Source organism: Patella vulgata, chromosome 7 (genome assembly GCF_932274485.2).
Source record: "Patella vulgata chromosome 7, xgPatVulg1.2, whole genome shotgun sequence".
Taxonomy (NCBI): domain Eukaryota; kingdom Metazoa; phylum Mollusca; class Gastropoda; family Patellidae; genus Patella; species Patella vulgata.
In genome coordinates this window covers 57,705,666-57,849,844 of record NC_065885.2, presented here as the reverse complement: position 1 = coordinate 57,849,844, position 144,179 = coordinate 57,705,666, and the positions used below count along the sequence as shown (strand labels likewise).

General features: G+C 35.4%; 5 protein-coding genes and 1 long non-coding RNA gene across 8 annotated transcripts in view; 4 read left to right on the top strand and 2 right to left on the bottom strand.

The window, feature by feature from the left end:
* LOC126827553 (OTU domain-containing protein 3) overlaps positions 1 to 14,906 on the top strand; it is a 29,643-nt gene extending 14,737 nt beyond the window's left edge. For both annotated transcript variants that reach the window (XM_050557022.2, XM_050557024.2), the window contains 7 exons: positions 5,149 to 5,297; positions 7,209 to 7,321; positions 8,739 to 8,861; positions 9,875 to 10,003; positions 10,835 to 10,928; positions 12,688 to 12,908; positions 14,189 to 14,906. In XM_050557022.2, the coding sequence (XP_050412979.2) occupies positions 5,149 to 5,297; positions 7,209 to 7,321; positions 8,739 to 8,861; positions 9,875 to 10,003; positions 10,835 to 10,928; positions 12,688 to 12,908; positions 14,189 to 14,365 (1,006 nt within the window). In that variant the 3' untranslated portion in view covers positions 14,366 to 14,906. The remainder of the gene's footprint in view (positions 1 to 5,148; positions 5,298 to 7,208; positions 7,322 to 8,738; positions 8,862 to 9,874; positions 10,004 to 10,834; positions 10,929 to 12,687; positions 12,909 to 14,188) is intronic.
* A 5,396-nt stretch (positions 14,907 to 20,302) lies between these two features.
* LOC126827584 (uncharacterized) lies at positions 20,303 to 32,026 on the bottom strand. The gene is made up of 5 exons (XM_050557069.2): positions 31,784 to 32,026; positions 29,757 to 29,902; positions 28,591 to 28,698; positions 22,312 to 22,415; positions 20,303 to 21,089 (listed from the first exon to the last, which is right to left on the bottom strand). The coding sequence occupies exons 1-5, from the start codon at positions 31,913 to 31,915 to the stop codon at positions 20,917 to 20,919; spliced, it is 663 nt and encodes a 220-aa protein (XP_050413026.1). The 5' UTR covers positions 31,916 to 32,026; the 3' UTR covers positions 20,303 to 20,916.
* A 9,007-nt stretch (positions 32,027 to 41,033) lies between these two features.
* On the top strand, positions 41,034 to 50,977 carry LOC126827595 (uncharacterized). The gene is made up of 4 exons (XR_007682744.2): positions 41,034 to 41,225; positions 47,637 to 47,738; positions 49,285 to 49,488; positions 50,302 to 50,977. It is a non-coding gene; the product is annotated as an uncharacterized LOC126827595 (long non-coding RNA).
* A 21,553-nt stretch (positions 50,978 to 72,530) lies between these two features.
* Positions 72,531 to 87,951, top strand: LOC126827577 (mitochondrial 2-oxoglutarate/malate carrier protein). Its single transcript, XM_050557063.2, has 10 exons — positions 72,531 to 72,635; positions 75,304 to 75,365; positions 75,677 to 75,767; positions 77,837 to 77,920; positions 78,486 to 78,605; positions 80,013 to 80,103; positions 80,627 to 80,717; positions 81,842 to 81,941; positions 82,414 to 82,465; positions 83,156 to 87,951. The coding sequence occupies exons 1-10, from the start codon at positions 72,556 to 72,558 to the stop codon at positions 83,330 to 83,332; spliced, it is 948 nt and encodes a 315-aa protein (XP_050413020.2). The 5' UTR covers positions 72,531 to 72,555; the 3' UTR covers positions 83,333 to 87,951.
* Positions 87,952 to 88,438: 487 nt separating this feature from the next.
* Positions 88,439 to 95,337, bottom strand: LOC126827585 (Parkinson disease protein 7 homolog). Its single transcript, XM_050557070.2, has 5 exons — positions 95,145 to 95,337; positions 93,266 to 93,427; positions 91,829 to 91,898; positions 90,762 to 90,845; positions 88,439 to 89,945 (listed from the first exon to the last, which is right to left on the bottom strand). Exons 1-5 carry the CDS (start codon positions 95,226 to 95,228, stop codon positions 89,785 to 89,787), a joined length of 561 nt encoding a protein of 186 aa, XP_050413027.1. The 5' UTR covers positions 95,229 to 95,337; the 3' UTR covers positions 88,439 to 89,784.
* A 215-nt stretch (positions 95,338 to 95,552) lies between these two features.
* On the top strand, positions 95,553 to 132,559 carry LOC126827502 (forkhead-associated domain-containing protein 1). Of its 2 annotated transcripts, none has more exons than XM_050556904.2 (25): positions 95,553 to 95,913; positions 96,963 to 97,169; positions 103,368 to 103,662; positions 104,071 to 104,144; positions 104,802 to 105,038; positions 105,659 to 105,829; positions 110,854 to 110,946; positions 112,310 to 112,414; positions 112,909 to 113,121; positions 114,222 to 114,461; positions 115,677 to 115,875; positions 116,421 to 116,609; positions 117,022 to 117,149; positions 117,601 to 117,928; positions 118,533 to 118,650; positions 119,064 to 119,330; positions 120,833 to 120,965; positions 122,019 to 122,157; positions 122,550 to 122,779; positions 123,583 to 123,803; positions 124,228 to 124,279; positions 125,222 to 125,335; positions 126,692 to 126,775; positions 128,778 to 128,921; positions 129,864 to 132,559. In XM_050556904.2, exons 1-25 carry the CDS (start codon positions 95,818 to 95,820, stop codon positions 129,885 to 129,887), a joined length of 4,101 nt encoding a protein of 1,366 aa, XP_050412861.2. In that variant the 5' UTR covers positions 95,553 to 95,817; the 3' UTR covers positions 129,888 to 132,559. The 2 variants fall into 2 exon arrangements, with proteins under 2 accessions (XP_050412861.2, XP_050412862.2); XM_050556905.2 differs by lacking the exon at positions 110,854 to 110,946 and adding an exon at positions 107,402 to 107,419.
* Positions 132,560 to 144,179: the final 11,620 nt, after the last annotated feature.

Below are 144,179 nucleotides of genomic sequence, written 5' to 3'. Positions count from 1 at the left end.
TTGAATCAGTTTTGCTTTGGTTCAAATTCTAAATGCGAACAGCCTTAATTGTTGAAAAAAGTATGGCTACAGTCCGTTTCAAATTCCCCCGCAATTTTTTGCTCAATTCTCATGCAATTTTCCGCTAAGATTTGCTTGGCAACACCGTCTTACGCCATGCTTTTCCACAAGGAAATGGACTCAAATTATTCACGCTAAGAAATAGCTAATGTTCCATCAAGTTTTTCTGTAGTAAATTTTTTTCTTGAAGCATTTCATTTATTTCTATTTTCTGATAGCCATGGAAGTCTTTTTATTTACGGCATTTGTAAAATCTACTTTCCTACCTAGCTGGGGCAACTTAAAACAACTCGAGCACTGTACTGTACATGTATATACATGTATTTGAACAAAAAGTATGGTTAATTATATATTATGTATATTGTCTGTAATGTGAACAGCCTTAATTGAACAAAAAGTAGGTTATTATTACTGTAACATGTCATTATGATCTTGTATGTTTTATTAAGATCTACTGATGCATAGAATGTTTTACATGTAGGAAAATATGATGTCTGCAGGGGCGGATTTAAGGGGGGCAGGGGGGATCTGGTGGCAATACACGATTTAATGTAGGGGGAGCTGGTCGCCTCACAGGATTTAATGGTGGGGGCAACTGGTCAAAACATACGATTTTATGTAGGTGTCAGCTGGTTGCAGTACACAATTTAATGTGGTGGTGCTCCGGTTGCAGGGGGGTTGGATGGCTGAATGGTTAGCATGTGCACGCTGTATCATAAAGCCTGTCATTGAGTCTACTGGCGTGGTTTCGAATCCCCATTGTACGTGACAAGGAGTAGGGTTGCCTGTCCAACCTCAGGGGTTTTCTCCGGGTCCTCTGGTTTCCTCCCACTGCTAAAGACCCCTACGCGCAAGCGAATTATTGAAATAAAATTAAACCATATGTTAGTCCCGAAATGACCTAGTTTGTGTCGAGTGGATGATAAACCCCATTTCTCTCTCTCTCTCTCTCTCTCTCTCTCTCTCTCGCTCTGGTTGCAACATAGGATATCATACGATTTAATGTGCGGATGACCTGGTCCCATCCCACAATTTAATGTGGGGTGACCTGTGGTAGTACAGTTTAATGCAGTGTTACCTGGTTAGGGCACGTGATTTAATGCTACCTAGTGCGACCTATTCCCATCCCGCAATTTAATGTGGGGTGACCTGTGGTAGTACAGTTTAATGCAGTGTTACCTGGTTAGGGCACTTGATTTAATGCGACATGGTCCCATCACACGATTTAATATTGGGATGACCTGGTCCCATCACACGATTTAATATTGGGACGACCTGGTCCCATCACACTATTTAATGTGGGGATGATCTGGTCCCATCACACGATTTAATATTGGGACGACCTGGTCCTATCACACGATTTAATGTGGGGGTGACCTAGTGGTAGAACGCAACTTAATGCGGGTGATGATCTGGTCCAATCACACTATTTAATGTGGGGATGACCTGGTCCCATCACACTATTTAATGTGGAGATGACTTGGTCCCATCACACGATTTAATATTGGGATGACCTGGTTCAATCACACTATTTAATATTGGGACAACCTGGTCCCATCACACTATTTAATGTGGGGATGATCTGGTCCCATAACACGATTTAATATTGGGACGACCTGGTCTTATCACACGATTTAATGTGGGGGTGACCTAGTGGTAGCACGCAACTTAATGCGGGTGATGATCTAGTCACACCGTTTAGCTGAAGAACTAAATTTACTAATCTTTCAAAGCATAGATTCTAAGTGTTATTTTTTTACAAACAAAACAAACTTTAAAACGTGCTACAACCACCAAAATCAAAGACCTCATTTATCCGTGCAAATTGATAAATACATGTAAAGGCAAAGCGTCTTTAATGCAACTGAAATTCACAAAGTGTGATGCATAAATTGAAGGCCTTTCAATAACCCCCACCCCTCCCCCCGCCTCCAAAGCATATACTTTTTTTGAACAGGCTAATATTAATGATGACTAGAAACAGATAACAAAATATAGGCCACTATTGCTTCATATTTTTCATATTTAATTCATGTACCGTCTTTTAAGTTTATGTCAATAATATTTCTGAATAAGTGACTCTTCGTTTATTTGATAGATACTGAATGAATGCGAAGCATTGAAGCGATCGGGATAAGAATATCATACATTTATGATGTTTAAACATTGTTCATCTTCTTTTATAACCCCTAGATAGCATCATAGTACCGGTATTAACAGGCCTTGTTTTTATATGCCCACATTGAAATGTGGTCGTATATTGTTGTCGCCCCCGTCCGTCCGTCGATCCGGCGGCCACAATTGCTTGTGGACACTCTATAGGCTAAAGTTAATATCTGATAGACTTTAAATTAATACACAGTGTTTATGATCATGAGACGAAGAAGGCTATTGATTTTCGATAATTACTGCCAGAGTTATGGCCCTTGATCACTTCAAAAAATCTTGTGGATGCTTTAGAGGTCAAAGTTAATATCAGATTGACTTTAAATTGAATACACAGTGTTTAAGGTCCTGAGACGAAGAATCCTATTAATTTCCAGCGATTTCCGATAATGTTTGCCAGAGTTATGGCCCTTGATCACGTTGAAAAATCTTGTGGTCGCTCTAGAGGCTAAAGTTAATATCAGATTGACTTCAGATTGATACAAAGAGTTTAAGGTCTTGAGACGAACAAGTATATTGATTTTCAATGAATCTTTATGACTTGGAACAGCTTAAGTTTTGTATACTAAACTTTAGCATGGGACAGAACAAATTCTAATGAGTTGTTACTCTTAATTAGATTTTAATGTATTATAAATGTTTCATAAAAAAGTAAAAATATGCGACAACTCTAGTTGACTGCCCGGACGATATAGCTGCTGTGGGCGTGTGTTTTGTTGCCTGGCAACCCATCTTTTTATTCAATTACAAAAAAATATACTGGTTGCAATTACAGTTTTAACAAATAGGAAAATACAAAAATACTTTTATAATGTAGGCAAGTTTGACTCCTTGAAAAACATTTCTAGCATGGGCTTTAGGCACACTGGCATGGCAAATATCTTAAAGGGAAAGTCCTGTAGTTTTCTTAATCTTGGTTTCGGTTTGATTGAGTTTAACGTCGGCTACATGTAGTTTGAGAAGAAGAATTGTTGGTCACTTTGTATAACTGAATAGAACTTTATAATTTATTCAGGGAGCCATGGTGACGCGGTGAGTAAGATGTTGGCTCGCTCACCTGGAGGTACTATGTTCGATCCCTCAGTTGACCTAGAAAGTTCATCAGGATTTTCAGGGTCTGGCATGGGAGAATGTATAGTCATTGGGATGGGACCAAAAACAGGTTCCATGTATACATTGGCATGCACGTAAATAAACCCTTTACGTAATACCGCTGTCTGGGCAAAATTTCTCTATATACCCATCTTCATTGGCCCAGCGGTGCAGAACAGAACCCCGATTTCATTTCATTTCAGAATTTAACCGTAAGCCAAAAAATCTATTAATTACCGGATAAATTTTACAATTCTCCTGATTTGATTTGTCCCATTCTGAGAAATCCTACACAAATAAGACTTTTTCTACGTTTCAGAATTTATCTGTAAGCCAAAAGATCTGTTAACTATGGGAGAAATTATACTCTTCACATGAAAAGATTTGTCTTCAGGGTAATATTTGCTTGTAAACCAACACATCTGTATTCTATAGAACAAATTATACCCATGACATTAAAGGATTACTGCTATAGATATAAAACCACAAATTAAATCCACCAGCGTGACCTAGCGTTACAATGATTCACCTTTAGTGTATTTAATTGCACTTAATTAGGATGGATTGCCCACTTAAAACATAATTTGTCAGGTGATTTTAAAAATCGTTCATAAACAAACACATATTATAAAGTAAAAACCCAAACTACATTACTCGATGTAAGCAAGGCCAAACAAATTTGATTTTTAGTTTTTCTGTTCTGATAAATAAATAGCTAATTGAATCATGTAAAAGATGTTTTGTTTCAATTTTGAAAAATTAAAACTAAAAGCTTGTGAACGGTGGACTCCAGTACTTTGGGTTTTTAAATTAATCTTTTTCCCGAAAAAATAAGTAGCAAAATATTAACAGGTGTTCCTGAAGAACAGGAAATCGAATTGGTGTGGCCTAATTAGGAAATAACATTATAAAAATATACTAAATTAATATATATATACAAGTAAAATAATGGTTGTAACATGTGTAAATTTTAGACGGAAAATAGTTTAAAATGTTTTGTGTCCCTCAGTCCAATGATTCAAATAAAAACTTCCTGTTAAAGTATCTAAGTCTCTAACTCAATATCATCTTTAACATTGAAAACACGAATTATTTGTCAATTTAAATCAACATTGATGTTGTGATTTTATCGTGAAAAGATGGGCTTAAAGACAAAATAATCATTTGACCATTGGTGCACGAATTGTGTACCATAATGCGTTTCATCGTCATTTGTAACAAAGGATTCGAAGACAAGACTAATGAAGATGGACATTCGCCATACAATGTGCTATGAGGAAAATTTTGCTCGGGCAGCGCCACTATGGCCTACTCTTATATCGAATTCCAACTGTCAAGGGATCTTTTACATGCACAGCAATGTATTCACTGGGCCTTGGTTTTTTTCCCATCCGAACAACTAGACAACTTTCCATACTGCACCACTGACCAGGGGAAATCATGATGGAAAATCCCGATGAATTCTCTCAGCCAATGCAGGGATTCAACACATGACCTCCAGACAAGAGAGCCAGTGTCTTACCCACTGTGGCTCCCAGAATTTGATAAAGAAGAGACTGAAACTCTGTGATCCCGTCTTAGAGTTTAAAACCCTATTTCATTTCATTCCAATGCGATTTTCTTTATTTTCTCTTACAGAAATTATTTTTTTGTGTGCACTGGGTGATCAGTTCGAAGGTCCATCTTTCCACTGATTGTAATGCCTGATGTTAAAATAACTAAATATGTTTTTTTCTCTTACAGAAATTGTTTATTTCATGCACCAGGTGATCAGTTAGCAGGTCCATCTTGCCTGATGCTAATATAAGTAAATATGTTTTTCTCTTACAGAAATTGTTTATTTCGAGCACTGGGTGATCAGTTAGAAGGGCATGGTAGGAATCATTATAAACATAGGATAGAGGTCACTAATTATATGTTAAAAGAACGAAAAGATTTCGAACCATTTGTAGAAGATGATGTACCATTTGAAACACACAGTAAGTACAGTGGTATTACTACAAGTTTCAGGGTCGTTGGCTGATTGGTCTAATATGTGGGCTTTAGATGATAAGGTCTGTAATTGAGTCATGTGGCAGGATTTTGATCCCAGGTCTTCCCGTTTCCTTCCACTGCTAAAGACCACTACGCGCAAGCATATTATTAAAAATAAAATTGTATGATAAAATGACATAGTTTTATTACATGGATATTAAACCCAATTTCTCCCTCACTCTCTCAGTACAAGTATATGAGGGTTCATGTTAGCCACTAGGACACTTAAATTTCAATAAGAATTTCCCCATTTATATAGATTCCTGGTGTTTCATCCATCAAAGGGTGAAACAAAACCATCTCTGCTATCAGAGCATGCATTTAGAAATATATTTTGAAACCTTGATGGTTTGTTAGCTATAGATAATCTGCTAGTATCTCACATATAGCAAACATTAAATGAAATGGGGTTTAATGTCCTACTGTTCTGCTCCGAACCGGGCTAATGAAGACGGGCATAAGCTATACAGTGTGCTATGAGGGAAATCTTGCCCGGGCAGTGGCACTACGGCCTACTCTTATAACGAATTCTAACTGCCGAGGGATCTTATATCGAATTCCAACTGCCAAGGGGTCTTTTACTTGCATGCCAATGTGTACATGGGCCTTCGGTTTTTCGTCCCATTCGAACCACTAGACAGCTGACAAAGGAGAACCATGCCTGAAAATCTGGATGAACTTTCTTGGGCAATGCAGGGATCGATTTACTTTTCTGTACCGACTGGGCTAACAAAGATGGCATTCGCCATACATGTATAGTGTTCTATGAGGGGAATTTTACCATGGCAGTAGCGCATCATATTGCTCTTATTTCGAATTTGAATTCTCTAGGGTTCTTTTACGTGCATGCTATTTACACAGGACCTCTGTTTTTATTCCTATCATTGAACCACTGTGGCTCTCAAAATTGCAATGAAATAACCCTTGTTGTGCAAACATTTTTATAAAGATTGAAAAAGTATCATCATTGATACTAATTTCAAACTAAGTTTTTAACAACATGTCTAAAGTCAAACAAAAAAAATAAAATGAAACTTGTAGTTGACCTATAGGAGGTTGGATGGCTGAATGGTTAGCACGTGTTATTGAGTCAACTGGCGTGATTTTGATTCCCCTGTTGTACGTGACAAGGAGTAGGGTCGCCTGTCCAATCTCACGGTTTATCTCCGTGTCCTCCAGGTTTCCTCCCACTGCTAAAGACCCCTACGCGCAAGCGAATTATTGAAATAAAAATTGAACCATGTGTTAGTTCCGAAATGACCTAGTTTGTCTCAAGCGGATGTTAAACCCCATTTCTCTCTCTCTTGGTTGACCTATATGTAAGTAAGCAGTTTTCTAGGTCAAGGACTGATAACATTTTTAAAAAGGAATTTAATTAAATTTTAAAAAAAAATGGCTTACATTTTTAAAACCCCAGCCAGCTAGCATATCTATATGACAAATAACTGGTGATCTTAGCATGACAAACATTTTCTGGGCAAAGGACTGATAACATTTTTGAAAAGGAATTTAATTGAATTTAAAAGAGAAAAATTGGGTTAGATTTTTAAAACCCCCAGCTAGCACATCTGTATGACAAATAACTGGTGATCTTAGCATGGCAAACATGTAATGTATTTATTTATTGATAATTACACTGTATATGAAATCTTAAATTGTGAAATACATGTATTCTAAAAATTCTGTCCTTTCATTTGCTAAAACTACATTTTTTTTTAATAGGATTTTAATCACAGCCAATGAAAATACTGAATTCTTAAAATATTGTTGTTTGTGAAATATTTATTTTAAATTTCCTTTGTTATAAATTGATGATCTACATGTATGTAGCCTAAATATATAAAATTTTATTACAGTTACGAACCTCAGAAGGTTAGGTACCTATGCTGGTAACGACGCCATCGTAGCGTTTGCTAGATTACAGTGTGTTAATGTAATGATTCATCAGTTGGGCAATAAACCTTTATTGGTAAGTTACCATACTTATCACTAATGACACAATGTTATTGGTAAGTTACCATAGTTACCACTAATGATACAATGCTATTGGTAAGTTACCATAGTTACCACTAATGATACCACATTATTGGTAAGTTACCATAGTTACCACTTATACAACATTATTGGTAAGTTACCATAGTTACCTCTAACGATAAGACCTTATTGGTAACTGATAATACCTTTACTGGTAGGTTATCAGTTACATGTACCAATAATGATAAAATATTAATACTTGTAAGTTACCATAGTTACCACTAATGATAAAACCGCTACTGGTAAGTCATTAGTTACTAGTAATGATAAAATATTAATACTGGTAATTTATAAGTTGGCTTTAATGATGAAACCTTTACTGGTAAGTTACCATATTTACTAATAATGAAAAAATATGTATTGGTAAGTTACCAGTTACCATTAAGGATGAATATTTTACTAGTAAGATATCAGTTACCAATAATGGTAAAATATTAATACTAGTAAGTTATCCGTTACCAATAATGATTAAATATTTAGTAAGGTCATTTAAACTAATGCTCTGGTTCTCTGACATTCCTTCCAAAAAAGTGGGAGTTTTTTTGGGGTGTTTTTATTTTGCCAAAGTAATGTGTACTAAAATTACTTATCACAAATAGATCATTTCAAGGTTTCACAATAATTTTTAATTTATATATCTAGACTTTACTGTTACTGTTATTGTATGCTAAACTGAATACAATTTTTTTTACAAGCAGTAACTACTAAATGTCGTCTTGCTCTGTTAACACACGTCTTTATGAACATGTGCAGAAATCCAATCTGATTGAAATCCGACCTGACTGAAATCCAATCTACAATGTATGCAGATGTGACTGGATTGCATGGGACTGAATGATGAAAATTATTTATATTTCGCCTTGTTTTAATTTGTTGTCTAAAATACGACTCTATAGATATCGAAGGTCATTTGAATGAATGACAAATCTATTTATTTTTGACTTAGTTTTATTTGTTGGTGTACAGCACTATAGACTATAGATATTCCCTATAATGCAGTGCATATGTGTCACAAAGTGGGTAGGATGTCATTGAGTCAACTGGTGTGGTTTTGATTCCCTGGTTGTCCATGACAAGGAGTAGAATCGCCTGTCCAACCTTGTGGGTTTTCTGCGGGTCTTCCGTTTTTTTTTCTCACTGCCAAGACCCCTAAATGAAAGCAAATTATTGAAATAAAATAAAGCCATATGCTAGTCCTGAAATGACCTAGTTTGTGCCAAGTGGAAGTTAAACCCCAGTTCTCTCTCTCTCTCTCTCTCTCTCTCTTTACAGTGAAGTCCCGTTGTACTTTCAAACTTTATCTTTGGCACTTCTCGTGATACAATAGCTGACTTTATATGTTTTATTTTTAGATCCAAGGCAGCAAGAATACAAAGTCCCGACAACTACATATAGCATATCATAATGGTGACCATTATTCTAGTGTTCGTAAAATGAACGATAACACGGAATCACCAGCTAATATTCAACTTCAGGTAAACATTTATTATTGTTCAGGCCTCACCAGTTTGATTTTATGTTCTTGAAGGCCTTGATAAAGAAATAACCACTTGAATCATATGAAAGATGTTTTGTTAAAAATTTAAAAACTTACAAATTTGGAACTAAAAGCTTTTGAACTGCATAACCATGTAACTTGGGTTTTTAAATAAGGAAGTTTTTTAGAGGTGTTCCCGTTGAACAGAAAATGAAATTGTTGTGGCCTCAATTGAAAAGCATTATTGCCCATGGTTGACAAATTGTTATGAAATATTTCCTGGTGATAATAAACACTGTTGATTATTGCCCATGGCTGATAAATTGTTATGAAATATTTCCTGCTCATAATAAAAACTGTTTATTATTTCACAGTAAGAGAAAAGAAATACAGTTTAACGTCCTTCTTTCCTGCACCAACTCGTGCAGTGCATGAAAAAAGGTCTACGTCATGCAGATTTCTGCCCATTCTTCAACAAATTCCAAATGTCTAGGATTCTTTTACATGAAGGGGGGTTGGATGGCTGAATGAATGGTTAGCACGTGCGCGCTGTATAATAAAGTCTGTCATTGAGTCAACTGGCGTGGTTTCGATTCCCCAGTTGTACGTGACAAGGAGTAAGGTCGCCTGTCCAGCCTCGTGTTTTTCTCGGTGTCCTCTGGTTTCCTCCCACTGCTAAAGACCCCTACGCGCAAGCGAATTATGGAAATAAAATTGAACCATATGTTAGTCCCAAAATGACCTAGTTTGTGTCGAGTGGACGTTAAACCCCATTTCTCTCTCTCTCTCTCTCTCTCTCTCTCTCTCTCTCTCTTTTACATGAATTTGGGACCGCCTCGGTTTTCTTCCCATGCGATACAACTAGACACTGGTCCTTGCCATGACCACATGATATATCTGAGTTGTAGTGTAAGTGTTTCCCCCTTCAGACAATATGTAGTAAGATATTTTTCTGCCATTGATGACAAGCCATTTGTATCTGTTCTCCATCTTAAACTTGTATATATTTAGGATACTGAAGAAAAAGAAAAACATGTATACTCTAATGGTTATTCTGATCACCATGGTAACAAAATGGCAGCAGCTATCAGAAGTATAGAAGATATTGAACGTGAAGTAATGGTAGCTTCAGGTTGTACGGTATGATAATTGTTATTTTTTTCAGCGTTTATTGACAATATTTTTATTATCTTGTAAAATGATATGTTTTAAATATTTGCTCGCTTTATTTACCTTTATATTGTGGTTGGTTTTGAAATGTGGTCACTGTTCAATGACTATTTTTATTATGTGTTTTCAATTTTTAGTTTCCAGCGATTTATTTACTGACTTGTTGAAATCCAAAACAAATTATTTTGGTTCTTATATTGTGTTTTATTTTGAAATGTGGCTACCGGTACTATTGCTTTGTGGTTGAAATTATATGTGTTCAGTGCTTCCCCTGTCGTACATGTACATAAATTTTAAATAATTTGTTTGGATTTCTGAATAGGGTCAGGAAAATTTGTTGTCTCTTTATAAAGACGATATAATTTTAGACATAATTATTCCATCTCTTTTTTGATTCAAATTTAAATTAAGGAATAAATTAAAGGGACAATAACACTTTTGCTGGCTTGACAGCTCCAAAAAATAAAAAATAGCCTTATTCTAAGTACTAGATGTGTTAGTGTCCTACCTGTTGTGTAAATTATCCATTAAATCCTATTTTACTTGTCCAAAGGGTTCAAAAATATTTTTAAATCCAAGTCACATTTGAAAAGCTTTATGTCAGGCTTTTCAAATCATTTACTTGAATTTTTCCAATTTTTTAAATTAGGTGTGTTAAGATGAAATTTGTATCATCAATTAATTGGAATATTGTAAAATAGTACAATTTGTTGACCAGAATAAAGATTGGGACATATTATTCAGTTACAACAAGAGTGGTAGTGAGCCTTTAATATGGTATAAATGTTATATAAATTACAGGATTTAAATCAAGTAAAAGAAATATTAGAAGATTGTGAATATGATTCCGATTTAGCTATAGCCAATCTCTTACAAATAATGGACATTGGTAATGGTAAGTATTTCAATATAAGCTAGTGCTAGAGATGATTTTATTCTCTGGTTAATCGCTCATACCAATCTAATTAAAATATAGATCTATATTTCGTTCCGTTTTTTATATTTTCGATGGCCTACACTACATGTAGATCTAACAAGTTATAGTGTGAGTTCATGTTCTACGACGTCAGGTACCAAGCAAGCGACATTTGACCCGATTACGTCAGTCATTCGATTAACCAATTATCGACCGCCATGTATTTTTTATCTACTTTTGCTTTGTTTTGATTTCTATTGCCGCAAATGTCTACCCACAGTTCTGCGCCAAAAAAGTCAAACGCTTGATTCGACAGACCATTTGATTTCAAGCAGAACACGCGTTAAATAACAATGCTTCCAGATCCAAGTGTAGTAAAGACAAGTAAAATCGAAATTTTGAACTATAAAAACGAAACGAAATTGGATCTGTGTTTTAATCAGATTGTCGCTCATACTGAATTGGATTGTGATGTGTAATAAAATGAAATGAAATGGGGTTTAACATCCTACTATTCTGCTCCGAACTGGGCTAATGAAGATGGGCATACGCCATACAGTGTGCTATGTGGGAAATTTTGCCCGGGCAGCGGCACTACTGTCCTACTCTTATATCGAATTCCAATTGCCACGGGATCATTAACATGCATGCCAGTGTATAGATGGGACCTCTGTTTTTCGTTCCATTGACAAGGGGGAACCACGCCGGTAAATCTGGATGAACTTTCTCGGTCAATGCAGGGAGTATCATTATACACTTTTACCATAACATATTTAGAGCTCTGGGCCCTTATTCACGAAAACTTAAACTAAGATACAATCGCAATTTTAAGAAATACTGCAATTCGATTGGCTGACCAATATGCAAATTGGATATATGCAAATTGATTTTACTGGTCAGCCAATTGAATTGCAGTATTTCGTAAAATTTCGATTGTATCTTAGTTTAAGTTTTCGTGAATAAGGGCCCAGGTTTATCTCAATTGATTTTTTACGCTGAAATGGATTGGGACAGGAATATTTTCGGTATTGTTTCAGGGGTTGATTATCACTTGATTCTCAAAATCCAACATCAACCCCATTTATTGACAATTGAATAAAATGGTCTTATCAGATATTTTTATAGTCAGTAACTAGAGTTATCTCCCCTTACATATATGTTGTTGAAGATTCATCACCGTTTTGTTCACATTATTTAAAGCGGGATGAAAGTCATAGAACTTCCATCTTTCCATTGTTCAATTCGATCATATTTGTCACGTATCGAATGACGGATTTCGTCCACACAAGCCTCAATACGATGCACCATAGTGTAATCAGTCCCGGATAATCATAAAATGTAATTAGCTTTTATTTCATAAGGTCTCGTATCCCTTCATCACTACAGATTTTATCACCACCACGACAATAACAATTTTACATTTTTTGTACTCCAAGGGTGACATCTTAATAGATAATTTCATAATGTTACCAACTGGCATGAAAAGTGAGACAGAAATTCTTTAGAAATAACACCAAGAATTGATTCCAACAATTACTGTTTATTGTATTTTTCGGTGTATTAGGCGCATGTGTAGATAATGCGCAGGGGGACTTTGGCAGAGGTGTTTCAGGAAAAAATAAAAGAGCATGGTTTAGGACACCCTTCTCCAGCACCTTGTGACGTTTCGAATAGAGTTCTCTTGTCTTTATGAAGCACTGACAATTCCCATTGAATGAGATGCTTTATTTTTAAATAGTTGAAGAAGATACCAGTTCTGTCGCATCACAACGAACGTCTACGGACAGTGGTATATGGTCAGAAAGTGGAACAGCGACCAGGATATTCGGTGACGATCATTCACGGTGTCAGACACAACCAGTACATTTCAGGGATAATAGTTATGGAGGTAGTTCCGGTTATGGTTCAATTAGTAGCAATAGATCATTAGGTGGAGCCATTCCTAAAAAAGATATCAAGGTAAAGTTAATATATCTAGTTACCTCCCTTACTTTACTTAGTATGAAATGGAATCAGGTTTTATGTCCTACTGTTCTGCACCACTTGGGTGAATGAGTAAAGCGCTGGCTCACTAACCAGGTGGAGCTATTCCTAAAATAGATATCAAGGTGATGTAATTAATCTAGTTATCTCCCTTACAGTACTGAGTGTAAAATGAAAAAGGGTACTTTCTGCACCAACCGGGCTAATGAGTAATGCACTCACTCCCTAACCAGGAGGTTCTAGGTTCGATCTTGGTGATTATCAAGACAGTGTGGTTCCTCTTTGTGTGTGAGAGAGAGAGAGAGAGGTTGATGTTGGACAGGCCCAGTTAAATCAAGGCCTGCGAGGGAGAGAGAGAGAGAGAGAGATATTAGGGGTAGGGGTCTTTAGCAGTGAGAGAAAACTGGAGGACCCGGAGAAAACCCACGAGTTTGGACAGGCGACCCTACTCCTTGTCACGTAGAAATGGGGAATCTAAACCACGCCAGTTGACTCAATGACAGACCTTATGATACAGCACGCATGCACTAACTATTCGGCCATCCAACCCCCCTGTTGGTGCAAGAACAGTATCTAGTCATTTGGATGGGATGAAAAACTGCTGATCCTCGTTAACATTTGTCGAACTATATCTAATTTTTCACGCCCTAGTCCACGTTTAAATTGTACTCATTTGGATTATTTAACTTCTAATTAACAAAACAAAATAAAAATATCATCAGTAGATAATCTCTCGGCTTGGTTTTAGAGGGATTAAATAGAGGCCCATCAAAAGATTATAGCAAAATTTTAGATGGTGCCATAACTCCTTTTGACCATATCCCATTTATATCATCTGTGGATGATGCTGAATGTTGACAGATTTCAATTCATCATGTGTTTGTAAATACTGAATGGAATATTAAACCATTTTTGGCATGATATTCCTTCAAGATTAAGATTCCCCGGTTGTACGTGACAAGGAGTAGGGTCGCCTGTCCAACCTCGTGGGTTTTCTCCGGGTCCTCCAGTTTCCTCCTCCCACTGCTAAAGACCCCTATGCCCAAGCGAATTATTGAAATGAAATTTTAAAAAGAAAACATATGTTAGTCCCAAAATGACCTAGTTTGTGTGAGTGGACATTAAACCCCATCTCTCTCTCTCTCTCTCTCTCTCTCTCTCCTTCAAGATTAAGCTTTCACAACATTGTAGGGATTCAAGTTCACTCAAATCACAATTAGAAACTTTATAATTACGTAGATGATTTTGCTTTTCAGCAACTGTCTTCAAAACAGAAAAAAGAATTAAAGAAAATGGAGAAAAAGCAGCGTGCTGAAGACCGACACAGAGCGAAAGTGTTGGGACAGCAGCAACCCAAGTACATTCCACAGCATAATGCTCCCGAAATCTACACAATTAACAGTAACGTAACATCATCAATTACGAGAATATAGATATTCATTTGTCATATTAACCGCAGAATCTTTAATTTTATAGATATTTTAAATATGGTGAGAATAGAATCCAATCCATGTCTTGTCCGAGAAAGGATATAGAGAATCAATTTTTCATATTAACCATGGAATCTGTTAATTTATAGACATTTTGAATATTCTGAGAATAAAATCCAATCCATATCCAGAATCTGTTATTTTATAGACATTTTGAATATTCTAAGAATAGAATCCAATCCATATCTTGTCCGAGAACGGATATAGAGAATCATTTGTCATGTTAACCATGGAATCTTTCATTTTATAGACATTTTAAATATTCTAAGAAATAGAATCCATGTCGTGTCCTTTAAGTCTTCTCCAGTTATTTACCAGTATTTAAATTTAGAATTTATTGTTTTCGTCTGAAATGCTTAAATATCGCTTTTCCAGGGGCATTTACATACATGTTTTCAATAAGTGAAATAAATAGGGCTTTTGATTTCACCTGTTCAGACTTTTATTGTGTCAAAAAAAAAAAAAAAATTGATACAATTATTCAGTCACGAAATTTGTTAGCCTCGTATATCGTTTAACCCAGAAATTTGCATAGAAAATAAATAAATTGTGCATACAAGCATAATAAAACAAACATTTTTCATGATAATAGGACTATATCAAGCTGATTTACATAAACAGACAAAAATAACCTGATTGGTATTTTGATTTTGATTGATAGGCTGAGATATTTATTATGTATTGTCAATTAAACTGCATACTGTACTTGATGATACTTCACTTTTATAACATATCATCTGTTAAATTGTGTAACTTGAGAAATTTGATAAGGCCAAACCAATTTTATTTTCATCTCTATGGAGTCAGTCTTGATAAATAAATGGCCACTTGAATCATATGAAAGATGTTTTATTTTAAATTTCAAAATATAAAAATCTGGAATTTAAAGCTTTTGAACAATGCAACTAAATATATTTTTGTTTTTAAATATAAGTATTGTTGCCGAAGAAATTAGAAGGAATGTTTTAACAAATATTCCCCATTGATGTGGCCTAACATTTACAAACTAAATGATTCTCTTCTTTTTTGTTTTGGCCCACAATCTCGTTTTGTAACCTCAGGCAAATTAACACTGTTTTTACAATCGTTTGAATTTTTGTGGAGTTAAAATTTAAAAGTTCAACCTCAAAGAAACAAATTTGTCTTGTTGTAAATATTACTATATGAATAATTATAGCAGTAATACTCTTTATATAAATAAATGACGTACAATACACATTAAACATGTAAATAAATTTATTCATTTATTATTTTATTGATTTAAACTGAGACTGTGAAACTGTGGGTTGAAGTTTCTGGTCGTTGTTTGCATATAAATTATCTACAGGTTAATCAGTGCTAAAATGGGTCTGTGAAACTGTGTTGATCGTCATTTGTTTCTAAATTATCCACGGGTTAATCAGGGCTGAAATGTACTCAAGTGTGGTTGTTTAATATTTAAAGGGACAATAACACTCTTGCTGGGTTGACAGCTCCAGAAAATAAAAAATAGCCTTATTCTAAGTACTAGATGTGTTAGTGTCCTACCTGTTGTGTAAATTATCCATTTAATCCTATTTTACTTGTCCAAAGGGTTCAAAAATATTTTTAAATCCAAGTAACATTTGAAAAGCTTTATGTCAGGCTTTTCAAATCATTTAGTTGAATTTTTTAAATTAGGTGTGTTAAGATGAAATTTGTATCATCAATTAATTGGAATATTGTAAAATAGTACAATTTGTTGACCAGAATAAAGATTGGGACATATTATTCAGTTACAACAAGAGTGGTATTGAGCCTTTAAAGATACATTATGTAAGATGTAGATAAAGAGATGACCATTCTTGCTTTAATAGCTCAAAAATAGCTAATGTAAAATGAAAATATTGAAAATTTTATTCCAATTACTCTATTGTGAGTAAAGATATTAGTCTTTAAAGGTTTGACAAGATGTGTGTAATAATTGCAACCACAGTACTAGTTGTTCGATGCTAAGTCTCGCTCCTCCATTTTGAAATTAAATTAAAATATGGCTAATTAATAATTTAGAAAACATTTCAGACCTAAAGAAAAACCTGCAACAGGCAGATTTAGCTCTTGCATAATGTATGTTTAATTTATAGATGTAGATAAAGAGATATATATAATAGTTCATAAATCGACAATGAAATATATTGAAATTTTCATTCAAATTACTTTATTCTGGGCAAATTTATGACTGTTTGAAGATATAGTGGATGTTAAACCCCATCTCTCTCTCTCTCTCTCTCCCTCTACTCTCATGACTGTTTGAAGATATAGTGGATGTTAAACCCTATCTCTCTCTCATGGTTAGCACGTGCGCTGCGCTGCATCAAAGGGTCTGTCATTGAGTCAACTGGTGGGGTTTCGATTCCCCGGTTGTACATGACAAGGAGTAGGGTTGCCTGTCCAACCTTGTGGGTTTTCTCTGTTGATATTTCACAACATAGTAATTGGCAAGGGATTAAAAATCCTTGGAACAATGACGATCAGATTATTATGAATTGTTTATTTCTATAAATGGAATATCATATAGATAATGTTTATCTACTTAAAATTAAAAATCAGAAAAAGAATATGTAAACCTATATCCCATTTTACAAATAAATTATATTTATGTTAACCCAGTGATGTTCAATACATTTTGTAGTGGAAATACTCGAACTAATAAATTATATTTATTTTAAAATATGATAATTAGATTAGAATATATATATATTACCGTAAACATAGAAGTACTTGTACTTTATCTACTTAAATATATATTTGTAGATAGTTTTTGAATGAAATTTTATTATTAAAATACGGTTAGGAAAAATTTGATCACCTCTAGAACTACTGGTAAATGACACTTATCAGATGTTTTTTTTTTTATCATGAGATACGCTTGCAGTCATATAAGCATACTCTTTAATTATAAACATATTTTGTCATTATTTTTGCTCAAAGTAGAATTTTTAATTAAACAATTTCTTATAAGCTGCTACCAAGTTCATTGTACAAATATTCTTTTTCATCTTTCACGGTATTGTTGTTGCCTTGCATGATGATCAGAAACTTGAAGGTAATCCATGTACTAGAAGTCTGTGATAGTGTTCAGACAATAGCGGTGTAGAGAACCATATGTACATATATCTTCTGTATATATTATATATAATTCAAATTTACCTACTAACCATACATATGTACATAATTATCTTATTGTCTTTCTGATTTAAGTCACTGAAACCAATAGGCTTGGTTTTTGTAGTTCTTTATTTATAATTTTATTTTTTTTTGTACTTTTTAAAAATGTTAAGATTTGCAATAGATGTACTTAAAATGTTCTTTAAACATTGCTTTAAAATGTTGGATATTCCAAAATTTTGTGGAAAATAATAGCATACAATTTGATTATGATTTCGTGGAAAAATATTCTGAAATGTTTATTATTTATCAGTCCCATTATTTTACTTTATGTAACCTATGTGTGTAAAATTGTTATTTTTTCCTAAAAATGACTGATATAAATGGCTGTAAAAAAACATAACCAAATGATAACAGAATTTAACCAAGAATTTGTATTCCTTATATTAATAACATGTATTTAATTTATAATATTTAATAGGTTATAAAGGCCAGTTATAGTCAGTCATACCAGAAAATAATGCATCATTCCAGTACCGAATTGACAGAATTGCAAACGAGTGACGCGCAATTCATTCCTATCACAGTTCTGTCAGTCCCGTCAACAGAGTTGGTCTGAGTAGAATCGTGACATAATTAAACACAACCAATATGTTTCGGCTGCATGATGGTTGAGATATTTTCTTATTCAGTCAACGCATACGTTGTAACCCAAAATACCCCATTTCACTTGATTGTGACTATTTTGGGGGATTGAGAGAATTCAATTCCAAAACGTTCAATCGAGTACCCCCTAGGTGTATTAAAATAAGAGAACTTAGTAGTGAATTCTCTCCCTTGATTTTTATTTAACCCCCTTGTTTTAGTGATCTTGAAAGTTTGTTGTTGATCCATCTTGTGTTGTCATTTTTCAATCCATGGATCAGAATATATTTTCACCACTATTCCTCAATGACATTTATCCGAACATCAGTTGACCGATATTTATTTTATCACGTAATTTTGTTCATAATACATAGGTTGTCATCTATCTATTAAACTATATTGGGACGATCTTCAATGTTAATCCCATCCAGGGTTATTTTAAGTAAAGATAATATTCTTTAATTTCATTTATTAAGTAATGAGCAAGGGTAAAAAGTTGTTAGAAAAGTATGTCAAGAATTCTTGCGATTTCTGAAGAAGTCGGAGTTTTTAATGGATTCTTTTCAAATTCATGTGGACTGTGGTGAGGAGTTATCTTTCCATTCAGTGTTGTCTGTGATATCACCATCAGGGGATGAGGACTTTAAGCCCGATGAGCGAACAAATGGACGTTCATTCAGTGTGTTTTTTGCCTGTAGGATTTGTTGACATTTATTTTAAAGGAGAACAGGCAACGTTGCTGCTGGTAGGCATATTTGGGAGACCTGACATGTTCCCATGTACGTTGCTGCGTAGTAAATGTGGCAAAGAAAAAGCAATATTGAAATTGAAACTGCTGAACCGTATTAGATAGGCTAATTGTTTTGTTAAACTCATTTTGAAATAAAAGCTTTATGATGAAGTATGTCTCAGTAAACGTATGTTGATCTCAATATTCCTGTTTTATTGTAATCAGATGCTGTTTTACCGTAATCAGATGCTGTTTTACTGTAATCAGACGCTGTTTTACCGTAATCAGATGCTATTTTATAGTAATTAGATGCTGTTTTACTGTAATCAGATGCTGTTTTACTGTAATCAAATGCTGTTTTACTGTAATCAGACACTGTTTTACCGTAATCAGATGCTGTTTTACTGTAATCAGTTTTATTAATGTATAAGGAATTTTAACGCACATTGCCACTTACTAAGGGTGAGATTTATTGGTCAATATACGAATCTGGATTCCCTTTTTTACATTCAGCCCCTTATATCATATTACGACGAATAGGGAATTTGATGCTAAATTTCAAAATATAAGTTTGTGAAAAACCTTATTATTAATTTGACCATATTAATGATTTGTGGTTTATTTTACAATTTTCTGTACTCAGAATGAAATTATTATAACCATGAGACAAATGAAGTTGTTGTAGGTTTATAGAGAAGTTATATGATAAAATGTTGATTTTGTTGTTTATGACAAGAGTTTAATATTTGTTTATTCATATTTAACACACTAAGATTGATATAATAAAAAATATTATATTTTGATTATTTGTTATTTTATTTGAGAGCCACAGTGGTTTGTTCCCTGATGTATAAAAACTTAACATGATGAAGGATGTTTAATACTACAGTGTGTGTAAGAAAGGTTTATGACAGTGTCAAACATATTGTACACCATATACAGAGGCTTCTAAGATATTGAGGCCCTAGGCTTCAGTCAGTCAAGCATATAGGTAAATCCAACACCATTGTTCCATCTACGAGAGAGAAAGAAATCGGGTTTAACGTCCACTCGACACAAACTAGGTCATTTCGGGACTAACATATGGTTTAATTTTATTTCAATAATTTGCTTGCGCATAGGGGTCTTTAGCAGTGGGAGGAAACCGGAGGACCCGGAGAAAACCCCTGAGGTTGGACAGGCAACCCTACTCCTTGTCACGTACAACCGGGGATTCGAAACCACGCCAGTTGACTCAATGACAGGCTTTATGATACAGCACGCATGTGCTAACCATTCGGCCATCCAACCCCCCTAGTTTAAAAGACATATCCAGGTATAATCCAACATGATCTGATTGAGACAATGCAGCCAAACAATACATAGACAAGTCATTCTACTACCACAGTATTCAACATTTTATTACAAAACATAGACAAGCCATTCTACTGCCACAGTATACAACATTTTATTACAAAACAAAACCAAAATATCCACTATAGATAATCTCCTGGCTTAAATTGGAGGAAAAAGAGGATGATCAAAACATTTTACCCAATGTTCAAAGGAGGTTCTCAATTTATCATATTTTTGTGAATACTGAGTGGAAATACAACATTTTCAGACTTATCTTCATTTTATTGTAGTTTGCCAGACCAGGGCCGTATGTAGGATTTTAAAAGTGGGGGTGCAGCAGAGTGGTGGGGCACCATAGCCTCCACGTATGTGATATAAGAAAGTTTCGATCAGGGCAAATGAACCCATTGGCATGTGGGCGCCCTTAAAACCGATCGACTGATCAGTGCCTTAAGAGCATCACTGTGTGATCATAATCAAGTGTATTATTTTATAACTGAAAGATTGTCAAATAATTTTTGTTTTTTTGGATGGGGTGGGGGGCACATTATTTTTCTGGGGTGCAATGTACCCCCTGCACCCCCGCTAAATACGGCCCTGTGCCAGACCTTAGGGATTAACTAACACTCCCTTCAATGACAATCAGTGCATCTTAAATCTAAAAGAGATTGGTCTGTAACATAATTCGTATAAATTCAGACTGATCAATCAAACCATCGCCATTTATGTCAGCTTCCACGATCATTTCTTCTAAATCTTTCTGAGTAAATTTCAGTCCTGTATCCTGGCAAGCTATTCTTAAATTATCAATTGAAATGGAACCAGTTTCATCTAAAATAAAACACAAAACATTGTTACAATATATTTGGACAGTGGCCATTCAGCCGATTCTTCTTTGATTCCATCTGCCAAGGATTGTACCCACCAATGTGTACACAAGACCTTGATTTTTTTGTACCATCTGAACAACTAGATGCTTTTTCATACTGTACCACTGATAAGGAACTTTTGTCGGCCAATACTGTGACAGGGACCTTGTAGTTAGTTATCCAGGGGCATTCCCACTTAGCTGACGTTTTAAACATACCCGAATCCACGATAGCTAAGTGAGTAAGACGTTGACTTGCTAACCTGGAGGTCTGTGTTCGATCCGTGTGTTCATCAGGATTTTTGGGCATGGTACTCCCTTGTCAGTGGTGCAGGACGGAGGGCCTAGCAAGGGACAGCGTATAGTCCTTCAGATTGTAAGAAAAACCGTGGTCCAGTGACAGTTGGAATTCGAAATAAGAATAGGCAGTTCTGCCGCTGTCCAGGCTGTATAGCATATGCCCGTCTTCATTAGCCCTGTCGGTGCAGAACAGTAGGACATTAAACCCTATTTCAATTCATTTCTAACCATATCAATAATGTGTAAGTAACCAATATCAAGCATTTTAAACCAACTGATATCAACTATTTTAAACTAACCGATATCAAACATTTGAAATATATCGATATCAACCATTTTAAACTAACCGATATCAAACATTAACCGATATCAAACATTTTAAACTAACTGATATAAAACATTTAAAACTTACTGATATCAAACATTGCAAATTTATTGATATCAAACATTTTAAACTTACCATATCAAACATTTAAAATTTACAAATATTTTAAACTAACCAATATCAAACATTTTAAACTAACCAATATCAAACATTTTAATTATAAACTAACCGATATCAAACACTTTAAACTTACTGATATCAAACATTTAAAATTCATTGAAATCAAACATTTAAAATTCATTGAAATCAAACATTTCAAATTTATTGATATCAAACATTTTAAAGTTACTGATATCAAACATTTTAAACTTATCGATATCAAACATTTAAAAACATTTTAAAGTTACTGATATCAAACATTTTAAATTTACTGATATCAAACATTTTAAAGTTACTGATATCAAACATTTTAAACTTATTGACTGATATCAAACATTTTAAACTTATCGACTGATATCAAACATTTTAAAACTTATCGATATCAAACATTTTAAACTTACCAATATCAAACATTTTAAAACCCTTTAAAATTTCATCATAAATATCTCTGGTATCGCCTTGTCGATCTATCACTGTTTCTAGAAATTCTGTGAAGGTTATTAAACTGAAAACATCAAATAATATTAATGATTGATTATGACTCTTCATATTATGGCTTATTTCTCGTGGGTCACAGTCTGTCTGGCACAAACCATACTGATTTCCAGTATGTTTTTTATAAGAGTTTGCTATGGCCTTCAAGATTTCAGTGTTCACCCATGCAACAACGGGTTTTCGTGTGCTTCAATCAAAGAATCAACTAAAAATGTCATTTATAAATTATAAAACATGCATTATGCAAGACCTAAATAAAACATTAATCAAAATTACAATTATAACATTAATCAAAATTAATCAAAATGAACGTTATAAATCAGCAATAATTAACCCTTGTCGGTGCACGTGGGGTCTCCATGGACCCAATGCACATGTTTTATAATGTTTTGTAATAACTATTGGGCACTGCTTTCTGAAATTTAGTGACTTTGTTTCCTATACATTTTTACATGTAGCGAAGAGTTCGGTATTCATCTGCTTCCCACATGCAGAGTTATGTTACATGCAAATCAGGCCCAACGCTTGAAGGGATTTTGCTAATGTTTTTGCTGCCTGATACCATATTGTGTATGCCAGAGTATTCTCTCTTTTAACATCTACATGTTACAAATATCAAAAATTAAATGATGAATTCCAAATATTCAATGGTTTTTGTATCAAGCGTGAATTGCCATTTAACCCCTTTATCACATAGTACACAAAGTAGCAATTTTGTGAGAATTATTAAATCTTTTCCAAATGTCACTAAAATGTTTTTGTATAATAATTTAGTTGTTTTTCAGTTGTCAAATATGAATACAAATAAAAACTAAACCGCTGCCTTTTAATTCAAATATATCTGTACGTAAAAACTTTGAATTATAACTGGGGTCCATATGGACCCCTTGATACCTGCTATGTGATTCTCACAACGTGAACCAACAAGGGTTAAAATACCTTCCCCCTCCACTCTATAAAACATGCATTATGCAAGATCAAAATAAAACATTAATCAAAATTACAATTAAAACATTAATAAAAATAAAACATTAATCAATATTAATCAAAATGAGCCTCGTAAATCAGCAATAATTAAAATACATAACACCCCCTACCTATTAATCATATTGGGCTAAATTACAGCTTCCATAATTTGTATATCTACAAAACTAAATTGTATAGTGATTATGGTAGAACAGTTCTGATCAGAGATTTCACTTCAAAATATTGTCAGTCCATCAATTTTTGACACACCGGTAATTTGTTTATTAAGGATCATCAAATCAGAAATTTAACTGTATTTATTTTTGTTTTAAAGTAAAAATCTTTAAAATTCTAAATTTATGGTACGTTCTCCAGGTGATAAATTTCATCGCTAGTCAGGTCTAATAAATATCACTGAAATAATAGGCCTGGTTATACAACACTCTTGTATCTAAATAATCTACACCAGGTCTTAGGTCTATTTCATAAGGCTAACTTCAAGTCTGGTCAAAGGTCACAAGATGTAAACAGGGCTAGCACAATAGCCCCTTTTGTAGCTCCGTTTAGCGCAACAGCAGCAAGTGCATCCAAAATCATCAGAAAACACTATACTGATCTCCAAGAAAATCACCCGAAAATATTCACACAGAAACTTATAATTGCATATTCTAAAAATAAAAATCTGAACAACAACCTAGTGCACAGTAAATTAGATTAAATAAGACCAGTCTCCACCCTAACCCAAAACAAACCATATATCAAATCCTATCCTTAACCGTTAGTAAATAAAATCAACTAGATATAAGAATCCCTAGCCTTAACCTGGTGATGTGGAACAAACACGATTTTTTTAGAAAATCCAATTCGTAGTAGGAAACACACTAATGTGGCTCTCTCCCGAGAGCCTCAAATTTATTTTCTTTTTTCTTCAGAAACAATAATACCAGAATACCAGAAGCACCATCCAAGTAAGATATCAGTGCCACCTACACCAAAAAACAGTGAAAACGCCTTTGTATATAAATCTAATGTATTGTATGTATTTTTAATAAAACTAGGAAATATCATGAACTAATTTTTCATCATCCTAGGTCAGTGCTTATGTGGAGACTTAACCTCTCCCCCAAATTCTTAAACCTAATCTACAATCTCGCCAATCACGTGCCCTAACCTTAGATACATCTCAGCGACCTTGAGGAAATCTTGAGTTGGCCTTAACAAATAGATCTAGCCCTACTCCAAGATATGATGAAGATACACAAAGCTTGCTTTTATTAATAATAAGATTTAAATGACAGTTTATGCAAGTCACCTTGTATCAAAAATAAACCATATCAAATTTGTTATTAAAATGTCTATTCTATCACTCACATAACATTCGTTTATGACAGCCTCATGACCTGTTGTATTAATAACAGCTTTGTTTTATACTTTCTGTTATGAATGCTACTGTCGTTATATGACATCATATGATGTTTTGGTTCTTTTAATTATGTCTATATTTCACTAGTTTATAGGTATTCTTACTTTACTGGTTTCATAAATATTTATATTTTTACTGGTTTGACTGATATTATATATATTTATTCATTTTCACTGATATATTGGATATTCATATTTTATATATATGTTTTTATAGATATTTATTTATTTTTTAATGACTTTTTAGGAAAAGTAGGACGTTAAACAGTTAAAAATACTCAAGGTAAAACCCATTTCATTTCGGACATTACCGTGAGATACATATCAAATAGACAGTCTGATGTACGTATCCAACAGAATTTTATCAGTATCTAGCAGGATACCTGAGGTCCAAATTCGCAAGGGTTCAAAATTCACTCTGGGCCCAAATTTGCAAGGGGCCCTAATTTGTCCAGGCCCAAATTTGTCCGGGGCCCAAATTTTCCCAGGGCCCAAATTTGCTGGTTAATTTGATATCACATGTAGGGGTTGAGACAGTGATGAAGCGTCATTCACCAAGGGCCCAAATTTGATGGCTTAAAACATTTACAGGGTTATGCTCTTTGATACCACATATGTGGGGGTGGAAGACGGCAACTAAGCGTGATGGGTGAATATACATACACATTTTTATTTTATTTATATAGATGACAAAGATAAAATGGGCAATACCGATTGGAATCAAACCATTTTAAGATTAATATTTCTTTAATCACAATATTCTAGTTTGCATGGGATTAAAAATACCTCAAATGACGTTGAGGGACTTAAAGTTATATATACAACTGGTGGTAGTTTTTTTTCTTTGATGTGTATAGCAGTTATATCCCATATCAACCTGTCATGACGTCACCATAGGTTGATATATTCGGTTCATATCAACCGCTAATGACGTTGATGAGCGAAATAATACAAAGAACACAAATAAAATTTTATTCTTTTGACAATTAAAAATTGTTATGTTACAGTTTGTAGCATTCAGCACCGAAATAGGCGGCATACTTATTAGCATATTTAGATCGGTTATCCATGTCTAATAGTAAGTGCAGGAGGACTGCACCACATATAATTTACACAAAACAAATCTACAGACAAGACAATACGCAGAAATCACGAATTAAATGAATTTTCTTTTCATCCACATTTCGATTATTTCTCCACACACTATAAGGCTTGAAAGTATTTATAGCCCAGGAGTTCCTTTGTAAAGTATTTATAGCCCAAGAGTTCCTTTGTAAAGTATTTATAGCCCAGGAGTTCCTTTGTAAAGTATTTATAGCCCAAGAGTTCCTTTGTAAAGTATTTATAGCCCAAAGAGTTTCTTTGTAAAGTATTTATAGCTCAAGAGTTCCTTTGTAAAGTATTTATAGCCCAAGAGTTCCTTTGTAAAGTATTTATAGCCCAAGAGTTCCTTTGTAAAGTATTTATAGCCCAAGAGTTCCTTTGTAAAGTATTTATAGCCCAACAGTTTCTTTGTAAAGTATTTATAGTCCAAGAGTTCCTTTGTAAAGTATTTTTGGGTACAGTCCACTTAACACAGTCGGTAAAATCCTTCTCTGACCATACCGTAAACCTTCAAGGTTCACTGTCATAATTGTGGGACAAAATTGCCTTTTGATCCAAATTTTCTTCAGCCTTATGTCGGAATTTGCATTCACATCTATTCCATTGTCAATCTGTTGTTTTCTGATTATTCGTCCGATAACGTATTACTATCCACTTTGTTTTTGCGTTCAATTCAAATGAACCTATATTTACTCTGAAATGGCGACAAGGTATAAACAAGAACACACCCGTGCATTCACATGATTAATTCGGTAATTTTCGTTATTTGGTGGAAACTATTGAGCAATTATCCAATCATTGTTGAGTTTTAATGGAAGAGTCCATTTAATTTAAGAGTGATTAAAACTATGACGTTTTATATGTCAGATATAAACCTTCTCTCCCTCGGATTGATATGATAGAGAACACTTGGGCTTTGCCCGCAAGTTTTTTGTCATATCAACTTTGGGTAGGTTAATATCATATACTTGTATCAAAATTAAAAAGTAATTATCATTTACTATGCTGCTTCTATTTATAATGGGTAGTATTAATTCAATATGCTGCTTATATATCTAAAATGAATAATATAATTGAATATGCTGACAACAAAATAACCAGTAAAATGGTTGATTTTGGGAAGAAATACATGTCAACGGTCATGTACACCAAATCAGACATGATAATACACGGAAATTGGCTATGTCTTTTTATGAGTGCTTAAACAACCAATGTAATTTTAAAATATCATGGAATGTTTCGATTTCGTTTTCTATTGTATGAACGAAGGGAGGTTATTGTTGAGGAATATTACTGAAGTGAACTAGAAGCTGATATAGGAATTAAATACGAAAATCTAAATATTTGTATAATAAAACCAAAATTCATGATCATATTTCACCAATTCTAATGGAACTTCATTGGCTACCAGTGAGGAAACATGTAGAATTTAAGATTTTACTGTTGATATACAAATGTCTTCATGCCACAGCTCCAAGCTATCTCTAGGACCTTATTCAAATAAAATCCCATCAAAAAACAACAGGTTGTCAAATATACAACAACTTGATATTCCAAGAACAAATCTTGTATCGTGTGATGATAGGGCTTTCTCTATAGCAGGACCAGTCCTGTGGAACAAGCTACCTCAACATGTGAAAGAAGAAGGAACTATTGTAGAATTCAAAAGAGACCAAAGACTCATCTCTTTACTTAAACATAAGAAATAGTTCTAGTTTAAACATACATTATGCAAGAGTTAAATCTGCCTATTGCAGGTCTTTCTTTAGGCCTTAAATGTTATATAAATTATTAATTAGACATTATGGGAGATTCGATAACGAGCTGGCAGTTCTCACTATAATAGTTAAAAACTAGTTAACGTAAAGGCAATTTGCTGAAAATTTCATTCAAATTGATCCACTATGAACCGAAAACTAAGCGAATGAAATTCCTGCCTAGCCTCGGTCTTCATTACTAAAGTCAGTACGATAAACAGCATAGTCTCGATTATCAATTTAATCGTTTAATCGAGAAGGAAAGTTATGCAGTAAATCAGCTCACAATCCACTTAAGATCGCAGGCTAGCGAGGCCATCTAGACTTGATTATGGTCTAGATAAGTTAATTAATGTCTAATAAATAATTTAGGCCTAACGAAAGACCTGCAATAGACAGATTTAGCTCTTGCATAATGTATGTTTAATTAGACATTAATTAACTTATCCAGATCATAATCAACTCTTGATGTCATGGCTAGCCTGCGATGTTTATTGGATTAGGTTTCGATTTGCTGTTCGACTTCCATTCATAATTTAATAATAAAATGGATAATCGAGACTATGTTTTTTATTGCACCGACTTTAGTAATGATGATCGAGGCTCAGCCGAATATTCAATCGCTAAAATCACAGTTCATAGTGGATCAATTTGACTGAAATTTTCAGCAAATTCCCTTTACATTATCTAATTTTTAACCATTATAGTGAGAACTGCCAGCTCTTTATCTAATCTCCCATAATGTATCTTTAAGTCCATTAAACGGAACAGAAGCTTATTGACCTTATTTCCTGAAGCAGACAACAACCTAATTCTGGACTCTGTGTTATTATCGCCAACTAAAAATGTCTGAAGTACAAAAGTTTGAAATAGCAACCCTGTCATGAACATATTGAACCACAACTAAATTTGATAATCAGGTGTAAATTAATTTACCTCATTCCTTTAGCACTTGAGTCAACAATAAGTTTTTGAGCTTCTATTTTGGATATTTTAAATCCTAGTGCCTTTAATGCTCGGCGGAGCTCCGCAGATCCAATAAATCTACAAAATAAAAAAAATGAAATGAAATGAAATGGGGTATGACATCCTACTATTCTGCTCCGACTGGGCTAAAAACGACGGGCTTATGCCATACAGTGTGCCATGAGGGAAATTTTGCTTGGACAACGACGCTACAGCCTACTTGTATATCGAACTCCTACAGCCAAGGGATCTTTTATGTGCACCTCAATTTGTGTTGTTAAAAACAAGGGCAGGAATGGAGTTGAGAGTCTAGACAACATTTTGAGACTAAAATATGTTTTTTTTTATGTTTTTGGGCCAGGATAGTGAATTTTGTCCAGACAGCAGCGTTTTCGCCTATTATTCAACAAAATTCCAATGTCAAGGAATATTTTAGGTGCATCCCATTCCCCCTACTGTTCAATTTAATTAAAATACAGATCCTTTTTCGTTTCGTTTTTTATAGTCCAAAATTTCGTTTTACTTGTCTTTACTACACTAGGATTTCGAAGAGTTGATATACAACCCGCGTTCTAGTTGATACGGGGGATGGGTCAATGATATGGTTTGTTGCAGCGAGTTCTTGTCGTGCGACGAACGGAAATGTGGGTAGACATTTGCAGTGAATACTGCAACACTGATTGGTTAATCAAATATCTGACATCATAGGGTCAAAAGTCGCTCATATGACCCCTAACGCGACCTCCCACTATAACTTGTCAGATCTTCATGTAGTGGAGGCCATCGAAATATAAAAAAAACGAAACTAAAAATAGATCTGTATTTTAATCGGATTGGCCAATGTGTACAACAGTATTAGACAATGAATGAACATATTGTACATTTAAATAGTAATTATCTATGTAAAGTATCGGAAATGATTTAAGGAGAGGGGTATCACTTCACACATCCCAGGATGTTCCTCAGGTCCTATTCACTGTTACCCGATGAGGCTAAAGCCTGTTTTTTCATTTTCCAGGCCCTGTAACTTGGTCTTGGCATGGCTTTCTGCAGAAAAATTTAATACTGAAATTTGGGTATTATTTTCAAGAACTTTACTCAGCATTTAAAGATTTCTGATTGGACTCATAACTCACCCATCATTGTTAATGTCAAAAAGATCAAAAACAATCCTCAAATCACGAATTTCTTGTGGTGTTAATTCTTTAAGAACTCTTGTTGATACTTTGTTACCATGAACTTCTTTTTCATCAACTGGATTCGATGTCAGTAGATCAATCAGCTGATATAAATAGAATAAAAACATCATAATTTCGATGACTGCAAGGGGATAACATGCACTCGACACAAACCAGGACATTTCGAGACCAGCATTATGGTACAGTACATTAACAGTATTTCAATAATTGACTTCGTGTAGGGGTCTTTAGCAGTGGTGGGAGCAAACTGTAGGATGCAGAGAAAATCACACAGCCGGGCGGGTGACACTAATCCTTCAATTGTCATGATGTACACATGCTGGGAATCGAAAACATGCCACTTGAATCAATGATAGACCTTATGACCTAAAGTGCCTACTTGTGTTCACCGCTACCATTGATACAGTTTAAGAGGCTTTGCACAAGTAAAAATAGCTTCCAACGCAGAATTCTCAACACATATCATCACAATTTGTATTGAAATAAGTAATTGTATCACAAATAGTGAAGACTGGACCACTAAAATAGGTAAAGAACAGTTTTTCTTTGTGGTAATGCATTCTACATTTTCGAAGCGATATTTCAAATGATGTACAGGACGTCATGACATCACCCAGGTGAAATCTCGCCAAATATCACGACGCATTAACCCCGCTTATCGCTTTCCTTATAAAGAAGTATTGCTACAAGTTATTCTAACGGGAAAATATTAGCATATAAATATGGACATGAATTCCATATATGGATCGTGACGTATGATCACGTGCGGCAGAATGCATATGCTATTTCTGGCTGGGCGGACATTTTAAGTTAGAAAGAAGAGAAATATCAATGATAAACCTTATGCCTAACCATTCTGCCATCCAACCCCCTAGTTACTATACTTGTAACGTTAAACTGTGTGTTTAACGTTACAATTTATACAGTCTAAGACTCCTTACGCAAGTTCAAATAGGTTCAAACGCACAATTGTCAACACATATCATTACAGTTTGTATTGGAATAAGTAATTCTATGACAAATAGTGAAGACTGGACCACTAAAATAGTTACTAAACAGTTTTTCTTTGTGGTTATGCGTTCTACATTTGCATAGCGATGTTTCTTGTAATGACGTATTACACAAGCCGCCATGACACTGGCCAGTTGAAATTTTGCATAGCAGTTGGGTTTCATTATATCATATAATGATGTGGTAAGGCTTCACCTTTATTTCAATGGGAATTGATTTATTATATGTTAAGCTATGTGCAGTACTGTTTTGGGTCAGTTTATGTGTAAATTAAGGGAGCTATAGGCCAGTAACCTTTATGTAGTCATTTGACTAAAAAAATTGCGCAAAGGAACTCTGTAGGATGAGCCACTACTGTGGCTGGAGTAAGGTGGAAGACATCAGTAGTGGAACCATTTCTACCAATCCCCTAGCTAAGAGAACGTAACTAAAAATGCTGAGATATACTGATGTGCTTGTTTTTAGCTCTGATTGGATGCCTTTAGTTCCAAGTGGCAAACTCAATTTCTATATTAATGTATGTGTTACAGACGTAAATTTAAAATATCGGAAAAAGCAATCTACTGTCGCTTTGATTAAAAAAGAGGGGATTTGTACCCATTTCAGGTAGGATTATATGCTTAATTGTAGTTGGGTGTGGCAGAAATATTATAAATAACAATAACCAATCGTTGTTTTGATTAAAAATATTGTCAATTTTGTTTACAATTGCCGGGTGCGAATCGCTCCCGCATGTGCTACATTGAAGGTAATAGCATCATCTCTTATCTCGAAACACGGAGGGTTGAGAGGTAAGGTTTGTTATCTACCAATGGAACCATTTCTAGAGTTAGATCACTTTCCTTCTTTAGCATTCTAGACAATTTGTAGCTTAGAACATAGAATAGTAAATATTGATACAATTTGAGAAATATATAGCCATAAACATCTATATTATAGGCAACTGAACTTACTTTTTCTCGGGGAAGAATAGGTTGAGAAATGGCTTCCGGCTGTAAAACATCAGTTGATTTCTGTGAAACAGCTGAACTTTTTGTCGCTTTCTTTCCTTTCTTTTTTCCTTTAGGTTTCTTTTTACCTGGCATTTTAAAACGATCGAAAAAACACTAAATCAAGCAAAATATACAAACTTCTCACCGCAAATTAACAAACCGGAAGACATAAGACGCCATGATGTAAACAACTTTTTGTTGCTGTGCGTGACGTCATATAGGAAACAGGTGCCCGTAGTCTCGAATGATTTGTCTCTTGCCAATAATTTTCTTTTAAAGTTTATTAATGTGCCTATATTTATATTTCATGTAGCACATAGCCGACCATGACGCAAAATAGGATTATACAACGTTTGGGAATTCGATATAAGAGTAGGCCGTAGTGCCGCTGTCCAGGACAAACTTCCCTCATAGCGATTGCCGTATGCCCGTCTTAATTAGCCTGTTTTCTTTAGCCCAGTCGGAGATAGGACGTTAAACCCACTTCATTTCATTAATTTGTCTTTTTAACTGATACTGTAACAGCGCCAGATTAACCACGGGGCGCGGTGCGGTTCAGGCCCCAGCCCCCCCCCCCCCCCCACATCAGCCCCCACCCCTACAAAAAAATCTCAGTTGCGCAACCAGCGATGTTGAGCATGGTCGGACCGAGGACCCCATATGCTAGTGGCATTGATGGGGCCCTAGCCCAGGCACTTCGTCGAATTTTCAAAATCCTGGACATTGGGACCCCTTACATCCATTGTGGGGCCGTGATGCGGTTGATATCCGAAAATTCAGTGTAATTCGGCGCTGCCGGGTCGTACTTTCGACTGGTATCCGTGTTTCTGTTATTTGTCTATTTAGCGGGAAATGTTTATCTAGAAAACGCGGCAATAGTTCGGTTACAAATTGTTGTGCTCCTTAGAAGGAGGAATCAAGGTAACTTCAAAAATGTCAATGGTGATCTCCGAACGTCAGTGGCGGAGCCAGCCACCGGTGGTTGGAGGGGCAAAGGTCCATGGTTAAGGGGGCAAATGCACAGCTTCAACTAGGGGTGGGGGTGGGGGCTCCCCAAGATGTTTTTGAAAAACAGGGTGCCGGAAATGCAGTCTGGCAGTATTTCAGGCACTGATCGATCGTTGAGATAAAGTGTCAAACGAACGGACTTGCGAACCTTGACGAAGCCCACTCACGTGCGCCAAAGTGTTTACTGGGGGTAGGGGACCCCCCCCCCCCCCAAGAAAATTTTGAAAAATAGACTGCCGGAAATGCTGTCTCACTGTACTCGGTCAGACATCGACCGTCGATATAAATAGGGCTGACCAGATACCGTCCGTCGCCTGATCACTAGTTTAAACGAAGTCCCGCCATGAGCGACAAAGTAGCGATTCCATACGAAGGGTATTGGAGACCTTCCCAAGAAAATTTTGAAAAAACAGACTGCCGGAAGTGCTGTTAAACAGTTTTCAGGCACCGATTGTCGCGATAAATGGAGCTGATCAGATACCGTCTGTCGCCTGATCACTAGTTTATCCGATCCCATAGAGGAAAGTGTCAAACGAACGGACTTTCGAACCTCAACGTAGCCTCCGGAAATCTGAAAAATAGACTGCCGGAAATGCAGTCTGGCAGTATTTCAGGCGCTGATAGACCAGATAAATAGAGCTTACCATATACCACCTGTCGCCAAATCACTAGTTTATCCGCCCAGAGAGGAAAGTTTCAAACGAACGGAGTGAGTGAATCAAAGTGAATAAATATTTTCGCCACGATATTTTGAGATATAGACTGCCGGAAATGCAGCCTGGAAGTATTTCAGACACGGTCGTCGAGATAAATAGAGCTGACCAGATAGTGTTCCACATCACCAGCTTATCCGAACAGAGGGCGATGTCAAACGAACTGAGTGAGTGTATATTGTTCGCCGCATCGAACATATTCCCAAAAACTTTGAGGATCGTAAAAAACACTTCTCAAGTGGTTCGCGTGTTATTGTTTATAGGTTTACAGCAGGGTGGGTTCGGTAAGATAAGAAATCACTCAGACTCTACAACAACATGCAAGTCTATGACTCAGTGGTGATCTTGGATTTAATCGCCGGAGAAGGTATTGATTTACCGAAACGCATCACCAATACTGTTTTTTTATTTTCTAATATTAGTTGGGGGGGGGGGGGGCGCCGCCACTGCCGTACGTACTTTTTTCTTTTTTCTGCCGTCCAATCGAGGAACGTAATACTGCTTAAGTTCTGATCACATGTTTTAGGTTGGGGGCCCCCGCACACTCAAGGCCCTAGGGCTCCCACCATGGTTAATCCGGCGCTGTACAGTTACATAGGTCACTTGGCAATTTAATTGTGACCTGCACTTAGTCGACAGTTGAACACACACACACAATGTAAATTGTTTCAATGGAACTTAGTAATTGAATTGCAATATACAGGACTGATCACAATTCTATGGAATACAGTTACTGCTTATTGATAATGACTAGAGAAGCCTAGTCGAAACGTCGTCGCTTGATAATGACTAGAGAAGCCTAAATAGCAGTAATTGTATTCCATAGAACTGTGACCTGTATGCACCCTCAGGGAAATGCAATAAATGTATGATATCACGATATTTTATGCTAGGCACTGTACACTTACATAAACTATTACAATTCAGCAAATGAAGAAATGTCATTTAAACAGGATCTAAAAGTAAGTTATGGGGACGCAATGACAAGCGTTACGTCATAGGTGGCTCACTGAGTAAGTCGTTGACTTACTTTCCAGGAGGTTCGGGGTTGGATCCCAATGTTAGCCGAAAATATTCCCCGTGACTTTCCTTCGTAGTTTCCCCCTGTTAGTGGTACAGGATGGAGGGACTGGCAAGGAAAGGTGTGCAGTCGTTCGGATAGGACGAAAAAACAAAAGTTCTGTGTGCATTTTGGAATTAATTGTCCATATGTCCGTCTTAATGTGTCCCGTAGGTGCAAATCCTTTATAATAGTAGTCCCCACTCGTTCTGCTCGATGCCCCCACCCCCTTCTATATAGTTCATATATAAGGAAGGGTATTGCTGCCAATAATAAATTCTCTGCTAAAATGTCTTTTCTATTGATTACGTATAAAAAGTACAATGTACAAAGTCTTAATACCGGTAACGATAAAGTCAAATTACCTCGTAAGACCAAAGTTAAATGTGAAACGTCAAATGACAAATGTTTTATTGAAAACTACTGATTTTTTCACGTGTCAACATTTTACATTTCACACATTACATTTTTGCTCTCTGTCGCATCTCATTTGTCCCTCACGCATTCTACATATAGCATCTTGCACACAGCACTATCTTTGATATGGAAATATAGGATATCACGTGACTTATTAACATATATGAACACGGAGCCGAGATCAACCTGACACACTATAAGCCAGTACACAAAAAATTCTAAAAATAGACTATACTTTCAGTTTATCTTATTTGTCGGATTAGCCTCACTCGGCAAACCTCGGCAGATTCTGGTACCCTACATTAGCCTTACCAACCACGAGATTTCGTTGCAGTCACGGTCGTCCAGCGAATTTCTTATACTTTGTCAGCTTGATTTCCTCTTATCGTGTGGTGAATACCCTTATTGCATGCTGGCTTATAGTGTGCCAGGTTGACCTCAGCGTCGTGTCCATATATGTTAATAAGTCACGTGATACCTATATTTGCATAACATCAACGATAGTGCTGTGCGTAAGATGCTATGTATAAAGCACGAAGGGGAATTAATGAGATGCGACAGAGCATAAATGTTAAACGTAATGAGATAAATGCAATCTGATTAAAACACAGATCCTGTTTCGTTTCGTTTTTTTATAGTTAAAATTTCGTTTTACTTGTCTTTACTACAATAGGATCTGGAAGAGTTGTTATATTACCGTTTTGGTTGAAGTGGTGGACAAGCCAATGAAATAGTTTGTTACAGCGACTTTTTGGCGTGCCATGCACAGAGCTTTGGGTAAACCACTAGAAACGCCAACGCTTATTGATTAATCAATGTCTGACGTCATAGGGTCAAAATCCGCTCTTACGACCCCTAACACGACCTTCGAGTACAACTTTTCAAATCTTCATGTAGAGTAGGCCATCCAAAGAACACATGAACGAAACGAAATATAGATCTGTATTTTAATCAGATTGAGAGAAATGTAAAATGTTGGCACGTCGAAAAACATCATTTTACAATAAAACATTTGCCATTTGACACATTACTTTTGACGTGTTGTATTTAACTTTTGCCTTATCATTACTGATATTAGGACTTTGTACATTGTACTTTTTACATATAATCAAAAAAAATCAAAAACAAAAAAAAAAAAAGTTGCAAAATATGGCACAGGTGACCGAAAGGGAATGCTTTGGGCGATGTTGACTAAAATATAAACGCTCTGACCGGTGATTATTAGGACGGTGAAATTGTAATCTAATTCAACTAGGGGTGGGAGGGGGTAGTTACTTTAGTAACGGATCTTATCGGATAGAGAGCAGAGCAGGGGCGGGGTAACAGTTCTTGGTTGACATCCCTTCAAATTCCCATCGTGAATTTAAAACTGTATGTGACTAAGGTCTACGAAAAGTTTTTTATTTCTCTTTCCGTTTTGTTTCAATCAACAGTTTATACATTTAAAGAAGCTAAGTCTCTAACTTAATATCATCCAAAGTTTTCGACATTGAAAACACGAATTAATTGTCAATTTAAATCAACATTGATGTTTTTATCTTACTGGGAAAGATGGGCTTCTGATATCTAATATTTAAGACAAAATAAACATTAAAACGTGTACCGTGCATGCGTTTCAGCCCCATTTGTAACAATAGATTCGAAGAACGAATCTAGACATATTCCACTAGTCATGTCAAACTGTGACGCCACATTCTTAACTGCGCAATAAACACTATCGGTGTAGACTGGAATAATCAGACGCAAGAGACTGCCATTCGATTGAAACTTCTGGCGTATTTCGCCGAAGATAACTGATTTGAAAGTAAAAACGGAAACGATTGGATGTAAATCAGTTTATAAACATTCATATTACATTATTATATGCGTTGCAACCCATTTGTGTCAATTTCTAGGTCCAAAATATTAGCGATATAGCTCCTTTAACTACCGTGTTTAAATTTGAAATGACGAAACATGAAACATAATCTAGACGCATGTCGTGTTAATGACAGTTGTAGCTCAATACGTTCCAGAAAAAGAGGAAAATATTAATATATCGTGAATTTTACATAAACCGCCAAGTGTCTACTAGTCAATATGACAGTTCGTCGTTATTTATTGCACATATACTTGTTAATTTCACGTTTAGTTGGCATTTATGATTTTATTTTTGACTTTAACCTACAAAATTGTAACTCTACAAATGAAATTGCAGGTGTCTATACACACAGAGAGAGAGAGAGAGAGAGAGAGAGAGAGGGGGGGGGGGGGTCAGTGACAGACCCTATGATCTAAAGCGAGCGCCTTAGACCCTCCCGAGTTGTTGGGTTTTTTTAAATTTTGTTATAAATTAAATAATAATAAAAAAAAATAATAAAAAATACACTGCAACTTGATCGTAACGTAGAAGAGATATCGGCGACTTTTCTAAATGTGGATGTGCATGGGTAGGATTAGAATCGGATTCTGTCAGTCCACTTTTTTTGAACAAATTGTTGGAATTAAAAACTATAAGCCACCTGCCTGGACCTGCGCGCCGTCTCCCGGTTGAGAATCTCATCACGGCCAGGGTATCCGGGGCCCACTTCCGTTTAATCCGCACGATACTGGATCTTCCCGATCTGAGAAATATTTTTGATTCTTTCCGTGTTTATACTCACAATTCTAACCCGAACCCTTCAGAATAGTTATAGCCACAATCCACCGTTGTAACAGCTTCAATCTGTACGTTTGACATGTAATTTCTAAACCTAACTCGAACCCTAACCCTAACCCTGGAGAAAGATATTTCTCAGATCGTACAAAGGATCTAGTATTGTGCGTTTAATCCAGTTCAACATGATTTTCCCATGGGTATTGAAAAAAAACCGAATAGTTTATATGATGAAAACATTTTCTTCTTGATATTCTGGCGTCTGGTGGTCACTGTTTTGGTTTTTCTATTTGTTTGCTTGAAAACGTGTACATCGGGTTATTATTACATCAGTAAAACTAAAACGGAGTACATACTAGTCTCGGTCACCCAGCACCTCCTAGTCGTCATTCGTAAAATATATTTTTGTGGATGATAGAGGCTAAGTACATACATATGCCATAATGTTGTTCTGTCAAATCTCCAGTTACACCAATGCTCGGATTTTCCGTATACATAGGCGTAGGGGGCCAATGAGTCACAGCTGCGGAGAGGGGGGGGGTAAGGCTATTTACCCGAAAAATTTCTTTTTCACCCGAATTTTCAGAGTGAAGCAATCATTAACGAAAACGAGTTCTCTACAAAGCGGGACCTTAGTATTCAAAACGTAAACCGCGAGTGATTTCCTTTTACAGTTGTATTTCTATGATAAATGGTCTTATTCTCTAATGTTTGTGCCCGAAAAACGGAAATACATTGCCCGAAAAATGGACGGTTCACCGAATCTGGCTCCTCCGCCTATGTCCTTATACCATCGGAATTATTGGACAGACACTTTCTTTGGCACTTAAACATACATTATGTAAGAGCTAAATTTTGCCTATTGCGGGTCTTTCTTTAGGCCTGAAATGTTTTCTAAATTATTAATTAGACATTAATTAACTTATCCAGGTCATAATCAACTCTCGATGGCATCGGATTTCTCCGATATTAAACAGATTAGAACAATTCAGCCATATTTTGATTTAAGCTAAAAATGGAGAAGCGAGACTTAGCTTCGAACAACCAGCATGGTGGTTGAAATTATTGCACACGTCTTGTCAAGCCTTCAAAGGCTAATATCTTTGCTCGCAATAGAGTAATTTGAATGAAATTTTCAAATTATTCATTTTACATTATCTATTCTTGAACCATTATAGCAAGAATGGCTAGCTCTTTATCTAAATCATACATAACGTGTCTTTAACTGACGGTGCCCCCGGAAAGTGTTGGTTCTTCGCAGCAAATACACACAGAATGGGGGCAATCTAAAAATGTTACACTTCTTACCGTGGATAAGAATCTATCTTTTCTTTCCCGGTGATTATTCGTCGTAATAATATCAACTTGATATTAAATCCGACAAAAATAATACCGACATAAATTATTGTCGGCATGATTCGTGGAACTTGAATTTAATCCAACACAAGGTACATCTTTCTAAATTATTCAATGGACACAAAAACAAACTCAAACAAATAGAAACAGAATGTTTGTTGGTTTGTCATAATTTTAAAGTTGCGTTATTTATAAATACAGAATGACAGTGGTTTTTTTATGGTTTCTCTTTATCAAACTGTCATGCGTTTGCTTGTATTTTGCATTAGCAGGATCCCAAATTCGCACTCGGGCCCAATTCGCCCCCATGACCATAATTCTCAACGGGGCCCAATTCCAAAGGGGCCTAAATTAGCTCGGGGTCCAAATTCCCCAAGGGACCAAATTGGCTCGGGGCCCAAATTGACCCGGGGTCCAAATTCGCTCGGGGCCCAAATTCAGGTGGAACCCAATTCGCCCGAGGCCTATATTGGCCCGGGTTCCAAATTCTGCCGGGGCACAATTTCACCCGGGGCCCAAATTCTATGGCCTTAAACATTCACGGGGTCAAGCTAGTTAATTTGATACCGCATCTTTGATTTTATTTATATAGAATTAAAAAAAAGATTCTTATGTACAAAATATAACATTTTTTTTTGTCTCCTACATTCATTGAAATAACATACGTACGAAGCATTGCCGCCGTTTTTGGTCTCACCGCACTCTACACAAGCACCAAAATGAGCAGAAATATTGTCTCAGCGCCTATAGAATTCCCGGTTAGTCCCCTAGACCTCACGCCAAACTTGGCATCGTCTCCTCCAGGGCTCTACCCTGCTCAAATTCCTGAACGTTTTGTTTGTCTGCAAAAATTTTCCGGCGTGGTTTCCCTTTGTCAGTGGTGTAGGACGGAGGGCCTGACAAAGACAGCTGTCTAGTCCTTCGGATGGGACGAAAACCGAGGTCTGGTGTACACATTGGCGTGCACGCAAAAGATCCCTTGGCAGTTGGAATTCGATATAAGAGTAGGAGACTGCTTGCCTAACCCCGTGGGTTTTCTCCGGACCCTTAAACTACTACACACTCCCAAAATATGATCTTATTTTGTGTTGTGTGGACGTGACAAGGAGTTGTCAAATGAAATATTCACCCCGGTTTGTGGTACTGTTCGAAGGACTATCTAGATGCTATTCCCAGGCCAGTGTACCGGTGTTTTTCTTACTGAGTCAATTTAAAGGGACAATAACACTCTTGCTGGCTTGAAAGCTCGAGAAAATAAATAATATCTCTATCCAAGTACTAGATGTTTAAGTGTCCTACCTATTGTGTAAATTATCCATTACATCCTATTTTACTTGTCCAGAGGGTTCGAAAATATTTTTAAATCGAAGTTTCATTTGAAAAGGTTTACGTTAGACGTTTCAAACCATTATGTTGAATTTTTCAAAAATTTTAAATAAGGTGTGTTAAGATGAAATTTGTATCATCAATTAATTGAAATATTCTAAAATAGTACAATTTGTTGACCAGAATAAAGATTGGGACATATTATTCAGTTATAACAAGAGTGGTATTGAGCCTTTAAGCAGTGTTAAAGTGATGCTTTGAGTTTGAAATTGTGATTTTTCCGGCGTGGTTTCCTCTTGTCAGTGGTGCAAGACGGGGGGTCTGACACCGACAGTTGTCTAGTCGTTCGGATGGGACGCAACACATTGGCGTGCACGTAAAAGATCCCTTGGCAGTTGGAATTCGATAGAACAGTAGGCCGTAGCGCCGCTGCCCCGGCAAACTTTCCCTCATAGAACACTGTATTGCGTATGCCTGTCTTCATTAGCCCAGTGGAAGCAGAACTGTAGCACGTTAAACCCCATTTCATTGCATTTCATTTCAATTTGAAATTCGTGACTGTGTCACTTTTATTTTGTCGCTAGAGGCTACAGAAATAAAAGATTAGATCGCGCCTCGGTGGTTTGACAGTTCATAATGATTTATATCCTTCAGACAAAAAAAAATATATCATACAATCTAATATAAGGAGTGTCAGTCGCTATTAGAATACGACTCTTCCCAAGAATTCGCTCGGCATCTCAGAAGAAGTGTTCTAAGGGCCTGCTGGACATTGGTTAGAAGTCAAAATGCGTTTTATTATTGCTACTGCAGTCTTGGCACTATGTGTTCTTGCTTTAACTACGGATGCCAAACCTGCGAAAAAAACTGTATCCAAGGGCAAGACAGGTAAGTACAGTTAGACGTAAGATACTTACCTGCCAGTTGGAAAGTTAGAATCAGTCATTTTTAAGGCGAGCGATCGCTCTCGAGCACCTGCCGCTATCTGAATGTCGACCGAGGGGAGATTTTTCTCCCTCCTCCGCTCTCCTTTACAAAGTCGTCGGAGGTTGATTATCATTTATGAAGTATACCAGGAACGATCCCCTAACATGCAGTTATTGATCTTCAGAACCATTTCCCATACACATAACCAATCACTCTTCTTAACAAAATTGGGAGAGTTTTTTTAGGGGAGCGATTTTTTTTCAATTTGGTTGATTGAGGAGATCTTTTTTTTGGCTCTCCTCTGAAATACAAACAACAACGACTGTAGAATACTGAAACTTTTGAGTAAATAAGAAATTGAACTAAAGTAATATTCAACTAAATTTATTTAATTTTTGTTTTGCTTATATTATATCTAATTTGAATGTTGTAATTCTATGTGCGCATGTGTGATATTACATCAGGAGTAACTGAACTATTTGGCGTTGTTGAACATTAAAGGTGACTTGACTCGGGAATTGTACTATTTGGATATCATTGATTCCTTTCGTTCACGAAAAACAATGAACAGCGTTTAGTTGTTTGGATGTTACATTGGCGTGCACGTAACAGAACCACTGATAGTTGGCGTGGCTCCGTCTTCATTAGTCAAGTTGATGCTGAAAAGAAAGGTGCTGACTCGCTGACCAGGAAGGACTGGGTTCGACCCCGGTTGACTGAGAAAATTTCTGGGTATTTTCCGTCGTGGACAAGTCTTTGGGGTGGGAGGCTAAACCGCGGTTCCGCGTACACGTTGGCGTGCACGTGAAAGACTGTTGGAATTTATGTAAAAGTCTGCGTAAAAAGTAAAACCTTAAACCCCCATTTCATGTCATAGAAAAAAACCCAATTTATTTTCTCGCCAGTAGCTTTATTTTGTAATAGCTAAATCTGCCTATTGCGGGTATTTCTTCTTGGTTTCAAATTAATATTTAGATTTATTCACATGACAAGCCTACAATCAACTTTCTAGGGGATCGCACTGCCGAGATTTAAATGGATTTGAACATGGATAATCGAGTAACGTTGTTACGATAATAAACGATATACGCTACATCTTCAGACAATCATAAAATACAGTAATTTGAATGAAACTTTCAATATATTGATTTTTGATTATCTATTTTTGAGAGAGAGAGAGAGAGAGAGAGAGAGAGAGAGAGAGATGGGGTTTAACGTCAACTCGACACAAACTAGGTCATTTCGGGACTAACACATGGTTCAATTTTATTTCAACAATTCGCTTGCGCGTAGGGGTCTTTAGCAGTGGGAGGAAACCGGAGGACCCGGAGAAAACCCACGAGGTTGGACAGGCGACCCTACTCCTTGTCACGTACAACCGGGGAATCGAAACCACGCCTGTTGACTCAATGGCAGACGTTATGATACAGCGCGCACACGCTAACCATTCACCCCCCCCATCTATTTTTGAACTATTATAGCACGAACGGACAGCTATCTCTCTATCTTACATAATGCATCCTTAATATACATGCGTATATTCTCTCGTTTTGTTGTTCCTCGGGATTTTCCAGCTTGGCTTCTCCTTGTCTGTGGTGCAAGACAGAGAGCCTGCCAAGGAGCGGTCTCTAATCGTTCGGATGGGTCGAAAAACCGAGTTTCTGTGTACCCGTTTGTATACACGTAAAAGAGGCCCCGACAGTTGAAATTGAAAATAAGAGTAGACCGTAGCGCTGCTGTCTGGGCAAAATTGTCCTTATAGCACATTTCGATTCCCAGATTGTACGTGACAAGGAGTAGGGTCGCCTGTCCAACCTTGTCCCGAAATGACCTAGTTTGTGTCGAGTGGACGTTAAACCCCATTTCTCTCTCTCCTTATAGCACACTGCATGGCGCCCGTTAGTTGTAATGCCACTCGGTGTAGAACAGTAAGAAGACGTTAAACCCCATTTCAAAGTTAGATAAAGTACTAAGTTAGGATGAGTACAAAGTGTCAATCAGTTAATGTGGCTGAAACTGACATCCATATATGTCATATGATACAAGTGAATTATCATCATTTATTAAACTGTCAGAATATATGAATACAATACAAGTATAATATGTTTTAATTTGATGAAATAGATTCGTCATAGGGATCATCGTACTGTCGTTGTCAAACACGTGGATTCGTTTCAATTCAACTGTCAGAATATATGAACACAATACAAGAATAATGTATTTTAATTTGATGAAATAGATTCGTCATCGGGATCATAGTACAGTCGTTGTCAAACACGTGGATTCGTTTGAATTCAACTGATGCTTGTAGGCAAGGGTCAGTTAGTTTGATCGAATATTTTCTGTAATCGAAACTGACATTTAATACGTCATAAAATACGTCAAACACCAGAGAGAGAGAGAGAGAGAGAGAGAGAGATGGGATTTAACGTCCACTAGATACAAACTAGGTCATTTCCGGACTAACACGTGGTTTAATTTTATTTCAATAATTCACTTGCGCGTAGGGGTCTTTAGCAGTGGGAGGAAATCGAAGGACCCGGAGAAAACCCACGAGACTGGACAGGCCACCCTACTCCTTGTCACTTACAGCCGGGGAATCAAAACCACGCCAGTTGACTCAATGACAGACGTTATGATACAGCGCACAAGTGTTAACCATTCGGCCATCCAACCCCCCTCGTCAAACACCAACATGAGAATATTATGAATAGAATACAATAAGTGAAATTATTCTAAATTGGTTAAAATTTTCAACAACGCGTCTTTTGAATCGATTTGTCTTTGCTGACTTTACTGACGACAATAATGTATGATAATCTAATTACTGGGTCAAAAGGAATAATAATGGAAAATAACAAATAGTTTTCGATTACACCAGTCGATTTTTTTTCCGCCCTTTGATGGACCTTCACGTGCGTCCAAAATCCGATAGGAGGCTTTACCCAATATAACACAATACCACCCAATATTACACAATGTCACGCAATATTACACAATACCACCTAATATTACACAATACCACCCAATATTACACAATACCACCCAATATTACACAATACCACCCAATATTACACAATACTACCCAATATTACACAATACCACCCAATATTACACAATACCACCCAAAATTACACAAAACCATCCCATATTACACAATACCACCCAATATTACACAATACCATCCCATATTACACAATACCACCCAATATTACATAATTCCACTACGATGCGCAGGAATTTCCTCATGCTCGCGGAGTAATTTCACCCAATTCTTGATAACACGAAATTTTGGGTTGATTGAATGTGTAAGAGATTCTGGTAAACCGGTCCATTTTACCGAAAAAATCGACCCACTCGGCAAACAATTCGGCCCATTTGACTATCTAGACTAAGCTCATAACTGTATACACCTCTGTTGTGCGCCCCTGACCTATGAATTATACCAATAAAATAAAATTGAATTAATTCACGAAATGCACAATTTCGACGGTAAACTTTAAAAGTCTATTTATAGTAGCACCCTTGTCATGGTTTGTTGACATTGATAAACTCTAAAAACAATAAAGTATTATATAATAAATCCACTAAAACAACCAGCCATTGAATAATAGCTGCCATAATATTATATGTTACTTGATTATTCAAAATCATGACAAACATAAATTATCAAGTCACGCGCGCTCTAGAATGTATAATTCGCTGAACCTATTAAACATACATTATGCAAGAGCTAAATCTGCCAATTGCAGGTCTTTCTTTAGGCCTGAATGTTTTCTAAATTATTAATTAGACATTAATTAAACATACATTATGCAAGAGCTAAATCTGCTTATTGCAAGTCTTTATTTAGGCTTCAGATGTTATAGAAATTATTAATTAGACCTTTATTTACACGACAAGCTCAAAATCAACTCTGTAGACCCACGGATGGCTTGGGTACAGTTTGGATTTAAACAGTCGTCCATTTAAAATTAAATCAATACATGACGGACCAAGCTAATGTTTACCGTTAGTCGCTGAGATCACTAACGGAAACTGGTGATGAAAGGCCTGCCAAGCATGTTACTTGATAATCGAAAATATGTTGGTGGAGTTATCGTCTGTCAATCAAACGGTCGCCAATTCTCATAAATGGTGCAGACACAATTGATGCCCATTTCTAGTCCAAACTTCCAAAAGTGACAATTCCGTTCAGAACAAAGTAATTTGACTGAAATTTTCAACATTTTCTTTTTTTATCATCTATTTTTGAATTATTATAGCAAGAATGGCCAACTCTTTATAAAACTCTTAACTAATGTATCTTTAACTGATCCACTCTCGATGGCATCACTAGCCTGCGATATTTACTGGATTAGAACCAGGTTTGCTGCTTCTGATTAAATCAAAAAATGGATAATCGAGACTATGTTTTTTTTAATCGTACCGACCTTAGTAATGATGATCGAGGCTAGGCTCAAAATTCAATTGCTAAATTTGACTGCAATTTTCAGCAAATCCCCTTTACATTATCTAGTTTTAACTATTACTAGAAGAATGCCCGGCTTCGCTCGGGGGTCATAACCCCGAAACCGGAAGTGGTAGACTAACGCCACCTGGCCTATGTTACTCCCCGGTCCGAGCTACCCCTATACCCCAAATTTCAGACTCGGGGCAGACCTAGTGTAGCCGCCAACCCCGAACAGACAGACAAACGACAGTCACAAATATTAGTATAGATAGATAGATAGATAGTGAGAACTACCAGCTCATTATCTAATCTCCCATAATGTATCTGTAAGTGAAAGGGAGGTGGGGGAAGGGGGCACACACGCAAAAGAAAACCGACAAAACAAATCTGCGGACAAGACAAACTACAGATAGGTTGCCACAGTTGCTAAATCGCCTGTGCGGTCGACAAGGGTTGTCGCATAGTTATACTTTTGTAGGTAATGGTGGACATTTAAAAGACAAGGTTTTAAAAACTGAAACAATGGCCACAACTCCGGAACTGATTTACCGAAATTGTTAAAATTCGGCAGGCTATTTCGTTTTACTAATTTAAAGAATGCATATAAATTTCATACAGATCGGATGATAACTTTTGTCGTTCGAGCGTTCACAAAGTTCAACAAATGAAAACAAGGGCCGTAACTCTAGAATTTATTGACAGAAATTGCTGAAATTCAATAGATTTTTTCGTTTCAATAATGATGCATATATAAAATATAAATTATATACAGATCGGATGATAACTTTTGTCGTTCGAACGTTCACAGTGCCCAACAAAATGAAATGAGGGCCATAACTCTATAATTAATTAACTGAAATTTCTTAAATTCAATAGGTTTCTGTGTTTCACATACACGGTCCATGGTTTCACCAATTCAAATGGTGTATATAAATGTCATACAGATCGGAAAATAAAATTTGTCGTTAACATTTAACTAATGTAAATGATGCATACAAATTCCATACAGATGGTCGCTTTTGTTGTTAGAGTGTTCATAGGGTGCAACGCAGTGAAACAAAGGCCATAACTCCAGAAGAAATTAAAATAAATTATTGAAGTTAAATAGGCTTCTTCATCTCACTAATGTAAACACCGTAATATATATCAATTTCAAAACAACAGATCATAAATGTAATCTGAGAGTGGACGACGGATTGACGGACCGACGTACGTCGGCGACGGCGATATGACCACATTTCCATGTAGGCGTATAACAAGGAATGACTTATATTGTTCAATACAAATATACTCATGGTATTAAAAGTGTGTATGAAGGCACTGCAAAAATATGTTTGCACAAGTGTGTATATTTGAATATGTATGCAAATTTGTATATATACAAGGATGTCGCCGTATGAACAGGGCTTAAGCTTCCAGTGCGCTGTAAGTCCTGGACCCGGATTACAAGAAAGACGTAACAAATAATACAACCGATCTTGACGGTGATAGTCTGCTAGTTGACGTAAAACGCTAAAAAAATATGTAATAAAGTTGCAGTGAGCAAAAAGTAGCAAAGCCCCCAGAAATGTTCTAGTAGATTAACCAAGGCCCTAACTAGCTCAGAGCAACGAAGGGGGGGGGGGGGTGTTCTCCGTGGTGCTGTAAAATTGACGGACAATGTATATCTATTGTTTTTATGGTCGACAATTCTTTAGCACCCACCATAATTGAAATGAAATTAAAATAAGTTTAGTTGAATATAGTTTAGTTATTTATTTTTTACTCCAACGTTTATATAATTTTTTTTCCGTATTCTAAACCTTTCGGGTCCTAGCGCCATAATTGATCTCAAACTGATCGGGTTAATCCGTCACTGCCTTCCCCAAAAGCAAATTCTGAAATAACCTCATATAATATTTTTTTTTGTTTCATTTCAGCTGTATTTGGAAACACATCTTATAAAGGACAGTTGCAACGCTCCCTTAGAAACCGTACTTATAGATTGTTGTTTGGTAAAAGCAGGCTAACAGACCCATCAGGTAAGCCTATGTTTTATAAAACCTATTTGACAGGATGATGTGAGGTATTAGCTAATGAAACGGTCGGTTACGGCGAGATTTTGGCGTGAGATACACAGAACTGTGGGTAACCCACTAGAAACATCAACGCTGAATGGTTAATCGAATGTCATCTGACGCGACCTTCCCCTACAACTGATCAGATCTTTATGTAGTAGAGGCCATAGAAAGTATCAAAAAACGAAAAAAAAAACCGAATCGAAATAGAAATCTGTATTTGAAATAGAAATCAGTATTTGAAATAGAGATCAGTATTTGAAATAGAAATCAGTATTTGAAATAGAAATCAGTATTTGAAATAGAAATCAATATTTCAGAAATCAGTATTTGAAATAGAGATCAGTATTTGAAATAGAAATCAGTATTTGAAATAGAGATCTGTATTTTAATCAGATTGTCCGGCACCAGTGACAAGGCAGAACCACGCGGAAAATCCCGGCCAATGCAGGGATCGATCACTGAGCTCCAGGTTAGCGAGCCAACCCTTTTCCTACTGAGCCACTGAGGCTTCCAAGCAATGATACAATCAAACTGTTGTTGTTTATTACAAATTTAAAGTGACATATTAGTTATTATGGACAGGTTGATATATAAAGGTGTTCTTCTTCTATAAAAAGTGTCAGATTAAAACAAAGTGTTAAAATTCGCACGTGTGAAGAGAGGGCGGGTCATCATAAAATTTAGTTAAAACAAGAGGTTCACCTGATTGATGTTTGGTATCATCGTTCACCTTATAATAAGGTCCATGGTATCATCAGTGCGGATACAAATTTACCACCCAGCCTTGAGGTCCCCATAGCATAGATAACAAACCTCATCAGCTACGTTCTCGTAGTTACACCATGGCATTGTTCATCCTTGTCAGCGGTACGGGGCGGAAGGCTTGCCAAGGGATGATGTATAGTTGTTCGACTTGGACAAAAAAGAGGTCCTGTATACACATTGACATGCACGTAAAAGAACCCATAAATATTTGGAATTCGATATAAGTAGGCCATAGCGCTTCTAGATTCAGTTGATAAAGGACCCAATTCTACATGTCATTTAAATAATTTAATTAGATTCAGTTTCTCTTTATGTTCTCCTTATATGGTCTTTCCCCAGGATACCGACCATAGTGGACACTGGGATTATTATTCATTACTTACAATATCAGTGTGTTGTCCAAAGGTTTGTCCCCGGTTTCCTCCCACTACTAAACACCCCTACGCGCAAGCGAATTATTGAAATGAAATTGAACCATATGTTTAGTCCGGAAATTACCTTGTTTGTGTCGAGTGAATATTAAAGTGGGCGTTAAATCCCCATCTCTCTCTCTCCACGGGGTTGTCTTCTGTGTTGCTGTGTGGTCGCGGTTTATTCTGCACTTACATATATAGTCTGTACAAATTGTTCACAATTCGAAATATGCCACTCTGATTTTCCCCGCCCACCCTCCCCGCCACTCCCACTTCAATGACTTTGCTAACAATTACAAAATATATGTTTTTTGTTGTTTTGATTTTAGCTAGACCAGCAACTGACAATGGACCAGAACCTACACCGCTTGCCGAGTTCACAGCACAGGGCGATATGGCCTGTTCCATAACATATGATGCCGAGTGTGTTCCAAATGCATTGGCAATTCTTCCCCTGAATATCCGTTCCAAAACAATCTGTGGCCCTGGCTGGACATGCTATGAATAAATGACCAGAAGACCAAGAGAAGGTGGTAAGTTTGCAGTAAAATAATACTGTCAAATATTCATGTTACGGTTGAAGCAAAGAGGGCGTGATGAACAATTGGTTTGAAGGAAGGGTGGGGGCGGGGGCAGTTGTGGACGTAGGGTATTTGGTAAGGGTCGCCCTGGGATACTCCTCCGAGAAAATGTCATCAGCTACATTATCCCAGCCTACCAACAAAAAGCCCAAATGTATTTACATAGCTAGCACCTTATTCACTGAGTCACCATGTTTCCTCTCTGATTTTTGGTCAAAAATTATTCGCCCCCAGCCCTCTGGTAGTGGTAGTGACAGCCATTAATTGTTTAACGCCTGTGCGTAAAATCACAAGGTCGCTGTCATTGATTAAAGTGGCATGGATTTAGTTTGCAGCTTGTACAAGACAAGGAGTACACTGGTACATGTTAAAGCACCAAATAAACATTTCCATTTTTTTGTGGTGATCGAATATCTGTAGTCAAACTGTCTGTATTCTGAACAATCGCGCAATGTTGATATAGCCAATAGTGCTGGTCTCATGCTTCCACGTTGGACCATAAGGTCTGTCATTGGGTCAAATTGCGTTGTTTCGATTTCCCAGCTTGTACGTGGCAAAGAAAAGGGTTGCCTGGTCAACCCTGTGGGTTTTCTCAGGGTCCTTCGGTTTCTTCTCACAGCTAAAGACCCATACACGCAAGCGAATTATTGCAATAAAATTAAATCATGTTAGTCCCTAAATGACCTAGTTGTGTCGAGTGTATGTTAAACCTCAGTTCTCTCCCTTATGCATGCATGATAATGATGACTTGGATTTCTATTTCAGATCAATAATTTGGGAATGAGAAAGACGATGATGACAGTCGGATTGGAAGTGTATGATATAACTGAATATATCTATAGTTCATCTGACGTATTTATTGTCTAATTGAGTCACTCATTTGTATTTACTTAAGACAAATTAAATTGATTTGAATGAACTTTTCATAAGTTTCAGTATTTTATAAATTATTTTCATATTTAAAATTGAATTTGGTTTCTTTTTTTTTTCCGATGTGGAATCGACTCTTAGATTTGATTTAATCCAGTTGTGTGGAGGGGGTGGTGGTCCCGGGCACCAACTACAACAGGGCATCCAATCAAAGCGTGAAGGGGGATGGGGGGGGTGCCCGAATGGTCAGTCATTGATTCAAGTGGCATGGTTTCGACTCCCCTCTTGTACGTGACAAGGAGTAGGGTCACCTTTCCAACCTTGTGGGTTTTCTCCGAGTCCCCCGGCTTCCTCCCACTGCTAAACACCCCCACGGGCAAGTGAATTAATGAAATGAAATTGAACCATATGTTGGTCCCCAAATTACCTAGTTTGTGTCAAGTGGGCATTAAACCCCCATCTCTCTCTCTCTCTTCTCTCTCAAAGAGTGAAATTAATTTTTTTAATGTGAAATCATCACTGTTAACTTTGATGTACAGGCTTGCAATAAAACGTTTATTTCATGTTTTTATATGTACTTAATCAAAATGTCTTTCATTTTCACATTTCCGAGAATTTTGACCCCTATACTTGAGTCTAAGGGCATACAATCCCGAAATTGGTCCCCCGACTTCACCACACCTCTGCATAATCCGAACCTTGATTTAATACCACCAGAACCTAGATTCAGGAGCAGAATAAGAGATCGGCCGCGAAGGGACCCCAGCCGTAGATGAGATTTAGACCCCTTTCTTTTCTGTTTGTTTAGATACGAACTGGAAACGATGCTTTGGCTTCCCAAATCTGACAAAAAACAAATTAAATTGGGTTTAACATTTCTACACCAACTCGACGACTAATGAAGATGGACATACGCCATACAGTGTGTGACGGGAAATTTGCCCGGACTATTCTTCTTCGAGATCCCGGTGCTGGCCGAGAGAATTCCTGGCATGATTTCTCATTGTTAATAATGCAGGACGGAGGCCTGGCAAGGAACAACATCGGGTCCTTTGGATGAGACAAGAAACTGTACACGTTGGTGTTCAGGTAAAAGCAAGCCTGGAAATAAGGCACCTGTCACAGTCAATGTCAGGAACAAATTCTGGTTTTGTCAGACACAAAACCTCTGGTGCCTGTCATTTTGTCCGGCACTGATTTGTCTTTTTTATTGATATTATTAACAAACGTCCTGCACTAAGTTGAAAATGTCAGGTACTATTTCATTAGTGCCTTACAATTTGTCAGGTACATCTAAAACCGTTATTTCCAGGCCTGGGTAAAAGAATTCTTGACAGTTGGAAATCGAAATAATAGTAAACCGTAGCCAGGCATAATGTCCATCATGGCACACTGTATGGAGTATGTCCATCTTCATTATCCCAGTTAGTGCAGAAATAAGGGAAAAAAATAAGGGCGACACATTGATTGTAGTAAAGCATCTGATATTTTCACCTTGGCAAAAGTGTATACAGAGTTGAAACATGATAATAAAAAAATGGTAAGTTTATTCAAACCAGAGTTTCTTTGACAAGGTTTTACGAAGCAACAGGCATTTCGATATAGACGAAGGAATGTAACTGGACAGTGGATCTGCAACTGTTAACCAACCACTCCCTGGACACCAATTTGACAAAAGAAAAAATAAATGGCCTTCGTCAGCTGGAGGGTCTCCAGAGATTGAGTGAAAAGTTATTTCAATAATACATGCTGAATTAAGTATTTTTTAGGAAGAATTTTTTTGAAGATTGTGTGGCAATTCGACTGAACACAGGTAGAGAGAGGGCTCTTCCACTGGTGTAAAAGGAGTCCCCCCCCCCCACAGGACCCAGGGGGCCATGAATCGGGCTAAATATCAAGTTTTCTCCCCAGAGTCGAAGTTTTCTTCAGTTTTCTTTTTGGAAAGCTTCCCAAAAACTTCGGATCGGAGGCTACCGCCTTCCCTATGATCTGCTTTTACGTAGATTTAATACAATCAGCACCCAGATTTAATACAATTGCACCCAGATTTAATACAATCGGACCCAGGTTTAATACAATCGGAACCAAGATTTAATACAATCAGCACCCAGATTTAATACAATCAGCACCCAGATTTAATACAATCGGAACCAAGATTTAATATAGTCAGCACCTAGATTTAATGTAATTGGCGCCAAAATGTCCTGGATCTGATATGTACGTTTGTTGTTTGTCCAAAGGTTTGTCTTGTGTAATTGTTTGTGTGTGGTGCGGTCCTCCCCCTACACTTACAATTAATACAGTCAGCATCTAGATTATCTTTCCTGTCTGTCTCCCTGACTTGATAATAAAACAAAAATTCAAGATTGGTTGTAATAAGAAATAATCATTTATTCATGTTTAATAATGAACAGTAAACAAAAATAAAGAGACAATACTTGCTTGAAATATTCGTCTATAAACCTAACCAAATAATATATGTTCATAAAATAAGAGAAAATAAAAATACTTGATTATCAAGACTGAATTTAATTAATGCAAATAATGCTGATCAAGTCTCTGAATCATTTTCTTAATACCAGTAAATGTTAAAGTCTCCAAATCATGTTCTTAATTAAGTGTTTAATAATGTTAAAGTCTCCAAATTATGTTCTTAATTAAGTGTTTAATAATGTTAAGGTCTCCAAATCATGTTCTTCATTAAACGTTAAATAATGTTAACGTTTCCAAATTATGTTCTTAATTAAATGTTAAATAATGTTAATTATGTTCTTAATTAAGTGTTAAATGATGTGAAAGTCTCCAAATTATGTTCTTAATTAAGTGTTAAATAATGTTAATTATGTTCTTAATTAAATGTTAAAGTCTCCAAATTATGTTCTTCTTCAAAATGAGTAGCCATCCCAGATTTCTCTCAAAAGTCTGCATCCATAAATTACTATAGTTTATGTTTTCGTAAAATTTGAAATCTATATAGTGATGAGAAGACGTCCCAGATTTCTCTTATAAGTTCTGCTGCGAACTCTTCCGGCTTAAGTGACATTGTGCTGCTGTTTCCTTTATATAGTTGTAATGGGTCTTTTTGTAAACTTAGGTTTTCATAATTAAGGTTTATTTTTTAAAATAATTTTACTAAGGTCAAAACTTTGACTATGATACTCATACATCTGCAAATTCCTAAATTTAAAGTTTAAAAAAAAGTTATTTTAATTCATAATTTCTGACAAGTACTGGTACAGATATTATTAAGTAGTAAAATAGTAGTATGATTATGTTGATCTAATTCCATATTTCTGCACCCGTGAAAATTTGTCAAAATTCTTCTCAATTTATCTGTACATTTGCTGCAAAATGCAAATTTTTCTCAACGCAGGGAGAGTACGGAATTAATAAATACTGGTCAGTAGTGTCTTGTTCTGGAGAAATCAAATGATAATACGTTAATCTCCAAATCTTATCGAAAAATTTAGAACATAAAAAAAGTTGAGTATTACATTTACATAATATATAAATATATAACAGCTTAAAATAAGCTTTACAATAAGATAAAATATAATAAAAGAAGCATTATGTAAGAGCTAAATTGGCCTTTCTTTTGACCTCAACTGTTATATCAATTGTCAAATAGGCATTTATTCACATGACAAGCCCATAATCAACTCTCTAGAGCATCAAATGGTCGTGACTTTTAACGGATTGAAACATGGTCCCAACTCGCCATTTAATAATTTAATTCAAAACAATGGTAGCTATGAAAATTGAGACTAAGCTATTCATATCAAAACTTCAAACATCGCATAGAATAAAGTAATTTGACTGAAAATTTCAATATATTCCCTTTTCATTATCTAATCTTACATAATGCATCTTTACCAGACAGAACATCATATAAAAAATTGTATATATTGCGGTAGTTGCTATGGAAGGCATTGGAAGAGTTTTCTGATATCAATAGTTTGAAAAATGATAGGTATCAAATATTTTAAAATTACCAGACAGGTAGACTAAAACAAGGCATCTAAAGTAAAAAGAAATTGGAAATAAAATGGGGTTTACCGTCCTACTTGAATGTACCAAACAGGTTACTGAAATTGGACATGGATAATTTTTTGGATGGTTATCTTATCAACTTCCAATTGTCAAGGGTACACCGGAGTGACAGGACCCACATTTTTTCGTCCAATCTGTACTAGCTGCTGTTCCTTGTATGCAGATGCAAAAGAATGAACTAAGTGAATAAAATACTGAAATTTAATACTAATACTCAGAGCCTAGATTACTTCAATCTAAATTACATATCTTGCTTTATACAAAATTAAATTATTTGTTTAAACAAAATTATCTTGTTTTAAACAAAATATTATATAAATGGGTTGAAACAAAATCCCATATCAGTATCTTGCTTCAAACAGAATTACACAATTTGTTTTAAACAAACTTGATACCAGTATCTTGTTTTAAACAAACTTGATACCAGTATCTTGTTTTAAACAAACTTGATACCAGTATCTTGTTTTAAACAAAATTATATACCAGTATCTTGTTTTAAACAAACTTGATACCAGTATCTTGTTTTAAACAAAAAATTGATACCAATTGCGATTTCAACACATTTAAAATAATTACAAAACTGCAAAATAATTAAGATTGCCGGCTCTGTGATTTAACAAAAGAAATAATAAGTTAGTATCTACTATCTATATGTTTTTCATCTAATTCACTTCTACCGTTTCACGTCTTAATATAATACTATATTGCACTTCTTGAAAAGTAATTTATAATTAATATTAATAACTAAAGCCTAGCACACACAGGCGATTTATTTTGCTTGCCGAGTCAACCAATGATGCAGTCGAAATCACAACAATGTGTCTGTGTATGTTCGCTTAACAGCAATTTGCAAGCAACAGGTAAGAGATTGTCAATGCTGGTCATAGCTGAAAATTTAGTTAAGGCCAGCATCACACCTTAAGGTGATTGGTCAAAGAAATCAATCTGCTCCACGAGAGCAAACCTATTTGATATTTGGCACTTCTTCTCTAGCGATGAAAGTTAATAATATCTATTGCCATCACGATATGGGGTAATTAAAAATCGTGTACAATCTACCAAAGAAAATGGGCTGTGTGCACTAGGCTTAAAGAATTAATTCAGCATTTTGACTAATGATAAAACATTGTGAAATCATTTCTCAATGCTGCAAACACCAACATTCTGAACCAGGGCTTTCATATCATTTTTTGACATATTTTCTTTAAATCAGCTTAGCAAGATATCTTTTTTTTTTCAAATGTTTATGATAATTGTTTTTTAGCCATTAACTATTTTAAAAGTAGTTTACAAATTCAACTGTATTTATTGTGTTTAATGTTAAATTCTTGAACATTTTAATTCTTGAACATTTTAATTTTTTAATTCTTGAACATTCTAGTTCTCCAGTTGGTCAGTTTTATTGCTAGTCTGCTAAGACATGCCTGTAATAAGAGCCCTGTTCTGATCTAATGTTTCTGTCCAAACGGCTCATTTATCAATTCTGAAGCAGGTATTTTCAATTGACTCTGTTTTGAGCTTGTGTATTCCGACCACACAATCTGTTGTAGTTTAAATGACAGAGAGCAGAATTCCCTTTTAGACTAGTCTTTCATTTTATCGACTAGATAAAGATATTAAATTAAATATTTATGCCAATAGGGTCTTCTGCTAATATGAATAAATTCTTTCAAGAAATCTGAACTTTAGAGTGCCATAAGAAATTGTGGATGGATGACCGACGAAGGTGACAACACTATTAAACGTGGCTGTATCCAAAACAATTATATAATTAACAAAAAAAAAGTATGACTTCAGCAGAAACCTCTAGAACTATCGTACTTCAAATTATATCTTTACATAAACATTCTCCACTAATAGACAATTTTATATATGACAAAGAATGACTGTCATTATATATCAGACGTGGGAACAAGTCGCGGGACCCCGAGTCTGAGTCGAGTCCCAAATCACAGTACGTCGTATCCAAGTTGAGTCCCAAGTCGCTGACATTAGTACCGAGTCAAGCCGAGTCCCAAGTTTTTACAAAACCTGAGTCTTGTTCTAGTTGCCCGTTCATCAAAATGAGTCAGCAATTCATGACAAATAAGCTAAGTTAGAGTTACGAGCCCCTCGAGTTCCAAGCGATTTCAAGTTGCAAGTTGTCACAACTGCCGAGTCCGAGTTGAGTTGCAAAAAATATTTCAAATCGAGCTGCAAATCGGAGCCTTCATGCGACTGAAGTCGGACTCGAGTTCCCCCCTCTGTTATATATTCCCATTACACAAAAAAATAAAATATATGGAATAACCATAAATGGGTAGAAAAAATATAAATGGAACATTCAGCCTCATACATAAAATATGGATATGTAATAAGCTATCACTCACACAAATAGAAAAACAGGTCAAGCGTAAAAATATGAAACATGTTCATTATGTGATATGATACAATCTAATTAAAATAAATCGCTTAATTTTTTAATGTCGTATAACTGTTCATTGGGATCACAATCAATTCTAACTGGCTGTTTGTATGCTCTTTAACCATCCAGAATGATCGCTCTGGTTGACTTGCCAGATTAGCTAAATGGTATAGAGTGTTCCAGAAATGATAAACATACCCTGCCCTGTGCATGACACCTATTAGTACTGTGTAATATAGTAGGTACCTGCAGTTGTCAATATGAAACACAGAGCTTCCGTTTCTAAATTTTGCCAATCAGTCAATTTTTTTACTTATTTTGTTTACCTCAAAGTAGCAAGATTATATTTCAGAAAAAAAAAAATGACAATTTTAAGCGTTATTCCAAATTGTTTTTTAATATTAGTGTTTTCACACATATAAACTATAAATTTAAATGTAGTTATAATTGTGTACTAATTACATGGTATGTAGATTGATTCACTGTCTGTCAAGACAGGTTTAACGTCCACTTGACACAAACTAGGTCATTTTAGGACTAACATATGGTTAAATTTTATTTCAATAATTCGATTGCGCGTAGGGGTCTTTAGAAGTGGGAGGAAACTGGAGGACCGAAAGAAAACCCATTAGGTTGGGCTGGCGACCCTACACCTTGTCACGGAGGTGTGGGGAATTGAAACCACTCAATGACCGACCTTATGATACAACATGCACAAGTTAACCATTCGGCCACCCAACACCCCCCAGAGTTAAAAGAGAGCCTTGATCTATACAACGGAACCAGTAGCCATCAATATTGTACTTAAAGAGAACATAATTAAGGTGTTTATATTAATTAGATTGTATATAAATATGTAAACTGTATTGTGTCACATCTTCAGATCTTCTACCAGAATATGTTGATAACCTTCTTCACATACAAGCAGTATCTGTAATATAAAGGGAGACAACTCATGTTAGAGTAGAATAAACACAGCACATGTTGACATATCTACATATTAGTCAATCCTGAATTGAAAAACAAAATCATTCTGCACAGAGGATAATTTATTTTGAGAATAGATCTCTACCCTGAAGGGCCGCCATATCCCAAAGATAATATAATATTTAGTAATGCGGTTCTACTCTGTTTCACACGTGGCATATACACAAAGACTAAATAACCCTCTTCCATTTTAATAAAAGGAAGTAGAATTCCAACTGTCACTTCAAAGGTTCTTTTACGTGCATGCCAATGTGTACACAGGACTTTCGTTTTTGTCCCATCTGAACAACTATATATTGTCTCTTGTCAAGGGGAAAACACGCCGGGAAATCCCGATGAACACGGGACCTCCTTGGTTAGCAAGCTAATTTTTCCTACCTATTAACTGATCTTGAGCTATTACCATCCAGGATGTTATTCATCTATAGATGTAAAAATGTCATCACATCTTCTTCCTCCACAGAATTTTGAAAGGCTTCATAGTTCTGAAATAATACAAAATACTAAATAAGGCGATACGAAAAAAAAATTCTGGTTCTGAGACAATCCTTCCCAAAAAGTGGGTTTGGATGGCCGAATGGTTAGCGTGTGTGCGTTGCATCTGTCATTGAGTCAACTAGCGTGGTTTCAATTCCCCGGTTGTACTGACAAGGAGTAGGGTCGCTTGTCCAACCTCGTGGGTTTTCTCAAGGTCTTCCGGTTTACTCCCAGAGATCTCTATGTGCAAGCGAATTATTAAAATAAAATTGAACCATGTTAGTCCCGAAATGACCTAGTTTGTGTTGAGTGGTCGTTAAACACCATTTCTCTCACTCTCTCCAAAATAACCTAATGCGTGAGGGCTATCTGTTTCAGAGTTATTGCGAAAACCAAACTTCTAACCCATGCCTTCTATGTGTGACGTCACATCACACGACTTCGATAGCAGGTGCATTGTTTACATAAGACATAGTAACGTAAACTGGTCCAGGCAGAATGGTGACTTACTTATTTTACACATTCACGTGCTATTGTATGCACCCATTTACACTAAACAGGAAATATTTTTTTTCTATTACTTCAAACACCTTGTTTCATTTTTCTAATACTTCAAAAAATGTTTCAGAATTTAATTTAAAGAAGGAAAAAAGTTAAAATTGTGGGCTAATTAACTTGCCCCAATGTCATCCCTTTCAGCGATTGTAGCGGCCTAGCAAATATTCACTGCTGATCAGTTCCGCGTGAGTTAGGTTTCTATATATACATGTACTTACACCACAATAAATGTCTCCATTAAATATCTGTGGTGGTAAGGCTGTTTGATCACCCATTTTCTCTCTCATTTCATCCTTCTTGCCTTCACAAGATGCTATATCAATTAATTCATAGTCAACATGTTTAGCTTTTAGAACTGTTTCAATGTGTTGTTGTTGTGATGCGATCTGAAACATACAAATATACAATAATTAAACTTAAAGATGGGTTCCTGCGTACAAACTGGGTGATTTAATGGTATATATGGACCAAAAACATATTCAAACTAATTAATTTGTCATAATTATGCTTCAAATCCTTCTCAAACATTGTAATTGCGAAGGAATGCCCTGCTATTAAAATTTGATCAAACCAGGTCATGTTTACGTCACGTCTTGGGAGTCCGAGGAGAATTCATTGCATACATAAGACGATGTTGTCTTTAATCGCCTACTATTTATTACAAATATCGAATCCTAATTAAATTCTCGGATTATCCACTACCAGCGTCTTTTTCTGTCATTTTTATCTCAGAGAGTATTGTACATCTAACTCTTCATAAAGTTTATCAACTTGTACATCAAGCGCTCAATGTTCGCTTGTGACCTTTGACATCACACGTGCAGATGTTCCTAATCGTCAGGCTGTTGATTAGGGGAACCCTTACATTTTTGTCCTGTATACGATCCATTTGTGTTTTTCGGGGAATCCAGTATTTTTCTAGTAAGATTGGATATCTCTACTTTCCATATATACCAAAATTGCCATACTTTTATTGGAAATAACCACCCGATAAATACTTTTCTGGGAACCTAAAACTACTTCCTGTGTACAGATTGATAGGAAGAGAGAGAAATGGGGTATTATGTCCACTCAACACAAATTACATGTAGGTCATTTCTGGATGAACATATTTATATAGCAGTGGGAGGAAACCATAGGAAAATCCATGAGGTTGGGAAGATGAGTCTAATCCTTCTCATGTACTAACTTGGGATCGAAACCATTCCACTTGACTTAATGACAGCACCTAACCATTTAACCAACCAACCAACTCCCCTCCGAAATGAAATGAAATGGGATTTAACATCCTACTGTCCTGCTGACTGAGCTAATGAAGGCAGGCATACACCATTCAGTGTGCTATGAGTGAAATTTTGCCTGGATAGCGGCGCTACGGTCTACTCTTACATCGAATTCCAACTATCAAGGGATCTTTTATATGCACGCCAATGTGTACATAGGACCTTGGTTTCCATGCCATCTAAACAACTAGACAGCTGTCCCTGTCAGATCCTCCGTCCTGCATCACTGACAAGGTGGAACCACGCCGAAAAATCCCTATGAACTGTGTCGGCCAACACCGGGACCTAAAGTCTAGCGAGCCAGCGATTTACTCACTTAGACACCGTGGTTCCAACTCCCCTCAGACTGTTAGAGGTTCTGTGGTGGCTAACTGAGTAAGATGCTGGCTTTCCAACAAGGAGGTCTCCGGTTTTTTCACGAGAACGTAACTCTGGATTTTTCGGCATGATTTCCCCTTGTCAGTGCTGCAGGAAAGAGGGCCTGGCATGGAACAGCATACATGTAAAAGGCAGTTGGAATTCAAAATAATTGGAGGCTGCCAGTAGTGCGGCTGTCCGGGAAAAATATCCCTTACAGCGCATGGCGTGTTATATGCTTTGTGCAGGATGTTTCATTTCACTTCACAGATTGTTAGGCTACACAAAAAAGCCTTACACAGTTTTAACCCTTGATAAATAGTTTACTGTGCCAAATTTTCATTTACAAGAGAAGAATAGGCCCTACACAAAAGAGCCTGACACTGTTTTAACTCAATGAAAAGTTTACTGTTCCCAATATTTGTTTAGAAGGCATTCAGTGTGCTACGAGTCAAAATATTGCCAGGACAATGGCTACTGTGACTTATATTTCGAATTCAACTACACTGTATCAAGGTTTTTTTTACTTGCACGCCAATGTGTGAATTATATGTTGTTCCTATGCCAGGCATTCTGTCCTACACCACTGACAAGGGGGTACCGTGCCGGAAAATCCCGATGAACACCGGGATTGAACATGGGACCTCCAGCTTAACGAGCCAATGTCTTACTCACTGAGCCACCGTGGTTCCCCCGAGATAGAAGAAGGAATGAATATGATTGGTGATTAAACATTGAATGGTGACAGTACTACAAGGCTAAAAAAACAGTAAAACATTTTTTTGTACAGTCCTAAACTCTATATTTAACCTCTATTCTCACTTGCTGGGAATTTAAACTTTTATTAAACAATTTGCCTGAAGTTTCCATGTATTTAGTATATGAACACCTCCAATGATCCGTAGCCCAATTATTTGGAAATATAATATTTTATTTCTATATTTATCAGACTTGAATCAATTCAGTTGACATTCCATACATACCAGACTAAACAAACCCCACTGTTTATTTGTTAGTGTATATATAATAAAACTAAGCTGTAAATCTATACAATAGTAGTCACTATAATATAAAGTGTTTGACATTGCTCTTCAATCACAGTCCAAGTTAAAAGGCTAAGAAGACTGTCTCTTTTAGTTGATGTATTGGCCTGTAATATCAACTGATACCCTCACAGAGAGAGAGATAGAGAGAGAGAGAGAGAGAGAGAGAGCAAGAAGTTACATGTACATGTATACTGCATCACCACATGAATGCATTCTGAAATACATGTAGGGAGGTCCATCTTAAAATTTAAAACTGATATAAATAATAATTTAGGCAAGATAATGTAGTAGTATCCTACTATGTAACTCATTGGAAAGAGACAGAGAGAAATAGGATTTAACGTCCACTCGACACAAACTAGGTCATTTTGGGACTACATGTAGCACATGGTTTAATTTTATTTCAATAGTTCGCTTGCGCATAGGGATCTTTAGCAGTGGGAGGAAACCGGAGGACCTGGAGAGAACCCATGAGGTTGGACAGGGGACCCTACTCCTTGTCACGTACATGTACAACAACCTGGGAATCGAAACCAGTAACTCATTAGAAACTAATTAATACAAAACAGAAGTTTTAGTATTAAATTTTTTTTTTTTGATTTTGATTTTGCAAACACATATATGGTGCTATCTCATTTCAATTTTTAATATGTTTGCGCCTAGTTTAGAAAACCCACGAGGTTGGTAAGGCAACCTTACTCGTCAGGTACATGTAGGACCTTACAAGCTTGACTCAATGACAGTCCTTATTATCTAAAGCGCATGCAATAGACCACTCCACCATCCCTGGCTCAATAACAAGATGTCTCAGACTCTCTGGTTTGTTCCCTGTTTGGCCAAGAAAGTTTCTAAGGATGTCCAGCATGGTTTGTGCCCGATGTATGACCTGGCTAGAAAGATTTTCTCAATGAACTCAATATATATATATATATATATATGCTGCTTCAAAATATGTTGCTCTATGTAGTATCAAGTGTGATAATTAGGAGAGTCCATTATATGAAATTGTTAACACTACCAGATTAAGTATCTTAAATTAAAGTGAACAGATTAGATTTGGGTCAAATATAAAATTGTTCATTTCACTGAATTTTATATTGGATTTGTTTTGTTTTGTTTGCAGTATAATAATACACAAGGAAATGGGGTTTAATGTCCACTTGCCACAACCTACGTCATTTCAGAACTAATACAACATGCTACAATTTTTATTTCAATAATTTGCTTGCATGTTGTTGTCTTTTGAAGAGGTAGGAAACATCCTACTGTTCTACACTGACGGGGTTAATGAAGATGGGTACAGTGGCGCTATGGCCTATCCTTATACTGAATTCCAACTGCCTTGAGGGTTCTTTTATGTACACACCAATGTGTACACAGGACCTCAATTTTGTCCCATCCGAACAACTATATGTTGTCCCATACCGGGTCAAGGGGGGTTGGATGGCTGAATGGTTAACGTGCGCGCGCTGTATCATAAAGTCTGTCATTGAGTCGACTGGCGTGGTTTCGAATCCCTAGTTGTACGTGACAAGGAGTAGGGTCGCCTGTCCAACCTCGTGGGTTTTCTCCGGGTCCTCCGGTTTCCTCCCACTGCTAAAGACCCCTATGCGCAAGCGAATTATTGAAATAAAATTAAACCATATGTTAGTCCCGAAATGACCTAGTTGTGTCGAGTGGACGTTAAACCCCATTTCTCTATCTCTCCATACCAGGTCCTCTGTCCTGCACCACTGAATAACAGGGAAATCCCAAAGAACATCCTGGACCAACACAGGGATCGGACACAGCACCTCCTGGTTAGTTACCCAACATCTTACTCACTGAGCCACTGTGGATCCCCACAGGAGTTGGTGCAGGCAATCCTACTTTTTGTTATGTACTCAATAACAGACCTTATGATCTAAAGCACACAGCTTCGACCATTCGACCACCCAACCCAACATTTTGTAAATGCTAGTGTTGATTAAGTATCGTAGTGAAGATTTAGACATGTTTGAGAAATACACAATCTGGAAAAGTAACTTTATATAACAAATCTGTGATGTAAACCTTTCAGTTTTAATTACGGTAATAAATTTAACCTAAAATCAGGAAATATGCCAACATCGGCTTAATCTTTCAACACAAAAATTTGATTTTATATAGCTTGCTCCATCATTTATTGAAATAACACAATCTAGATAAGCAACTTTATAAAAATTCTTGACGTAGTCACATATTATGGTAATAACACATACAAGGTAAGACAAAAATTAAACTAAAATTAGGAAACATCCGCTTAATCTTTCAAATTCAACACAAAAATTTAATCTTATATAGCTTGCTCCATCAATACATGTAATTGAAATAACACATCAGACATTTTGGTTTTGTTTTCTTAATTAAATGTTAAGTTAAAGTTTAAAGATGCATTAAGTAAGAGCTAAATCTGCCTATGACAGGTCTGTTTTCTAGCTTCAAATGAATCAATTTTAGTACATTTTAACATAGGGATAAGATATACATGTATAGCCTGAGAAATGCAAATCTGGATCTGCAAATTTTAAAATCTTCAAAGATGTTAATCTTTCAGTTTTAATTAAAGATACATTATGGGAGATTAAATAAAGAGCTGGCAGTTCTCATTATAATAGTTAAAAACAAGATAATGTAAAGGGAATTTGCTAAAAATTTCAGTCAAATTGATTCACTCTGAACCAAGATTTTAGCGATTGAATTTTCGGTCTAGCCTCGATCAACATTACTAAAGTCGGTACCATAAAAAAACATAGTCTCGATTATCCATTTCATAATTAAATATTGAATGAAAATTTAGCAGCAAATCGGATGCTAATCCAATAAATATTGCAAGCTAGTGTTGACATCGAGAGTTGATTATGGTCTGGATAAGTTAATTAATGTCTAATTAATAATTTAGATAACATTTCAGGTCTAAAATAAGACCTGCAATAGGCCGATTTAGCTCTTGCATAATGTATGTTTAAGGTACGGATGCATGCATGCATAAAAGTTATTCTTTACTTAGACCTGTTTAACAGGTCAATACAAACGACTTTTAACACAGATATCTGGTGAAAACAAACCAGTTGTTGAAATTGTTTACATTCTGCCAAGCCAGACAGACAAGACAAAATATAGCCCATTTCTCAAGCTTAACAGCTCACAAACAAAAATTCAATTTTTGATGTCCCTCCCATGTTTTAACTGAGAAATTCTCTGTTAATCCTATTATTAGTCTTAATTCAAATAGAACTAAAAGCTGAAAAAACTTCTTTATTCTAGAATTTTGATGTCCTTCACAAGTCCTAACAGAGAGATTCTATGTTAATCCTATTATTAGAGATGAAGGCGCATCATCGAGGAAATCCTAATTCAAATAAACTAAAAGTTAGAAACCTCTTTTTTCCTAGATTGTATTCACATGGAAAGTGATTATTTACATTATTTGCGTTAACAATAAAAGGAATTTTAGATATCTTACATTGTCAACGTTTTTTGTTGGATATATGTTACTCATTCAGATGTATATTCACATGGAAAGTGATTATTCATATTATTTGTGTTAACAATAAAAAGAATTTCAGATATATTACATTGTAAACGCTTTGGTTGGATATATTGTTACTCATTCAGATGTAACTCGATTACTCATTGTTATAGTATTACAGGTAGGTATAATACATGGAAGGAAGTGAAATATAGCTTGACGTCCTACTTTTCTGTACCGACTATCATACTGCACACAGTGATCCATCTATTTCATACCTCTACTTCAGGCGGAGCTAACTTAAACTGTAGACAGTCAGCCTAAGTTTGGGATGTATCAACTACGCTAATGAAGACAGGCTTACACCATGCAGTGTGCTAGGAGGGAAATTTTATCTTGAGAGTGGTGCAACGACCTGCTCTTATTTCGAATTCCAACTGTCAAGGGTTCCTTCGGGAGCATACCAATGTGTACACAGGACCTCAGTTTTTTCGTGCCGTCCCAACAACTATATGTTGTCCCTTGCCAGGCCCTTCATCCTTCACCACTGAGTGACATGTGGCAACCATGCCAGAAACCAGAGAGAGTAACAAGTCAGAAGAAATGTTAATATTTGAGTATATTTTAGCATTGATTAAGCTGTCAAACATTAGATATTGTCCTCAAAATGCAAATGAAGACTTAAACATACACTATGCAAGAGCTAAATCTGCCTACATGTATTTCACGTAGATCTTTAGGCCTGAAATATTATCTAAATTATTAATTAGACATAAATTAACTTATCCAGACCATAATCAACTCTCGATGGCATTGCTAGCCTGTGATATTTACTGGATTAGGATCTGATTTGCTGCTCAACTTTCATTCATGATTTAATCATGAAATGGATAATCGAGACTATGTTTTTTATCGTAGTAGGCCTAATGATGATTGAGGCTAGGCCGAAAATTCAATCGCTAAATTCTTGGTTCAGAGTGGATCAATTTGAAATTTTCAGCAAATTCCTTTTACATTATCTAGTTTTTAACTATTAGAGTGACTAGCGAGAATTACCAGCTCTTTATCTTATCTCCCATACTGTATCTTTAATATAGCTTTAAGAAAGGGGCATTATGTAAGATTTAGATAAAGAGCTGGTCATTCTCGCTATATTTAAAAAATAGACACTGCTAAACGAATATATTAAAAATTCCATTTCATTAAACTCTATTAATCTTTTTACTTTTTTTTCGAACTTCCAATTTCTTTTTTCATCATGTTGTATTGAAGTATTGCTAACCTGGCTATTTTAAGATGTTTGTATGTTGACAAAGTCAATGAAAGAATAAAGACGTTGAATTATTGAACTGAACGGCTAAATGATCTCTATGAAAACTAAACAAACATCCAAGTCAGTAAGTCAGTGGCATGTACATGTACATTGTATAACCTCCATGTTACTGTTTACTGTCTCCTCACCGATTCAAATAATCTGCTTAAAGATTCATTATGTAAGAGAACTGCAGGTATTGCCGGTCTTTTCTTTGCTTCAAAAGTTATATAAACAATTAAACATTTATTAACATGATAAGCCCATATTCAACTCTCTAGACCATCGGAGGGCTCAGATTTTACAATAGAAAGCTGTGTCCATTTAATGATTTAATCTATAAATGGCGAAGCGAGGTTATGCCTTGAATAACACTTCAAACAGTAATATCTTCGCTCGGAATACGGTACACTAATTTGAATGAAATTTTTAATATTCATTTTGCATTACCTATTTTTGACCTATTATACATGTAGAAAGAACGGCCAGCTCTTTATCTAGATCTTCCATAATGCATCTTTAAGAAAGGCTTGGTAATCCTGTCTATCAAACGATCAATTTCTGGAAATTCTTTCATAAGCTGCCTGCACAGATTTGGTGTCTCATAAATTTGTGTCCAAGGAACGTGTCGTGCATGTTTATTCTGACGGGATGAAAATCGAGATCCAATGAAAGTGTGAATGGTTATTCTGATGGGATGAAAATCGAGGTCCAAGGAAAGTGTACATGGTCATTCTGATAGGATGAAAACAGAGATCTACACTTGACAGAATTTAACAAATAGGTGGATAGGCCACTATCCTGGCCCCTCATATTACACACCTAACCGTACAATCAGGGTCCATAATCCATGAAGTTATGGTCTGAAATGTGTGAATATCGAAAGGGATTGAGATCCTTGGGATATAAACATTTAAGTTTCATCAAAATCGGACAAAAATTGTGACCTCTCGTGTGTTCACAACCTTGGTATTACATACTTTTACACTATTTGCGTTCAGCTGTTTCAGTCCAATTTTTATGAACTTCGAACTCAACCGTCACTACGGGGTAACAGTGATATATTTGAACTTTTTTTTAAATCAAATAAAAATTGTGGCCTCTAGAGGGACCACACATGATTTTTCCTTCAATCAGGGGCCATAATCCAGGAAGTTAGGGTCCGATATGCGCGAATATTGAAAGGAAGTGAGATCGTTGGGTTATAAACATACATTTCAAGTTTCATCAAAATTGGATAAAAATTGGATAAAAATTGTGGTCTCTAGTGTCCACAAGCTAAAAATGTGATTTTTCGTACAATCAGAGACAGAGGCCATACTCCATGAAGTTACGATTCAATACATATGCCTACGGTATATCAAAAGAAACCGAGATCTTTGGGAGACAAACCTATATTTCAAGTTTCTTTAAAATCAGATAAAAATTGTGGCCTGTAGAGTGTCCACAAACAAATTGTGGACGGACGAACATCAGGACAGACAGGGCATCGGTCACATGGGCAATGACAATATATATCTACATGAAGAAGTGGTATAAAAACCCTTGGAACAAATATTAAACATTCAGGTACAGAGCATACATGATACACTATCTTCTATTTGCTATTGCAAAAACTCCCAGTGATAAAAGACAATACCGGTACACAAAAATTATATTCAGTGCAAACCTAATTGACTTGACCATGAATGATTCATAGTACCGGTACTGGTAGTCACTGATGATGCCCAAGAAATGTGATCGTCTATTCGGCCAATATGAGTCTCTTGCTCTTGTTCATGGGCGTAGAACTCCCGCTTTTATTTCTATTTAGCAGACGAAATTTGTCCCAAATTCTCTATTCATTACGGTATAAATTAGAGAAAGAAGGAGCTGGCTATTTCCGTACGGTACTTGATGGGCCGGCGTACGTGACGCGACGAGGAAGAAAATGAATAACACAACAGTTAACAGCACCTGGGAAATATAGTTAATGTTCATAACATTTAAGAAAAGAACTGAGAAGTTTTGCTACTTACATTATTTGCACATGAAATCGTGGTGACATATATCGTAATTTTACCCATTTTGAATGATAAATAAAGTGATGTCACCGTGATACAACAAAGCGAAGAATCCACCAAGCAGACGTAACAAAAATCGATGTCAACCTCTCAATCCGGAAGTGGATCATACCATTTCAGATTTCATAAACGCGACAAATCACACGGGCGATCATATTATATTTTGAAGGGGTTATATTATTATTATAAAATAATGATATCAATGTTATTTCCCCAACGCTCTGTTTGATCAGGAATCTTCTCATTCACACTCACTTATTTAAAATCGGATAATTTTATTTACAGACTGTTGAACTTGCATGTCAGACAGATTTCATTTTTATAATCTCGACAGAATTTATCCGATTTGCAATGTAAGGGAGATAAATCCATTTGAAAATGATAAAATTTGATAAAGGCAATCTCTTTTCAAAAACTAAAACATATCTACGAATTAAAAATTTAGACTGTGTGATTTTTGTTTTAAAAGGAAAGGGGTAAAAATAACTCCTATCCAATATTTACTGACAGGAATCTTCCATTGCAGCGGCATTGAGTTAAGATTTAATTACATTTCAGTAGAAGTATTTCTACGTTCATGATAACAATTGATATATTCTCCAGCAGGATCCCCTAATACTGAACTGTTTTTGGATAATTAAAAATCCCCTTGACCCCCCCCCCCCACCTCTCCGGAGACAAATTCTATCTATATAGAAATTTGAGAAAAGTCCATTTTACTATACGTAACAAAATATCAGACACTTTATATGGTAAGCACTTGCATCTGGACAGGACGTATGGGAGCCCCCGCCCCTACCCCACCTCCTTGTCAGATATTAGAACATTCAAGCGACCGAAAATTCGTACAAGGTGCTGTACGAGCAAGGCAGTCACAGAAATTCGGGAAATCATTGCTCTTCTGCAGTTTGTTCCACTTAACACTTTATTAACATGAGGGGGCAGATTTAAACCAGAATCTTCAAGACTAATATTTCAATAGACTATAATATAGTACCAAGAATCTAACTACCGGTAATATTATCAATATTTATATCCTTCGTTAAAATGCGGAAATAACTTTTTGGTACAGATTCGGTTGAATTGGTGGCTGATGATATCCGGGTACAAATAGAAATATTAGGACCTACTGCGTGAGACCCCCACCCCCCTCACTCATCAAAAATCGAATAAATTAAAGAGTCCCGTACAATTAATGACATCATGGACCCAATAATTGATGATCGCTAACAATCTGCGATCGCATATTGTTACTATGGTACCATTGGCTATGGTTGTGAACTCGTGTCTTCTTCCTATACACAGGCAGTTGCGTTATTCTGATTCCTGATAACAGACACCGTCTGTCTATATAGCCCAACATATATACTTAGTTCAAAGTTCATTCAGATAAGTTATGAATAAAGCATCATAATTTATAAACTAACAATCGACATAAAGTTTATTGAAACTAATGAACATACCTTTTTGATGAAAGTAACAGACGTCATATATACCGTTATAAGCCTCATGATGTTTTCTTGATGGCTGTCGATGTATGACTATTATTTACATGAACCGTTCTCTATCGTGAAAAGGGTCACGTGGTGCTGTTATCCTCCTCAGTGGCAGGATGTACAGGCATCGGCTTCTGTAAAGTCTCGGGTTTCATGCCAGCTAGGCCACTCCAATTTTCTCTCTGCCAAAACATGATTCATAACGAAAACACACCTCTTATGTTACAGATTTTAAGTGTTTCTTAAGATGACATTTCGACTTGCTGTCTCTTTAAGTGTTTGGCACAGTATAGCCCGGCTGGTGCGGAGGTACCTTTATTTTACCATATCACAGAAAATCTGAAAAGGACGAATTTGTCCACCCTGTGTATAAAAAATATGTTACATCGCTTGCCTTAAATAGCGCAAATGGCAATATTATTATGTATATAACGATTTTAGTTTTAAAAATGTTTTATTCGTATCTTGTATAGGTCGGAGGGCCTGACAAGGGACGACGTATATAGTTGTTCGGATGGGACGAAAAACCGAATTCCGAATGTCAAGTGTTTTTTTTATACGTGAACGCTATAACGTGTAAACAGGATCCCAGGTTATCGTCCAATCCAAACGACTAGATTCACTTGCCTTGTTTCTCAAAGTTGGCATCTAATTTTGATGTCTGGCTGTTTATAGCTAAATATCAACAAATCGAAAATCTTTTACTGACTGGCAAAAAGCGTCACTTCAAATCCAAAATATTTTAAATTTAAATGTCAAAACTCTGTCTCTAGCTGTTTGCCGAACATGTTGCTCGGATTTTCCAGCGTGGTTTTCACTTGGCAATGGTGTAGATGAAATGAAATGAAATGGGGTTTAACGTCCTACTGTTCTGCTCCGACTGCATGGGCTAATGAAGACGGGCATACGCCATGCAGTGTGCTATGTGGGAAATTTTTCCCGGACAGCGGCGCTATATACGGCGAACTCTTATATCAAGTTTAAGCTGCCAAGGGATATTTTACGTGCACGCCAATGTGTATAACAGAGCCTCGGTTTTTCTTCCCATCCGAACTAGACAGCTGTCCTTGTCCGACCCTCCGTCCTGCACCACTGACAAGGGGAAACCACGTCGGAAAATCCCGATGACCTTCTCGGCAAACACCGGGAGCGAACCCGTCAATGGTGGAATGACTTGGAGGGCGGCGTATGGCAAGGAAGAGCGCCTAGTCGGTCGGGTTGTACGAATACTGAGGTTGGTATAAGAACCCTTGGCAATAGGAAACGCCGTTGTCCTGGCAACGTATATAGTTGTTCGGATGGGACGGAAAACCGAATTCCAACAGCCAAGTATTTTTTTACGTGAACGCTAACGTGTAAACAGGACCCCAGGTTATCGTCCCATCCAACGACTAGATTCACTTGCCTTATGTCTCAAAGTTAGCATCTAATTTTGGTGTCTGGCTGTTTATAGCCAAATATAAACAAATCGAAAATCTTTTACAAACTGGCAAAAAGCGCCACTTCAAATCCAAAATATTTTAAATTTTAATGCCAAAACCCTTGTCACCAGGTGTTTGCCGAACATGTTGCTCGGATTTTCCAGCCTGTTTTCACTTGTCAATGGTGTGTATGAAATGAAATGGAGTTTAGCATCCTACTGTTCTACTCCGACTGGGCTAATGAAGACGGGCATATGCCTATGAGGGAAATTTTGCCCGGACAGCGGCGCTACGGCCTACTCTTATATCGAATTCAAACTGCCAAGGGATATTTTACGTGCACGATAATGTGAACACGGGACCTCGATTTTTCGTCCCATCCGAATGACTAGACAGCTGTCCTTGTCCGGCCCTCCGTCCTGCACCACTGACAAAGGGAAACCACGTCGGAAAACCCCGATGATCTTTCTCGGCAAACACCGGGAGCGAACCCGTCAATGGTGGAATGACTTGGAGGGCGGCGTATGGCAAGGAAGAGCGCCTAGTCGGTCGGGTTGTACGAATACTGAGGTTGGTATAAGAACCCTTGGCAATAGGAAAAGAGGTTGTCCTGGCAAAATCCCCCCCCCCCACCATAGCACATTAATTTATTGTCCCCATTGAATGCAGAAAAATAGGACGTCTATACTGTGTGGGCCATTACTAAAATCAAACTTCCATTGCGATTGGTAAATTTTGAAATTGTATCAACTGAAATGAAATTGTGTTTAACGTCCCACTGTTCTACCCCGACTGGGCTAATGAAGACGGGAAAATGGTGTCAATTTTAAATATGGTAGGTAAATGGGTTCTACCTGTACTTCCAATAGTTATGAATGATTAACAATTGACGCTAAATACTAAATGACTCTGTGAGTATGATTGGATTTTAATTGCACAAACGGGGATGGGAGGACTGAATTAAAAAATGACGGGAAAAGAATGTATTTTCGTTATTATACATATTTATACGCAGTTAACGGATAATAGAACGATTTTAACTCGCACGATATGATCGCTGAAAGAAATCGAGGAAATCCGTGAGCACATCCGCGTGAGCGCACAATGGAAATTAAATCAAATTATATTGCCCGGGCATGATCATGATCACGTGACAACCGGAGTGCATTTAAGGTGGAAACTCGAGGTGAAGGTCAGAACTCAAGATGTCTGCTTCCAGTAATAATTCGGCAGCTCCGGCTCAAATCCCAAAGTCGATTAAATTCCTCTTTGGGGGTGGCGCTGGGTAAGTATTTATGGGTTTGTTTCGTCATTTTAGCAGGCAAATTGTTTATATAAATTTCGAAATACTTATTTATTCTATTTACAATACACGCACGTGTTACGTTTATGCACAGTTGCGATTGGTGCCCTTTCAATGTCACCAGTCAGCTGTATTATGCGGTGTATTATTTATTGACAATTGAATAATACTGATAATACGTTGGCCTTGTTGTAACGTTATCATATTTTAACCTATATGTATGATGATAATAATTCCTACTGATGACATTTGAACCATAGTGGGTTATGTTATAGTTATTATTCACTTCAGAAATAAATATGTAGGCCTATAACTTAAAATCCATAGATCTAATATATAGAGGATATTTGTCGTTTTAGAGTGAATAACATATTTTATTACGCATTCGTGAAAATATAAACGTTTTCTTGCTTAGAGATGAAATAAAATATGTTATTCACGACAAATGTTCTATTTATTTTATGATTTTACAATCATTTTAGGTAAAAACAACTAGCCAGTGGAATAACACTTTTATTTCACTGATAAAACGCGGTATTCCACTGCTGATCATAAAATAAATATATATATAGAAAACAAACTTCATCTAAAAGCTAATAGTAGTAATAGCTAGAGCAAATCCCATTGAGCTTTTGGATCTAGAGTTAGTCAAACATTTTATTAGCCTGTTCTTAAAACAATAAATATTTTAAAAAAAAGATCAGGAAATATGATTTTAGTTGTGCAGTCACTGTTGAGTGCACCTGGCATTTTTTTAACTGGACAGTAAAACAATGAAATGAAAAGTCAAATCTGTTGGCTGCTTGTCACAATGACAGTGATTAGTGCCCTTGAAAATAAGACAATTTTCGACCCATTATTCATTGTTAATTAAAAGAAGCCTAAATCTTAAAGTAGCTAAGTCTCTAACTCAAAATCATCCAAAGTCTTCGACATTGAAAACACGAATTATTTGTCAATTTAAATCAACATTGATGTTGTGATCTTACTGGGAAAAGATGGGCTTCCGATATCCTATTATTAAGCAAAATATATATTTTACCATTGGTACACAAAGCAATTGTAACAAGGGACTCGAAGAATGAGGCTAGACATATTCCACAAGTCATGTCAAATGGTGACGCCACATTCTTATCGGGAGAGCATGCGCAATATATACTATCAATGTAGACTGGAATAACCAGACGCTAGAGATTGCCAATCGATTGAGACTTCTGGCGTATTTTGTTGAACATAACTGATTAGAAATTACAGTAAAAAAACCCAGAAACGATTGAATGTAAATCAGTTTATATACATGCATATTACATTATTATATGCATTGCGACCCATTTGTGTCAATTTCTAGTTCCCAAATATTAGCAATTTAGCACCTTTATTAGAATGATTATGAATAAATAGGTGATTATTACAAGGTGATCAGTGTAGTGTGGTGGTAATTATTACAACATGGATGGCTGAATGGTTTGACATGTGTCATTTAGATCATAGGATCTGTCATTGAGTCCAGTGGCATAGTTTCCATTCCTCGCTTGTATGTGACGAGGAATAGGATTGCCTGTCCACCCCGGGTCCTCCGGTTGCTTCCCACTGCTACAGGCAAGAGAATTATTGAAATAGAATTGAACCATTTGACCTAGTTGGTGTGAGTGGATGTTAAACTCTCTCACTCCCCCTCTCTCTCCAGTCTTTCTCTCACCTTCGCTCTTCCCCCTCTCTCTCTCTCTCTTGCAACTTTGCAATTGAAAGGATAGTCTCAGATTGTATGATGAAGGCCCTCAACTTATTTCTAGCCAAATGTATTAAGTAGGCCTACTGGTGCCTTTTTGTAATGCTCAGTTTGTTTCATGTTGTTGGGCAGTTGAACAAAATGGTAGACAAATTCGGAAACCATATAAAACTTTGCATAGTACTACTGACTAATATGACTGCTAGACATAATGCAGCAACAAATACCGTACCTAAATAAAGTATGAAAAATGAATACAGATTCTATTACAGCCATGTACATAATCTAGGCCTCAACATGTGCCTATTACAATACACACTGTTTATTTTATGTTTTTTTTTAGATTAGAAATACATCATGAGAAGGCAAAAATATAAAATTTGCATAGTACTGTATTTAAAGTGCAGTCCACTTTATTATATAGATGATATAAGCCAGGGCAAAATACCCCTCACCCACCTGTGTTTTCAATTTATGTTGTACATGACAAGGTGTAGGGTCGCCTGTCCAACCCTGTGGGTTTTCTTCGAAACCTCCTGTTTCCTTCCACTGCTAAAGACCCCTACGCGCAAGCGAATTATTGAATTAAAATTGAACCATATGTTAGTCCTGAAATGACCAAAACTCTCTCTCTCTCTCTCTCTCTCTCTCTCCCCCCCTCCCTCTCTCCCTCCTTCTCTCCTGCTCCACCTCCTCCTCCTCTTCCACCTCCCCATTCACTCAACATCACCAAAACCATAGTAAACAGTTGCTTTTCTATAAATTTGGAGAAGACAAAAATTTAATTCCTTTTAGGAGAGGATTTATATATTTAATTTAAATTAGCTATTTTTCAAGAAATGATTTGTAAGATTTTAAGTGAAGTTTTTGATAACTTTGACAATCAAAATCATTTACTATGAAAACCATTTTTATTTTCAGTATGGCTGCCACGGTCTTTGTACAACCACTAGATTTAGTTAAAAATAGAATGCAGTTGAGTGGTAAGAAAACAATTTAATACCTTTGATGATAATTTACATTTATTGGGTAAAATTTCCCTTATAACACACTGCATGGCATATGCCCGTCTTCATTAGCCCTGTAAGTGCAGAAAAGCAGGACGTTGAACCCCATTTCATTTCATATTAAAGACCGTGTATGCCTAGGTCTGATAAATCGGTACCAGAGAAAATAACAGGCACCAGAGGGATTGTCCTAATAGCATGAATTTGTGCCTGACAATGTCTGAGACAGATGCTTAATTTCCAGTCTAGTAAATCAAATTTGTTATTTTATGATTTTTATTTCGTAGGTGTTGGAGGTCAAGCTAGAGAACATAAAACTAGTTTCCATGCAGTAAAATCAATATTAAAAAATGAAGGTCTGTTTGGTATGTACACTGGGTAAGTTTGACAATTTACAATGTTTGTTTTTTCAAGTTCTGAGAAAGCTATTACTGTATCTAGGGTATTGTGCAGGTCTCGCATCCGTTTGAATAAACCAAGACTACAACCTGAAATATTAATCGAGTTAGTCCTACATTTATAAAACTGATTATTTTATCTTAATTAATATAACAGTCCCGAAACTCAATAATAGATTGCTACCGTGGAGTTGAAAAACATTTGTCTTATATACCGCTTCGACTTATGTATGGATGGAGGTCGGAAAAACAGTAAAATATGGCGATTTGACTTATACTCCATAAAATATGGTATCGAGGGTAGCCTACTGTACAGGTCTCTCATTTCATTCGTATTTAGCAGTCTTGACTGACTGACTGACTGACTGACAGACATAATATTTACCAGCTAGAGAGTTTACTGGTCATTTAACCTTGGAACAATCACAATAAAATCACTTAAAAAAAAATATATGAAAAAATCCTGTCAATTTTCATTTCGAAAAAAACAAAAATCTTGATAATCCAAAGTAAACAAAATATGTCAAAGATTGATCGCCTGGCAAAATTATGAAGTGGAAGTTCAAGTATCTCTACTAAATGAATGAAATTTATCCAAGAAAGTATTTGTTGTTATAAAGTTATTGGAATAATCAATTTCAAATCAGCCTGTTTATTTCAACAAATTATCTGTAGGCCTAAAGATATCATGCGCCATCAGAATTTTGATTCATTTCATGCTTCTCCTAATTAATATTTAATTTATTGGTATTAGATATTTCCTGGTGATTGTTGATTGAAATCAGATCATTGATTAAATTTGTTTTAATTGACAGAAAGTGGAAACAGCTTTTTGATACAGAATAAATTACTACGATCTATTGTGTAGAATCTTAATTTCCGCAGTTTCAATTAAAAGTTCATCAATTGACAAAGTCTCAACCTGTGACTTTATTATTGTTTCTGTTGATTAAAATATTGTAGACATGTCCTTAATAAATACCTTTGATAAACTGAGACTATAGGGTCAAGGCTTGCCAAGAAGAAAATTATGGCGAACAGTTGGCCTTGCAATAAACACAAAAACATATGGAACACAATTACTATTTTAATTAAAGCGACGCTGAGAGAACCCTCAACGAAACGTCGCTTTAATTAAAATAGTAATTGTGTCACATTATGTTTTTGTGTTTATTACGTATATCAATTGCTAAATTCCGCTCAAAGAAGAAATAAAAAAAGTAAAAACTTTATAAACATTTGGAATTTGCGTGAGTGGCAGTGTATTCATGGAGAAATGAGTTAACTCTGCACAAAGACATAATGTGGTTGCTTTTTATAAATTAAAAACAGTATTGCTACTTTTATGTAGGTGAAGACATACTTGAACAATTTTGAATTTTTGAATATGAATATATTTGTAAATATATTTTTCTATCATACAAAGCTTGACATCACATGGAATGTGTTGTTACAAACAATTAGGCATATAGGTTATAATATATAAACAAAAAATATATGTGTACATTCTTAGCAGTTCTTTATTTTTTTAAGTACTTGATACATACACCTTTTTAGATTACAAATTCTCAGTTTTATATTTAAATGAAATGGGGTTTAATGTCCTAATGTTCTGTACCAACTAGGCTAATGAAGACAGGCATACGCCATGCTGTGTGCAATAATAAGGGAAATTTTGCCTGGATAGGGGTGTTTCTGTCTGCTCTTGTTCAAAATACAACTGACATGCACGTAGAAGGTTTACTTGGCAGTTGAATTCGCCGCTGTCCAGGCAGGTGGTGTATGGCCGAATGGTTAGCACGTATGTGTTGTATCATAAGGTCTATCATTTGAGTCAACTGGCATATTTACGATTCCCCGACTGTACGTGACAAGGAGTAGGGTTTCTCCGGGTCCTCCAGTTTCCTCCCACTGCTAAAGACCCCTATGCTCAAGCTAATTATTGAAATAAAATTGAACCATATGTTAGTCCTAAAATGATCTAGTTCGTGTCGAGTGGACATTAAACCTCATTTCTCTCTCTCTCTAATTGAATGTATTTGTTTTTAGTTTATCAGCAGGTTTGTTACGTCAAGCTACGTATACGACTACAAGATTAGGTATCTACACAACATTATTTGATATGTTTTCAAAGTAAGTCATACAAAAACTATATATACAGATATACAATAGAATCGGTAACATTCGGCTTCTGAATAATACAGTATTTTGGGACATCCTTCATCATTTTCAAGTCCTGAATTATTTGCTTCTTACTTCAACCAACAAAAGTTTGAATAGTATCGATTGTCATAAAGCGTTCAGCTGTAGAATGCCGGTGTTTCGCGAATACGGTTACATGGGTTAAGTAGACTCCAAGAGCCTGTTGAAGATTATGGTTGCCTTGGTTATAAGCTCATGGCTTTCCTCCAGTGATGCTATTTCGCTCGTATATTCTGAAGATGTCCTATGCTCTTTCCCAAATGTCCAACCATGAATATGCCCAATCGGACATAAAGATATGGTGAATAGTATTCAATTTTCCAAATTTGACTGTACTGGGTATATAACTATTGCTAATACGATTATCGTTGATGATAGGCTGGATTGATTAGTTGCCTCCCAGTTTCTTTCACTGAGCTCAAAAGAATTTTTATTGTCCCAAATTGATCTGGTTATTTTATGTGGATGTTAAATCTGACCTATCTTTGTAATGTAGAGATGGTAAACCACCAGGATTTTTTGGTAAAGCTTTAATGGGAGTGACGGCTGGTGGTATTGGTGCTTTCGTAGGTACACCAGCAGAGGTAGCATTAATTAGAATGACATCAGATGGACGGTAAGTTTAAACATACCTTATGCAAGAGCTAATTCTGCCTATTGCAGGTCTTTCTTTAGGCCTTAAATGTTATCTAAATTATTAATTAGACATTAATTAACTTATCCAGACAATAATCAACTCTCGATGTCATCGCTAGCCTGTAATATTTACTGGATTAGGATCCGATTTGCTGCTCAAATTTCATTCATTTAATCATGAAATGGATAATCGAAACTATAATTTTTATCTTACCGACTTTAGTAATGATGATCAAGGCTAGACCGAAAATGCAATCGCTAAATTCCCGGTTCAGAGTAGATCAATTTGGCTGAAATTTTCAGCTAATTCCCCTTGCATTATATAGTTTTTAACTATTATAGTGAAAACTGCCAGCTCTTTATCTAATCTCCTATAATGTATCTTTAATTAGTGTTTTAATGAACTTTTTTACCTAATTCACTTTCTACAATTACCTTTTATGTCAAGAGAGTTTAAATACCATTTAGTTAGAATTTCCAAGAATTTAACCATAAAACATTAAATGCATTTAAGTTATTATTTCATTTAAAAATCTAGTTAAAAATTGGGATAATGATACATATTGCTATTTTGAAGTTAACAAAACACATAAAAAATTGACTAACTGACAAAATGTTGACGCGAGAGCCCCATTCCGAATGTCATTTGGGGGACTGTTGAACCTGTAAAATCAGTATCAGCCCTAAAATGGTCCCATTCCTTTCAGTATTTGCAAAGATATGATAAATTGAAAATTCGTCACCATTCCACATCCACAATATGCAAGATATATTAAACAAAACCCATCGCCACCTATGAGTTTTCCTGAATCTTTTAAAGTTATAATTTCATATTTTTAAGTTATATTTTTAAAATGTATTAAAATAAAGCCCTAAAATAGATGGTATCTATAAACAGTCCTACCTTGTTAAAGAATAATCCTATTAATCCTATAATTCACTATTGCCAGTTGAGAAATTGGCAAAAATATAATTTTCAACTTTAAATTCAAACGTTTGAAGATAGCTATTCCATGGTGGGGAATAGGAAAACAAGGGAGGTAATTGTGTTATTATTTCCGGAGTGAGATTTTTAAGTGTGAGAAAGATAACCTATGATAGTGAGTTGACAACCTATTGAGCAAAAGACATAGAAATAATAATGTTTTGACTTTCTTAGAAAATATGAAATTGTAACTTTAATGGGCATTCTATAATTTGATTGAATCCAAGCCAGGATATTTTAATTTTCTTTTCTTATTTAAATGTTCAATAATATAATCAATTTGAGTACCGGTACATCTTATCGTGGATTCATCTCTTGGAAAATTTTAACTTTTCTGTAAGATGAAAATTTATGTACAGAGAAAGAGTTTGATGTATTAAGATAAATATTGCCTAAATTCAGATTACCTATTGATCAGAGAAGAGGATATAAAAATGTTATAGATGCTTTAGCTAGAATAGTGAAAGAGGAGGGTGTACTTACATTATGGAGAGTAAGTACATCAATATATATAGTAGAGAAAACATGTTTGTTGTTCACAACCCTTGGCAGTTGGAATTCGATATAAGAGTAGGCCATAGAGGCGCTGTCAGGGCAAAATACCCTTATAGCATACTGTACGGGGTAAGCCTGTCTTCATCAGCCCAATTTATTTGGGTTTCGCTATAGAAAATCTTTGAACTTATAAATTTTAAAATAGCTTCACATTGACCAGATTTTTTTAATAAGGAGTTTGATGGTGCTATTTATCTTGTGTAGAATTTAATGATGAAATTGACAATTTATATTGGATAGTTAACAAGAGGGAGTCACGATGGTTTGAAATCGACTCTGTCCAGGTTTGGTTACCGGAGCATATCTCGTGGGGAATTTTTTTTTTTGAAACTTTGCATACACATGAATCCATTATGTTTGTTTGGGTATTTTGATAATTAGAGATTTTTTATTTGATTTAATATTTTTTGTTTGTTTCCATAGAAACAAATTTGACTTCATTTGTAATGATTGTTTTATAGGGTTGTATACCTACAGTTGGTAGAGCTATGGTAGTTAATGCAGCCCAGTTAGCATCTTATTCCCAAGCTAAACAATTTCTAATAGGTACAGGTAGGTACATCTATGTAGTTTCCATTATATAAGTAATATAGGATGAGTGAGAGAAGAGTGAATAAAAACCTTGTATGTTAAAATTAGTCAGGTAGGTACATCTATGTAGTGTCCATTATATAAGTAACTAGCGGATGACCCCCAGCGCTGCATGGGTTGTGTCTATCACTCCGAAACCAGAAGTGGTAGGCCAACACCACCTAGCCCATGTTACTCCCCGGTCCGAGCTAGCCCTATACACCACAAATTTCAACCTCGGGACAGCCTTAGTGTAGCCGCCAACCCTGAACAGACAAAGACAATAGTCACAAATGAAACAAACAGTCACAAATTAGACAAACCACAGTCAAAAATATTAGTATAGATATAGGATGAGTGAAAGAAGAGTGAATAAATACTTTGTATGTTACAATTAGTCATCACATCAGGTGCTAATTAATCTGTCATTATCTGAATATTCAATTCGATTGAAATAAATGAAATTTGGAAAGTTTTTGATGTATTTTCACATTACAAGATACCATGATATATTTTCTTTCATCCATCTGTTTATTTTTGAACATTTGTTGGATGTCATTTAATGACATGAAATAAAATGAAATGGGGTTTAACGTCCTACTGTTCTTCTCCGACTGGGCTAATGAAGACGGGCATACGCCATGCAGGGTGCTATGAGAGAAATTTTGCCCGGACAGCAGCGCTACGGCCTACTCTTATATTGAATTCCAACTGTCAAGGGATCTTTTACATGCATTCCAATGCGTAAGCTTACACATGACCTTGGTTTTCCATCCCAATGACTTGACGGCTGTCCTTGTCGGTCCTTGCCGTTTTGCACCACTGACAAAGTGAATCCACGCCAGAAAATCCTCATAGGAAACAAAAAAAAAAACCATCGAATAACAAACACTAAAGGATCAAATTGAATATCCTAAAAAAAAACTATGCAAAATCAAATATTTGAATATTCTTATAACCATTGAATAAATTGTAAAAACTACTAATGGAAATTAGATATTTCTGTGAGCACTAGTTGAAGCGATATATAGAAATTGAAAGTATAACAGACTTTAAGTCATAGGAAACAATATATTTGATTATATCTTCTGTTTTCTATTTTACAGGTTATTTTAGTGAAAATCTTCTCCTCCATTTCTGTGCCAGTATGATTAGTGGTTTGGTTACTACAGCAGCATCTATGCCGGTGGATATAGCGAAAACAAGGTAGGAATGAAATAGGGTTTATGTTTAACATCCTACTGCTCTGGACCGACTGGGCGAATGAGACGGGTACATGTATGTTATGGTAATTTTGCCCGGACAGAGCCACTATAGCCTCTTCCTTTTTTTTTCAAATTCCAACTGTCAAGTGTACTTTAACGTGCAGTACACCAATGTGTACATGGGACCCCTGTGTTTTTTAGTCCCATCCAAACGACTATGTTGTCCCTTGCCAGTCTTTTTTCGTACACCACTGAAAAGGTGAAGATTTTGATGAACTTTTTCAGCCAACACCAGGATCGAACACGGGACATCCAGATTAGTGAGCCAATGTCTTACTTCCTGATTTAATTAAGGAAGAAATAAGGAAAAAATTGGGTTTATGGGGTAGACATTCATATACTCACTAAGCGAAATCTTCAATGCAAACATAATCTTAATCAACAGGTGAATAATTATTTTTTGGGTTTTCCAGAATACAAAGTATGAAGACTATAAATGGAGTCCCTGAATATTCTGGTGCTATTGTAAGTTTAAAACTTAATAATTTATATAACATTTCAAGCCTAAAGAAAGACCTGCAATATGCAGATTTGGTTCTTGCATAATGTATGTTTAACCCATAACCGGTCGATGTCATTTTGACGTCATGATGTCAAGTGGTCAGACTAAATAAAGGCTAAAGTGAAATATTTTGTATGCCTATTTCAATTGACTACTGCCGGATAACTATAAGTGATAGACTCTTGACACCAATAAAAAAGTTGAAGGGGATAAGTTGATCTATAGTTTGCAAATCATTCTAAATCATTTTCATCAAAAAAATATCGTCTTCGGAATCGGTGTCATCAATATAATCCGAGTTGGAATCATTCATAAGCATTTCAACTACTTTGAGAGTCTTTAACCATCCCGACATCGTTAAAATACGTTTTTTGTCAAAAAATGTTGAACAAAGACATGTTTTTCTCAATGCCCTTGACAAGACAAGTTCCTGTCTGACACGCATGCGTGGCCATATCAATTAAATACAAAACTAAATACTCAAATGCGGCTTATAAAAAAGATTCTTGCTGTGGTCGACTTCAGTCGACCGTGACCACTTAGCTGTACAATGTCGTGGTGATTATAGTCGGCAATGACCGGTTAAGGGTTAAGCATTATTTAATTTGTACAATATTTTGATTTTTAAATATTTTTATATTTTTTTATTTTAGGATGTGTTAGCCAAGACTATACGGAGCGAAGGCTTCTTTAGTTTATGGAAGGGATTTACCCCATACTATGCTAGACTTGGTCCCCACACAGTACTTACCTTTATATTCTTAGAACAGATGAATAAACTTTACAAGGTCTACGTTCTGAAAGACAAAAACGCTACAGGAGGTTTATAATAAACACAATCGTTATTAGTGTGATACACAGGTTCGAGAATTATCAAGTGACAATATTTAGACGTAAAGACTTTTTTTTTTGTCTTAGGGTCGTGTACGCAGCCCCTTTTCTTTGACTAAAGTTGGGACTTGGTAAAAAGTTTTTGATAAGCTTGACTTTATCTTCAGAGATTTTTTTGTATTGATGATTTTATGTCAAGCCATTGGTTTGGTGAAATTTAACAAAAGGGTAAATGTCTGGAATCGTATTTGCAAAATTTAAGCTAGAACATTTTTAGGATGTGGCCTTTGTATTGGTCGAGGGTTAGAATACTAAAAGAAAATTTAAGCTCTTGGCCAATGGAAAGGCTGCTTTCCTAAAATGAGAAACTCGCTGAAAGTTGTAATAACAATTACCTGGTACTGGTTTATAAACCTGCAACTTGTCAAGGATTGTGTCGCTGATATTACTCATCATTTATGTGATTAAAGACAAGAACGCCATTGACAAAATGTTGCATGTTTAGAAACCATATGTTAGTCCCGAAATGACCTAGTTTACATCGAGTGGACGTTAAACCCCATTTCTCTCTCTCTCTATGGAAAACAATTACTGGTATTATATTTTAATCAGGGCTACGTTTCTATTAGAAATATGGTAATTGTTTTCCAAAAAAATCGTATGTTTAATTTAAGCATTTTAGTGTGTTACTATTACTCTCCATTACTAAATACCACTCAAAGTTTTTTCCTAAAATAATTTACTTTAAATTTACGTGAACAAGATCCCTGATAATGAATATGACATGTGATACGACCCTTGACCCTTAATCCTTTTTGTGTTAATTTTGTTGTTGAATGAGATTGATTTATATCTAATGAAAACTGTCTGTGTTTAAAGAGGCAGACATTCTTCAATTTGTGTGAAAATAAAATGTTGCTAATTACATTATTGTATGTACTAGTTAGATTTGGGATCAGACAATCGCACTATGCTTAAATTTCCATTTCTATAAACTAGTCAATTCAGTAAACTGATTGTGTATAAATGGGTAGTTTGCCTTGATTGATTACGAAGTAATTGTGAGACTTCTAAGCTGGTTCTATGCTTGTTTCATTAGGCCAGTAATTGGCAACTTTAAGATGGATAGTTAACTCATGTTTTTGTGAAATAACATTATTATAATATAGATTTGATGTCATCCTCTGATGTTAGCGTGCCATTATTTCAAATAAATGTTACAGGTGCTTTTCCAATCTTGACGTCATCCTTTGATGTTAGCACACCATTATTTCAAATAATGTTACGGCACCTTTCCAAAGTGGATAGGTAATGAAATAATGTTATTTTAAATACAGGTGTGACATCATTCTGTGATGTTAGCCCACCATTATTTTAAATACAGGTGTGACGTCAATTTGTGATGTTAGTGCACCATTATTTTAAATAGTGATATGACACTTTCCCAATAATACATTATTTATAGAAGATGACAATCATAGTGATGATTTCATAGAAATGCACGTTCATTGTGTATATTCTGTATTTTAGGGAGTTTAAAGGTCTCGAGCAAGACATTGCGTAATATATTAATGTCTCGCTCACCACAGTTAACTGTACATCATAAAGTTGCTACAAGTAGTAGCTTGAGTAAATGACTCCCTGTAAATAATGAGATCTATACAATCAAGATATGTGTAAAATATATAATGGTCTCGCTGTATTGCAGGTTTATTCTCTAGACCCCAACATCAGTGGAATAGTCATAAGTCATCTTGATTATAAGCTAGTCACTTAGAATATACAGTAGTCATTTCTGATTGCTTTTAAAACCAAGGAATAATTCAGGGCTCTCATTTCGGTAATATTTGCCAGTCTAGACTGACTGGTAGTGAAAATGACCCATGAGAGAATTTGCCTGCAAGTCAATTTACAGATCCCAATATTCAGTTTTCAAATAATTTTAAAACCTTGAAATACAATAAATTCAATTAAATTAATAGTGTTTATGTATAAACGCACTTAAAAATATATTTAAAAATTGGACTAATGCTAAAAATTGTCATTGTCATCTTTGAGAAACATATTTTGCTAATTTAAAGTAAACAAAATACATCGAATATTAACCAGCTGACAAAATTGCAATGTAAAAGCTCTGGCATAAACTACCTCTTTTAGTAGACATGTCTCATATTAATAAAAAGCTTTCTTGGGGGTATTTTTCTACTCTCTATAATTTATTTACATATTTAAAATCTCTAAAATATCCAATATGTTTATTATTCATATGAAATAAATTTATTATAGCTTTTTGACATGAGCAGCAAGTTTCTGTAAAATAACTGTCCTATATATGCTATTCTGGTGCTTATATTTAAACTATTTTAGAACCGGCGGGAGTGTATACTGTATGCCTAACCGGTTGAACTATTTCCATCCTGTCGTATAAAGGAAAGGTTTGATTATGCATGGGTACATGTGAGCATTTTCTAAGAAAGATACAACACTAGCTGGAGCCTGCATTTTTAAGGGTAGAGTAGCCAGCATTGAAAGTTAGCGTCTCCAAAGACAGGTAGCGAACCGAGTTTTTAAAATTTATTTGGCCGACTTGGCGTTCAGAATGTCATATGACAAAGTTAAGCTGGCTTAACCATTGCCAGCGTTTTTATACCAGTTTAACATAAGGGTCTGAATGGTATCTTGATCCCCATACTGGCAACAAGCGTGAATCAGTTACATCTGGAATGAATATTATATATTTAATGTGATCCATGATTTATCATTCACATCTGTTCTCATGTCCAGGCTTGGCCACGTGTAGGAATCAATGTAAGAATGAATATTATATATTTAATGTGATCCGTCAATTATATTGGGTGCCATCTTGCATTCACATCTGTTCTCATGTCCATGCTTGGCCAAGTGTAAGAATCAATGTAAGAATGAATATTATATATTTAATGTGATCTGTCAATTATATTGGGTGCCATCTTGTATTCACATCTGTTCCTGTAGTGTATTAATTATTTCCTGCTAATTAATTAATCAATCATTAATGCTTTGATTTTTTGTAGTGGATAATCAAAATAATTATATATTTTTAGGGTCTAATGCATAATAATTTAAAAATAAATCTTGGATGGGTTTGGCTAATAAAAAAAATTATAGAGTTTGCTCATCCAAGCTATTGGTTCAATGGCTCCCAAACCTTATTCACAAAAACTTTCCATTTGTTAACATTTGAATTCTCACCCAATAAAAAGGCTGCATTCTTCAAATACTTTAGTTTAAGCTTTAATGAATCAGGCCCCAGAAATTATTTACTATCTATATATTGCTAACCATATTAATGCCTGGATTGAGATTTATTGATTGTTGCTTATTTTTTTCTTTTGTAAATTATGTTATCGCAAATATTATGTTTGGTGAGAAAAGTTATTTGTATATACATATACATGTTTTACATACTAATGTATTTTTTGATTTAATTGTTAAAAATAATGCATTTGTACGAGTATCTTTTTGTTTAATTTTTAGAATCGGATATTAATATGAATTGTTTTTGTTTGTTGAAATTACCAGTAATAGAGATATAATGTTTGTCATTGTTAATATAATTGTTTTGAGATATGAATGGTGAATGTGTGTTCTGTGAAAAATTAGGCGAATTATTGAAATCCTGTACAGCAGAAGATGCCGTAGATGTTTAGTTCATTAATCTAATCTCTCGCACTACCAGAGTTCTATCATTTTCTCTTTATTTGACTGTCCAACTTCATGGGTTTTCTCCGGGTTCTCCGGTTTCCTCCCACTGCTAAAAATGACCTAGTTTGTGTCGAGTGGACGTTAAACCCCATTTCTCTCTCTTTGACGGAAGTGTTTATTCCTGTACTCCTAGGCAACTGGTGTCACAAGATTTAGCAAAGAAACCTCTGTTGAATTACCAGGCCTGAATTAGTGGGACTCGTAAGAGTTTTAAGTGTTTAGGCTAATGTAGTCCTTTGATAGATATGTCTTACATGAAGAAAGTACTCTTATTATAACTCTGTTGTGTTGGCACCATACATGGTTTAATCACCGCTCGTGTTCTTTTCGTCTTGTGGACATTTCGTTCCGTCACCTTATTCAACCGTTCATGAACAAAACATGATGAAGCTCGCTGGAACTTGTTTAGTCGGGAACTTGTTCCATACAATTCGAGTTACGGAGTAGATATCGACATGAAACTTAAGGGTTCTCGGACTATTGCGTATCGATCAACAGTGGTTGATTTTTGATAAGACGTCACAATTCCAAGAGGACTCCTAGTTCATACAGTAGGCTTAAGCTTATTTCCACAAATGTCTAAATGTAGATGTGTTTCAAAATACAAGTTACCTAATTGTCTTTAACTTAAATATAATTATGCATGCCATAAATGAAATAAAGAAAATTATGTAATTAAGTCTAAACACAACAAATCAAAATGTTGTTTAAATAAACCATATTTTACTATGTGAAATATTTATTTTTTGAGAGATATAATTTTTTTCATTTCTTAGATTGTACCTTATTAATGTAATTTATATGGATGTATATCATATAGTTACGAACATGACATAACATCTTGACTGACGGAGAAATAAAATTATATGCAGAAACTCGTTAGTTATGTTTTATTTCCTGGACCAGAAACTTGTTCCCAAGTGCTATGTATCTTGTTGTTCTTTGGCCGACAAGTCTTCGAGAAATACCCTTATGCCTCCACCAAGTCATGTACGATCGATTCAAAACTGGGCATGCTTGTTCATTGGACAAATGCGCATCAATTGATGGACTTCGATGTCTGAGTGATATGTCACAATACCAAGATGTTTGCGATGATGTCGTAGTCATTTCCTGGTCCATAGCACGGTGGTACTTGTTTTTCCAGGCTACATCAGATCAAACATTTCGAAATCTGACATTTTTCAAGTCTGGACCTTGCATGTGAAAGATTTTGTCTGCATACACGGGGCTGACCAGGAAAGTGTGCCTAGTCAAGCAAAATTATTCTCTCCAAAATTTCACACGGGGTCTAGGAAAAATGTGTAGATCTGAAAAATGAGGGACAAAAATGACTGGATGCTGAATTGGCATGAATAACATTTATAAGTAATAAATCTTTTATTTCAAATTAGTTCAACTTAATAATAAATGACTGGGGTAACAAACATAAGATAACACCCTACTCTTCAAAATAAAAGTTCTAAAGACGGGGAGATAATCTAAACCGACAAGAAATCTTCTCCCCAAAGACTACAATGTTAAATCTATGCCATTCCTTGGCCTATAACATTTTTTTTTTAAATATTTAAATGATATTAATCTGTATAACCACAGAAAGTTCAACATGTCAAAATCAATTTGATAAAGATATTGAGGGAGACTGATCATCTTGACTTTTTGGTAAACCTAGCCAATGAAATCTATAGGCTTAACTTGCGTGACTTCACTAATACATGCCTTTTTATTTCCTGATCCTGCCTCAAAATCATGATTATTCACAAAACCTTGGCTACACTCGTGTATCTTGAAGTCAAGAGGAAGCGATTAGTGGTCTTTACTTCAATAAAGGTAGATAATCTAACTTAGCCTTCAGTTTAATTGAATTTTATGGATATATGGGGGGAATGTAAGTTAAAACAATAACAACATGCTTTAAAAATAAGGGGAGATAACCTAAATTAAACTTTATGTATAAATTGCTAGGGTCAACATACCTTCCAAAGAATCGGATATAGTTTAAGTATAAATTGCTAGGGAAACATAAGTCAACATACTTTACAAAGAAGTGAAGATATATAATGTATTTAAATCGCTAGGGAAACATATGTGTGAGTGATCATACTTTAAGGGGAGATGCTTTATCCATATATCGTGACATCACTTTCGCGACATCACTTCAGTGGAAGCTGACGTTAAATAAAGCTATTTCACATGACGCTACGGCAATGAAGTCAACATACTTTACAAAGTAGCAAAGAAAATATAACTAAGCTAAAGTTAAAATAAAATTGATACAGATTTCACTTTCACATAATTAAACAAACAATTATCTTTTACTACATTCATGAGCTCTAAACATAAACCAAAGAACTATAGAATTCCCATAGAAAACATCTAAATGACACAATTCTACCAAATCTTTTAAAAATCCCATTAAACAAACTTTGATTAGGAATTAGTAAATCAAATTTAAGGGGAGTACTTAGGGTATCACGTCAATTGGCTTACACACAATACTGAACATGGGAACAGTCTTGATCAACAGACAAATAAAACAAAAATATTGATCTAAGTTTTTCAAAATCCCACCGACAACTTTTTCTGATCATAAACCTTTAGCAAATCTTCATCACCTTTGACCTCTGGAGTGTTTACAAGAAGGAAGGTATGGCAGACGCCAGCAATGACCGTATAAACCGTAAACCAAGTCCTTTCAGCACTGGTTTTACAATTTCAATAACATTGGTTCAACCAATGACTTGGCTACATCAGCGCTGTGAATGGCTTCGACGATTTTCAAAGCAAACTCAAAACATGTTCCTGGTCCTCGACTGGTGATTAGTTTATCATCTTGAACAACTCGTTCTTCAGAATACTGATAGCCCTCTGAAATATATGGTGATAATTACAGTTAAAGCCATTGGTGTGACCCAAAGATTGAATTTATTCAATGTAATTAATAGAGAGAAGGAGAGAGAGAGAAATGGGGTTTAATGTCCACTCAAAACAAACTAATTTTTTTCTGGACTAACATATGGTTCAATTTTATTTCATTAATTTGCTTGCACGTAAGGGTCTTTAGCAGTGGATGGAAACTGAAGGAACCGGCAAAAAACCATGAGGTTGGACAGGCGAACCTACTACTTGTCACGTACAAGTGGGGAATTGAAACCACACCACTTGACTCAATGACAGACCTTAACCATTCGGCCACCCAACCCCCCCTTCAATGTAATTAATGCTGATCAAGTTCATTTAAAGTCTCCGATTTTCTTATCGGGGATTTGCAAATTACAATATCAGTCCAAAAATGGATCAATTATTTCCAAAAATATGATTAACTGAAAAATTCACTACATCCAGTACCCTCTGCAGACGACATAATCAAGCCAAGCACTATCTATGAGTGTTGGTCAAATCTTTTTAATCCGACTGAATCAAATCCAGAAGATTGATATTGTGATTTTGTGTTCTTGAGGAAATGTTTATAGGTAATTTTAGCCTGTACATTTTTCAGTTTATTAAATGTCATTTGTGCTTGATATGAGGGTATTTATCGAAACCCTTATGTCAGTGTATAATAAACCAATAATTGTTGTTACATATAACTGTACTGTTAGTCTTGTTATGTATCAAACTGCTAAATTCCACTAAATGAAGATAAAAATTCTTAATAATATAGTTTTAACTTTAATATCTTACCTGCCATTAATTGGTCTTTTACACTGGGATGTGAAGTCAGAGACTTTCCTTTACCTATACCATGGGTTAACAGAGCAGTGGGGCCTGAAAAACAAACATCATTTTAAAAGGCGCTATGCCAAACAAATGAAATTTAAGGCCCTACTTTTCTGCTCGATCCAGGCCAATGAATATGAACACAATGTCAAAAAAAGACTCTCAATTATAGAAATCAAGACTCATCTTTGTTTTGTGTAATTATTTACATATGTAACCAGAAAATGTGGACATGAAATGAAATGAAATGGGGTTTAACGTCCTACTGTTCTGCTCCTAAACTGGGCTAATGAAGACGGGCATATGCCATACAGTATGCTATGAGGGAAATTTTGCCCGGGCAGTGGCGCTACGGCCTACTCTTATATCAAATTCCAACTGCCAAGGGATCTTTTACGTGCACGCCAATATGTACACGGGACCTCGGTTTTTCATCCCATCCAAATGACAAGACAGCTGTCCTTGTCAGGCCCTCCGTCCTGCATCACTGACAAGAGGAAACCACACTGGAAAATCTGGATGAACTTTATCGGCCAGTGCAGGGATCGAACACCCGACCGAAAACAGTGGACTATTAGACATTAGTGATAGATAACACATAACTGTCAAGACATGAAAAATAAGCAAGAAGATTCAGTCATCAACATCTTCACACTTTTATATACATGTACCAAAACCAAGTCAAATTTGTTTCTATGGCAACACAAACATGATCAAATCTGAACCCAGGACAGATGGAATCCATTTCTATATTCCTTTTTTAACTTCATTCAGCATGTAGAATACAAATAGACAGAGAGAGAGAAATGGGCTTTAACGTCCATTCAACACAAACTTTGTCATTTTGGGACTAACATATGGTTCAATTTTATTTCAATAATTTGCTTGCGCGTAGGGGTCTTTTAGCAGTTGGAAGAAAGAGGAGGACCTGGAGAAAACCCACGTGGTTGGACAGACGACCCCATACCATGACAAATTTGAATGATTAAAAGGTGATGAATCAGGATATATTAAGTGATGCGAATACCTACCAGCACACACAGCAGCAATATATCTTCCATTTGATTCTTGAGCTTGTAGCAGCTTTCCAACCACCCCAGACTAGAATTATAATTAAATATATATTTAGTTCTTTCTATACATTACAATGATTGGTTGGCGATTATAGTACAATGACTTCTAAACATTCAAATCCTGGTGTAAGTGGAGCATAACCTTCAGGAAATGAGTCTAGTCATTTTTGTGGCACAAAACTAAAAAAAACCAAGGTCCTGCATACACATAAGTGTAGGCTGTAGCGTTGATGAGACCATTTGAAAATTAAAATAAGAATTTGCTATAGCGCCGCTTTCTCAAAGAACAAGCCAACAGTGAGGCTGATGTCCCCCACCGACATCCCAAAATAAATAGATGACACATACTAAATAATTGCACATTTATCTTTTTGAAAAGTATTGAGCAATCAAACCTGATTATCTAATCTTAGTCTAAGCAGAAAATGTTCACGATCAAACTCAGTCAAGGTTTTGAAGTACCTGGTAGTGAAACTATACACTTAGTTTCATCACTCTCCATCAGTTAGAATAAAAGTTATCTTGTCCCAAAGCATCGACCAGTGAAACTGCTTAGCTTTAGTGGAAAATGTTAATCATTGAACTCAGTTAAGACATTCATCTAATGAACATCTACTCCAAGTTTGAACATTCTAGCTCAATTAGAAGGAGAGTTATTGTGTCCCAAAAAGTGTGACAGACAGTGGGAGGAAACCACAGGATCCAGGGAAAACCCAATAAAGATTAGGCAGTTGACATTATACTCCTTGACATGTACCAATCTGTTTCACAGAGATCTTCTAATATCTCTGTAACAGATGACTGTTTCGACACGTGACGTCACGTCACACGGCGTCAATCATTGGCTCAATAGTGCATGCATTGTTTACATAAGACGTTACTGATTCGGGCTAAATGGTGAATTTTACTTATTTTAATACCCATTTACACTAAATAGGAAATGATTTCAAATAATTCAAACGTCTTTATTTATTTTTTTTAATAAATGAAAAAAATGTTTTAGAATTTAATTTGAAGGAAGAAAAAAGTTAATAAATGAAAAAAATGTTTTAGAATTTAATTTGAAGGAAGAAAAACGTTAATATTTGTGTCTCATTAAGTCGCATCGATGTCATCCTTATCAGTGATTGTCGTGGCCTAGCGAGAATTCACTGCTGATCAGTGTGGACATGTACAAGTTTGGAATCAAAACCATGCCACTTGTTCCAATGACAGACCTTATGATCTAAAGCACATGTTAGACCATTTGGTTCTCCCACTTCCAAATTATGCCAATGATATCTCACAAACAGTTACTTTCATTGCCTACATGTATCAGATGTCAATGCAAAATGTCTTTCCCCATTAATAATTCTTATATCATTAAACTAGGTACCGGTATTGTTCACTGCTCACCTCACAAAGATTTTTGGCACCCTTGGCCCCACCAGGACAAACAATGATATCATATGGTCCATCTTTACTAGCTTCTTCTAGACTCTTATCTGGTACTATACGAACATTTCTACTACAGAGAACTGGGTCACCTCCGGTTAAACCCGCCAAGGTTACATCAATCTGTAACAAATAAATCTATTTATTAAACATACATTATGCAAGAGTTAAATCTGCCTATTACAGGTCTTTCTTTAGGCCCGAAATATATTAATTAGACATTTATAAACAAAACAAGACCATAATCGACTCTCGATGGCATAAGATACTCAGGATTTTAACTAGATTAAAACGGTTCGACATTTAAAAATTTAATTTAAAAATGGGAAATTGAGGCTAAGTCCCTATTATACCAGTGCCCTGGTTACCACTGTGCACACATCTTGTCAAAACTACAAACAATGATAACTTGGCTGAGAATGAAGTAATTTGAATGAAATTTTCAATATTTTCTTTTTTTTATCATCTATTTTTGAATTATTATAGCAAAAATAACCAACTCTTTATTAAACTCTTAACTAATGTATCTTTAAATGTTATTACTTTGAAAATAATTATTAAAGCTACAGTGATAAAACAAAATTATTTTCAACATGAGGTCTGAGCAAGTGCGAGTCTCTTAATGGTAGACCAAATGAAATGTACTTTGTTTACGTTTTTTAATAGAGGATTATTATAAATTTGTGTACGATGTAGTGAGAAATGATTCCTACTTCTACAGTGAAAAATAGAAGGTTAGAACTCAGAATTAAGTAATTTGACTGAAATTTTCAACATATTCCCTTTTCATTGTCTATTTTTTAAATAATATACATGTAGTGAGAACAGTGAGCTTAACGTCTAAATCTTTATAATGCCCCCTTTAATCAAAAAAGTAATTGTGTTCCATTTTATGTTATTGTTTTTATTACCTGTGTCAAATGCTAAATATGATTCTGGGAAATTAAATACATGTACCGGAATGCAAAAGGTGTAACGCAAAATGAGTATTAGTGATACAAAATGTGTATGGTAGACTGGGATCTTTACTTATCGAACAATCAGGATCTCACTGTTGATTATGCTTGAATATATATATAATGACATACTATATCATTGACCTGAACCAATATAGGTTGTCAGTGGTGCAGGACAAAGGGTCTGACAAGGACAGCTGTCTACTCTAGCCTTTCAGATAGCATGAAAAAACCGAAGTCCCGTGTATACATTGGCGTGCACGTAAAAGATTCCTTGGCAGTTGGAATTTGATATAAGAGTAGGCCATAGTGCAGCAAAATTTCCCTCATAGGACACTGTATGGCGTATGCCTGTCTTCAATAGCCCAGTCGGAGCAGAGTCAGAACAGTAGGACGTTAAACCCCATTTCATTTCATTTTTTTTTTGGGGGGGGGGGGTCCCTAGGGCGACCTTCGGATGTAGACTTAGTCTATGGTTGTGCCTGTAGTTCGAACTATCCCGACCGTGCTCTACCTTAAGGTATGGCTGGTCACGACCACAGGTTGAACTACATTATATATTATAGTACGAAAATCCGTGCAACCGACTGCATTGGCCGAGAAAGTTCATCCAGATTTTGTCAGTGATGCAGGGGGAATTCGATATAATAAGAGTAGGCTGTAGTGCCGCTGTCCAGGCAAAATTTCCCTCATGACACACTCGTATGGCGTATGCCCGTCTTCATTAGCCCATTTCGGAGCAAAACAGTAGGACGTTAAACCCCATTTTATTTCATTTCATTTCATTTAGTGCAACCGACGGTCGGCCAGGCTTTCTCCGCTTTGACCAGGCTTTCTCCGCTTTGACCAGGCTTTACTTTCAATTTAGCACTTTAGATTCTTACCGCACCACGTCTGAGAACATCAACAATAATGACAGTCTCCATTTCTTCGGCGCCATCGCACAAAATAACGAGAGCAGTAGGCATATTGACTGTTTTTGATCAGCGAATTTCTAGAAACATAAATTATTTAACGTTTTCAATAAATTCAGAGATCTCGTTTCCAAAACGGAAGTTCAGAATTAGACCGGAAGTAATGAAGGTTGCATTAAATTAATACTCTCCACCCACAACTAGGTCAATCTTATAATTGCATTGAAAAAAGCTTTATATGATAAATAAACGGCAAATGTTCATCTTATCGGGTATTGTTTTTATTTCAATAACTAAATTGCGTTAAAATAATTTCCAAGCTTTTAGATCGACAGAGATCACTATTTTTTAAAGTTTAGTTTCTAGGTTCGAGATTATTATTGTTTAGATGGTTGTCATGTCGGCAATAGCATGCAAGTGGAAACAGTTTCAGGCGGCGGAGGGAGGTTCCAATTCAATGATTACTGTTAAATTATGGACAAAATAAGGAATATGGATGAAACAAATTAATGTGATATAAATCCCTTGTCGAAAAGAGTATACTTGACTACGTTAAAGGATCTGTAACTGTTGTGAAAACGGGCACCTGTTCCGACGTTTCTCTTTTATCTTACCGCCTGTGTTTGTTTTGTGACTGTAAACTATGAAGGCTTATTTGAAAGGTGCCGATGGAAACTTATTTCCACTGTCACCAAAAGTGACAACTATAGGTCGTGAAGGATGTGATGTGACGATACAGGTGAATAAAATTGTGTATTTTGGAGTATGAATATCGAGAAGAAATGAATTTATTAATTAATGTCAATTATGTTAATTTTGTATACTAAATGGCTAGGCCTATTATTATTCAAAGTAAAGAATCAATTTTGTGATTGCTTACTTAGATACATACATCATTGTTATGATTTGTTTGTCATATAATCAATAAATCAATCAATATTTATTTCTTTTACATAATTTCCTATTTTATATGGAATTTCTTCATAAAAAATAGGTTTTCGAAATGAATCTAAAAATACATAGAATTTATTGTCAATAATCATTTATAATATATTTTAATAAATTGTTCCAATGCCAATTAATATAATTGACAAGAAAATACACACAAGACATTTCTATGGAATACAATTACAGTTTATTAATGGAGGCCAAATTATTCTGCCTCGAAAATCAGTATTCACTGCTAATATTCATTTTTTACTATTTTTTTGTTCGATTTTGCTCAGATTTTAGATAACAAAAAATATACTAGAAAATTAATATGAGTGGTGAAACTGAAATATTGACTTTCGAGGTAGAATAATTCAGTATAAAGACTGAAGAAAAAGACTACAGGAATTTACGCCTAATTGAATGGTCGCTAAGTAATAAATAGTATTCATTTCCATAGAATGATGTGTACTCTGATTTAATGAGCTTATTTTGTTTCTCTGTTGGGGGTTGGATGGCTGGATGGTTAGCAAGTGCTCACTGTATCATAAGGTCTGTCACTGAGTCAGCTGGCGTGATTTCAGTTTCCTAGTTGTATGTGACAAGGAGTAGGGTCGGGTCGTTTGTCCAACCTCAAGGGTTTTTCCCGGGTCCCCCAGTTCCTCCTTCAACTGCTAAAGACCCTAAACGCAAGCGAATTATTGAAATAAAATTGAACCATGTGTCACTCATGAAATGACCTAATTTGTGTTGAGTGGATGTTAAATTCTCTCTCTCTCTCTCTCTCTCTCTCTCTCTGTATAACTACATGTAGGTTTGGAAAGTCAATAATCCTACTGCTTTAATTCTTTATTTTAGATTCCTGGAGTGGATTATCAGCATGCTGTCATAGAATATTATCAAGAAGAAGATTGTTTTGTTTTACAAGATTTAAATACCGTTCAAGGAAGTTATGTTAATGATGTGCGTGTTCAGAATGCAGCTGTGCGTTTGGCACCTGCAGACATTATCCAATTTGGATCTAATGGTGCCATCTATGAACTATTTATAGAAAATCCACCACCCGTTAGTATTTTATTTTAATTAATCCTAAGCCTTTTGGCCTACCTACATGTATGTATGTATGTATGTATGTCAGAGTGTGTTTTGTGGATAGGAATTTTTGCAAGTTCTTATTAATTATCAACAAAGTTCCTCAGGATTTCTCAGTGGGATTTCTCCTTGTCATTGATGCAGGACCTGGCAAGAACAGGGTCTAGTTGTTCGGATGGAACGAAAACTGAGTTCCAGTGTATATGTTGGCGTTCACAGTTGGAATTTTATAGAGAGCCAGCGCAAACTCTGTTGTCCAGGAAACATTTCACTCATAGCACAATTATGGTGAATGCCCATTGTTCTTAGCCTGATTAGTGCAAAAGAGTAGGACATTAAACTCTATTTCTGGATACAGGGGGTGCACTTTAGATCACTGGAAATAGCAATTCCGGGCTTCTAGTTTTCAAAATTAGAAATAGGGTTTAACGTCCTACTGTTCTGGACTGACTGGGCTAATGAAGACGGGCATACACCATACAGTGTGCTAGAAGGGAAGGTTTGCCCAGACAGCGGCAGTATGGCCTATTTTATATCCAATTCCTACTACCAAGGGTCCTTGTACGAGCTCGCCAATGTGTACTCTGAACCCCTGTTTTTCATCCAATCTGATCGACTATACACTGTCTCTTGCCAGGCCCTCCATCCTGTACCACTGACAAGGGGGGTACCATGCGGTAAAAAGCCTGATGAAATTTTCTCGTCCAACATCAGGATCCAGTATGGAATATCCAGGCCTTAGAGCCATTGTCTTATTCACTAACCCACTGCGGCTTCCTCTCTATTAGACATGAAATATTGTGGTTGAGATTTAAATTAATTTTTTTTAGTGTCGTGTCCAGTTTCTTTTCTTGAAATTATAGGGTCAAGAATCCTTTATACAATTATTTCTTAAATACATATAGTGGTTAAAAATGTTTTTGTAAGCCTTTAAAAATAAGAAAGTTTTAATCATTTTTTTTAAAATGAACTACCGGTACTGATGTCAACATTTTAATATTAAAAAGTAATTGATTACATGAAAGAACGTGCCCTATATATAGCTAAGGTTTTCTATCTGGAGTACATGTATATAAATTTAAAAGTTCAGACAAACACATTGGTGCTTTATTATGAAGGCATTTGAAAGTAGAAAGTGACGATATTAAGGTCAAGGTTTGTCTATATCATCAGAGGTATCAAAAACATCAGGAATTAATACAAGAATTGGTAATATCAACATGAATAACTTCATCTAGAAATGATTTGTTGGTAAACTATACATAGATGTATATCTGCCAATACAATTGTATTTATTTTCATAGTAGTTGTCACATCATTTGCAAATTTTACCATTTTAGAAGTCATTATTTGAATTCTATTCAGTTATTGGAATTAGTTTAAATGATCAATTTTGGGCTGTTTTTAATTTAAAGTTACAATTTCATATTTTCTAAGAAAGTCAAAACATTATTATTTCTATGTCTTTTGCTCAATAGGTTGTCAACTTACTATTATACAATCATAGGTGTCATTCTCACACTTAAAACTCATTTACACCGGAAATAATAACACAATTACATGTACCGCCCAATTACCTCCCTTGTTTTCTATTCTCCACCATGGAGTAGTTATCTTCAAACGTTTGAATTTGAAGAGGAAGATGATATTTTTGCCAATTTCTCAACTGGCAATAGTGAATTATAGGATTATTCTTTAACAAGGTATGACTGTTTATAGATACCATCTATTTTAAGGCTTTATTTTAATACATTTTTAAAAATATAATTTAAAAATATGAAATTGCAACTTTAATGTATTTCCAGATACTGGAAATCTTTCAAATCTATATATTTTCTTTAAAGAGATTCTCTTGGTTATTTTTCAACTGCGCTTATTTCTCAATTGATTATTTTTATTATTAATTAAATTAGATTGAACTGATATTAGTATATAATTCATAGTAGACAAAAAACAGGTCAAATTCGTTTAGATTTAAATGACATCAACTAATGAACAATAATAAATAGCTTTGAACAGCTTAGAAACTAAGCAAATTTGAATTATTCTGTTAGCACTATCTGAATATGCATCATCATTATTCAAATGCATTTAAACTTAATACTGTCTTTTAATGATCCCTGTGAATTTTTTAAAGATACATTATATGGGATTTAGATAAAGATCTAATCATTCTTGCTATAAAAGTTCCAAAATGGGTAATGAAAAATGAATATATTAAAAATTTCATTCAAATTACTTTATTCTGGTTGAAGTTGTGATTGATTTAAGATGTAGCATAGATTGTTTATTATCTTAGCAACGGTACTTGACAATCGAGTCAAAAGTCTTGATTATTCATTTTATCATTAAATCTCGGCCATCCGATGATCTAGAGAATTGATTATAGGCTGGACATGTGAATAAATGTCTAAATAATAATCTATGTAAGGTTTAAAGTTGGAAAAACGACCTGCACTAATACAGACTTAGCTTTTACATAATGCATCTTTAATGATCTCTTGAACCTCTGAATTCTTTAAATCTCTGACTCAAGCATTTCTCTTAAATATATAAATTGAAAGCTTTTGATTACAATACACCTGTTCAGGTGTGTTGAACCGTTCGTTCGTAAGAATGGACTAACATATTGTCACATTACCATAGTGTTGTAACTAAAAGGATTGTACAAAACATCGCATTTAGTACCACCCCATAATGCTTCTATTGTTAAGGCTAGTCAATAATCTTATTCACTATATAATAACAGAGACTAGTAACTAATGAAAGTTGTATTGTTGTAGACATGTCTGTGTGATATTACAATTCTTGGGAAGATTTTTTTCGTTATAGTGATCGTTATATTTCTCCATTCATAGCTGGAATTGAATGGTTTATTGTATTATGAATGAAAACTAAGTAATTTAGGTTTAGTCAGGTCTCAGTCTCAGAAGGCTTATCATTCATTCAATTCACATTGGCCGAAAAAGTTCATTAGGATTTTCCCATGTGGTTTCCCCGTGTTAGTGGTGCAGGACGGAGGGCCTGACAGGGACAACTGTCTAGTCGTTCGGATGGGACGAACAATAAAGGACCCATGTATGCATTGGCATGCATGTAAAAGATCCCTTGGCTGTTGGAATTCAATATACATGTATAGCACACTGTTCATTAGCCCAGTTTAGGAGCAGAACAATAGGACGTTAAACTCCATTTCATTTCATTCGATTCATTTACATGTCAAGTTGCTGATCGTCTTTTATTCTTTCTTTTTCTTCAAATGTTTTGAAAGAAACGAAATTAAAAACAATTGAATTGCTGATCATCATTTGAGAGATTTTGAGCTAATGAAGACGGGCATATGCCATACAGTGTGCTATAACTATGAGTGAAATATTCTTATATCGAATTCCAACTGCCAAGGGATCTTTTATGTGCATGCCAATGTGTACACGGGACCTCGGTTTTTCATCCCATCCAAAAGACTATACATTGTCCCTTGCCAGGCCCTCCATCCTGCATCACCGACAAGAGGGAACAATGCCGGAAAATCCTGATGAACTTTTTTGGCCAACGCGGAGATCGAACTCGGGACCTCCCGATTAGCGACCCAACGCCTTACTTAGCCACCGTGGCTCCACAGACGATATTCAGGACATTGTGTTTGGTAAAACCTTTTGATTGGCCTCTTTTTAATATAATTTAATCCAAGCCAGGAGATGATCAACTCTTGATATTTAAATTAAATTGTTTTCTTTTTTTAATTCAATTTCCAAATAATCTTATAAATATCTTCTTTTCTTGTGCATATTTTGTTAAAGCCTTTGCCTACAAACACAGACTGTCTTCCCATTGACAATGTACATGTAGATTGAAGATTGAAGATTTAAATATTTGATTCTGGAACAGAATAAGATAGATTAAAGTTGATCTTTATATAAGATTATTGAATAATTAATAAGGTAGTAGAGAGATTAACAGATAGGGCGTAGTTACATGATTGATTAAAATATATACCGTTCAATCAATGGATAAAACATTCACCTTCATTGGTGCAGGGCGGAGTTTGTGGCAAGTCACAGTATCTTGTCTTTTGGATAGGACAAAAAAACTGAGGTGCATGTAAAAGAACCCTAGGCATACTTGTATAATCTTCATTGATGGGCCTATTTTTTGATCTACCACCTAGCAACCTAGGAAATATTGTTCACCTCTTCTCTCTGTTTTTAATTTACCACCTAGAAACCAGGAAATTTCACCCCTTTGTTCGAGACTTGCATTTAATGGTACTATATTTCATTTGTCAGTGAATAAATAGTTGAAAATTAAAAAAAAGGGTATTAATATGAATATATATATATATACATGTAACTACTTGTGTAGAAGCGTTATCTTTCAATGAGTTTAAGTAGAAATATTATTATCAATACATAAAAATCAAAATAAAATGGGTTTTAACGTCCTACTTTTTTTCTCCATCTTTGCTAATAAAGACATGCATACGTATACACCATACAGTGTGCTATGAAGGAAATTTTTCCTGGATAGTGGCACTATGCCCCAACTACTCTTGTATTGAATTCTAACTGCCAAGGGTTCTTTTAAGTGGAGTCCTATGTGTACACTGGACCTCAGTTTTTCATCCCATCCTAACCACTATGCATTGTCCCTCGCTGGAAAATCTAGGCCCACACTGGCTAGTGAGCCATAATGTAAAATCACAATACATGCATATCATCATGGCCATTTACAGCATCTGAAAATTCCCACTTTTTCACAAATATTAATTTGAAAACCCCACTTCTTAAATTTGATAGCAAACAAGATAATGTCTGGTTACATTTAACCATGTTATAGAGAGATAAATAAGGTATACTATATATAACAAATCTTAAACTGTTCTAATTTCTAAATTAATTTGCATATTCAGCAATAACTATTAAAGGCTGATTAATAACAGCCATTATGGTGATCACATGGCTAAGTGGGTAAGACGCTGGCTCGCTAGCCTGGAGGTTGGGTGTTCGATCCCTGCATTGGTCGAGAAAGTTCATCTAGATTTTCCGGCGTGGTTTCCCCCTTGTCAGTGATGCAGGATGGAGGGCCTGACACGGACAGCTGTCTAGTCGTTCGGATGAGACGAAAAACCGAGGTTCCGTGTACATATTGGAGTGCACTTAAAAGATCCCTTGGCAGTTGGAATTCGATATAAGAGTAGGCCGTAGCGCCGCTGCCCAGGCAAAATTTCCCTCATAGCACACTGTATGGCGTATGCCCGTCTTCATTAGCCCAGTTTAGGAGCAGAACAGTAGGACGTTAAACCCCATTTCGTTTCATTTCAACAGCCATTATTCCTACTGGTATAAACTTGTTGTCCTTTGAATTAGATATTTATATGAATGAAAAATGATTATGCAGTATCTATGTACATATACTCAACATATACAGTTAATGCACTTATTGCATATAGAGATATAGTGTAATATATATAGATATAATACATGTATTTGGATTAGGATTAGTAACCAATATAAACATAGACATGTAGATATACAGGTCAATAACAGGAGATCATATATGGACATGCAATATACAGGTACATGTATATTCATAAATGTCAAATAGATTGTCCAGAGAGAGAGTTAAATTTTTAGCATGAGAGTGAAAGAAAAATGGAGATTAAGGCCCACTTGACTCAAACTAGAGAGAGAGAAAGGTTGAATAAAATTTTAGCATGAGAGAGAATGAATGAGAGACAAATGGGGTTCAAGGTCACAAACTTATTTGAGAAATATTTGCTAAAGTGATTGTGCTTTTTATAGTGCCATGAGCAGGGCTATATGAAGAATTAGCGCGATATAGATAGACTTATTGTTATTATTATTATTAAACTGTCATTTCGGTACTAACATGGTACAATTTTTATTTTAACGATGGCTCAGTGACTAAGGCGGTGGCTTTCTGAAGGACATTGAGTTTACTCTCTGTGCTGGCAGAGAACGATTTTGCAGCATGGTGCAGACTGTAGGGCCTGGCATTGAGCAACATCTAGTTCTTGTGTTCAAGTTGTAATGCACGTAAAATTTGAATTCAATTGCTGTCTGGGAAACATTTCTCTCGAAGCACACTGCAGGTGCAGAAAAGTAGGACCTTATTTATACCCCCATTTCATTTTTGGTATTTTTCTTTTAGGTTGTTTATCCTCCAGTACAGCAAAGACCAGCGTGGAATCAACCATTACGGGTAATGGGGGATTCACCATCTAATCACGATCAAACACAATCTAACCAAGGTTTACCATACATAACCACTACAGTCACTGCCTTACCCCCTTCAGGTATGTGGGTTCATCAAAACCCATCAGGCCCAATTCCACACCCACCTTTAAGATCACGACCATTGAGTGCAGGGTCAGCAAGAAGAGGCAGCTTTGATGGTCGTCTGCCACCTAATGGTCAGGTTGTATCCAGCATAACGCAAAGATCAGGTAAACAAAAGTTTAATTTGTTTTTTCGTCTGCTCAACTCACTTTTCACTCAAATTTTAACTCACATTGGGGAGTTGGATGGCAGAATGTTTAGCACGTCATTAAGTCAACTTGCGTGGTTTTGATTCCCCGGTTGTATGTGACAAGGAGTAGGGTCGCCTGTCCAACCTCGTGGGTTTTCTCCGGGTCCTCCAGTTTCCTCCCACTGCTAAAGACCCCTATGCACAAACAAATTATTGAAATAAAATTTAACCATGAGTTAGTCCGAAATGACCTAGTTTGTGTTGAGTGGACATTAAACCCCATTTCTCTCTCTCTCTCTGTAGATACATGTACAAGGGCAAACTTGGACATAAGGCACCTGTCACAACCATTCATCACACATAATGTTTGATACATATATTTCAGGTAACTGGACAACACCTCGTAATGGCACCAACCAGAATAATTCACCAGATTTTATGTCCATGATGCAGGATAAGGTAGATAACAAAATCAAATGTTTTATAAATTTGAAGGACATTCAAGATACTAGATAATGTAAAGGCAATTTGCTGAAAATTTCAGTCAAATTGATCCACTATGAACCGAGAACTAAGCGGTTGAAATTTCCGCCTAGCCTCGATCATCATTACTATAGTCAGTACGAAAAACAGCATAGTCTTGATTATCCATTTAATCGTTAAATGGTGAAGGAAAGTTATGCAGTAAATCGGCTCATAATCCACTAAAGATCCCAGGCTAGTGATGCCATCTAGAGTTGATTATGGTCTAAATAGGTTAATTAATGTCTAATTAATAATTTAGATAACATTTCAGACCCAAAGAAAGACCTGCAATAGACATATTTAGCTCTTGCATAATGTATGTTTAATGGTTAGCAGATTTGTCTCAAATTGTGAATAAAATCATATTTGCACTCCTGTAGTGTAACTGTATAGTCAAATCCACAGCCAATCAAAATTATGTTTTTAACAACCAGTGCATATCTCCAAAGCACCAATGTCGTTAATGTTTTTTTCTTTGATAACAGTGACTGATGATATTTAAATAAATGGTTCAATTTCCTCACCTAATTATGTTCGAAATCAATACGTTTTAAATCTCATTTTATTTTTTTTCTTATTCGCCTTCTTCAGGAACAGAAACTGCTACAGCTAACGGAAGAAATAGGTCGATTACGGGGCGTCGAGATGGATTCCTTCCGCAAGGATCAGCTCGTCCAAAAACTACAGCAAGAAAACTCTGAATTAGTTAACAGAGTTCATTATGAAAGTAACAGGGTAGGTGGTGAAGCCGATCTCTCACAAAAATTATCTTCACTAGAGAATGATGTCACTAGTAAAAAAACGGAAATAGCCATCTTGAAAGAACAGGTTGGTTCACGTCACCATATTTTCATTTTATTTTGTTTTATTTTTTCCCCTCTTTTATTTTGAACTGTTAATAATGCATTGAAATTGCTCACCAAATTTATTTTTTGATGTCTGGTTATGGCATGATGCATGATTTTGAACCCAGTGGCTTTATTTACGAAAATGTATAGGCCTACTAAAATATTTTACTAGAATGTATCCTTTTCATTCGTTGAGAATTAAAATCGTAGTAAAAAATTTGATCTGAAAAGGCTACATCCATTAAATATTTTAGTTTGAGATTTTGTGAATAAAGCTGCAGGCAGGGTTCAGCAGCATGACGAAATAAACACCACCAGCTTCACAACAAGGGAGCTAACTCTATTATACAGGTTTTTTCAGTTAGAAGTTAACATATCTATTTTTTGCAACTGGAATGTATTTGAATGCATGTCAATCTGGTTATGTATCATGACTAGTTACATTCATAACTATTACTTGTTACTAGTAGCCATGATTATGGTTTTTATTGAAAGGATGTGACACTGCTGTCAGAGCAAGGGGGAATAACTCTGACCAGCCTCACTTTTTATGATCACTTTTGCTTCCCCTTCACAAATCACAACCTGTTGTTTTTTTAGATTTCAAAACTAAAGTATGAATCGTCCGAAAATCCCAACAAGGTTCGACAAGATTTGGCCGATAAAGTCAAAGAGTTAAATAGCACTCGTAACGAGATGGAAAGAATACGGAAAGATAAAAATATCACATCTGGATTAGTGACCCAGATGCAGCGAGACATGTCTTCTAAGGTATGTTGACAAATCCATTTCAGCAAGTCAGTTGGTTCTGACAGTCTAGATGTTATGTTAATAATGGGCTATTAAATTCTTTAATTTGAATCGCAAACTGTTTTATTTTCTTCCTCTATTTTAAACCAACAGAACTTCTTTGATTAGGTGAAACGAAGATGATATGCTATGTAGAAAAGCTTGAAATGCTTAATTTGAAAAAAATTAAACAAAAGACGTGTTTGGAACAAAAATCAACAGTAGAAAGCAAGTCATTATATTTGATCAATCTTTTTTTATATTTTTTCCTGATCAAAGAGGTTATTTCACTATAACATATTTGGGGGTGTCTATTTTAGTGTGGGTTGGGGAGGTCAAGTTAGACACCAATTAGGTCAGGGTGGGCGATCTTGTCTGTCTCTCTAACTAAGAATTCCCTATATGGAAATTGAAATGAAATGAAATGGGGTTTAACGTCCTACTGTTCTGCTCCTATGCTGGGCTAATGAAGACGGGCATACGCCATACAGTGTGCTATGAGGGAAATTTTGCCAGGGCAGCGGCACTATCGCTTACTCTTATATCGAATTCCAACTGCCAAGGGATCTTTTACGTGCATTCCAATGTATACACGGGACCTCGGTTTTTTGTCTCATCCGAAGGACTAGACAACTGTCCTTGTCAGGCCCTCCGTCAAGGGGGAACCACGCCGGAAAATCTGGATGAACTTCCCTATATGGAAATGACCTCTCCAATCTGCCTGAAGATACACGACACCATCATTTTTAGTTTTTAAAAGCTTATCTTTGTAGTACATGTAAATAACAAATTTGTTGAAGATGCATTATGCAAGAGCTAAATCTTCCTATTGCAGATCTTTCTTTAGGCCTTAGATGTTATATAAATTATTAGACATTTGTTAACTTGCCAAGAACATAATCAACTCTCAATGCCATCGGATGCTCTAGATTTTCAACGGATTTAAACACAATTTGCGGTTAATGGTGTAATTAAAATCTGAGACTTTGTTTACTATCGTAACAACGGTAGCAATGACAGACGAGACTCTGCTATTTTCCAAACAGCCCTAACATTGCTCAGAATGAAGTAATTTTACTGAAATTTTTAAGATACAATGTATTCCCTTTTCATTATCTAATTTTTAACTATTATAGTGAAAGCTAAATCTTACATAATGCATCTTTAACTTGTATTTTGCCGTGTAGACTTTAATTTAAAGATATATTCTTGAATTTCAAAATTTCATTAGAATCTTTAGTAAAGTTAATATTCAAGACAGGTGTAGGATGATGTGCCTGATAAGAAACAGTGGCTAGTCATTCGAATGGAATGAAAACCAAGGTCCTGTGAACACTTCAGTGTGCACGTAAAGGAACCCTACACAATTGGAATTCAGAATAAGAGTAGACCATAGTGCCGCTATCCGGGCAAAATTTCCCTTATGGCACACTCACATGGAGTATGCCTGTCTTATTAGTCTGGATGGAGTAAAAAAAAGTAGGACGTTAAACCCCATTTCATTTCATTAATATTTAAAATAGTAAAATAACATTTTTTGATATTATTATTTAGTACGATGAAAACGATTGGGTGAGTCATTAGAACTACCGTTCTCTATCTCTTGTGTGTTTTAGATCAAGACACTGCATGCCTCATTCTTGTTTTCTTTTAAAAAAAATCCAACAATATTATTTCACGTACAAAATCCTGTGTAGTTGAGAAATGGTCAATGAACACAAGTCAGTCACCAGTTAGAAAAGTCTGTGTATGTTAGAACATAATTATAGTATAGGCAATTGTATTGTTTAGAAATATTGAATGAATGTAAGTCTGTCACCAATTAGAAAAGTCTGTTTATGATAGAACAAAATTATAGTATAGGCATTAGTATGGTAATGTAAAATACCCCCTCGGAGAAATATTCAGTGAATAAATGTCTCTGTCACCAGTCAGAAGTATCTAGTTATCATGTAGATAACCTACATGTACAGTAGATAGTGATGAATATTCTGACAATAACAAAATATATATGTGCCCTTCTTATAAAGAAAATCGGTGTCGAGTGGACGTTAAACCCCATTTCTCTCTCTGTAAAGAAAATCAGGGAGTCGTAGATAGAGTTGAATATTCAGAGTTTATTAACTTATCTGTCCTTGGTCCAAGTAAATGTCTTATAAGATTGAAATTTATTGAGTGCTCTTAAAGTAGGTACTGAGTAGGTTATGCTTGCTATGTCTTCCGATCACATAGAAAAATTATCTTGGTTAAAATTCGTCTGAATTAATTTTTAAATTAATTGTTACAAAAGCGAGAGGTGTCGTTTTAGACCAGGAATTGGGCCCCAAGCACTATTCATCCTGTTACTTTTGTTTTCTTTGGGAGGGGGCGGTGACAATGCTATTTGATAAAAATTTAAAAGCTCTGTCAATTCAAGTATGATTTACATGAAACTCATACTTGTTTCTATTGATATCAGATTCGACAGAGTATAAAATGGAATATCAAAGCCATCAGATATCTAGTTTAAGAGCATGTGTCAAAATTTTATTTTCAAAACTTATAACTCAGAAAATACTAGAATTTTGATAGAAACAAGATCGTGGTTGTCTCCCTTTCAGTCTGTTGCACTTCAACTCATATTAGCTTAGTGTGATACATGTATATAGGTTTAGTCTAATATAAACACGTTTGAATATCACAAATATATATATTATAATGATATTTTATCAAACACATTTAAATATCACAAATGTATCTTGTATATAAAGAAAGCATTAGCAAATTATTTAGCATGAAATATAACATTTATATTGCATAAACAGACATAGTAGTATCCTTTTGGGTTATGAAGTCCTATATTGTATGAGATTATGGAAATTCTTTAATAAAATTAAATGTTAATTCTATCAATTCTTGCATATCTAGATGATAGAACTTTATAAACTTAATAATAATAATAATTTGAGCAACATCTAGGTAATCTTAAGTCTTGGAATGTGTTGACTTCCAGAATATTCTGATCTAAGTAATGTTGACTGTGATATATCTAAGTGATCTTGCCTCTGTGATATATCTAAGTAATCTTGACTCTTGTAACATGTGATCTAAGTAATTTGGCTAACGTGATCTAGGTAATCTTGACTCTTGGAATATGATGCTCAAAGTAATCTTGGCTCTGCGATATGTGATCTAAGTAATCTAGACTCTTGTGATATGTGATCTAAGTAATCTCTACTCTTGGAAGATTCTGATCTAAGTAATCTTGGCCCTTGGAAGATTCTGATCTAAGTAATCTTGACTGGGAATATTCTGATCTAAATAATGTTGACCCTTGGAATATGAGATCTAAGTAATCTTGATTCTGGGAATTTTCTGATCTAAGTAATCTTGACTCTTGGAATATGTTATCTAAGTAATCTTGGCCCTTGGAATATGGGATCTAAGTAATCTTGGCCCTTGGAATATGGGATCTAAGTAATCTTGGCCCTTGGAATATGGGATCTAAGTAATCTTGGCCCTTGGAATATGGGATCTAAGTAATCTTGGCCCTTGGAATATGGGATCTAAGTAATCTTGGCCCTTGGAATATGGGATCTAAGTAATCTTGACCCTTGGAATATGGGATCTAAGTAATCTTGAATCTTGGAATATTGGAATTTAAATAGAGCTCTGCATGTCAGTCTGAACATTTTCCTGTCAAAAACTGAAATATCTTGATTCCTCGCTCAGGGCTTTTTTCTTGTTCCTTTCTCAGAATACTAACTCGAGGACCAGTTTCACGAAGCTCACAAATGACTTACGAACATGATTTTTAAGTGGCATTTAGTATTTGAGAAACATTTTTTATGGGAAACACTGATTTATTATATACATGTAAGCACATTTCGATAATTGTCCTTTTATCCTTATCAAGCACAATGACATTTGGTAAACTTTGGTATTATTGTGCTTGATACTTATAGAAAAGTCGTGCTTATATATATCTGTATATAATAAACCAGTGATTGTTTTCCCATATAAATTGTGCTCTGTTTATTGAACATTTTACTGTACAACTATATTGAACTACTGTTTGAGTAAGTTTATGTAGGTTTCGTGAAATGGGCTCAGGTTCTTGACATGTAAACTATTTCTGTGTATAACTTTAATAAACTGTGCACTATATTTCATATCGTCCTAATACTATGTTCTGTTCAAACTGCTGACTGTCATTTGAAGTATTTTAAATCCCTTGCAGACTACGGTATTGTAAAACTAAATTTCCAAAATGAATATCTGTTCAAAAACAGTTCATTTCCCCATTAGTATTTACAAAGATATGATAAATTGAAAATTTGGTATCCCGTTCAGATGACATGAACAAGCCAGCCCCAGCTATAATAAGTGTTTGGTAAATTCTTTTGGTGAGACTGTTTCAATTCTGATTGAATCCAAGCTAGGATATTTTGGTTTGTTTTTTTTATTACGTGTAAATTGGGGAGTTGGAAGGCTGAATGGTTAGTATGTGTGCACTGTATCATAAGGTCTGTCAATGAGTCAACTGGTTTCGATTCCCCAGTTGTACGTGACAAGGAGTAGGGTCGCCTGTCCAACCTCGTGAGTTTTCTTGGGTCCTCCGGTTTCCTCCCACTGCTATAGACCACTACTCACAAGCGAATTATTGAAATAAAATTGAACCATACGTTAGTCTCAAAATGACCTAGTTTGTGTCGGGTCCTCTGGTTTCCTCCCTTTGCTAAAGACCCTTGCGCATAAGCTAATTATTGAAATAAAATTGAACCATATGTTAGTCTAGAAATGACCTAGTTTGTGTTGAGTGGACAGTGACACCCTCTCTCTCTCTCTCTCTCTCTCTCTCTCTCTTAAATGTAATATAATTAATGTGAGTACATTTTAGGGTGGATTAAACTGTAAAAAAAAATTAAGCTACTTTCGGAAAAATGCAAATGACGGTCAGTAGCTTTTAATACACTGTATATAGCACATATTTTTCTTGTATTTTGTATGTTATCTGAACTTTGCAGGATTCGTCTTTAAGTAAGTTAAGTCGAGAATTAGAAATGGTGAAAAAAGAACTACGCGAACGAGATATCCAACTAACAGCAGCTAATAATAAGGTTTGTTGTTATTAACTTCACGGTGTTTGACTTAATTGCACTTTTTTCATCTAATGTTAATATTTTTAATACTGCTCTGGACTGTCAGTGTTACTAAACTATGGCTTAAACCAGGGTTACCCAACATTCTCAGTCTGAGGAGCACAAAGCTTAAAGGGACAATAACACTCTTGCTGGCTTGACAGCTCCAGAAAATAAAAGATAGCCTTATTCTAAGTACTAGATGTGTTCGTGTCCTACCTGTTGTGTAAATTATCCATTAAATCCTATTTTACTTTTCCCACCAAAGGGTTCAAAAATATTTTTAAATCCAAGTCACATTTGAAAAGCTTTACGTCAGGCTTTTCAAATCATTTAGTTGAATTTTTCCAATTTTTTAAATTAGGTGTGTTAAGATGAAATTTGTATCATCAATTAATTGGAATATTGTAAAATAGTACAATTTGTTGACCAGAATAAAGATTGGGACATATTATTCAGTTACAACAAGAGTGGTATTGAGCCTTTAACTCAGGAGAGTTGAATAGACAAATACAGACACCTATAATTTGTATAATAAATATTTAATGATTATTTAGATATATAATACATATGTATATTTAATGATCTCCGATGGATTGGTGTTTACCAGTAATTGACTTAAAATATAAGAAACAAATGTTAAAATCTTACCATATAGTCACTGTAGAATATACTCAATATTATTGAATGTGATATCAGACAATCTGATTAAAACACAGATCCTATTTTGTTTCGTTTTTATAGTTCAGAATTCCTCGTTTTACTTGTCTTTACTACACTAGGATCTGGAAGAGTTGTTATCATTGACGTGTTCTGAATTGTGTGAGGGATTTGCCAATGAAACGGTCTGTTACGGCGAGCTTTAGGCATGTTTTGCACGGAACTGTGGGTAATCCACTAGTAACATTAATGCTGATTGGTTAATCAAATATCTGACTTCATAGGCTCATTTTCCGCTCGTATGACCTCTAACACGACCTATCACAACAACCGGTTAGATCTTCATGTAGTGTAGGCCATCGAAAGTATAAAAAAACGAAACAGAATATAGATCTGTATTTTAATCAGATTGTGATATCAGATATACCATAAGAGAGCAGACGGTTGAGTGGTTTAGATCATAAGAACTGTCATTGAGTCAAGTGGCATCATTTCAATCCCAAGCTTCCAAAACTTGGTGTGTTTTCTCTGGGCCTCAGTGATTTATTAAAATATAATTGTACCATATATTAGTCCTAAAATGACCTACTTCGTGTCAAGTGGACATCAACCCCATTTCTCTATCTTTATTTTGTAATAATAACTCTATAAAAATAAATTAAGCATGAAATGATTGTTTTAGATAACTAAACTAAAAGAGAATTATGCTGCGTCTGCTCTAGCTGACAGTAAACAAACAGCAGAAGCTAATAATGCTAGAGATCGAGAACTCATGAGTTTGAGACAGGTATGTACAAGATGACATTAAATTACATTGTTTTTAAGACATTTCTGAAAGTTTTCAGCTATAAACTACAGCATGTACAAAGTAAAGCAGCAAGGATCCTTTGAGAGACAGAATCACCCATGTACTTAGGTCACTTCACAGACTTCTAGTTCCCTGTCTTCATTAGCCCGGTTGTAGCAGAACAGTATTATGTTTAACCCCATTTCATTTCATTTCATTTCTGACTTCTAGTTCAGACACAAATTGACTTCAAATTGATGTCTCTTATATGTCAATGTGTGTACTGTGTAGTGCCATCTTATATGAGAGAACTTGTGGTACCTTGCATGCTATCAAAGAATCTATGATCAAGTACTAAGAACAACCTTGTCCCAAAATAGAAACTCAGCTCCTATGGTGGAGTTGCCAATTTGTGGAACTTGCTACCTGAAAAACTTAGATCCTCTCCATCATTAGACTTCTAAGTTGCTTATAACCTGTATTTTATTTATTAGAAATTTAAAACAGCTGAGAATAAAGTAACAGAGTTGCAAGACTTAGTGACCTCAGTCCGGGGTGAACTGGATAAATCTAAGCAATCCGTGTTCGAAGAAAGAGACATTAATCGTAAGCTTCAAGCTGAACTTGATACATCAAAGTCTCAGTTCCTTGACATGCAGAGAACTGAACGTGTAGTAAGAGTTGATCTAGAGCAGGCAACAAAAAGGGTGAGTTATTTCAAAATCCTCGACATCTTGAGATGGTTGCAGGACAATATGAGATTATGACATATGAGATAGCATATCTAAATACATAATAATGCTTTAAATTATAGGGGTGCCACGGTGGCTAGGTGGTTAAGACGCTGGCTTGCTAGCCTGGAGGTCGGGTGTTCGATCCCTGCACTGGCCGAGAAACTTCATCCTGATTTTCCGATGTGGTTTCCCCTTGTCAGTGGTGCAGAACGGAGGGCCTGTCAAGGACAGCTGTCTAGTCCTTCGGATGATACGAAAAAACTGAGGTTCCGTGTATACATTAGAATTCGATATAAGAGTAGGCGATAGTGCCGCTGCCCGGGCAAAATTTCCCTCATAGCACACTGTAAGGCGTATGCCCGTCTTCATTAGCCTAGTATAGGAGCAGAACAGTAGGACGTTAAACCCCATTTCATTTCATTTAAATTATAGTGTAACTGTGTGTGAGCTGCTGTGATTTTACTGGAGACGAAATGCATCTACTTTCGATCTATTTTTTCAAGACAAAAAGATGCTTAGGGAATCAGGAATATGAATAAAACACACAGATCATAGGCATACAGGACTATTTGATTTACTGGCTGTCATTGTGTCAAGTGGCGTGGTTTTGATTCCCCGCTTGTACGTGACAAGGTGTAGGGTCGTCTGTCCAACCTGGTGGGTTTTCTCCAGGTCCTCAGTTTTTCTCCCACTGCTAAAGACCCCTATGCACAAGCAAATTATTGAAATAAAATTGAACCATATGTTAGTTCCGAAATGACCAAGTTTGTGTATAGTGGACGTTAAACCCCATTTCTCTCTCTCTCCCTATTTAATTTTCGGAATGGGGGCTGGCAAGATAAAACGTCTAGTCATTTGGTTGGGACCAAAACCGAGAGTACATGTATACCATGGGCAGCATGTGAAAGATCCGCTGACTGTTCGAACTGAAAAAAAAGGCCTTGCGCCCCTGTCATTTCAAATTTCCTTGGACGTTTTCATTAGCCCTGTTGCCGTTCAAGCCATTGGAACTAATTTTATTGGATGTGAGTGGTTTTTCTTGTTGTTATCTCTTTTGGTCGCTCTTTTTACAGTTGGAGCGATTTAGAAATCGAATTATTCAAGTTGCTTATGGTTCATCAGGATTACCTGCCCCTGAAACAGAACTGACAGACGACGATTTGATTGACACTTTGAAACAGCTGATTGAAGAACGAGGTAAATTAAAGAACCACATAACTAAACTTGAAACTGACATGGAAGAAGTGAAAACTCAAAATAATGAGATGAAGACAAACTGTGATCAACTTAAAGAATTAATGCAAGCGAGTGTGGTAAGTACACATGCTTAAACATAAATTATGGGAGAGCTAAATCTGCCTATTGCAGGTCTTTCTTTAGGCCTGAAATGTTATATAAATTATTAATTAGACATTTATTAACATGAAATGACCATAATCAACTCTCGATTCCATTCTATGTGTTCGATTTTCATTGGATTTGAATCCGATCTGCTTTTCAACGCTTATTGATGATTAATCGCAAAAATGGATAATCGAGACTTTGTTAATTATCATGACAGCAGTAACAATGACAATCAAGGCTACAGTGATTTTAAAATAAGGTTTTTCTCGGTTGAACTTTTCAGCATATTCCCTTTACATTATCTAGTTGTTAACTATTATAGGGAGAACTGCCAGCTCTTTATCTAATCTTCCATAATATATCCTTAAGTCTCTCTACTCATGCTATTAGTGAGAAGTTTTTGTCCGTCATACTGATGAATATTCTTGTTTGCTTTTGCTCCTGTTTGCTAAATCATGTGCGCGCTGCATCATAAAGCCTGTCATTGAGTCAACTGGCGTGGTTTCGAATCCCCAGTTGTACGTGACAAGGAGTAGGGTCGCCTGCCCAACCTCATTGGTTTTCTCCGGGTCCTCCGGTTTCCTCCCACTGCTAAAGACCCCTATGCGCAAGCGAATTATTGAAATAAAATTAAACCATATGTTAGTCCCGAAATGACCTAGTTTGTGTCGAGTGGACGTTAAACCCCATTTCTCTCTCTCTCTGTTTGCTAAATATGTACACCTTATTCATTAATTTTGAGTGTTTTCCGAAATTCTACCCTGATTACCATCCTTTTTATTGTGAATTGTTTTTATCCATGCACTTGTTTCGATATTTGTTGTTTATTGCTTACAATGTCTGTGTAGTTTGTGTCTTGTCCTCAAGTTTGTTAACAAGTGCGTAGGTCGTTATATAACGTCCTGGACAACTGCCACTCACTGTGGGAATTCCTCCACGATCGCAGCATGTGTAGGATGTTATATTATGTCCTGGACAACTGCCACTCCCTGTGTGTAGGGCGTAATATTACGCCTTGGAGGTATTTTCCCCAACCTATTCTTAGAACATAGTACACAGTTCTTCGTCACTTCGTCAAATTAATTACACAATAGGGAGTAGTTAACGTTTTAAAAACGCCACTCTTAACGGGTTAAACCGCTTTTATTTATTTCGTAATATTTTCTCCATATTTATTTTTGTAGCTACGATTAAGTGAGAGAGGTTTAAAATGTGAATATGTTGATCAAGAAATAGAAATTGTTAAATCTTTAACTACTGATGATACGTTTACTTGGATGAGAGATATCATGGCCGAGGTTCTAGGAGTCACATCGTCATGGGAACACAGTATTGAATGTGCCTTAGAGACCAGTGGCTTTAACGTCAAATTATCAAATGAAGGTAGGACTTGTCGTTTGCTTGATAATGACTAGAGAAGCCTAGAAGAAACGTGGGCTAAGTAACAAGCAGTAATTGTATTCCATAGAAGTGTGACCTGTATATCCCAGTTCAATTACTAAATGCCATTGAAACAATTTGTTTAACCCCAATGGGTCATGCCATTGTGTTTTCACTTAAATATCCTGCGCTAAATAAAATTAAATGACGGATATTGAATTTGGTTCCATCCTTCCATTCCAATTTTTTTTCTCCACAATTACAAGTTTCTCAAAACTGATCGGAACCATGCAATTTGATTCACTGTTAGAGTTAATTACGCATGGGCACATGTCATTTTGCCTGGAAGATAACTTTCTGTACATGCCCAAATCTAGCTGGAGCTAAGGCAGCTAAGATAAGCTACCTTTTAAGAAAAGTTTTCTTTTTAAACTGGTTTATTTTCCAGACTTGTATTTTTGAACGACAAAGTTAAGCTGGTTGATACATCGCCAGTATATTTTAAACCAGTTTAACCCAAGTGTTTAAACAACCTGTTAATGTTTCAGGTCCAGATAAACATATACTTCAGTTAAATGATAAACTGAAATCAACTATAGAAGATAAAGACAGATTACAAGCACAAGTTACAGATGCTGAAAATATCTACAAAGAAGAATTACAACAGAAACTTGATGCTTTAACAAAAGAATTAAATGACAAACTAACAGACGCAGTAGAAAAAGCCAGATTAGAAGGTATGTTTTTATAAATTTTAAAGACCTCTACCCTTAAGCGAATTATTGAAACAAAATTGTATCATGTTAGTCCTGAAATGACCTTGTTTGTGTTGATTTTTTATGAATTTTACGAACGAGAAAAAAGAGTAACTGGGTTAACGTCTACTTGACACAAACTGTCAATTTGGGACTAACATATAGTAAAATTTTATTTCAATAATTCTCTGTCGTCGAAGGAAACTGAAGGACCGTGAGAAAACCCACAACTTTAGTCCTTGTCATTTCAGTCACAAGCTTCTTGACTCAATGACAAGCCTTTTGACCTAAAACATATTAACACCCCAAATCAGTTGACAGTCATAACTTTCAAAATGCTTTGATTCTTTTATATTCTGTATATTTTATAATGTTTATTTTTTATATGTTTTAGGTGAAGAAAAATTAAATGTAGCTATTGATGAAATCCGAGCAGTTGAAGCCGAAAAACGAGAAAATGTTGAAATATCAGAACGAAAAAAAATAGAAGAACTTGAAGCCTCGTTGGAACAGTTAAGAGAGGTATCATTTTAAACCACCATTATATTAGAACGGTTTAGTCCAGGGATTTCAATTCAGAATTCAGTTTTATAAATTATTATTTAAACATTTATTAATATGACAAGCCCATAAACAACTCTCTGAGCCATTGGATAGCTCTGATTTTAAGTAGATTAAAAAAAATGTTTAAAAGTTTAATGATACAATAGATAATCAAGACTCAGTCAAAATTGTCAAGTACTATTGCTACGATAATTAACAATCTACGATACATTTTGACAAAACTTCAAACACTCATCACTTTGTGCAAAATAAAGTAATTTGATATTTTTAATATATTCATTTTGCATGATCTATTTTTGAACTCTTATAGCAAGTTTAAATGATCATCTATTAAAGATACCATTCTTTCATATTTTTTTTTTTTTTAAACCAAGCTCGTATTCAAATGTTTTTTTTACATAAATTTCAGTCTTACTCTAAACAGCAAGAAGAAGGTGCCTCGAAACTAGAACAAGCCTCAACAGCCATTGACCAATATGATAAACTTAAAGATTCAGAGGCCCAACTACGAGCTGATCTGATCAAAATGGACCAACAGAAAATAGATGAGATTGCGGCCATCCGTAAAGAAATGGAAGCTCAGGAACAGCTTCATCAAGATAATTTAGTAGCTCATAGAGAACAAGTGAGCCAGCATGCGGTGACGATCTGTGCTATGGAAGAACGACTAAGTAAAGTCAGTAAATCTAATGCGGATTATCAGGATGAAATCAAGACATTAAACTGTAAAATGCAAGGTACAAAATATTGTATTGTTTACTGTGATTGTTTTCCATATAAATTGTGTTTTATTATTACTGCAGAACAAGAAGTTAAATGGAACCTTTATTGGTTGCATGATTTATTTTATCAAATATTATGGTCAAGCGTATTAAATTTAAGTTGTCATTCAAAGCTTTGTGGTGAAAATGTAAAATTCTAATGAAATGGTTCCCTGATATTTTTTTTTTACAACCAAATAAAATTACTACATTGCAATTTTTTGATAGACTTGTAAGTAGCTGATGAACGTATTTACTATAAAATGTATTCATCTTTCATTTTAGGCCACTTAAATAAAAATTATGGTTCTCAGATAATGCTGTCACATAAAAATATATGTAACTTTCATTTTATGAACAGAGTTATCTCTACCATAATGTGTCCAACCTTGTGGGTTTTCTCCGGGTCCTCCGGTTTCCTCCCACTGCTAAAGACCCCTACGCGCAAGCGATTGATTGAAATAAAATTGAGCCATATGTTAGTCCCGAAATGACCTAGTTTGTGTCGAGTGGATGTTAAACCCTATTTCTCTCTCTCTCTCTCTACCATAATGTGACAACTTTTCTACTTTTATTTTAGATTTACAAACAGAATTGACTAAAGCTCAGAGACCTACTATACCACCGAAACCCAAGGTTGTTATACAGAGAAATACTGAAGAGTTAGCTGCCCTTGAACATTTGATTTCTGTTCTCAGGTACGAGTAAAATGATTTACTTTACTCGACACATGTCACATGTGCTGTAAAAATATACGTTGGTGCTCAGCCTAAGAGTTAGTCAAGTATGTAACTGACTGGAAGCTGCTGGCAAGGAACATTGTCCTGTTGTGTGGATTGCGTGTAAAAAAAGTGAATTATTGAAATAAAGACATATGTTAGTTCTGAAATAACTCTCTCTCTCTGGGTCCTCAGATTTCCATCTACCACTTTAGACCTCTGGGCAAACAAAGTATTGAAATAAAAAGTGTACCACATGGTAGTCCTAAAATGACCAATTTTGTGTTGAGTAGACGTTAAAGTCCATTTCTCTCTCTCTCTTTCTTAGCGGGCATCCCGAAACTTTTTATAACCCAGAATTTTGAAATTATTGTGAATGCCTCAATTTTCAGGCTGGATAATTCGGAACTGAAGAAGCAGTTGTCGGCACAACAAGATGTTATTACAGGTTTACGTCGAGATTTGACTGGTGCTTCTGCTCGTCTCTCGGACATAACTGGCGAACTTTCTGAAAACCAAAAACAAGAAATGGAACAGAATCGAGAATTATTGGAGAGAAAGGGAAAAGATTTGAATGAAGCTCGTCAACAGATGGCCAAATTATCTAAAATAGTCGACAAACAGAAAGAAGAAATTAAAACGCTAGAAAAATCTCTCTTGTAAGTTGGAATTTTTTTTAGAAATTTTAACAGTTTAATCTCTGAATCTTTCAGTATTCTTAAATAAGGCCCAACATCTCTGTTGTAAGTCAGAATTTTATTAGAAAGAATTACAGTTTAATCAACGGTTCTTGCAATATTCTTAAATAAGCCCAACATCTCTGTTGAAAGTTGGAATTTTATTAGAAATTTTAGCAATTTAATTCCCGGTGCTTGCAATATTCTTAAATAAGGCCCAACCTATTGTAAGTTGGTATTTTATTAGAAATTTTAACAGTTTAGGTAGGGGTACTTTCAATATTCTTAATTAAGGCCCATAGTTTAGTTCTTAGCCTTCTATAAGGTTACTAATTGTAAACAAACAATATTTTGGTTGTCTCTATTAAAAAAATAGAGTTTTGTTGGATTCAGTAGATGACCATATTATAGTATGTTTTAACGCCATGTAAAGAATGGACATACTTGGTTTTATGCATTAATAACAATTTGCTACTTGAACAAGTTTCTGTTTTGTGAAGCCACAAATTTTGTCATAATGAAAGATATAGTGTGAGCTTATAAAAGTGTGTACTTATTCAGTGACATTTAATGTAATACATGATATATATACCATCTACATGCACAGGGTTAACAGGACTGTATATATTGATTTTAGTTGTGCCTGACGAAATTGCAGCCGCTATCTGAACTAGTGTCACACTGATCAGCAGTGAATATTCGCTAGCCCGCTACAATCACTGACAAGGATGACATCAATGCAACTTAATTATATAATGTGCCCCAAATATTAACTTTTTTCCTCTGACGAATTAAATTCTAAAACATTTTGTTGATATATTAGAAAAATAAAGACGTTTGAAGTATTTGTATGTAAAAATTATTTCCTATTTTAGCGTAAATAGGTATTAAAATGAGTTAAAGGCACCATTCTGCCCGAACCAGTAACGTCTTATGTAAACAATGCACGTACCATTGAACCAATGATTGATGCTGCGTGATGTGACATCACATATTAAAGGCAATCATCTTTTACAGAGATATTAGAAGACTTTCGTAATCCTCTGTGAAACAGATTGAACTAGTGTGTGACATTTTAAACTTTGTGCCAGACATGTACCGGTATTAAAGATATCATTAAAACCCCAGGAATTTGTGTCTGAAAATGTTTGTGACATGCTTTATTTCCAGACTTGATGATTAGATCCAATCTGTTTCACAGAGTATTCAAAAGTCTTCTAATATCTCTGTAAAAGATAACTGCCTTCAACACGTGGTTTCGAATCAACAGGTTGTATGTGACAAGTAGTAGGGTTGCCTGTTTAGCCTTGTGGGTTTCCTCCGGGTCCTCCGGTTTCCTCCCACTGCTAAAGACCCCTATGCGCAAGCGAATTGTTGAAATAAAATTAAAACCATATGTTAATCCCGAAATGACCTAGTCTGTGTCAAGTGGATGTAAACCCCATTTCTCTCTCTGTCTTTCATGTGAATTATTTGTTTTATAGACGAGAGAAAGATTTAGTACGTCAGTATAAAGATGGTATGGATGATAAGAAGAATATGATTAAAGAATACGAAGCCCGTCTCGTAGACGAACGAGAAGAACAGAAAAAACAGTTAGATCTTTTAGACCATGAGGTAAATTTAAAAATTGGGTTTAATGTATAATTTTTCTGCAGCAACCGAGCTAATGAAAATGGGCATCTGCAATACATTGCGATTTGAAGGAAATCTTGCCCAGACAGCTGCAGTGGCGTCACAACCTGCTCTTATTTTGATTTCCAACTTTCATTGCATCTTTAACATGTTGTCAGTGGAAGGGCTTTGTTGAGTTTTTTGTCCTATCCAACAACTACCTGTTTTTCCTTGCCAAAAGAGGGTTTTGGATGGCCGAATGGTTAGCACGCACGCTGTATCATACTGTCTGTCATTGAGTCAACTGGCGGGGTTTCGATTCCCCGGTTGTATGTGACAAGGAGTAGGGTGGCCTGTCCAACCTCGTGGGTTTTCTCCGGGTCCTCCGGTTTCCCCCCACTGCTAAAGACCCCTACACGCAAGCGAATTATTGGAATAGAAATTAAACCATATGTTAGTCCCGAAATGACCTAGTTTGTGTCGAGTGGACGTTAAACCCCATTTCTCTCTCTCTCTCTCTCTCTCTCCTTGCCAGAACTGCATCTTTCTCGGCTAGCACTGAGATGGAACCGGGGATTTACTGGTTGCGATTGGTTAGAAATATATTAAACATACATGTAGTGGTTTAAAATATTCAGGAGAAATAGGATCCACACTAACTAAAATGAAATGAAATAAAATGAAATGGGGTTTAACGTCCTACTGTTCTACTCCTACTGGGCTAATGAAGATTGGCATATGCCATACAGTGTGCTATGAGGGAAATTTTATCCAGACAGCGGCTCTGCGGCCTACTCTTATCTTGAATTCCAACTGCCAAGGGGTCTTCTACGTGCACGCCAAGATGTACACAGGACCTTGGTTTTTCATCCCTTCCAAACTACTAGACAGCTGTCCTTGACAGGACAGGAATGTTAGTGTATTGTGGTATAAGACAAAGAAATCTGGATACTTTGTTTCTTGCCTATTTCAGGTTTGAAAATTAATAAATTTGTAAAGCTTGTTAATATTGTTTGTCATATTGCACGTGGGACTAATTAATTGTTTGTTCCACAGGGTAAAATTACTACAGAGTTGTCAGCCCTTGGTGCTCAGTGTCGTGGCGAGAGACACGAGGCTGTAATAATGAGACAGAGAGAAGCGCTAGCTGAACTGCGAGGTCGACTTAAAATGTTAGAACACACCAGACCACCATGTAAGTTTACTTAATTTAATGTAAAAGAACTTTGTGACATATTGGGATTTACCACAGAGCCAATCGTAACTATGTTTGTGGGGTGGTTCAGCAAAAATAGCATATTAGTCATATTTTTCTTCTGCCATTACTAACCGCCTGGGTTTTGTCCGGGTCCTAGCATTACAAAGTCAATAAAACCTTTGTTGGACTTGCCACACTCACCATTTTCTGAATTATGATAACATATATAAGTAGTCTTGATAATCCAGGCCTATGATTAACTCCCTGAAAATTGTACGATTGAGATCAGCGATTTTAATAAATTGGAAGAACATTTAAAAATGTCAAGTATCGACAAGAAGATGTCCTTTGAAAGATTTAAAGCTGATTGATCTTTATTTTATTTTTAGTACCTACACATGATCAAGCTCTACAACAAGTTGTCATATTAAAGAAAGAATTAGCGGAGATGAAAGCTAATCAAGCTTTAAACGAAGATAATGTATTGAATAATCGTAGTATTTTAGATCGTGAAATCAACAAAGCTAAAGGTATGATAGCGAAGGGTACAGTTGAAGCCGATATAGAAAGAACAGCTCATGTAGAAACACAGAGTTCACTGGACAGTAGTGAACAATCAGTGAGTATCTGTTTCTTATATATATATATGAGAGGTAGAGAGAGATAATTTGGGTTTAACGTCCACTCAACACAAATGAGGTCATTTTGGGACTACCAATAATTCAATGTGCGTAGGGGTCTTTAGCTGTTGGAGGAAACTGGAGAATACCCAAGAAGTTGGGCAGGTAACCCTACTCCTTGTCACATACAAGCTGAGATTCAAAGCCATGCCACTTGACTCAATGACAGACCATATGACCTAAAGCGCACCAAATATATATGAAACATGCAATTTGTGAATTCTCTACATACTTCAGTTTTTGAAGAAGATTTGTACGCTAAGAGGAGAGGATTCAGCCTATTTTTCTATACATTTCGATTTAGTACTACATAAATATGCCCATTGTTCAACGGATCATTTGGTAGTGCTAGTTCTTAAAAACTGGGGGGTTGGATGGCCGAATGGTTAGCGTGTGTGCGCGTTGTATCATAAGGTCTGTGAGTCAACTGGCGTGGTTTCAATTCCCCAGTTGTACATGACAAAGAGTTGGGTCGCCTGTCCAACCTCGTGGGTTTTCTGCGGGTCCTCTGGTTTCCTCTCCATGCTAAAGACCCCTACACGCAAGCAAATTATTGAAATAAAATTGAACCATGTGTTAGTTCTGAAATGGCCTGGTTTATGTCGAGTAGAGGTTACATCCCATCTCTCTCTCTCTCTCTCTCTCTCTCTCTCTAAAGCTGGTGGTTGTCATACATTGTCTTGCCTGGCAAAGTTGTATTTTTGTTATGCATTTGACTGATTCCTGTTACTTTTTTTCCCAGTATTTTAATTTATTAAAAAGTGTCGCTGGTACATTGGAAGCGGGAGATGTGGAAGGGCTTCGACCAATGGCACATCTACCTCGAGATGATCGTACCAGATTATTGGCACAACGAGAAAGAACGTGTGACTTGTTGGTCAAGAAGATAAGAGTTCTGAAAGAAGTACTGGCCAGAAAAGAAGGCATGCTTGTCAATTATGAGAAAGATTTAGAAAAATTAAAGTAAGTGAGAGTAAAATTGTCTTTATCAAAATCAAAGATAATTTTCAGGGTTTTTTTTTCTTGATTGGTAAAAATGCTCCCCAATTTAAGTACATCTATGTCATTCACTTTAGACATAATACTCAACATCAGCTTAATATTAATTTTGAAAGGGATTTTCCGTGTTACAGATACCTGTGTCACAGAATTGTCCTGAGTCTCTAAAAAGTATATTGGTCCAAAAATGATTCTGTTCTATTCAGAATTTACAAAGATACAAGGAATTGATCAGTAATAATATCACTAATCAGCCTATTGGTCAGTAATAATACCACTAATCAGCCTATTGATGGTTGATATCTGTGGTTCTATGTGTATAATATTACTGTTTAAGCACCAGGTGTTTCCCATGTATAGCTTCTGTATCATTAATTATCTTTTACAGACAGTTAAAGGAAGTATCTGAACAGAAATCAGCCCAGTTAGAAGCTTTAGTAGTAAGTATTTTTATTCAATCTATATTATTTTTCTTATTGGGTGCATTAGAGTGTTATAAGGATAAGTTTTATGCTGTTAATTATAAAAGATTAATATGAGCATACAAGTAGACATCTTATAGGCTTGTTCATCCAGTGGTTCAAATGATAGAAAATGTAACATATTTTTTTACCAATTAATTAATTACCAGTAGATAATGGATATCCCCAATCCTTTAACCAATCCCAATGTTGATCAATCCCCAATGCTTGACCAATCCCCAATGCTTGACCAATCCCAATGTTAACCAATCCCAATGTGTGACCAATCCTAATGTTTGATCAATCCCAATATTAACCAATCCCAATGTTTGACCAATCCCATTGTTTGATCAATCCCCAATGTTTGACCAGTCCCAATGTTTGATCAATCCCAATGTTAACCAATCCCAATGTTTGACCAATCCCCAATGTTTGACCAGTCCCAATGTTTGATCAATCCCAATGTTGACCAATCCCAATGTTAACCAATCCCCAATGTTTGACCAATCCCCTTGACCAATCCCCAATCGTTTGACCAATCCCCACTGACCAATTCCGCAAAACAAAGTCTTCATTATTCATTTTAACATTAAATTATAAAATTGCAAGAGTAACCTGATGCTCTAGAGAGTTCATTATCGGCTTTTCATGTCATATGAATAAATACCTTATTAATAATTTGTATGACATTTGAAGCCAACAAAAAGACATACAATAGGTAGATTTAGCTCTTACAAACTGCATCTTTAAAATCAGTGATATTTCATTTTATTAGAGAAGAATCCTGACAAGAATTCTCTTGTTTCATAAAAACTTTGAAACTCTTGACAATTTTCAATAACAGCTTAGATGACAAAGCTGTTGTCTTCCAATCTATCATGAAGCCTGCTTTTGCATAATAAGTTTTGATGATATTTTCAGAATGATGTACAAGGACGATCCGAGGAAACCATTTATCTCCGAGAATGTCTCAACAGGACTAAAGACAGATTAGAACAAGAAAAACGTCTTAACAAAGCCATTAAAGAGAAAAAGGTGAATAAAAAAAACATCTCATATTAAAGATTATTCTTTATAATATTTGATTAACCGTCACTGTAAAGTTGATAGTGGTCACCTTTGAGGGGTTTGGATGGCTAAATGGTTAGCGTATGCGCGCTGTATCATAAAGTCTGTCATTGAGTCAACTGGTGTGGTTTCGATTCCCCGGTTGTACATGACAAGGAGTAGGGTCACCTGTCCAACCTTGTGGGTTTTCTACGGGTCCTCCGGTTTCCTCCCACTGCTAAAGACCCCAACGTGTAAGAGAATTATTGAAATAAAATAAAACCATATGTTAGTCCTGAAATAACCTCTTTTGTGTTGAGTGGACGTTAAACCCCATTTCTTTCTCTCTCTTTTTGTCACCTTTGAGTAAATGACTTCTACCAATGAAGATATCTGTCACAAATGGTTCAAGTGGTCATTTTAAATGCATAATGTTTACTGCACTGTAACGTTGATATTTTGGACTAAGCAACAAATAACTGTTATAAATGAAAATTAACAACACTAATAGATCAAAGTCGTCAGTTTATATACATAATGTGTATTAGTTCATTAAATTGTTAGTAATCAGGCAGTAGTCATTAAGTAGGTGTTTTGTCACTAACGTGTTAAAACTGTGACTATTGAATGATATACACCACTATTGTCCAGGTTTGTGTATTCGATAGTGATGGGTGTTATAATTAGTCACACTTTTACACCAGTAGTGACATCTTTTACAGCTAGTTACAGATCTGCTAATTAATGACTGTATAATATCTAACAACTTTCTATCATACTAAGATAGGGGCGCCTTCTCAACCTCGTGGGTTTACTCCAGGTACTCCGGTTTCCTCCCACAGGAAAGACCCCTGTGCGTGCGCTAAGATCATAAAAATAAAAATAAGACTTGTCTACGATATCACCTTCGGTGGAACCGCACGTTAAACACTAAGAAGAACAACATATCGTACTAAACATTAGTTTAGAATACTGACCATGATTTAATGACAGAGATGGTCATTACTAAAAGGCCTAGCTTCATTAGTCTACAGTATCATCTTACCAGTGCTAGTCAGTTAAGATGGTAGTCATTAAGTAGGTGTTGTGTCATGTCACCATTAACAGGATGTTGATTTATACACACATCTCGGGGAAATTAAACTGTTTGTCTAATAAATAAACGTGGTAGATAAGTGAACGGGGTGTCCATAACAAATTTAAGTGAAAAGGTATAACTGAAAAAACTGTAGAAGTGGCATTGTCAATTCTTTATTGTATTTATGTAGCTGAAACAACTGATATTTTAATATTATGACATTTGAGTTGGACGACTTCTTAATGAATTGGTTTGTTTCTTTACAGACCTTCCATCTTGAAAATGAGAGAATTCATTTGGAGACTCAACCACCAAAATCTGCAAAATCTCCAACTAGTGATGACGCCAAGGTAATCTATAATAATATTCACTACAATAATTTAATGGACTTTTCTTTAATGTAATTGTATCCAAATTAGATTTTCCGGCGTGGTTTCCCCTTGTCAGTGATGCAGGACGGAGGGCCTGACAAGGACAGCTGTCTAGTCGTTCGGATGGGATGAAAAATCGAGGTCCTGTGTACACATTGGCGTGCAGGTAAAAGATCCTTTGGCCGTTGGAATTCGATAAAGAGTAGGCCGTAGCGCCGCAGCCCAGGCGGGCAATGTATGGCGTATGCCAGTCTTCATTAACCCAGTTTAGAAACAGAACAGTAGGACGTTAAACCCCATTTCATTTCATTTCATTGGCGTGCACGTAAAAGATCCCTTGGCAGTTGGAATTCGATATAAGAGTAGACTGTAGCGCCGCTGCCCGGGCAAAATTGCCCTCATAGCACACTGTATGGCGTATGCCAGTCTTCATTAGCACAGTTTAGGAGCAGAACAGTAGAACGTTAAACCCCATTTCATTTCATTTTCCCCTTGTCAGCTGTCTAGTCCTTCGGATGAGATGAAAAACCGAGGTCCCGTGTAAACATTGGAATGCACGTAAAAGATCCCTTGGCAGTTGGAATTTGATATAAGAGTAGGCGATAGTGCCGCTGCCCGGGCAAAATTTCCCTCATAGCACACTGTATGGCGTATGCCCGTCTTCATTCGCCCAGTATAGGAGCAGAACAGTAGGACGTTAAACCTCATTTCATTTCATTTTCATTTCCAAATAAGATTATCTACCTGTTGATATATTGATTTGTTTTCTTATTTAAAAGTTAATTAATCCATTTGAGTACATTTAATTTGAATTTAGCCTGACTTTATTATTGGTTCTCATCTCTTTGACTGAATCTAATTTTCTTGTTTATCTAGTGACATTCAATTATTTTGTTGAATTGTCAGATATCCTTTCAAGTCTCATGTAACAACTTTTCGTCTTCGAAGGAATTATCAGTGAGAAGAAATCGACCATGTATCTGTTATCAGTAGTTATTTCAGTCAGTTATATAGAAGTATAACTCTTGTTTTTCATTTTTTTGCGTCACTTCCGTTTCTTGAAATTTTCGTTTAGCATCTACCGTAGCAATGATCTGTGTGTTATAATTATATTGGGAATGTGTTTAACCAGTTCTATCACATATGTGATAAATGCGCAAAACAAATATTGTCCTTTAATTCTCTTGGGGCCACCGTGGCTAAGTGGGTAAGACGATGGCTCGCTAGTCTGGAGGTTGCGTGTTCGATCCCTGCATTGGCCGAAAAAAGTTCATCCAGATATTTCGGTGTGGTTCCCCCTTGTCAATGATGCAGGACAGAGGACCTGATAAGGACAGCTGTCTAGTCATTCAGATGGGACAAAAAACCTGAGGTCCAATGTACACATTGGTGTGCACATAAAAGATCCCTTGACAGTTGGAATTCGATATAAGAGTAAGCCATAGTGCCGCTGCCAAGGCAAAATTTCCATCCTAGCACACTGTATGGTGTATGCCGTCTTCATTAGCCCAGTTGGAGCAGAACAGTAGGATGTTAAAGCCCATTTCATTTCATTTAACTCTAATAAGGAAGAAAAAGTGTGTATTAAATTAGGCAGAGTTCATGTGTTAATTCGGGGGCTTGGATGGCTAAAGGTTAGCACGTGCGCGCTGTATCACAAGGTCTGTCATTGAGTCAACTGGTGTGGTTTCGATTCCCGGGTTGTACGTGACAAGAAGTAGCATTGTATGTCCAACCTTTTGGGTTTTCTCTGGGCCCTCCAGTCTCCTCCAATGGCTAAAGACCCCTACACACAAGCGAATTATTGAAATATAATTAAACCATGTGTTAGTCCCGAAATGACCTAGTTTGTGTCGAGTGGAAGTTAAACCCCATTTCAATCTATCTATTTATTTGTTATGTGTTAATTCAATTAGTGAAGGTTATATTTTTTGTTTCAAAACATTGATGGGTTGGTTAATATTCTGTTATATTTTTTTAGACAATAGTACAGAAAAAGGCCCAGAAAGAATTACTTAAAAAGAAAGATTTTGAAATAAAGTCATTGAAAGATCAGTTATGTTCTAAAGAAGAGGAATTACGAAGACAGGATCAGAGAGTTATGAGTTTAAAGGGAGAAATTTTAGTAAGTGAATTTTAAATAGACAAAGGATAAAATGACTTTAATCTGTGACCAGTCTGAATAACATTAACTGTTTGTATTTGTCCAACCACCCAACCCCACCCCTACTCCCCTACCACCCCTATTGGAGAAACCAGAAGACTAATGAAATGAGTTGTCCACTGTTTGTATTCATCAGTCTGTCACACTTTCTGTTTAATGGAGGTAGAAAATTGTGGTTAGGTGAATGTCTTGACTGAGTTCATCTGTTTGTCACACCTTTAGGAACACAATAACTCTGCTTCTAATTGAGGCGGACCCACGGTGGCTAAGTGAGTAAGACACTGGTTCGCGAGTCTGGAGGTCGCAGGTTTGATCTGGTGTTGGCCAAGAAAGTTCATCAGGATTTTCTGGCATGGTTTCCCCTTGTCAGTGGTGCAGGATGGAGGGGTTGACAAGGACAGCTGTCTAGTCGTTCAGATGGGATGATAAAACCGAGGTCCCGTGTACACATTGTCATGAACATAAAAGATCCCTTGGCAGTTGGAATTGGTATAAGAGTAGGCCGTAGTGCAGCTGTTCGGGGAAAACTTCTTTTATAGCACACGGCATGGCGTATGCCCATCTTCATTCGCCCAGTCGGAGCAGTACAGTAGCATGTTAAACCCTATTTCATTTCATTTTTTATTTTCATTTTCATTTCTAATTGAGGAAGAGTGTTCAGACTAGATGTAGATGTTCTTTAGGTGCATGGCTGTATATGGTGGCTTGGGTGTGTGTGTGTGTGTGGGGGGGGGGGGCGAATGGTTTCGATCCTACACTTGCACAAGGCGTAGGTCCACTGCCTAACCTTTTGGGTTTTCTCTGTCTAGTCATTCGGATGGGAACAGAAAAGTAGGATGTTAAACCCCATTTTATATATATTACTAAATTCTTTGTTCTAAAATAATTGGATTTTTATTTCAGAGAAAACAAGTTGAAGTAGAATAGAAGAATTAATCATCTTTGAAAATAGAATCTTTTTTTTCATCATGTTTACCGGTATTAATATCTTCCTTATGTACATTTTATCATTTGAAAAGAGAATTTATAATACATTAAAACTTTTATAAAAATATTAATTAAATAAATAAATCAGATTTGTTTTGTTTTTTTAAAACAAAAGGTTGCGTAAATAATCTTCTTTAAGTGGCATTCTGTAAGAAATGACTGGAGTAATAAACAAAAGTGGAAAAATAGCTACATGTATATTTTGGCAACGTTTCAAGGAATATTCTCTCTTGGTTTGAACATAATTTATTGTACTAGAACCTAAATACAGTACAAGTGGATTGGGACAAAAGTTACGAAAACTTACCAATGCCCTCACCTCAATGTTATCCAAACGTCACCTAAATAAACTAATAGCTGTTTTCCATAAGTATCCATTTTTGTTTATTACTCTTGTATAGTACATTTATTGGTAAAAAGAAAAATTTCATAAATATGTTTAAATGTTTAGAATGTGTAATATTCTATACTAATCTATACCATTAGTTACTCACACTTTCATATATTTAAATGTGTAGAAAGTAATATTTTATGCTATAGAAAAAATGAATGTTTTTGCCTATCAGGTCCCCCACAGTTCCAAGTATGATGTCATTTAAGAAAATGTCTATATGGTACATCTATTAATAAAAATGAAAATTCATTAATGTTTAGAAAGTGTTATATTCTTTACCACTGGAATTTGATGTATAGTATATATATATTTATGTTATAGATCAAAGACAATTATGGTATATAAATATGTATATTTTATGTAGATATTAAGTGTTAATTTTTCTGTGATATGTCAAATGTTTATTCTATATAAGTGCTTCTTGTCCATCTTTTAAACTGTGATAAATAGAAATCTATTTGTAAAGTTTTAGATAATAAATTAAGCCTTCATTTGACCAGTTTTACTAATTTATAGATGGTTTATTCCCTTTTAATGTAGATATATTTATAGAAGTTCCAAGTCCCATGTGTTTTTTTTCTAAATATTTCTTTTTAATTTGAAGAATGGAATTTTTACAAACTGTGACAGATTAATAGTCTATAAACAGTTGACCAAATAAGGTTTTGTCTGGCGGAGATTTTAATGTGATTGGTTTGTGTAGGCTAGTCTAAGATTAGTTCAATTCTGTTAGATACAAAACGACCATTAAATAAATATTTATCTTGTCCGATATATTCAGTTTTTTATTGTAGATATTTTTAGATTCATTTTATTCTCAGCAGCAAGCCTGGAAATTAAGCACCTGTCACAGACATGGAAATTTAGTAAGACACAATCCATCTTGTGTCTGTCATTTTGTCGGGCACCGATTTCTATTTTTTTTGTGTGTTTTTATTGATTTTATTAATACATGCATCTTAAACAAAGTTCAGAATGTCTGACACTGGTTTAGTAGTGATTGATATTCTGTCAGGTACAATATGTTTTGTTTAATGGTCGAGAGCGAAACATTAAGTAATATATTGATAATGCACAAGGCGTAAGCCGAGTGTTGTTTCAATATATTATGCAATGTCTTTAGCTTGAGACCATTATTATTAAACAACTTAAAATACAGAAATATATCACACAAGTTCAATATTTCATCTAGTATAGATAATGTACGATTGGCAAGTTGCCCATACATTATTGGAAATAATGGTATGCCAACTTCAAAGAATAATGTTACATCTGTGTTTTAAATATTTTTATTTCCAGTCCTGCTTGTTAGATAAATCATTTTTTCATTTATGTGAATGTTAAAGATGCATTATGTAAGAAGTGAATCGATCTAGAAAAATAAAAATTGGAAGACAGATTTTGTTCTTGCATAATGCATCTATTATTTCTGTTGATAATAATTGTTAATCACCAAGGTCAAACCACAGCTAGTTAGTTTTAAAATGCTCATATATATACATAGATAAAAATAATTATGCTCATTCTAATATGTAGATAGATGTTAAAGTTTCTCATTTTTAAATTTTATAAATGTTGATCTGATACTATTTTAAAATGCCTTTTGAATTATATAATCATTTCATTGAATTTTTAAAGAAATTTAATTGAATGACATATTATTTATCTAAACTAATTAATTAAAGATTTTAATATTTAAATATGAATAAAACTATTTGGAAATTTAAATGCCTTTTGAATTATATGATCATTTTATTGAATTTTTAAAAAAAAATTTAATCGAATGACATATTATTTATCTAAACCAATTAATTAAAGATTTTAATATTCAAATACGAATAAAACTATTTCAGATAGTTATTTGTAGATTATTATAATGTTATGCCTTTTTTTTTAAAACAAAATTCCATAAGTGCCCCATAAATTATAGATATTATTAACCTAATTAATGACATAATTAGTTAATTAATTAAATGTATTGTTTGTCCTGTTAGAAGATCTCAGTAAAGACCTTTTGTAAATTATGCTCTAATTTATTATCATACCCATTATATAGAATCTGAATAACAAACTATATTAAATTCTATATCTTAGAAAATATTGAATTCCATATTTTAGAAGAATTATATCTGTATTGAAATTCCACTTTGGTGTTTTTTTAAAGTGTATCTCTAGTTTTGTTCAAATTGTTCTGTAACCAAATACTGTATACTATCTTCATTCCATTTAGAATAAATTTTCAATAATTATAAACTATGACTCTTGTTGTTTATTTCATTAGGGGGTTGGATGGCCAAATGGTTAGCACGTGTGCGCTGTATCATAAGGTCTGTCATTGAGTCAACTGGTCCGGTTGTACTGAAAAGGAGTAGGGTCGCCTGTCCAACCTCATGGTTTTCTCTGGTTTCCTCCCACTGCTAAAGACCCTTATGCACAAGCGAATTATTGAAATAAAATTAAACCATTTGTGTCAGTGAACTTTAACCTCTCTCTCTCTCTCTCTGATTTCATTTAGATAATGTAACAGTATCCTTCAGATTATTTCAATAATTCGCTAGGCTTTAATCTTGTTTGGTCATGGGAGCCACGGTGGCTCAGTGGGTAAGACCTGGGTTGCAAAACATAAGATTTAGGGTTTGTGAGAAATTTTTCTCTGGATTTTCAGACCTGGGTAAGCAATCTGAAAAATATCAACTGTTACTTTATCCCCGGAAGCAGAGTCATCCTGGTAAGGGAGTCCGTGCCATACTCATTGAACCACAGTGGCTAATAATAATGTACTTACAAATTATAATCGGAACCCTTAAATTCTTCAGTAACTCCTGGATATGAACTAGAATGTCCCGAGTTCGATTGCTTAGCCAAGGCTGCTGTAGGAAACATAACCGGAGGGCTTCAAAAACGACAAGAGATGGAAACATACCTTCTGGATTTTTTCATTTCGCTTCGAGATGCTATTAGTATTATTTATTGTAACGTTTACCACATCCTTGTAGCATTGCTCCCTTATGGTAACGTTTACTTGATCCCTGTACCATCCCTTATGGTAACGTTTACTGGATCCCTGTACCACCCCCTATGGCATCGTTTATCAGATACCAATAGCATTGCTTATTGTAACGTCTACCACACCCCTGAAGCATTGCTCATTGTAACGTCACCACATCCCCGTAGCATTGCTTATTGTAATATCTACCACATCCCTGTAGCATAGCGTACTGTAAGGTCTAACTCCCACTCCCGTAGCATCGCTTATTAATATTATAACGTTTACCACATCCCTGTAGCATTGCTTACTGTAACGTCTACCACATCCCCGTAGTATTGCTATGGCGTCACTGTATGTATTGTATCCCACCACCCTCACAATTACCGGGGTTATCAGATCCACATAACAATGATCAGATCCCCGAACCGTCATTGGTAATGGTAACTTTTACCAGATCCCCGAATCATCATTGGTAATTGTAGATTTTACCGGATCCCCGAGTCAATGATGACCACAACGTTCATCCGGTCCCCAGACTTGTCTTACTCATTCTACGTCACAATTTGGTATTCGTGTGTGGAATTTACATAGCATTACCAAACATTTTGGTTTTATAAATTCAAGATTTGCTCAGTATACAGAACAATCTAAAACACAAAGAATTCATTAAAGATCAATTTATTTCAAACATGACTACATTTAGAATAATAATAATTATAATAATAATAATAATAATCTTTGGTATAAAGAAAATAAACAGAACATTTCTTTTGTCACACGACTTTAATGTTTCCAATTTGGGGCTAATGAAATGGCCAGATAATAAGCATACACGGCGATGTTGCTTTAAATGACATAAAAACTACAGTAGGGTGTCATTTTAACACATAATTCCATTTGCATTCACCCTGGTTTGAACATAATTTATTGTACTAGAACCTAAATACAGTACAAGTAGATTGGGACAAAAGTTACGAAAACTTACCAATGCCCTCACCTCAATGTTATCCAAACGTCACCTAAATAAACTAATAGCTGTTTTCCATAAGTATCCATTTTTGTTTATTACTCTTGTATAGTACATTTATTGGTAAAAAGAAAAATTTCATAAATATGTTTAAATGTTTAGAATGTGTAATATTCTATACTAATCTGTACCATTAGTTACTCACACTTTCATATATTTAAATGTGTAGAAAGTGTAATATTTTATGCTATAGAAAAAATGAATGTTTTTGCCTATCAGGTCCCCCACAGTTCCAAGTATGATGTCATTTAAGAAAATGTCTATATGGTACATCTATTAATAAAAATGAAAATTCATTAATGTGTAGAAAGTGTTATATTCTTTACCACTGGAATTTGATGTATAGTATATATATATTTATGTTATAGATCAAAGACAATTATGGTATATAAATATGTATATTTTATGTAGATATTAAGTGTTAATTTTTCTGTGATATGTCAAATGTTTATTCTATATAAGTGCTTCTTGTCCATCTTTTAAACTGTGATAAATAGAAATCTATTTGTAAATTTTTAGATAATAAATTAAGCCTTCATTTGACCAGTTTTACTAATTTATAGATGGTTTATTCCCTTTTAATGTAGATATATTTATAGAAGTCCCAAGTCCCATGTGTTTTTTTTCTAAATATTTCTATTTAATTTGAATAATGGAATTTTTACAAACTGTGACAGATTAACAGTCTATAAACAGTTGACCAAATAAGGTTTTGTCTGGTGGAGATTTAAATGTGATTGGTTTGTGGAGGCTAGTCTAAGATTAGTTCAATTCTGTTAGATACAAAACGACCATTAAATAGATATTTATCTTGTCCGATATATTCAGTTTTTTATTGTAGATATTTTTAGATTCATTTTATTCTCAGCAGCAAGCCTGGAAATTAAGCACCTGTCACAGACATGGAAATTTAGTAAGACACAATCCATCTTGTGTCTGTCATTTTGTCGGGCACCGATTTCTATTTTTTTTGTGTGTTTTTATTGATTTTATTAATACATGCATCTTAAACAAAGTTCAGAATGTCTGACACTGGTTTAGTAGTGATTGATATTCTGTCAGGTACAATATGTTTTGTTTAATGGTCGAGAGCAAGACATTAAGTAATATATTGATAATGCACAAGGCGTAAGCCGAGTGTTGTTTCAATATATTATGCAATGTCTTTAGCTTGAGACCATTATTATTAAACAACTTAAAATACAGAAATATATCACACAAGTTCAATATTTCATCAAGTATAGATAATGTACGATTGGCAAGTTGCCCGTACATTATTGGAAATAATGGTATGCCAACTTCAAAGAATGATGTTACATCTGTGTTTTAAATATTTTTATTTCCAGTCCTGCTTGTTAGATAAATCATTTTTTCATTTATGTGAATGTTCAAGATGCATTATGTAAGAAGTGAATCGATATCTATATAACATTTGAAGCTAGAAAAAAAAAAATTGGAAAACAGATTTTGTTCTTGCATAATGCATCTATTATTTCTGTTGATAATAATTGTTAATCACCAAGGTCAAACCACAGCTAGTTAGTTTTAAAATGCTCATATATATACATAGATAAAAATAATTATGCTCATTCTAATATGTAGATAGATGTTAAAGTTTCTCATTTTTAAATTTTATAAATGTTGATCTGATTCTATTTTAAAATGCCTTTTGAATTATATAATCATTTCATTGAATTTTTAAAGAAATTTAATTGAATGACATATTATTTATCTAAACTAATTAATTAAAGATTTTAATATTTAAATATGAATAAAACTATTTGGAAATTTAAATGCCTTTTGAATTATATGATCATTTTATTGAATTTTTAAAAAGAAATTTAATCGAATGACATATTATTTATCTAAACCAATTAATTAAAGATTTTAATATTCAAATACGAATAAAACTATTTCAGATAGTTATTTGTAGATTATTATAATGTTATGCCTTTTTTTTAAAAAAACAACATTCCATAAGTGCCCCATAAATTATAGATATTATTAACCTAATTAATGACCTCTAATTAGTTAATTAATTAAATGTATTGTTTGTCCTGTTAGAAGATCTCAGTAAAGACTTTTTGTAAATTATGCTCTAATTTATTATCATACCCATTATATAGAATCTGAATAACAAACTATATTAAATTCTATATCTTAGAAAATATTGGATTCCATATTTTAGAAGAATTATATCTGTATTGAAATTCCACTTTGGTGTTTTTTTAAAGTGTATCTCTAGTTTTGTTCAAATTGTTCTGTAACCAAATACTGTATACTATCTTCATTCCATTTAGAATAAATTTTCAATAATTATAAACTATGACTCTTGTTATTTATTTCATTAGGGGGTTGGATGGCCAAATGGTTAACATGTGTGCGCTGTATCATAGGGTCTATCATTGAGTCAACTGGTCCGGTTGTACTGAAAAGGAGTAGGGTCGCCTGTCCAACCTCATGGTTTTCTCTGGTTTCCTCCCACTGCTAAAGACCCTTATGCACAAGCGAATTATTGAAATAAAATTAAACCATTTGTGTCAGTGAACTTTAACCTCTCTCTCTCTCTCTCTGATTTCATTTAGATAATGTAACAGTATCCTTCAGATTATTTCAATAATTCGCTAGGCTTTAATCTTGTTTGGTCATGGGAGCCACGGTGGCTCAGTGGGTAAGACCTGGGTTGCAAAACATAAGATTTAGGGTTTGTGAGAAATTTTTCTCTGGATTTTCAGACCTGGGTAAGCAATCTGAAAAATATCAACTGTTACTTTATCCCCGGAAGCAGAGTCATCCTGGTAAGGGAGTCCGTGCCATACTCATTGAACCACAGTGGCTAATAATAATGTACTTACAAATTATAATCGGAACCCTTAAATTCTTCAGTAACTCCTGGATATGAACTAGAATGTCCCGAGTTCGATTGCTTAGCCAAGGCTGCTGTAGGAAACATAACCGGAGGGCTTCAAAAACGACAAGAGATGGAAACATACCTTCTGGATTTTTTCATTTCGCTTCGAGATGCTATTAGTATTATTTATTGTAACGTTTACCACATCCTTGTAGCATTGCTCCCTTATGGTAACGTTTACTTGATCCCTGTACCATCCCTTATGGTAACGTTTACTGGATCCCTGTACCACCCCCTATGGCATCGTTTATCAGATACCAATAGCATTGCTTATTGTAACGTCTACCACACCCCTGAAGCATTGCTCATTGTAACGTCACCACATCCCCGTAGCATTGCTTATTGTAATATCTACCACATCCCTGTAGCATAGCGTACTGTAAGGTCTAACTACCACTCCCGTAGCATCGCTTATTAATATTATAACGTTTACCACATCCCTGTAGCATTGCTTACTGTAACGTCTACCACATCCCCGTAGTATTGCTATGGCGTCACTGTATGTATTGTATCCCACCACCCTCACAATTACCGGGGTTATCAGATCCACATAACAATGATCAGATCCCCGAACCGTCATTGGTAATGGTAACTTTTACCAGATCCCCGAATCATCATTGGTAATTGTAGATTTTACCGGATCCCCGAGTCAATGATGACCACAACGTTCATCCGGTCCCCAGACTTGTCTTACTCATTCTACGTCACAATTTGGTATTCGTGTGTGGAATTTACATAGCATTACCAAACATTTTGGTTTTATAAATTCAAGATTTGCTCAGTATACAGAACAATCTAAAACACAAAGAATTCATTAAAGATCAATTTATTTCAAACATGACTACATTTAGAATAATAATAATTATAATAATAATAATAATAATCTTTGGTATAAAGAAAATAAACAGAACATTTCTTTTGTCACACGACTTTAATGTTTCCAATTTGGGGCTAATGAAATGGCCAGATAATAAGCATACACGGCGATGTTGCTTTAAATGACATAAAAACTACAGTAGGGTGTCATTTTAACACATAATTCCATTTGCATTCACCCTGGTTTGAACATAATTTATTGTACTAGAACCTAAATACAGTACAAGTAGATTGGGACAAAAGTTACGAAAACTTACCAATGCCCTCACCTCAATGTTATCCAAACGTCACCTAAATAAACTAATAGCTGTTTTCCATAAGTATCCATTTTTGTTTATTACTCTTGTATAGTACATTTATTGGTAAAAAGAAAAATTTCATAAATATGTTTAAATGTTTAGAATGTGTAATATTCTATACTAATCTGTACCATTAGTTACTCACACTTTCATATATTTAAATGTGTAGAAAGTGTAATATTTTATGCTATAGAAAAAATGAATGTTTTTGCCTATCAGGTCCCCCACAGTTCCAAGTATGATGTCATTTAAGAAAATGTCTATATGGTACATCTATTAATAAAAATGAAAATTCATTAATGTGTAGAAAGTGTTATATTCTTTACCACTGGAATTTGATGTATAGTATATATATATTTATGTTATAGATCAAAGACAATTATGGTATATAAATATGTATATTTTATGTAGATATTAAGTGTTAATTTTTCTGTGATATGTCAAATGTTTATTCTATATAAGTGCTTCTTGTCCATCTTTTAAACTGTGATAAATAGAAATCTATTTGTAAATTTTTAGATAATAAATTAAGCCTTCATTTGACCAGTTTTACTAATTTATATATGGTTTATTCCCTTTTAATGTAGATATATTTATAGAAGTCCCAAGTCCCATGTGTTTTTTTTCTAAATATTTCTATTTAATTTGAATAATGGAATTTTTACAAACTGTGACAGATTAACAGTCTATAAACAGTTGACCAAATAAGGTTTTGTCTGGCGGAGATTTTAATGTGATTGGTTTGTGGAGGCTAGTCTAAGATTAGTTCAATTCTGTTAGATACAAAACAACCATTAAATAAATATTTATCTTGTCCGATATATTCAGTTTTTTATTGTAGATATTTTTAGATTCATTTTATTCTCAGCAGCAAGCCTGGAAATTAAGCACCTGTCACAGACATGGAAATTTAGTAAGACACAATCCATCTTGTGTCTGTCATTTTGTCGGGCACCGATTTCTATTTTTTTTGTGTGTTTTTATTGATTTTATTAATACATGCATCTTAAACAAAGTTCAGAATGTCTGACACTGGTTTAGTAGTGATTGATATTCTGTCAGGTACAATATGTTTTGTTTAATGGTCGAGAGCGAAACATTAAGTAATATATTGATAATGCACAAGGCGTAAGCCGAGTGTTGTTTCAATATATTATGCAATGTCTTTAGCTTGAGACCATTATTATTAAACAACTTAAAATACAGAAATATATCACACAAGTTCAATATTTCATCTAGTATAGATAATGTACGATTGGCAAGTTGCCCGTACATTATTGGAAATAATGGTATGCCAACTTCAAAGAATGATGTTACATCTGTGTTTTAAATATTTTTATTTCCAGTCCTGCTTGTTAGATAAATCATTTTTACATTTATGTGAATGTTAAAGATGCATTATGTTAGAAGTGAATCGATATCTATATAACATTTGAAGCTAGAAAAAAAAAATTGGAAGACAGATTTTGTTCTTGCATAATGCATCTATTATTTCTGTTGATAATAATTGTTAATCACCAAGGTCAAACCACAGCTAGTTAGTTTTAAAATGCTCATATATATACATAGATAAAAATAATTATGCTCATTCTAATATGTAGATAGATGTTAAAGTTTCTCATTTTTAAATTTTATAAATGTTGATCTGATTCTATTTTAAAATGCCTTTTGAATTATATAATCATTTCATTGAATTTTTAAAGAAATTTAATTGCATGACATATTATTTATCTAAACTAATTAATTAAAGATTTTAATATTTAAATATGAATAAAACTATTTGGAAATTTAAATGCCTTTTGAATTATATGATCATTTTATTGAATTTTTAAAAAGAAATTTAATCGAATGACATATTATTTATCTAAACCAATTAATTAAAGATTTTAATATTCAAATACCAATAAAACTATTTCAGATAGTTATTTGTAGATTATTATAATGTTATGCCTTTTTTTTTGAAACAACATTCCATAAGTGCCCCATAAATTATAGATATTATTAACCTAATTAATGACCTCTAATTAGTTAGTTAATTAAATGTATTGTTTGTCCTGTTAGAAGATCTCAGTAAAGACCTTTTGTAAATTATGCTCTAATTTATTATCATACCCATTATATAGAATCTGAATAACAAACTATATTAAATTCTATATCTTAGAAAATATTGAATTCCATATTTTAGAAGAATTATATCTGTATTGAAATTCCACTTTGGTGTTTTTTTAAAGTGTATCTCTAGTTTTGTTCAAATTGTTCTGTAACCAAATACTGTATACTATCTTCATTCCATTTAGAATAAATTTTCAATAATTATAAACTATGACTCTTGTTGTTTATTTCATTAGGGGGTTGGATGGCCAAATGGTTAGCACGTGTGCGCTGTATCATAAGGTCTGTCATTGAGTCAACTGGCCCGGTTGTACTGAAAAGGAGTAGGGTCGCCTGTCCAACCTCATGGGTTTTCTCTGGTTTCCTCCCACTGCTAAAGACCCCTATGCACAAGCGAATTATTGAAATAAAATTAAACCATTTGTGTCAGTGAACTTTAACCTCTCTCTCTCTCTCTCTCTGATTTCATTTAGATAATGTAACAGTATCCTTCAGATTATTTCAATAATTCGCTAGGCTTTAATCTTGTTTGGTCATGGGAGCCACGGTGGCTCAGTGGGTAAGACCTGGGTTGCAAAACATAAGATTTAGAGTTTGTTTCCAGTGTTTGTCTAGAAATTTTTCTCTGGATTTTCAGACCTGGGTAAGCAATCTGAAAAATATCAACTGTTACTTTATCCCCGGAAGCAGAGTCATCCTGGTAAGGGAGTCCGTGCCATACTCATTGAACCACAGTGGCTAATAATAATGTACTTACAAATTATAATCGGAACCCTTAAATTCTTCAGTAACTCCTGGATATGAACTAGAATGTCCTGAGTTCGTTTGCTTAGCCAAACATAACCGGAGGGCTTCAAAAACGACAAGAGATGGGAACATACCTTCTGGATTTTTTCATTTCGCTTCGAGATGCTATTAGTATTATTTATTGTAACGTTCACCACATCCTTGTAGCATTGCTCCCTTATGGTAACGTTTACTTGATCCATGTACCATCCCTTATGGTAACGTTTACTGGATCCCTGTACCACCCCCTATGGCATCGTTTATCAGATACCAATAGCATTGCTTATTGTAACGTCTACCACACCCCTGAAGCATTCCTCATTGTAACGTCACCACATCCCCGTAGCATTGCTTATTGTAATATCTACCACATCCCTGTAGCATAGCGTACTGTAAGGTCTAACTCCCACTCCCGTAGCATCGCTTATTAATATTATAACGTTTACCACATCCCTGTAGCATTGCTTACTGTAACGTCTACCACATCCCCGTAGTATTGCTATGGCGTCACTGTATGTATTGTATCCCACCACCCTCACAATTACCGGGGTTATCAGATCCACATAACAATGATCAGATCCCCGAACCGTCATTGGTAATGGTAACTTTTACCAGATCCCTGAATCATCATTGGTAATGGTAGATTTTACCGGATCCCCGAGTCAATGATGACCACAACGTTCATCCGGTCCCCAGGCTTGTCTTACTCATTCTACGTCACAATTTGGTATTCGTGTGTGGAATTTACATAGCATTACCAAACATTTTTGGTTTTATAAATTCAAGATTTGCTCAGTATACAGAACAATCTAAAACACAAAGAATTCATTAAAGATCAATTTATTTCAAACATGACTACATTTAGAATAATAATAATTATAATAATAATAATAATAATAATCTTTGGTATAAAGAAAATAAACAGAACATTTCTTTTGTCACACGACTTTAATGTTTCCAATTTGGGGCTAACGAAATGGCCAGATAATAAGCATACACGGTGATGTTGCTTTAAATGACATAAAAACTACAGTAGGGTGTCATTTTAACACATAATTCCATTTGCATTCACCCTGTCCCGCGAAATCTACTGGGACTTTCTCATTATAGATGTTGTTAGATCTTACTGTAGTGTAAATATGGACGACATAATAAGGAATAAAAAAAATCATAAGTCGGGTGTGCTTTTAATTAGCCAGGGCCATTAAACTATGTTATAAGACATAATTCTCGTATTAATTTCAAGATTTCCGACTTTATTGCCATTAATGGCCTATTATCTTACCCCTACACACAGGTTATTTCGATATTAATAAATGTATTTTTTAGTTTTTCTTTGATTCAGATAACGTTTAAAGATACACGATGTAAGAAATAAATCTGGCTTATTTCAGGACTTTATTCTAGCTTCAAATGTTATTTATAAATTATCATTTAGACATGTATTAACATGAAAAGACGATAACCAACTATCTGGGCCATCCGATGGCTCAGAAATTGAAGGAATTAGAACTATATTTAATAATTTAACGATAATATGGATAATCTAGAATTTTGTTTATTATCGTAGCAAGTTTTACTTGACAATCGAGACTATCTTGTCAAAACTTCAAACATTCATAAATTCGCTCAGAATAAAGTAATTTTCCATTATCTATTTTTAAACTATTATAGCAAGAACGTGTCAGCTCTTTATCTAAATCTTACATAATGTATCTTTAATATTGCAGCTTATTTACATTTCAGGAAAATCACCATCAAATAATTCCTAGTGATTTATGATACAGTCGTCTGTAATTCCTAAAGATATCTCGTGTAAACATAAAGCCGGGCTAAATAAATAAAAGACATATTCTGATCCCCGGTTGATCTAAAACAACACTGTAACCCACGCAATTCTACCCTCGAGAAAAACCAATTCTGTATCAGCGATTGTTCACTGTCGACGAACAATCGTCCTCCTGGAGGAAAGCGCGACAAATCAACGGCGACCACCAAGATAAAATTCAAAGATAAATCTAATGAGTCTTGTACTCGACACATGCCAAAAATTAAATAAGAATCGTTCTTTAGACATTGGTGTGGGCCTAATTGTCTGAAAAAAATAAATAATGAATCGTGTACTTTGATAAATCGCCCGCAAAAAAGATCCGATAAAAAAAATCGGATTAACTTCCAAAAATGATCGCCTGTGTGTGCTGGGTTTACAAACAAGAAAATAACTCACAAGCCTATGACAAATATTAAAAAATTCGACAACATACTGTACGTGGGCCTAATCTTGTCCACAATCGCATCCCTTAACATGCGTCATAACTTCATATATCGTATCCCTCAACATGCGTCATAACGTCATATATCGTGCTGGCTGTTTGGGTAACAGACATTATTTTCAAGTTTTAAGTGGAAAGAATGGCATTTCCTCACAAAGAAAAGTCCTTTCTTACTGATGAAAATTGGATGTAATTCCCAACAGTCTTTAATCAATGACAAACTTTAATCTCCCGTCATTAATTTTTCTTAAACAATCCCCAATCGGTCTTATTCTACTATAAACTTAGCTCCATCCAAGATGTTTCCCTGCACAGTTTTTTTATAAGCTGTTATTCTTTACTCCGATTTAATTAAATCCCCTGGGTAATAAACATCAGTTACACACTCTGTAAGATTGTAATTTCAGTTAGATCTCCTTATAACGTTTCCATGCAGCCTGGGCACATTATGACGTTCCTTTAAGACAATCCCCTTTTTCATTATCCCGGTTGGTGCAGAAAAGCCGGGCATCAAACCCCATTTCACGTAAAGTTACATCACTCAGTCAATCGCGCTGATTCAAAT

Excerpts from the sequence above, each read along its gene's own strand:
- LOC126827584 (XM_050557069.2), bottom strand. The coding sequence starts at position 31,915 with ATGCCAGGTAAAAAGAAACCTAAAGGAAAAAAGAAAGGAAAGAAAGCG. Across the intron at positions 29,903-31,783 it reads CTATTCTTCCCCGAGAAAAA|CTGATTGATCTACTGACATC; the intron begins GTAAGTTCAGTT and ends TATTTATATCAG. Across the intron at positions 28,699-29,756 it reads TTTGACATTAACAATGATGG|ATTTATTGGATCTGCGGAGC; the intron begins GTGAGTTATGAG and ends TTTATTTTGTAG.
- LOC126827577 (XM_050557063.2), top strand. The coding sequence starts at position 72,556 with ATGTCTGCTTCCAGTAATAATTCGGCAGCTCCGGCTCAAATCCCAAAG. Across the intron at positions 75,768-77,836 it reads CTGTTTGGTATGTACACTGG|TTTATCAGCAGGTTTGTTAC; the intron begins GTAAGTTTGACA and ends ATTTGTTTTTAG. Across the intron at positions 80,104-80,626 it reads GTGTACTTACATTATGGAGA|GGTTGTATACCTACAGTTGG; the intron begins GTAAGTACATCA and ends ATTGTTTTATAG.
- LOC126827585 (XM_050557070.2), bottom strand. The coding sequence starts at position 95,228 with ATGCCTACTGCTCTCGTTATTTTGTGCGATGGCGCCGAAGAAATGGAG. Across the intron at positions 93,428-95,144 it reads ATGTTCTCAGACGTGGTGCG|ATTGATGTAACCTTGGCGGG; the intron begins GTAAGAATCTAA and ends TATTTGTTACAG. Across the intron at positions 90,846-91,828 it reads TATTGCTGCTGTGTGTGCTG|GCCCCACTGCTCTGTTAACC; the intron begins GTAGGTATTCGC and ends TTTGTTTTTCAG.
- LOC126827502 (XM_050556904.2), top strand. The coding sequence starts at position 95,818 with ATGAAGGCTTATTTGAAAGGTGCCGATGGAAACTTATTTCCACTGTCA. Across the intron at positions 105,039-105,658 it reads TAGCCATCTTGAAAGAACAG|ATTTCAAAACTAAAGTATGA; the intron begins GTTGGTTCACGT and ends TTGTTTTTTTAG. Across the intron at positions 125,336-126,691 it reads AAGCCATTAAAGAGAAAAAG|ACCTTCCATCTTGAAAATGA; the intron begins GTGAATAAAAAA and ends GTTTCTTTACAG.